The following is a 142,324-nucleotide window of genomic DNA, read 5'->3' as shown; positions in this document are numbered from 1 at the left end:
AGAGTTTCAGAAACAATATTTGAGGTCCCACTCCTTCAAAAAAGAAGTCTGGGCTTAAAAGTGACTCATGTAACCAGATGTGCCCCAGTGTGTTACACACACTGTGCTATTTTTAGTCCTCTCACTTTTCTTCAATGATTAAAGCTTTTATGATGTAACCCAGCACTTTGAAAGGGCTTCTCCACAGCTGAGTGCTCCATCCCACATTAATCTCTCCCTGATTGCAGGGAGATGCTGCCCCAAACGCCCTGGGCAGATGGTTTTGCTTTGAGCACAACCACCACGCCGCCTTCTATGGCATTTATTTCGAGAGGTGTCTCCTCTGGATAGGGATGAGCTTTCTGGAATGGCTTTCCAGGTCTTCTTGGGCCTGAAGGAAGCCAGTTCGGGTCAGGGGAACTACAGGGATGTTCACAGACTGCCCTTGCTTTGTGCCTGCTTGTCAGTTGTGCCCCCAACATCACTCACTGGCCAAACAGCTCTGCAGCTGCTGGGAAAGTGAAGCGCAGATCTTTCCCTTCCTCTTTTTCCTACATTTTTTCCTTCAGAATATATGCAAAGGATGACTGAAATTATACAGGGTTTAAAAAAAAAAAAAAGAATTAATTACCAGATAAGGGTATCAGAAAAATGTCTATTAAAAATTCCACAGTTTTGTGTGCGATTTTCAGAAAGACACGTTAAAAAAGAAACCAAATAGCTGTCAATATTTCAAACCTCAATGGTTGTGACCAAGAACATGGAGGAGAGCTGTGCCTGTGTGTGTTCCAGTGCATTCCCTGTGCCCACAAGCAGCATGCCTGAGGCTGGCTCCCGGATGCATCTGCACCTACCTGGTTTCTCCCAGCGCTCAGAGCTGCTGCCTCAGCACCCACAGCAGGAGGGGGTGCACTGGATCTAGATAACAAATATGCCTCGTTCAACAAACATTTGGCTAGAAATGCAGACAGCATAATCAAGATACTCATCTGCTTCAGAAAAGGCTTCTGAGGAGTTAAGTTACACCCTTGCTACGTCATATATCCAGTTATAATTCATCTACCTCCCCCTGGGAATTAGCATAGAAGCTAATCACTATGTAAACTGCAGAATGTGTGGGAAATTGTCTTTTATCAGGGCCAGTGTTACCCCTGGGAATGGGAGGGTTCAGGCACCAGTATGCAAGGTCCTCCCTGCAGCAATGCCTCCTGCATGCCGGGTGTGTGCGGCTTGGGGAAAGCAGCTCGACCCAGGGGTTTTCCTGCCCCAAGCCCATGGGGTGAGCACCACAGCCCCCTGACATGGCTGTGATCTAAGGCTGTGGGTGGGGAAAAAAGGTGGTAAGGCTGCTGGTGGTACCTGAGGGCCTTCTGGCCAGTGGCACAGGGATGTACAAGGGGACCAAACTGGGAGGAAGGCTCCAGCCCCCAGGGCTGACCCACTGCTGGTGCACTCTGGGACACACACACACACACACCCCTTCAATTCTCACACAGAAGGGCAGGTTAATTCACCCTGAGCATCACCAGAGCATCTGTAACCCCCACAGCAAGGGCTGGAGTAAGCTGTTGTTCTATAGATAAAGATGAGTCACTGCCCTCCAGATCAGCAGCTTTCAAGCTACCAGGAAGACAGGATGGGGTTTTTTTCAATAATGTTGAGCTTTTTTGCTTGATTTTAACATGTGCAATTGCAAGAACACAAAATGAATCTACACATATGTGAGCAGGTGGTGCAGCTTTGCTCTGAGTGAGCCCTGGGAAACCATTGTGTCTGTGCGTTGCCAGCAGGACCTTCTAGTTGAACTCTCTTAGAAGATAATGTGGTATCTACTAACTCAGTGTTTTCCACTGAAACATTTTGGTTGTGCTGAAATGCTTCTCTCCCACCGAAAATGAAATATATCGAGCCAGCTCCTTGAGGTCTGATGTCTGTCGCTCTGCAGTATCAAGTTGAAAACTTTTTCATCCTCCCTTCGATTAAGCCACCATCGTGTCAGGAGGAGGATGGTCCTGACCCCAGCCAGAGGCTATCTTCCACGAGGAGGATGCAGGCAGGAGGCCCTGAACTGCCTCTCCATGAGCAAGAGCAGGTATGTGACACACTAAGCAATCACCCAGCCAAATGTGTGGCACAAGGACATGCTTTTAGAGTGGCTAATGCCTGAGGAGGTGCCTGACATGCCAGGAGAGGCTGGAAGTTGATTTGAGATGCTTCCCTGGGCACCGTGGCAAGGCAGGCAGTCCCAGAGCAGTGCTGACATGTTTTGGCACTTCCCAGTTTACTCTTTCTTTCTCTTTAATTTTACATTTAACAAAGGCATGACATGTGCACAGTGACCTGCCCCAGGACACAGTAAGGTATCAAGCTGTTGGCCTCTCCCCAGGCCTCTCCCCATCCCTGCTGACCTTTGCTAAGCAAAGTGCTGCCCAAGTTTCATGTCTTGAGGCAGCTCTCAGCTCCCATGAGGCTGCTCAGGATGAAACTACAAAGTGGGGCTTGAGCTTTGCTGATGGACAATGTGCCCTAGAGTAGGTGGCAGCAGGGATGGATGGGTGTCAGCTCACCAGGATATTTGGAAGGACATTTGGCAGAGGGCATGGGTGCATTTGTACACTGATACGCTTTAGAAAGTCTGTGGGTCACGGTCCTTGATTTCTGAAGTCACTCTGCAGAGCTGCCTTTGTCTTTTCTACAGCCAGATATAATTTGTGGTTTCTTATTGCTAGGGTTGACCCACAGCAAACAAGCAGCAAAAGTCACATTAGCATTTTCCCACAATAGTCTCCTTTTGAGCCAGGACTGTGGTGTTATCTGCATTGGAGCAGCAGCCAGTCCCTGAGCCAGAGCCCTGATGTTCCCTTTGATAAGGGCCGTGGTGCTGTACCAGGAATGCCTGTGCCTGGCACGGCACATCACCACACTGCTGCGCTGGAGAGACCTGGGTTGGGCAGCCAGGCACAGTTCTATCCCAGGGCACTTCAGATTAGTGGGCTCAAAGCAAGTATTGCCATAGTTTCACATTCCTGACTGACCTTGTGTCAGTTTACATCAGCATAAAAAATTGGATGAGCCCTCAGGTTGAAACAAGATGGTTCTTCTTGAGATATAATGAACTACAATAGGCAGAAATACAGAAATCATTCCTGGCTGAGGAGTAAATCAAATGCAAGTGGCTGAAATAACACTGGAGCCTTGAATTTCAATATGCTGAGGGTCAGATGCATCCAACAAGAGCACCAACACTGTGTTTCCTGACAAGCTGCTCTTCCCAGCACCTGAGTTAAACTCTTTGAAACACTGATTGAGCTAAGCTTTCTTCTGCACCCTGACACCATGGCTCTGGGAACAGCCACACCCTGTGAAAGTCTCTGACTTGGCCATCATCTACACAGAGGTGAACAATCATTTCTGCCTGGAGTGTGTGCACAGGTCAGTGCACTGTGAAGGGGTTTTGGTTGGGCTTTAAGCCTCAATGAGCTGCCTTTATTCAGTCCTTGACTAATGGGAAGTAATTTGAGCATTGGTGTAACTCCCAGGTTCAGCAGAACTGCTGAACAGCAGACCTGCGGGCAGGTCTGGATCTGGCCTGACCCTCATTATCAGGAATAAGAACAGATTGTCACAGTTGCCATCAGAAGTCCCCACCTGGCCCTGCCACTGCACCCAAAGGTTTCCATCCTGTATAAATAATAAACACAAAAGCCAGACTTGAATTTTCCCCTCGGAGACTAGACGAAGCTGTGTTCAAATGAATTAAATCTGCTTGCTCTCTTTTGGTGATGAACTTGAGGCTGATGAAAGTGAACTATTTTTAGTGCTAGCTAGAGGCACAAGTGAATGGCTGGCAAAGCATGGAGCGCATTTCCCTGCCCTGCCAGTGCATCCAGCCAGGACCTGCACCACCCAGGCACAAAGGATGCCAAGAGCCTCAATGCCATGCTCTGCCTCGCCCCCTTTATTTAGAGTATGTTCTGCAATACCTGTTTCACACAGAGAGGCTCCTTTCAGCTCAGACCCCCCTTGGGTAGGTGAGTGCCTGTCTTGCTTTGCCTGTGCCAGGAGTTAACACTGCTGTGTTCAGCACCGAGGTGCTGGTGTGTGAGGCCCATGGTTTTGCCCCCCGGGGAACACAGCTTTTTTTCATTGGAACAGCTCAATGGAAAACACCCCTGGTGCACCTGGTCTGTGCTGGGAGGCAGCATGCTGACAGCATTGCCACAGACTGGAGAAGGGGAGGAATCACCTGCCTTTGGTTCAGGGTCATCCTCGGTAGCACGAGCACCTAAATTGGCTTCTGTTGTACATCCTGCACCTCGCATCATGGAGGGGGGAGATTTTGGTACTGGATCATCTTCTATTTCCTCCAGCTGCTCTGAGGGCTGCTGACAATTTCAGCTTTACTTATTGTAATGTGTCCTTTACTGTGCTCATTTGTCTTGTTATTTAAAGGCTACGGTCTGACATTTGGTCTTTGCTGGATCATACATTGCTTGTGAGCATAAAGGTCCTGTCTGCTTAAATACAGTTTTATCCCAGATGCTATTTACAAGTTTCTCTTCCCTCTTCACCAAAATGTCAATATTTGCTTATCCTCCAAGCTGGCAGGACACATCACACTCACTGCTGGATAGCACTGCAAACTGCATGAGCTCAATAACCAGTGTTTCTGAGCCCCCAGAAGAGTCTCCTGCCCTGGGGAGCTGCCCCCTGCACATCCAGCTGTGGGTCCCCAGGAAGGGTCTGGCTTCTTTATTTCAAAGTTCACACTAGTACTTACACGTTGCACTTTTTATACACAGATATTATCTCTTAAAGTGTTTTCTTCTGTTCCTTGACATATTTCTTTTTGCTGCATGCATGGAGCTTATGTCTGCATGGGACATAAAACAGAACGGGCAAGTCTTTCTTTATGGCCTTGGTAGAGGCAGCTGCTTATTTTGCTGTTGTAAAAACAGATGAAGGGTTAAAATCAGCAAGGCAGGAAGATCCTGTCTTGTGTTTGCAAGCACTGAATGAGCAGGACCCAGTTTCCACTGCACCAAACTGCACTTATTTCCCCACAGCAGTGAGTTTTTCCAAGTCATTACCACAGAAGCAATAGTGCTTTCCTGTTATCCTAGAATTCCCTTTTACTCCTGCCTAAGGGAGGGGGTAAGGAAATGTTGTTTGCTCTGCTTTAAGACACTGTGAGAGGAGATAAGCACCAAACAGCAACCTAAGCAACATAGCAAGCTCTTTCCAATACACTGGTCTGCACCAGACCTTTGCTTTGTGCAATGAAATCAGAGTCCTTCCCAGAGATCTTACAAAACAAGATTTTCTTAATTCCATGGTCTTCAGGATACAGAGCTAAACTTGCAGGACTTAATCTATTTAAATTGCCCTGTGATATATATTCAAGAAAACAGAGGTACACTCATAAGAGTTAATCCATTTTAAATTGATTTTGCTTCTCAGCCTTTGTGAAATATCTGTGCAGGAGAGCCTGTGGGCTTTCTGCATTTCTCAATCAGGAAAGAGACCAGCCAAGCCAAACCACACACAGGGCAGACCTCTGCTTCCTTTATAGCAGACATGCTGCATCCAGTATTTCAAGTGATACCCAAGAACCAAACTGTTGGAAAGGAGCTAGGAAAAGCCACTAGAGTCTTTTTTCTTGCAGAGGATGTCAAAGTAACCCCTGAGAACTGCTGCAAAGACAAGCAAGTGGAAAGGTCCCAAAGGAGCGAGCACACTTAAGCTCAGCTCTCATGTGGAGGCTGTGGCACCAGTGCAGCGCGCTGCTTAGCAGCAAAACCAAGGTCATTTCAGCCAGACAAAACACTTTTCCCATATTTTTTACATCTGTAGCCATGCCCCTCTGCTTTTCTCACCACAACCCACTCAATTTACTGGTTCAGCGAGCTGTCCTTGCTCTGGGGAGTCTCTCGCAGCCGCTGCGCATCAAGAGTTCCTGGCTCTGCAGACATCCTGGGCACCGTGCACCCAGCGGAGCCCTTCGCTGCCGGGTGACATCAGCCCGGGCAGTGCCAGGTGACACTGTCCCGCAGCCCTGTCTCTGCCGGGTGACACCGTCCCGCAGCCCTGTCTCTGCCGGCTGACATCAGCCCGGGCAGTGCCAGGTGACACCGTCCCGCAGCCCTGTCTCTGCCGGGTGACACCGTCCCGCAGCCCTGTCTCTGCCGGGTGACATCAGCCCGGGCAGTGCCGGGTGACACCGTCCCGCAGCCCTGTCTCTGCCGGGTGACATCAGCCCGGGCAGTGCCGGCTCGCACGGCGAGGCCCCAGCGCCACCCTCTGGGGACACGGCCGGAGCTGTGCGGCCCCGGCTGCCCTCCCGGCGTCTGCTTCCTCCCACCAGACCGGCTTTTGCTTCCCTGTCCAGCGCCCCTCAGCTCTGTTTTGGGGTTCAGCCCGTGCAGAGCATCAGGGGCTGTGGATGTGCCGGATGGGGCTCCGCTTTCCCGGCAGCGCTGGCTCCCAGTTCGCCACTTGCCCTGCGGGAAACGCCCAGGTTTTCCAGAGTATAGCCAAGCCGGGCTGCCCGTGTTCTGCCACCCTGCTGCTGCCAACACACACCAGGTGTGCCAGTGTAGCCCGTGAGCCCGGGCACTGCCCATCACTCTCAGTCGTTTCTACTTCTGGGCAGATCAACAGCCTGTCCTGACTCAGTCCAGCCCCAGCTAGAGCAACACTGTCAATCAGATATACAGCACTTAGTCTAGAGCAACTTTACTGACTGCTCTGCAGTCCTGTGTGATCAGCAAAACACTGTAAACAGGTTATATCCTTCTTTTTATGGAGCGAGACCGTGCCCGTGAACAAGTGCAGGGTTGGTTTCCTTTCTACTCCAGGAGCTGTGCCAGCAATACGGGACTTTGGTTTGCACCCTGATTTCCCAGTCTGGATAAGCAGGGCTGCGTGAGAGTGGGATGCAGACACTTTTCCAGAATATGGTGCTGAAAGCAGCTGGCATGAACTGCTTCAGTGTAACTCAGAGCACCCCTGCCACGTGCACCCAGGCCCTGCAGTGGGACTATTACACCCGGGCAGGGACTGTAAATTTGAGTGGACTCTCCCAGCTCATGTGCTGTGCTTCCACAAGCAGTTCCTGCTCCCCCCAGCTGTGGGATTAAGCCACTGCGCTTTTGTGCTCCCTTTTCAGCTGTGGAAAGAGGATATTTATTGGTCATTGCAGAGCCAGCCGTTAAAAAAAGGGTGTATTTAAAAGATTCTTAAGTATCTTGTTCTTCCAGGTGAAGAATCTCAACCTTTTTCAGGCTTTTTCTAAAAAACTCTGTAATTTTATTTGGCATGATCTCTTCACGTAAAATGGGTTAGTTGGTTTGTTTGTTTGTTTCCTGATCAGCTCCAGCTCAGGGGAATTACCTCCAGGAGGAAGAACACTGCTGTAGAGGAAAGCTTCAAGGAGAAGTGAGACATTCTGTAGCACAGGCCTATCCAAGTGCTGCTCATACCAACAGGTACTCTGAGAACAAATTACAGTATAACTTTAGTAACGTTGCGGATGTGAGCACTTTATATTTGCTTATAAAAGAGTCCTCTTGTTATTTATTGTCTCTCAGGATTAGCTGAGGAAGGAAAAGGGAAATTGTACTCACTGGCATGTCACGAAGCTGGCTGAGATGCTGAGGAGGAAATGAAGCAGAGGCCAGCTGAGAACAGCACCTTGCAGCCGAACCCTGCAGGGTGGTTTTGGCCCGTTGTGAGGAGTGAGGCAGCTTTGACTCAGCATCCCTCAGATGAAAGTTTAAAATCAAATCACAGCAGGGAGCATTTTTACTGCTTCCTCCCATAACCACCAACTCCTGCCCCGTCACAAGCGCAGACAGAGGATCCCACTGTGGAGCTGAAGATAGTGAAAAGCTCACAGTTGCCTCAGACCAATGGTGACTAATATGCCATGTTCTCCCCAAAAGGCAGCAATGATGTGTCCCTCCCCACTCTGGTGAAGGTCACTGCTGTTCTGCATGCTGGGACACACAGAAAGGAGGGTCAAGCATGCTGCCTTCCAGCTGAAGAGGGAATTTCCGTCCTGTACTAAATATGGGAGAAGATATAAGTAACCCTCTTGTTCTTGCCGGGGTCATCTGGGGCACAGAAAATTCTGGAGGAGGCTTTTTCTTAGCCTCTGCTCCTGATTGCTTCCCTCCCACTGCTGGCAGAGCCAAAGCCAGCGCAGTGGGAAGGGCTGGCCTTTAATACCCCACTGCTTCTTCCGAACGCTTACCTGAGTGGATGCCCTGACTCGGGGCTGGCTCTGTGCAGAGGACACGATGCACAGTCAAAACCAGAGATTTATGTGGGATTTCTTTCCCCATGGTTTGCCAGAACTCTGACCCTGCAGTGTAGTAGAATCATTGGCAGGGCAGTGATTGCTGAGGGTGTGAGCTCCTAAATCACTTACAGCAAGAAATAGAGAGGAGATTGCACAGCTTCAGCTGCCTTGCTGTGAGCCTTGGCCAGTCCCACCAAATCAAGCACCATGGGATGACTGGGATGAGCATATCACATCCATGCAGGGTCCAGGCACCCTCCCCCAGTTCCAGGCCACTAGGGCCTGGGGGCATAGCAGGAGCTGCTTCCTTCCAGGAGAACACTGGATCTAAAATAAGTTACATCTCCATTTTTTTCTTGGTTCCAGCCTCTAAAAGTTCAAACTGTTTCTGTTTTCCTGGTGTTAGTAATGCACACAGACTGGGAGCCTAACCTGTAATTCTGGCTTTGCTGCTGCTATAAAGCGTTCACGCTGGGTTCTTCTAAACCAGGAGCAGAAACCTTTAATTTAATTCTACTAGAGGAGTTTAATCTAGGACTATGACATTTCAATTACTTAGTAATACATATTTAACACCCCCAAAATTAAACCAGGAAAAGGAAAAATGTTGTATATAAGCAACTACAAGGATTTTATTTAAAGCCAGTTAAATCTGTAAATTTAGAACAAAGATCTAAACAAAGATCTTATAAGTAACCCCTTCTGGCTGTTAGGCCACATAATTTAGGGACCTCTGTTCAAAATGTGATGTCTGAGATTTCCATTTCTCCTTAATTTGAATTTTTGGCTGATAAGAGACAGAAAGTCTAAAATACTGAAAATTTCCCTGAGATGGGAAAACCGTTTCTGCAGGACGCTGGTCCTATTCTGGAGCACACAGATGTCCCTCATCCACGGGGGTTCAGTTCGGTGAGACAGGAAACCACTCAGATTGGTTCCCATCGCTGCCAAGGGCCAGGTGTGCTGGTTTTCAGCCTAGCCTTCCATAAAATAATGGGAGAAGCAACACTCTGGTAGTTTTGTTTATCAAGAAGGAACACAGGCTCTCTGCTCCCTGATTTGGCTTTGTCTTCCGGTATCTATAGGTCCTCTCTTAGTCTACAATGAGGCTGTGAGTTCCCTCGGGCAGGGTGTTTCTCATTGTCCCATACTGGTGCAGATGCTGGTCCAGCTTGTTTCAGAGCTTGGGAATTCTCTGCTGCAGCATGTGAAGCGCTCCATGACTTGGCTTTCTTGAATAACTCTGTCACTAAGAAATATATTCAATTTTCTATTCTTTAACATTGCTGCTTTCTGCATCCCCATAGATGGTTGTTTATTGCCCACAGCCAGAGAGAGTTTCGTTCCTCAGCACAATAAATCAGGCTCTTTTTAGCACAGCCTCAAGAATTCCCGGAGCAGTTTCAGCTCCTCCAGAGCCACAGCGTGACTCAACGCAGTGAACAGAAAACCAGACTTTCCCAGTAAATCCCTGTTTCTACACAGAAGTTATTGTTGGATATGGTTTGGTTTCACTTCCATGGTGGTCAGTCCTGAGGATCTTCAGCCTCTGGATTATCCACTCAGAGCAGGGCATTGCAGGGGGAGCAGAGAGACAGTCCTGGTTCTGGAGAGCCCACAGTGTGCCAGGTGGGCTGAGTGGTGAGTGAGCAGGGGAGAGATGATGAACAGCAAAGGAATAAAGGAATAAGTCCTACCAGGCTGCAGGAATTTGGAAGCAGACCTGTGGAGGCAGCTGTTCAGGGGAGTGAGGAGCTTCCTGGCTTGGGTTTACACACAGACACTGGCCCACCACAAGCAGGATGCAGCTGGGTTTCTGCACTTCCCAAATTTTTCTGGGATTATTATTATTATTACTTTTTAATCAATGCAGGAAATTATTGGAGGTGAGAATGAAAGTGTAGGTATCAGCAAAGGAGCTGCTTTGTTGTTTCTGACACAGGGCACAGCAGGGACCCAGAGCTGCTGGATAAGACACAACGATATCAGCATTAGAGTCTTGGAGCTGCTTTTAAAAATGACTACTGATGCCTCTATTAGCTTCCACAGCAGATATCAACACCTGGAGGAGGAAAGAGATTTATACCCACTAATAATGAATTCTCTGCTAGCAATGGACATTAAGTCAAATACTGTTAGCGTTGCCTAACAATAAAATATATAAGCCATATAGTGCCCTTTGAAAGCTCTGATGTTGTGCTAAACTCACTTCACTGCCACTGAGGCAGGCAGGCTGCTCTCCTGGCTGCCAGAGCATACAGCCATAGTAATGTGGTCCTCAGCAGTCTTTAGAGGAAAAGTAAATACTGAACCTCATTAAATATAATAACACATAATAACCTAATATTCATTTACTTAATGCTTATGCTATGAATAGCAGATATTGACCCAAATGTGGGAATAACCTTTTCCAATGTTCTGTCACCTAACATAAATCCTTATCAGCTTTGTGGTCATGCTCAGAGATCTCCCTTGGGTATGTTTCCCGGACACTATTAAACAAATAAATTGCTTCTGCTGCCTACAATTAAAGAAATATACTCAGCAGCAAAGGGCACAGATGGAAGTGAACATCAGGAAATTGCTGCACCCTGAGTTATCCTTCAGATAGAGGACAATGGCAGAATAAGACGCACTCCCTGCTGGCAAGGAAAAAGCAGAAAAGAGAATGAGATGAAACAATGATGAGCTGCAGTGCAGTCTCTGGGGTGACCTGGAGTTACCACATAAAATACTTCACTGATCTGGGAGGGCTCATTTGACCCCAGCACCTCTGCTTTCCACTGCCATTATTCCAGCTTTTACTGCCACCCTACGCAGACACCTCTCTGTTACCACTTGGTTTTCTGTGCCCGTCCCTGTCCTCTGTCAACACCACTTCTTGCACCAGAGAGTACAGCTCATCCCCAGGAACGGAGCAGGTGGTTCAATGAGTGGGGTTTTTTTGGTTTGGTTTTTTTTGGGGTAGATTCTTTCCACAAAAGCTCAGAAGGCCCATTTCAGGCTGTTCTCCCACATCTAGTCAGGCAGGTTCACAAATATTCACCATATGTTCTTCCTGGACACTAAAGAGAAGAGCAATGGATTATTTAATTTCCTCTGGGACCCAGAGTCCTTCAAGAGAAATGGCAGCAGAACAAGGCACTAGGAGTAAATAGTAATTATCATCAAAAGCACATATATATATATAAACTAGGGTTAAACTAATACTAAGGTTGAGGCAGAAAACCATGAAAGCAAGAGAATTCAAAGCTGGGGCTGCCATGGCAACCCTGACTCATGCTGAGGTTGTTGGGCATCGCAGCATCTCCCTGGGACCTCCCAGCAAGTGCTGATGTTTGCTCTGCATTTTATGGGCATTCTGTGGTAATGGAGCTTCTGGAGAAAGCATCTGGTGCATTTGTGGAAGAGGATGCAAGTTTTGAGGGAAGATCTGGAAACCCAATCCTAGAGGGTACAAATATAGGCACCAGTAAATCTGGGCTCACAAGTGAGGTCACAAATGAACTCCTGAGGCCACAGCCCGAGCAAGCCATGGGACCATGAGAAGCTAGTCAGGAAAGCAAAAGTTTCAGTAGGGAAACTTGGAATTCTGAAATACTATCTGCAAATCCCAAATCAGAGCCAGCTCCAGCATTGATCCTCTCTACGGGGCTACAATTTCCAGCTCCTGCTCTGCCCAGCAGGTATCTCTGTGCAACAAAACAGATTCACTTTTCTCCAGGTAAAATTTCTTACAGTCATATAAGTCCCTTCATGCAACTGAGTCCCATTTGCAATGGTTCTGCGGAGGAATTGAGTCAGAGACCAACAGTTGATAAAATCTCAGTTAAAAACAGTTTGACCTGCTGGTTGTAGCCCAAGAGAGTCTGGGATCTCCCTGTACTGTATCAGAGAAGCAGCACCCAGGCAAGCAGCTGTGGGTCACTGAACACAAGCGTGATGACCAGGAGCTGGAGAAGAAGTTTACTTAGCACTGACTGGCTTCATGTTAATGGTATATATAAAGTTACAACTTCCAGACACTACAGTACTTTGTGGTGTTATTATATCTTTAGAAATCTGACTGAGTTTGCAATAAGGAAAATGTATGCAATGTAATTCCTCTACTGCAATCTTATTAGCTTATCTTTTTCTCCTTCCCTTTCAATATAAGTGTTCTTTAGAATCATGTTAGCAAAAGCTACGTATTTGTTTCTCATTCAACACTTAGATTAGTTTTGGGGGTTTTTTTAATCTTCACAAGTGGCAAATTACCTTTTCAAATTTGACAAAATTCACTTCAAAGCAAGCTGCTCACAATTCTTCCTTACAAGAACAGCCAATGCACCCTCTTTCATTGTGCATGCCAGCATGCACTGCTTTGATCCTGACTTCTGGTGAGCTGCAATGAAGAACAAGGGAAGAGCTCCAGAGGAAAGCATAACTCCTGGCTGTGCTATCCGGGGATACACCAGCTCTGGTTCATAAACTAGCAGTATGCTTTTGGGTACAGAGACAGAGCACAGAGAAAACAAAAAGGTAACAACTGTATATGAACACATAAGCATCCACTGACCATCTTCAGACAAAAATAAAACATGGAAGTTTGGAGGACAGAGCATTTGCATTGGCAAAGCTGAGACGCAACTCATCTGCACATGCAGGAATTGTCAGCATGCCAAGAAGAGCGATTAAAGAGCATGTCTGTGTAGTTAAATTGGTTTGTTTGTGAGAGAAGATGATGTAGTGCAAGTCAGAGCAGCATGAAAATTCTTTGAATAGGAATCCATGCGCAGTCTGAGTTTCAGGAGGGCACCTCAAGAGACAGACAGGGCTTTCCTTACTTGGTCATTCCTTACTCCATTCAGTAGTCACATAGTCACAGAGTCTGCACCTCACCTTTGATTTAGTAGCTGCACTTCATCCTGCTTCATGCTTTGGGTAGCTGCCCATAAAAATAACAAGCTTTTTTCACTTCCGACAAAAAATTTTGATGCTCTGCTTCTGGAAGCAGAGAAAAAATCCAGGCATTGCCAGTTTTGCTCAGCCCATCCTGGCTCCTCCTTGCCAGGGACCAGTTGTCTCTGCTCAGTTCCAGGTACAATGTCCCTGCACCTGTGGGATGGAGGCAGGATCCAGTCTGGGCTTACCCTGTGCTGGGAGCAAAAGGGTACCAACATCCCAGTGGACATTAAACCCTCCCCTTTACAGGAAGGAACCTCACTGCTGGATTTTCCCAGGGTGAAACTGGCCTTTGCACAGAAAAAACAAATCAACAATTTCAGCTGCATAAAGCACATCCCACTGAGCACCTCCAGGGATGGGAAGCACAGCTCTGTAAGGAAGGAGGCTGCAGCCAGACTGACTGCTCCTCTCCTCGTGGCTGCAGGGCTGCACTGGGGCTGCTGAAGGGCCTGGAAAGTTGTATTATGGGAAAGTCTCACCACTCCTCTGGATTCATCTATGCCTCAGGTTATCTGCTTCTGGGACATGACTCCTCCAGCTTGTCATCTCAAGAATAATGGGAAATCTGCCTTTCCTGAACACCTGCTACTTCATCAGGGCTGCAAACTGAAGAAAAACAGCTGTAAAGAAGGATGCTGCAGCCTATCTTCCTCACACAGTTCAGTGAGAGCCTGAACCCTCCAAAATAACCAACTCCACAAAGTCTCTTGAAGTAATAGAATCACAGAATCATGGAATGGTTTGGGTGTGAATGGTCCATCTAGTTCCAACCCCTCTGCCATAGGCAGGGACATTTCCCACTAGATCAGGTTTCTCAGTGCCCCATTCAACCTGGCCTTGACACTGCCAGGGATGGGGCATCCACAACTTCCCTGGACAACCTGTTCCTGTGCCTCACCACTTCACAGTAAAGAATTTCTTCCATATATCTAACCTAAATTTCCTCTTTTTCAGTTCAAACCCATTACTCCTTGTCCTGTCACTACAGTTCCTGATGAAGAGAACCTTCAGAAAAAAAAAAATGTCAGAAGACCTTTTCCTCTTAATCACAACAGGAAAAGACTACTAAGTCCATTCAGGGAAAATATTTTCCACATCTATTTTTCACAGTTATGTGGGATACTTTTTTCCTATAGCATGCCTGATGGTGGACACTTCCCATGCTCCCAGAAAGGAAAGGCACATGTTATACCACCACATGCTCCCTGTCAGCCTCATAACCTGCATGAATACAAACCTGTTTCATAGCTACTGGTGTAAACAGCCCAGGCACAGGTCTTGAAATGTGACTTAGTTATCAGCAGCTGGCAAATGCCACTGTCTCTGCTTCCACACCTGCCACATACAGCCATAGCCAGCATTGCCACATCTCTCTCCTCTGCCACACCTTCTTGAGGAAACATTTTGCTTGATATATTTTTGTCAGTGTGTTTGCTGTGATCTGATTTGGTATTTATGGCATTTTTATCAGAGCCGTTAGTCAGGTATGGAGCATTTCCCAGCACAGGTTTTCCCCTCCCCTGTGCCTGGAGGTGGGCGTTGAACAACATTCCACCAGTTATCCCTGTGTTTGCATTTCTCAGTGTATTTCTTCACCCTCTTCCAGGACAATTTGAGCTCCCCCACAGCATAGGTTAGCTGGGATCCTCCCTTTCTCCCTCCTCAGTTTCCTCTGGTTCCTCTCATTGCTGATAACTCTCCCAAAGCTGCTCAGCCCTCCTCATCCTCCTGTGACCCTCCTGGAACTTCTGCACCGTTTTGGGTGGTAGCAATTTCTGGAGGCTCTGTAACAGCCTGCAGCAATGGGATGTATCAGTGCACTGGGTAATACCAGGGAGTAGCATATCTGCCGGGCCTCTGTCAAGGGGAGAAAGGAAGCAAAAGCAAAAAGAGGTACAAGTGGTGGAAATCATGACCAAAACACACAAGCACCACTAAGCAGGATCTCTGTCCAGCTGCTCAAGCAGCAGTTGGATGGTTGAAGCTGGGGCACAGCTCCTCATGTTCTGCTCAGCCTCTGCTGGACCCAGCATCCTGCTGCCCTCCTCCCTGGCACGTGTTCCTCTCATGTCAGCTATACCAGCTGTGTGTCTGCGTACCCACGTGTGTCTGTGCCTGCCCCTGTGCATGTGCACACACACAGGGACAGGCTGCTGTAAGCTCGGTGCACACTTCATCTTGTGTGACCACCCTTTGCACAAAGCTGCCTTTGCAAGATAGCTGCTACCACACCAAACCTCTCAGGAACCTCTCCCCGGGACAGCACAGGGGCTGAGGTGACACTGTGTGACAAATACAGTATCAGGTGCCAGGGGAAGCTGCCCGAGTGGCAGTGGTGAGTCAACAGTGGTTGGCAGCACTGGGAAGGAGCAGTTCTTACAAAGAGAATCAGAAATCATGATTTACATCAATGGCTTGTCAAACAAGTTGGCAAAGATAGGTGCTCCTACATGGTGCTCAAGGTATGCAGCCCTTCCTGTTTTCCTGCTGCTCTTAGACCAGCACAGGCTTGATGCTCAGGACTTTAAATCAAAGGGAATCACCCTCTTTTATCTGACCATTGATGTCATTCAGTGCTCCACTTAGTTGTCACTTCTGGTCATCTTGGTGTCTCCTACTCTCCAAACTGTGTATCCCAGGGGAGCAAGATCACACAGAGAAGCATCTCCAAGCCCTGAGATGCCATGCAAGAGACCTCAGTGTAATTCTTGGTTCAGCCACATGTTTGGGGTTTGACTTTGACTGTCCTCTCCCCACGGGAGACCTGGGACCAGCAGTTCTTCCAGCACTTCTCCCCCTTGCTTCTCCCTATGCCCAGAGGACATACAGGAGATCACCCACTGGCTGTGCTGCAGGAGGGAACCAGCTCCAAGTTCTCTCTAAAAATACTTTTTGCCCCTTGTTTTTTTAATGCAATTATAAAGGACAATTTTGCTTTAAAACCTCATGTCCCTAGGTGATCAGATTAATCAGGAGACTGGTGATATTTTGCAGAGGCTGCAAATCTACCCTGTATCTGTCTGTAGTGAGTATATTAAGATTTAGTGGGAACAAGACCTATCTGCCAACATCAGCAGTGCTAGCAAATGAGCTAGGAAACAACAGAGAGGGGCTCCTGTGCCTTCTGGGCCCACTCACTTAAGAAGACACAACCCTTTATGCTTCAAGTCAGCCTTGCAGTGGCAAAAGATCAGGAAACTTTCACATATCAGCGGTGATTTTGGTAGGATGGTCCTGCTGACACCACAGAGTGCTTGGGACAAGTTGACATGTGAGCTCTGATTCATGAGAGTCCTTGGGAGAAGTCCATGTCTAAGCCAGAGAAGATAAAATCTCTCATCACCTGGTCAGGAGCAGAGTGGTCACTGGGCTCAGCCACAGGGTACTGGGGAAGCACTGGGACCAGTCTGTGCTCACTGGGGTGTGAAATGCATAGACTAAGTGTTGGGCACTACGTAGAAGCCAAAAAGCAATTCAAGTAATTCAATTGTGTATGATTTTATGATAGAAAATTCTGGCAAATGTACTATCTGCTATGCCAAAGAGTCTGTCATTCACACATGTTTTTACCCATGATCTCTTTTTCTTCCTCACATAGGTTTGGCTTTGGGAAAACTGACCCAGAGATGATATTGAATGTAAGTCTGAGGATTCAAAAGCTCCTTACAGAGCTGGCCGTTGCAGTCCCTCCAAGCCAACGCATGCCACTTCCATGGCAAGGTGAGATGAGCCCTTACTGGTGCTCTCTGCCATCCTGGTGCTTATCCCTGCCTGCAGCCTGGGAAAGGGCTGTGCCAACCCTGGGGAGAAAACACCTGGGTCACTTGTAAACACTAATTATGTCCTTTATCTTCCATCTTGGGAAACTTTGTCCCTGTTACACCTCATTGTTGTCTTGCTGATGTCTACAAGCAGCAGAGATAACAGCAGTTAGCCTAGCAATGCTCTGCACAGTCCCAGCAACACCCTGCAGAGGCAAGAGCCAGCATAATCCTGCCAGCAACAACTCCTTGTTCAGGTTCTGTCTTGGCCAGTGGTTTCCCTGATGCCTGGATAACACCTTTGTAGCCACAGTTACGTTTGTCTCCATGGACAAATCAGGCTGGGCTGTGTCACAGTGGAGCTGTGTTTATAATCCCGACCTAGGGGCCCTGTCAGCCTCTGAGAAGCTGCTCTGATGCAAAAAGTGAGTGGGTTTGGAGTGGGAAGGTCAAGATCACTGCAGTTAAGCTGACTTTCAATCATCATGTAAAACCTGACTAAATGCAGAACTGGGCTTTTATTTGAATGTTCCTTAATTCTGCAACTATGTAATTTCCTCTTCCTAATAAAACATGAAGTCGTGCAGCTGCCATCAGTTAGTGACAAACTGATAAACAATTCAAAATGCTTTTCAACAGCATTTTTTCCCAGTTTCCAGAGCCATCTGCCTTCCTGGCTAAGGTTACATCATTGTTGACTTTAATAATTTAGAGACCATCCTACTTACTCTAATGCAATTGTCATGTTTGGCTGTCAGTTAGAGCAGGAAGGGTGAGCAATGAATAAGTCAGTAATCTTCTGTACTACTTATTTGCCCAAATTCTTCAATATTGAGAGCTTAAGGTGCATGCTGGGCTCATGCTTATTTATTTCTGAGGGGAATCAGAAGAATTGCTCATGCATTTCCAATTTGTCTCCTTCCTGTTGTCCCAGCAGTTCTGCTGATTCGGCCAAGAAGCACCATGATTTTTTAAGGGAACAGGAGGGCCTGGCCCCATCTCACCTGCATGTGCAAGGACAGGTGTGTGTGTGTGCATGCCTGCATGTGCACAATTACCTCTATGTTGACCATTTGACAACAGTAGCTGTCTCAGAAATATTAAGCTTGTACTCATTTTACACAAATAAGTGCATAGACAGAGAACTCCAGTTTGTGTTGCTGCTTTGGGTAGCTCTGTGCTTGTTAGAAGTCAGAAAAGACTCAGAAAAAACTCATAAAAAGAGCTGCAACCCAGCTAAGGGTGCCAAAGAGCCAGGGGGACAGGAGGTCAGTACACAGAATGTGGAGGGAAACCTAAACTTATGCTCAGCCTGCCAGCATCACACATATTGATGCAGGATTAAGTGCTTTGGCTCAGGAACAGGCAATTATTGCCGAGCAAATATTAAAAGCAATGCAGGTTTCAAGGGAAGCCTCTTTCCTCTGGGAGTTACTGTTGATCACTTGTAATTAGATAGGAGATGAAAATTGATGGGAAGATCAGATGAAAATTTATGGTGGGAAAATATAAGGAAAAACAAATAAGGAATTTGTTTCCTTAAACAAAACAAATAAGGAATTTATTTAATTCCTGCTGCTGGTTTCAAACATTCATTACAGAAGTTAATGAGAAAAAATAGTTTAAAAATTTCTTGCCAATTCATCTAATAGACTATCTTAATTCTCTATTACCTGATTTTATTACAGAATCCCAAAATCTTAGAAAAGAGTCTTGGAAAAGACCTCTGAGATCATTGAGTCCAACCTGTGACCCAGCACTACCATGACAACTAGACTATGGCACTGAGTGCCATGTCCAGTCTTTCCTTAAACACTTCCAGGGACAGTGACTCCACCACCTCTCTGGGCAGCCCATTCCAATGTCTAATCACCCTTTCTGTGAACGAACTTTTGTTCTCGATTCCCTCCGCAGCCAGGTAGGGACACACCAGCTCTCTCCTTTCCTTTTTCCCACTGTGTATCCGCTCCTCTCCATTCCCCCGGCATTCTGGTGGTGTTTGACAGAGGGGACAAACACTGGCACGTGGCTACCATGTTTGCAGAGCACCTGGGAGTCACAGCCAGTGTGGTTAGGCTGGGGAGTGAGCAACAAGAACCTGAGGGTTCTTGGGCTCCACCAGCAGGGCCAGGGAAGTGATTCTCCCCTTGTACTTGGCACTGGTGAGGCCACACCTCGAGTGCTGTGTCCAGTTCTGGGCCCTTCAGTTCAGGAAGGACATTGAGGTGCTGGAGCAGGTCCAGAGAAGGGTAACAGAGCTCAGAAAGGGGCTGGAGCACAAGTGTGATGAGGAGCAGCCAAGAGAGCTGGGGGTGTTCAGCCTGGAGGAGGCTCAAGGGGCACCTCATTGCTCCCTACAACTCCCTGACGGGAGGGTGTGGCCAGGTGGGGGTCGGGCTCTTCTCCCAGACAACCAGCGACAGGACAAGGGGGCATAGTGGCAAAAGGGAGGTTTAGGTTGCACATTAGGAGGCATTTCTTCTCAGAAAGGATGATTTGACATTGGGATGGGCTGCCCAAGGAAGTGGCAGAGTCACCGTCCCTGGCGGTGTTTAAGGCAAGACAGGACGTGGCACTCAGTGCCATGGTCTAGCTGACACGGTGGTGTTGGGTCAAAGGTTGGCCTCGATGATCTCAGAGGTCGTTTCCAGCCTCACCGAGTCTGTGCGTCAGTGAGTCTGTGATTTTTGTGAGGGGTCGAGCGGCGCCCGCTCCCCGTCCTGCACCCGCCCCCCGCCGCCGCCAGGGGGCGCCGCAGCGCGGGCGCCCCTCCCGCCCCGCCCCTCTCGCCGCTCCGCCCGGGCGGGGGCGGGGCCGGGCCGCTCTCGCGATACGCGCGCGGTGCGCGGAGGCGGCGGCCCGGCCCGGCCCGGCCATGGCGTCCGACAGCGACACCGAGGAGTTCTACGATGCCCCCGAGGACGTGCACCCCGCGGGCGGCTCCCCCGCGCCGTGAGTCCGCCCGCCTCTGCCCGCCCGCCCTCAGCGCGGCTCCGCGCTCCTCGGGGAGCCCCGGGGAGGGGGGGGAGCGGGGTCGGCGCCGCGGCCGCGGCCCCCCCTGACGGCGCGGGGTGCGGGGGGTGCGAGAACCCAGCGGGGCTCGGGGGGAGCCCCGGGATGGGGGGGACGGCGGTGACCGTGGGGTGATGAGGTCAGACCTGTGTGATCATACGTTCGTGTGTGCGGTGTTAGGGAGAGGCGTGCGGAGATGGAGTCGGGACCGGCAGAAGTAATCCCTGAAACGCTATAAAAGTAACAGATTTTCCGAGAAGGGAGAAGAGAGCGGGCTTTGTCAGCAACAGGCAGCTGTTGCTGCACGTAGAGCAACTTCTGGTGTGCTCTGTCGTCTGTTTTTAATGATACCTCTAATACTTTCGCTGATTCTCGTGGGGATTGGGCTAGATGATCTCCAGAGGTCCCTTCCAACCACTGGCAATTCTGCGATTCTCTGTCGTTTTGATGCTTCTTGCATTTAGCCAGCGTATGGTTCTGTGCAGTGCAGTTTTAACAGGTTTTTCTAATGTAGATCCCGGTGGTGCTGCCTCAGAACTAACCATGGCACTGTGTTGTTGGTGTCAGCCAAATGTGCTCCCTCTTTTTGTAAAAAGCTCTTTTTGGCTGCGTGCTGGAAAAGGTTATGACTTGTATCAGTTCTGGTTTTTGTGTAGCCTGGACCAAACCTCTGCATTCTTTCCTTTGGTGGGATGAGGTTTCACTTAACTTGTTCAAAGAGCAGTAAGATATGGATTGTGAGATCAATGCATTTGAAGCTTTAATAATTGACTAAGGAGTTTGTTTTAATCTGTGTGTCAGTGGTCACTGGATGCCTGGAACAAAGGAAAGGCTAGATCTTTTCTCCTCACTTGCACATCCTGTATCAAAGCTTTTCTGAATTTATCTTCTTCCATAGCCTGGTGAAAAGCATGTCTTGGTGTACAGTTCTGCAGATGTGATAAGCCAGATTAACACTGCTTTTGCTGAAATGAGGTTTTTCTCCAACTGCTTATCTTCCTCTGGGGCTAGTGATCATCAAACTCTTCTCTGAGTTGCTTTAACTCAAAGTAACTGAAAACAGATGAAAACTAGAAAAAGTAAAAACTATTCAATAAGTGAAAGCAGCTGGAACCTGTCAGGGTAGGGACAGGAGAGCGTGAAGGTGTGGGATTTGTATGGTTTGAGGCTGCAGGTGGAAAGGGGAAAACAGACATTTTGGTAGAACTGAGCCATTAAATCTGCCCAACTGCACATCAACCTTTAACTTGGTACAGATAATGCCACGTGTCCTGACTTTGCAGGTTTCCACCAGCTGTATCTAAGCAGACCTTGATACAGACAGAGTCACTCACTAGATATTAAAGTGAAGAATGCTTTTAATTTCTCCATTGCTCTTCCTTAAGTTTTAGCAATACATCATAGACTCGAGTTAATAGAATTCTGTGAGCCTGAGTCAAATAAGAAGGTGATCTCAGAGGTCTTAGTTTGCAATACAGACTGATCTGTAATTCAGTCTGCTACCGAATCTGTATTGGCAGTATGGATAGTATTTTCTCTAAGTAGGCTCTGAGATTTCTTAAGAGCTGATTTCACATTTACACTGGACACTTCTTGGCAGCAGGCTTGTAGATTGCATTTTTTTGCATGTGTAATGCGTTGACTTGTGACCACAAAAAAAAAAGTCAAAACCTTCTTGAGGCAGGAAGGGCAACTGAAAACAAGTGCATGTTGCCCTCTGCAGTTTGAGACATTTCCTTGTGCAGTCAGTGTTCTGATGGGAATCCTTTTTGGCAGCACATGCTATAGCCAGTTTTTAGCAAAACAGTGTAGATATATTTGCCCTCATTAAAAATGTGGGATTTGTATCTTCCTCCTCCCTGTCCTGAGTTCTGTGTGGGGAAGTTTAATAACTGCTGATAAAGAAACTCTGAAAGTGGTGCCAAGTGTTCATGTCGACTTGCAGACGTCTTTGCTATTTATTAATTGCCTGGTGTAAGAGTGGAATTTTCAAGTTGAACGTAAGCTCCCAGTTCCCACTGTAAGTCAAGAGATACTGATGCTTAAGTCCCTCTCTCAAGGAAAGCACCATATCTCAATCCTCAAGTACATAGAATTAATTAGCAAAAATTACAGAACTTGTTACAAAGTGTTTCTTTCAGATGATAGTGGTCCGAGGTGGCACTCCTGGGTTTATGACTCCTCTAAGGTGAAGTGTGTCAAACCAGATGTTTGGAGACTACTGAACTTCCCCGGGCCAGGCCTGAGTGCTTCACTTCTGCTCTAGATCTCACCTTCTACATGTAATTCTGCTTTTGACAGGAATTTGTGGAGAGTGTACTCTGGACTTAGTTATCAAACAGATGGAGGGGGGAGAGGTACTATGCCAGAAGATGCCCTTATTTCACCTCTGTCGCTCTGCTTTAGAAACATATAACCATCGAAGGTTTTAGAAAATGAGCTGAAATTTCGAGGCATGAGCAGTCCTGTGCAGGATCATGTCAGTTTTGAGAGAAAGAAAATATGAAGTAAGACACACCTGGTTGAATGCAGACATGTGACAGGCCCTCTATATTTTATTTATAAGAAAAGTGATATGTCTGCTCTGAAATCAGCTGCAAACCTAACAGATATCATTTGCCTAACAGTAGGGGCCAAGTTTGTTCCTGGTGTACTTGTATCCTAAAAATTGTTATGGGAAACCAAACAAAAGAGATGATGCAGATAATGATGCAGATAAAGGTCCTCTGGGACCTTAATTTAAGTTCTTGAATTATAACTTTAGTAGTCCTGTCTTTTTGAAGTTGCCTTAATCCGTTTCCTGAAGAATCTAGTTTTCCTCTGTGTAGGAAGCTAGGTAAGGTTAAGTTGTGCCCTGTTGACATGTGGGAGATATTTAGTACAACTTCTGTGTATGTGTGTGTATTTTAGCCAACAGGCAAAGCTGATCTTGGCAGCAAACAGATGGAGTGTAAAGTGTTCGTTGTTGCAGCGCTGCAGACGCGTTTTTGTGCTCTGAGTTTGCTGAAGCTCCCAAATGCTTTCCCAGGGCAGCCCAAACAGTGCATTGCAGCAGTGAATCTGTGGGTTTGGAGGTGTGGACTGCCAGGGAGAGCTGTAGCAAGAGTAATTACAGCTTCCAGGCCAGCCATGGGTTAGAGGGAGGAACAGCATGTGCAGGACAGCGGTAAATGCAGTTCCTGGGCTGGTTGTTGAACCTGTATGTTCTGTGCAGGGCACAGCTGCTACACATGCACTGTAAACCTCTTCCCTTCTGCCTGTTAGCACACCTGCTGTATAACAATGGACATCCTCCCAGGAAGGCAGGCACTGTCACTATGGGATTTGCCCAAGGCCAGTCATTCACATTGTTTTTTGTTTGAAGGGCTAAATGTTTTGTTTTCTGTCCCATAACTTAACCACAGTGTGTTGAAAACGTGAAGCTTAGTTCAAATAGGTGCTGAGCTGGAGCTGCCTCACAGTCAGAATGGGAGCTTCCTGTAGTCTGGTCACTATGAGGATGAATTGGACAGTAGAATAAATAAAAAAGCAGCTCTTCATGAGTTTATTTGACTTTGAGACTAATCAGACATCTGTTTGTGCGGGTGAAATGGGATTTTTCTTTGAATTTTGTTTAACCTTTGTAGATAAACCTTGAACTCCTCCTCTGTTAAACAGATGTAAAACTTAGAAGTAGACTGAAATACAGTCTAGAAGATCTGTTTCTATCAATTTTTAAATCCCACTATTTAGTGAACAATCATACTAGATTAAATTTTTGCCTTAGGCTTTCTGTGGCACATGTCAGTTTTCATGTTCTGCCTGATAACCCTGTAAAGTACAGACCTTTCAAAGCAAAATCAATATTTGATCGTTGGATTGACCTTCCTGTAAATCCTTTCAGACACTTTTGCCACTAGATATACTTCTTAAAAATGCAAGGATTTCAGATACTGCATCGGTATAACTAGCGGCCTTAAAGTAAAACTGGGGAGTGGAGAAGGCTGGTAAGTTCAGGTGGTTGGGAAGACAAGACCATTCCAGAGTCACGTTGAACTACAAAAAACTTCAGTTACCAAACTGGCCGTGTGACTGACTTTGTCCAAATGCAGTAGCACACGAGCAGCAACTCTTCTAAGGGAACGATGGTGCCTTCAGACACAGCTCAAGTCATCTCAAAGAAGCCACTGAACTTATCTGGCTATATTATAAACTGATCTGAAAGTTGTGTTTTTGCCAAACAGTTGTGTAAGCTTTGCAATGTTTTAAAACCATGTAATTTCCATCTTAACTTGTGTACGTGTGCTCTGTCAAGCTGTCAGCACGATGTAACATTCTACACCTGCTGGCTCTGTAACCCTTATCACTCAAGCAGCTTTTTCTCAAGGTTGTTGAGTAAAGGCTGAGAGTGGGAAATAACATCTGGTTTTGTTTGAGTGAAGATTTCCTGCAAAACTAATTAGCTGAAGAAGTCTAAAAGAGTAGCAGTGTCTTTTGAGCCTCCTATTATGCATAACCAGTGCAAGAATGAGTTGCCTGTACCAGAACTGACAGAATAATTGGTGTGAAGCATCACAGAAGAAAACTAAAGTATCTATTTGCAGTTGAGGGATTTGCATTTTATTTAGGTGGTAAAGTCTAAACAGTGTCTGTACAATAGGACCCTTGCTGTAGCCTAGGCATTTATATTGCAATTATAAATATATTTCATTGTTAGAGTCATCTTATGGATTTAATGAACTGTGAGACATTTCTGCCACTACTTCTAAGGAAATCCAGGAGTTGATAGTGGAACTGAAAAAGTTTCAGTAACCAGAAATTCCACAGGGGCAGCGGCCTTTCCCAGCAATGTATTTTGAGAGACAAAAAATATTCTTGTTTTTCATGTCAAAACATTGATTTTGCTCATTTTTGCTTGTTGGCATTAGTGCCTTCTAGGAGGATCATGCCTCAAAACTATGTTACAGATATTTTGCACCTTAAGTGTCAATATCTGGACAGAAGCATCTTGGTTTAAGGTGTTAAATTAGTTACAAGGATACAGTGTCTATGTACCACTGTACTTTCTTGTTTATTTAGCTCTGCTGTACAAAGATAATCTTTGCTTTTTGTGATTAAATGCTTTCAGATGGTAAAGAGAACTGAAACTCATAAAAATTAAATGGAAATAGTTTTATTTTTCAGAAAGTATTGTCCCTTCAAACCATAATTTTGGAGGCAGGAGGGGCAAATGAGTCTGAGATCTCTATATTTGTCTGTGTTGCTTGGTACAAGGTGATACTCAGAGTTGTCGAGTGTCACTGGCCTTGGTAGCCAGTTGGGATGCCTGTGAGATCCAAGGAGTTCATTGGGCAGTAGGCTTTTAGGGAATTTATCTTTGTCTCTGCTTGTGGCCGACAAACTAATAGAATCATAGAACAGCCCAGCGTGGAAGGAACCTGGAAAAATCATTGGGCTCAACCTTTGCTTTATGTATCAGCAAGATTCCAGTCAGAGTAAGCAGTGTGACTCAATATTTAAACATCTTCTAGAACTCTGAAAGCCTTGTGGAAGATGTAAGTTCAGGATGTAATAGGAGTTGACCATCCACTAATTGAATTGACTTGATGAGAAGTAATTATTTGATACCATTCCCCTAAGGTAGCTTGTTCTTCCATTAATTAGTGAAACGAGAGGTGGAGTGTGAGTGGCTGCTAATGCAAATTCACTGTTTCACAGTGCATATTTTGGAAAGTAGTGCAAAACTAGTTCCTTCCTGTTACAGTGTGTTTTATTTCTATTTATAGCAAATGTCCTGATTAGAAACAAGACTAGGTTTGCTGGAGTCTGAGGAGCAGAATGGCTGTGATAGTGCCGACTTTCTGAGAGTTTGGGTTTCTTTAATGTCCACCCGGTGCTTGGTGTACGTGCTAATTTTAAATTCTCTGTAATGCACAAGGTTTTTAAGTGTGTACTTGTAATAGCATCCATTTATTAGAGAAGGGTGATAGAAAAGTGATTTCTAGAAGATTCTGCAGACAAATTCTCGGGGTTTGTAGAAGCTGTGGATCTATACATTGTGTACAGTTGGCCACTTTAATTGTAAACTGTGGTATGAGAAACATTCCCTTTGTTGCTTGTCTAGAGCATCAAGTATAAATTCCCTGTAAAGGAAGCCTGTGTTGTCGACTGTTTAAATGAAGCTTAGTGTCTCTGAACTCTACCTAAGTCTGTCTTCTCTTTCTAACAGGTCACCAACAAAAGTTGGAACCAGTGTATTAAAGGTGAGTTTCTTCATAAAATCATTCAAGTGCACGTTGGTGAACACAGTGCTGAGTATTCCACCCAAAGCAGATGTGCTGCAGTAGTCCTGACATCTACATACAAAAGAAATTATAGGCTTTCTTCATTGCAGGTAGCAATTGTGCTTGTCTCTTGAAATTCCAGCTTTACTTTTATTTAGGGTATGTTACAGTGTCATGAACCTCATTTTATTCTGAAATGTGTATGTGCAATTTAACTAATCTGTACTTGATTACATAACTAACTACCCTCTTCCAACTGATTTGTGAGCATTAAGCAAGTCTTTGCAGCACTTGGGTTTTGGTCTCAATTTATATGAAATAGTTGATTTTGCTCTCTTCTGTCTCCAAAATAAGAAGAATCTTAATGTTTGTAGTTCAGAAGCCTCCCTCTAGGTTATGTGAAGATAAAACACTATATTTAGCTTAATGAGACAGCATTGCCACTTCCCACACAGGTAATTGTTATGCTGCATCTGTGCATAGTGACAGGGTGGCTGAATCCAGCACACACTGAATAGGTGAGGAGTTGGAACCTTGTGCAATTAACACTCATTTCCTGGTCTCAGAAGGGCCAAAGGTGATGCTGTACAATACTTTGACGTAAAGAAGGCTTGTCGTTTTGCCCAGAAAGTGTTGGGAAATCCATGGTGAAGCTGGTGTTCCTGATTTGTCAGCAGCACTTTGCTCTGAATCAATACTATTTTTACAGTGATACCATATCTTGCTATAGCTCTTGTGGCACAGAGCCTTACCCCCCATTTTGTGTTCTGTTTAATGTCCCTTTAATGGTTAAGTATTACATGTGTAAGCCTTTCAAGAAATGTTGTTTTATCATTCTCACTAAACTCAGTGCAATCAATGAACTTCAAAACTAACTTCAATGCCTTCATGAATTATTAGCTATGAAGTTCTCTGTGTTGCTTGTAGGTTTTTTATTTTTTTATGTATCTTCCTAAATCACTTGTTCAGAGCTAAGTTTCTAGAGGTGGAAAAAATAGTGACTTCTCTGCTTGGTGTTGTATCAGTTCAGTGAATGTGTGACTAATGGTATGGTTTGTCTTGGAATGGATAAGAAATATTTCCTAAGTCCAAAGTTTAACAGGTGTGTGAGTTTAATGTCAACAGAATTAGAAATTAATATAATGGGCTTCTGTAGGCACTGATTACACTTAAGTATTTAAGTCATCGTCTCTTTGAAGATGGATTTTAGTGATAAAGCAAAGTAGAGCTTGCATTTAGATTAGAAGAACTTTGTGGAAGGAGGAGGAGGGAGTGGAGAGGGAGAAAGAATTTTTCTATAATTGCAGCTGTCTCTGCACGATATGCCATTTCTTCAGGTCAGAACTCTCCAAGATGGATGTCTGCAGGAGTTATGTGGGGGGTTTTCAAACATAATATGTTAGGATGCTCTAAAGATTCTGTTTGACTATCTGAGAGTCTAGAAGAAGTCTGAAGAGAAATTTCTCAGGTATCTGTACTAGACAGTCACACTAAATCTTGTCAAGCTTCAAAAGTATATGGGCAAATGTTTGAAAATACCCTGCTGTAGTTGGCTCTGCTTTGAGGCCACAGGATTTTCCACAGGTCTCTTCCACTGTCAGGGATTTCATCAGGTTCCCCTTCAGATATTGCTGATATATATGCTTATGGGCAATGTGATGTTGTGGCCTTTCAATATTTCAAGGGGGTTTATAAGAAAGATGGGGACAAGCTTTTTAGCAGGGCCGGAAGGTGTACGATAAAGTTCTTACTACGCCATATCAGCTTAGGTTAAAGCAGTATCCTGTTGTATGAACTACTTGCATTTCTGAACCTAAGATTTTTCAGGAATTGATTAATATGTTCACTTACAAATGGAATATTTTCAGTTCAGTTTGTTTAGATTTTGGAAGGATCTGCATGAAGATGACTGATGGCTAAAATAGAGAGTGTGCACTAGGAATAATTGTAGGCTGTAAGATTCCATCTTAGAACCTCAAAAGCATATTCGAGACTACTTCATAGATCTGCCTGACTTAGCCTGGAAATTTCTAAATAGTTACTATTATATTTTGCTCTAATACAATTCTTACATCCTATTCCACAAGCCAATAAAGGAAAAAAATACTTTAATATGGAATCCTTGCTGTAGATTATTAAATGTGTATGTTTCTCTAAACTTCATGCTACCTTCAATTTGATTTTAGCTGAGGCCGAAACATCTTAAAAATAACTGCCTTTTTTGTTTCATAGTGTGCAGGCTTTCTGTGTTTGGTGGTGTGAAATACTTCTCATGTACTGTGCATTACTGTTAAAACATGTAACAGCAGTAATGTGTGAAAATGTAGCAGAATATTTGTCCTTTATGCTATTTAATTTGTAGTAGCTATATTTTTTGCTAGATCATCTTCCTGAAGAACTACACTAATATCATCTTATGACTTTTTTTCTGTAGGATATGGATAGCAAACTCATCAAATCTGGAAATGAAGTTTTTGTACAGGAAATGAAACAAGATGATTCAAAAGAGGTTAGTTAAATCTTGCTTTGAGCTTCCAGCATCAAACTAGAAATGTTAAATAATTGAATGATCAGTATTCATTCTGAAACTGTCATAGGTTAGAATTTGTTGTTAATATAAATAAGAATGTTCATCTAAAGGCATAAACCAAATTAAGTATTCTAAAAACATATTTAGGATGCACCAGTATTGAATTATTCGTGTGATTTACACAATCATATTTAGCAGTGCATGACAACTGAAGAGTGAACAGCTTTTGTTTCTGAGCTTTATCTTAAAGTAGATTAAAGAGGACTGGAAATTAGTGGCTGAGTTTTATCTTTTGCATATGCCCATTTCTGCACCAAGGTTCTAGTTTCCAGAATTCATAAACAAAATGTATTTTGAATACAAAGCAACTCTTCATTGGAAGATTTCTTGTGGGTGTTGTATGGGCTGACTGGTAAGTGTACCCAGGAAGTGCCTGCTGGTGACTGGTAGAACGGTTTTGTTTTGTTTCTTTAGATCATTGACAGTATTATAGAAGAAAGCCAGAAGGCACAACAACTAGAGGATGATTCTTTAGCTTCTAGAGGAAAAGAATTGACTGTTCCAACTTCAGATGCAAATGCTTGGATTTCTGGAGCAGGTATCATTAGTGATGTCCCAGAAGTATTAGCTGCTAAAATACCATTACCAGAAGACACTAGAGAACCAGAGTATCAGAGTACGTGTAAGGACACTGAACTGGAGTCTGGGAAGCTTTTGTTTACTTCTGAGCAACAGGAAACTCATAAACTAACAAAAATAACAAATGCAACTGACCACAAAATGATTGAATCTGAAGCACAAGGAGAAACATCCAAAAACGAGGACATAACAGACAAGAAAGAGGCAAATACTTTAGAAAAAGCGGCTTCGGACTTATCTACCAAAGACCTTTCTACAACAGAAGAAATGCCCCCAGCAAAGCCCCCCAGGCAGCTCACTGTAGAACCTGACATAGTTGCGAGCACAAAGAAGCCTGTCCCAGCTCGGCCCCCACCTCCAACAAACGTTCCTCCCCCGAGACCTCCACCCCCTGCTCGGCCGGCACCACCGCCACGGAAGAAGAAGAGTGAACTGGATTTTGACGTGCAGAAACCTGTCTTAGAAGGCAAGTATTCTACTTTAGATGGGTTTAGTTATCTACATGGTTACTGTTTTTGTTTTTAGTGAAGGATCATTCAGTCTTCTGATTTTGGTTTAGTTGATGTGTAAAAAATCCTTCAACAGTCTTAGCTTCTTACAATGAATTAATACCCTTTTGCATTAGAAGTGTTCCTAATGCATATACTTTCTTGTAAACTAACACTTCCTACTAAAATAGCTGCTACTGTAGCAAGGAGAAATTGACTCATCAATACATTAAAAAAGTTACTTCAAATAAAATGTGCATGGTCTGTATTTGCATGGAAATGCAAGTCAAGATGTGGACTGAGGTCTCATGAAAATGAGTAGTCCTGGGTTACTAGGGGTATGACTATTAAAAAAAAAGTTAATAAAACTTAAAGGCCAAGGTGTGGAATTGTACCTAAATATCCAACTGTATATGAAATACATAATTGAAACTTAGATTTGGTGGCAGTTATCTTTAAAAATATCAAACTTGTCGGAAATGTTGTTCAAAATGTAACTCTGATGTAAGGATTCAATGCTGGTCTGTGGCAAGTGTCATGCTCTTCTTTCTCATAAATCCCTTTTCAGTTTCTCGAGACACCTTCACAGCTGGTGGTCTTTTAACCTCAAGTACAGTGACAGAGGGTGTGCCCAAAGATTCTCAGCCTTCTTTGGATTTGGCCAGTGCAACTAGTGGAGATAAAATCGTCACTGCACAGGTATTGGGAAATGGTTATAACTGTAACATTATCTATTATTTCAGTGTTACAGTAGAGATAATGTATTGTGTGTCTGCAAAATTTCAGGAAAATGGGAAAGCAGCTGATGGCCAAACAACAAATGAAGTACTTGGACCACAAAGACCCAGGTCTAATTCTGGAAGAGAGCTCACAGATGAGGTATTAATGGATGTGGTCTGTGCATGGTGCATTGCTTTGCATAGTGACAAACACAAGCTCGTGGTGTTTCAGGTCTGTTACAGCTCATGCTTTGAAGGGCCAATGACTCAGGGACCACAAAGTGCTTTAGGTGGGCAAAGCCACTGTGGCAGCACTCCTAGCAATGTGGGTATGCAAACACTTCACAGGATTTCCATGTGAGGGAACACCAGCAAACCTGGCATTTTGTCATGTGTGTAGAAGTGGAAGGAGTTGGCAATAGAAGAATAATCTTCCTAGTGCTAAAACAGTTGTTTCAGTTAATACTTCCATTAGTGCTGATGATATCAGGCTTCTGTAAGTTTTTGTTTGTGTCCATCAGTGTATAGCTTTTTTAACCATAGCTGAAGCTATGCAAGTGTTCATGAGATGCTCCAAGTAAACCTTTTCCTTTGTAGTGCTAGTTAGGTCTAAATGCTTTTTCTCTGTATGTAAAGTTTGTCTGACTAAACCTAAATTATGGCAGTTAGAATATCTGAAAGGGGAAGACTGCGATGTCTTTTAATTATGTAATGTTTGTTGTTAGCATGAAAGGTGTCAGGCAGTGGCTGATGTCTCTACAGCTGCATTTTTGATTTCCGAAATTGAAGCTTGTGATGACATCTGATTGTTCATCTGTGTATAGTGGTTGATAGTGTTTGCACTAACGTGCCAATTTACAGTTTGCAAAATAAATATATAGTGAGCTACAGAATTTCCCGTGAAGATAAATAATCTCTGTGTTCAGATGATTTCTCTTTTGCTCTAGGTTTTGAAGTCTAATTGAGTTCTCTTCATTTCACATTTTTTTCCATAGGAAATTCTAGCAAGTGTAATGATAAAAAACCTTGATACAGGTGAAGAAATACCCCTGAGTCTGGCAGAAGAAAAGTTACCAACAGGCATTAATCCCCTAACTTTGCATATCATGAGGAGAACTAAAGAATACGTCAGGTATGAATCATGACGCTGTTGCTCTTGTAGTTTTTGCATAAGGCTGCTCTTATGCAAGTAAAGGGAGCCCCAGTCCATCAGTCTGACTAATCTGAGTGCTAATTCCCAGCCCTTGATGTGCTAGATGTTGTAATTTCTACACTGCATGAAACACAGTTTATGTTCAAGTACTGTATGTTGTTCATGCCACCACCTCCTGTAGCTTTTTCAGTGTTTCATTTAGTAGACTTTGGTCCTCTGAAGATCTGTTGTCATCAGCACAGCTGACTACCTTGAGGTTTACCTGTTCTTAATAGAGCTTTAGACCCTTCTGATGTATAAAACTGAGTCTGTTTGTAAATACTGATAGAAAAAGACAGTTTCTTAATGATCAGGAAATAGTGTCAGTCTAGATGTTTGTTTCAAAGGCCTGTATGAATTTGTATATTAGACAATGTTTAGGCTTTTTGCATTGCTGTATTACCATTGAAAAGCTTTTCTAGAACTGAACTCTTCTGTTTACAAACTTCTGTTACAGAACTGACCACTGTTAGTTTATTTGATCTGTGGAAAGTAAGATATGAGAACAAAGTGGCATGTTACCAGTTCCTAATAATATCATGTATTTTGTCTGCTCTTAGATTTCAAAGCATCACAATAAGCTTAAGTTAGAAATTTGTGAATGAGAGTAATATATCTCGGGCACCTAAAGAGTGTGTGCAGCTTTATTATCAAGATGCCTAAGAACTGAAAGATCTGTTTATTATGTGAATAACATAGTGTCCATGTTTTTCTAATGTGTTATATAGAGGAATAAAGATGCATCCTAAAATGGAGACCCTACTTTACTAATGTTTAATTCAATTTAGGTTAATTATGATTTCATATTAAACAATCACTTCTGTATTTCCTAGTAATGATGCAGCACAGTCTGATGATGAAGACAAAATGCAGACACAGCAAACTGATACTGATGGAGGGAGGTTAAAACAAAAGACGTAAGATACTGTTTCATGGTTTTTACTTTCCCTAGAAAGAAAATGCAGATTTTGTTTTTCTAAGCTGAAGCTTCCCATTTGACTACTGAACAAGTTACCCTTTAAGTAATCACTTTAAAAGTGATACCTGATTTTACATAATCCTGTAGCTCTGCAGTTGAACTGAACATTACATGACTGCTGTCAAATTAAATGCTTATTTTAAGAAGCAGTAATGAAAAGAGATAAGATTGCATTTCAAATCAAAACTATTGATTCATAATAGCAAAAAATGAGAATTTACCATGGTAATGTGTTGAAAAATTGCCCTTTCTTTTTAAGGACTCAGCTGAAAAAGTTCCTTGGCAAATCTGTGAAGAAAGCAAAGCACCTTGCTGAAGAATACGGTGAACGTGCTGTAAATAAGGTTAAGAGTGTTCGAGATGAAGGTAAGCAACATTTCTTTCTTTCTTTTCTTTTTAATAGGATAGTCTCTTTATCCTTGTGCTTTTAGGAATCAAAGCTGGTAGAGGAACGTATACTGCTGCATTCTACTACTGTTCTGCAATTGATGATATGACTTTTTAGAGTTAAAGCTTGCAGCTTAGTAGGCGTTTTGAGGTTACCAGGTTACAAGGATAAATTCTTGTAGTAGTTGAGAGACCTTATCAGCTAAACCAGTTGAATACTCTAATTTTTTGTTTTGCTGTTAGAAAGTTATACCACCAAAGGTAGAAGTGGGGGTTGTTTTCATTACTTTAGTAAATTAGATTGTTTTCTGGGCAACCAGTGCCACCATTAAAATTCTCATATAGCTTGAACTCCTGCTAGACTTCCCAACTACAACTGAATTCTCCCCTTCTTGTTTCATCAGTGTTTCTTTCAGACAGACATCTAGTACTGCAGCAAGCTGGTCTAACCACAGCCTGAGATAAGTGCCATGGAACTGCTGCACTTCAGCATCTTGTGTTGCCACTGGCTGTTGGCCACAGCTCTTTTGCAATTCTTATGCTTCATGGGCACGTCACCAGGCCATTGCAGTGTATTCAGTCAGAAGAAAGCCATAGAATAATTTTCATCACACATTAAACTGACAGAAATCACTTAGTGCAGGATCTGCTGAAAGCAAGAGCGATGCAAAGAAAGGAGCAGAACAAAAATTGGGAGCAATTCTCATTTTCAGTGTTTGGATTCACTGCAGCCTAAAACTAGTGTAGATGTATTTTTAGATCTTGATGCAACAGTACGCCTGTTTTGCTCTAAGATCTTAAAATTGCCTATAGAAATTTGCTAATTCAAGACTAATCTGCTACCAAAAAGTATTGGCAAATGCTTACTAACAGATTAAGTGGATGCTGCAATATGTGCTGCTGAACTTGTGTTCCTCTTAGTCTTCCATACAGATCAAGATGATCCCTCTTCCAGTGATGATGAAGGGATGCCATATACAAGACCAGTTAAGTTCAAAGCAGCTCATGGCTTCAAAGGACCCTATGATTTTGAACAAATTAAAGTTGTTCAGGATCTCAGTGGAGAGCATATGGTAGGTCTCAAATTCCATCTGTGGTTTTGCTGAATCTGTTCAGTGTGAGATTCAACTTTTAGTTTTCATCTACTTGGCAACTGCCAGAAATGACTGTCAGATTTATTCTTCCTGAAGAACAGCTTCATTCTGGGAAATAATAGTCTGGCAAGAAAATAAAAATTTTGGCTGGTTTGACCAGATCTTCAGGGGGAAAAAAGTGTGTAAATACTTGGACATGAGGAATTCTCCAGAGCTTTCCCGTGGAGAGTTATGGCTTTGAGTGGTACTTGGTTTCTTGTTTCCTGCAATTACAAATTTAGGCTGAAAGAGGCTATTTTCCACTACCTGAACTGAGCACGAAGCAGCAAGCTTGACCTACTCAGCAGCAAATAAATTAGTCTGTCTATTAGAGAGTCGAACACAAGTATTGAAAGAAATGCTTGATAGGTTCTGGAGGCAAAAGTAGGGAGAGGTTAATGGACTATGTGGATCAGAATGATAAGGAGGGGAGAGGCCAGGATATGATATTTGCAGAGATGCCTGTGGAGAATGAGGCAGAAAAGCTGCCTGTTCATCACTGTTGGAGGTGTGCATGCTTCCCTGTGGAATCTGGAATACCATGACTTCCCAAATGATTCTGCTGACAGCAACTGTCTGACAATTGAAGCAGTCCCACATCTTGAAGTGTTAGGCCAAGGGTAATGGCCTGCAGCAGTCATTGACTGGAGATTTCAAGCTTGTCATGCAAGCTTGAAGTTTTCAGTCCTACTGCTAATTTGTGTATGTTAGTTTCCATAATGCCAATATTTGACTTTTTAAACCAACCAAAATTGGTGGAGCTTGGTGGAGTCACTTGCCTAGTAGCTGTTTATTCAATAGCAGGATGCTAACTTCAAGTGCACCTACAAATACTTGTCAGTTCTACAAAATAAACAGGAGGTTCTAAGTCCCTCAGAACCATTGGCTGGCTGTTACCAACTGTGCTGGTTTTATATGGAGTAAAGTCCTCTCCTCTCCTACAGTCCTCTGCCCTGTGGGCGCTTTCTTTCAAGCTGTTTTTGCACATGTTGCACAGTCCACCAGACTCAACAATTACTTAGCAGTGTTTTGATCTACAGTTTATTTTATTGTGGTATCTTGTGTGTGTGCTAAGTCTTGTCAGTTGACATTATAGGAAAGGCTTTTTGGTAAGGAAAAAAAGCACTTTATATGACTTAAACAATCATCCCTTTTTATTGACAGGGTGCTGTGTGGACAATGAAATTTTCTCACTGCGGTCGATTACTGGCATCTGCAGGACAGGACAATGTAGTGAGAATATGGGTTTTGAAGAACGCTTTTGACTATTTCAATAACATGCGCATGAAGTACAACACAGAAGGTATCTCTCTATGCATCACTCTAAAACACTACAAATTTTAGTTATTTGGGAACTTAATGTTGACTGTGGTGTTTCTGTCTCTGTTCCAGGCCGTGTCTCTCCCTCCCCATCTCAAGAGAGTCTGAATTCTTCCAAGTCTGACACCGACGCAGGGGTAGGTACACGAGGTATTGGAAGGGAAGGAGCTGGGGGCGTCGCTTTGTTCTGTAGTGCCAGATCTTCATTGTTGCTTTATCCAAACACGCATTAAAGAGTTCTTGGGTGGTGTCCTTGATGAAGAAACTGTCATATCAGTAGACATCTTCAGTCAAATACTGTTAAATCCCATGTGTATGGGGTGCAAGAAGGAAAGTCTGTCACTGAACCCAGTGCATTTCAGAATCTGCACAGCTGTGCTGTGGCCTCCTGCCAGAGGTGATGGCTGAGTGAAAAGTTAGGGGGAGAAGACCTACACTGTTGAATTTCCTGTCTTAATGTTTTATGTCTGAGCATTACTTGTGGTTAAAATCTGACTCGATGATGTCTTTTCCAAGGAAGGCCAAACTGAACAATGGGATGCTCAAAAGCAGAATAAAACCTGACGCATTTAAATTTTTCACATAACTGTAGAATAAATGGAACATGATTAACGAAGAGTACTCAGATATTCTAACTTGTGTAGTTTTCAGATACTGTAGTAAACCTTACCATTAAAATTAATGTATTTAAGGTGATTTTTTTTCTATTTTTGGTTTCCAGTAGTGTAAGAAACAGATGACAAAATCAGGGTTTAAGCGAAGATCTTAGCAGTAGCATTATTTAGTGTGCATTGCTTTGGTGGAGGGGGGAAGCTGGGAAGCCAGCAATCCTTCTTTAACTCAGGTAAGTGAGTAGGCTTGCCTAGCCACACACATCAGAAATGCTGTTTTGAGTGCTGGTGGGGGTTTTTTGTGGTTTGTTTTTTTTTTGTTTCTGGAGAGGTTTTGTATAGGAACTTCTAGGGGATTTTTTTTTTTTTTTTTACTTTGCACTTTTATTTTGAAATGGTTTTTTACTAGGAAGTTATTATTCTTTATATGCACTATGAACATGGAAACTTGAACTCACAGTTTATATTCTGAAGTGGAATGCAGTTTTCAAGGTTGAAGTACCTTGTTCCAAAAGCTTATCTTTAGATGTTTGCTTCAATTGTTGTCAAGGTGATCCCATTGAATAAGAGCTATAAGAATGGAAAACTCAGAACTTCTTAATTTTGCAGTGTCAGGGTGATGTTTCACAACCCATTGTACTTGAAATTTACTTTGGTTGTTTATTTATGCAATATTGTTTATTTTAAAGTAGTAAGAGTTGTTATTTATTGTTCCTTTTTTCCAGCTAATATTTGGTAATGTTTCTATACATTTCTCTGATAGATTTGCAGTGGAGTTGATGAAGACCCAGATGATAAAAATGCCCCATTTCGTCAACGACCATTTTGCAAATACAAAGGCCATACAGCAGATCTTCTTGATCTTTCCTGGTCTAAAGTAAGGCACTTTAATACAGTCTACAGAGTTCTCCTGTGTTTTCCTTGTTTTCCCTTGTCAGTTGCCATTGGAACCATACATTTAAACAACATGAAACAGTCACTGAAGTTAAGAAAAAAGTTTTGTAAAGGCAACACATATTCCAGCTGAAATAGTTGGAATAAAATGAGCAACCTTCCTGGGCTTGTCTTATTAAAAGTTGTCTTAAAAAATATCAAGCTAGTAACAATTACAGTTGTGTATTCAGTAGTGAAGGTAAATTGTTTAGAGTGTGAGGACTTTCCATTGAGCTGTGTGGTTTCTGTTTTATGATGTTACTGCTTTTCTTGTCTTCAGTGTATTTCACTGGTTTTATGCAAAGTGTGCATGTTCTGAAGTTTCTGAATATATACATATATCTTAAAATGAGAGAATTACCTTGTGCTTAACTTTCAAAATGTTTCACATAAAACTTATTCACTTAATTTTCCACATGGCAATGCAGTTATAAGGACACAGACTGGAGAAAGGATCTTAGGCATCTCTGAAACCTGTCATGCTGTTTCTTCTCTGAATACTTTAACTACATTCCAAGTATCCATTTTTATTAAGATTCTTCCAGAAAATTTTCAGTGACTGAGGGTCAAGGTACTGGTCTTAAGGAAATCACCAATCAGTAATGATAATTTGGATTAACCTTTTAATCTAAAAGGATTAAATGTTGAGTTTCATGGCAACAGAGAAATTGGTAAGGCTTTACCAATCAGATTGCTTCTGTATTTTCAGTTACTTTTGTGTCTGTTAATAACCATGGAATTCTCTTCTTTCACAGAATTACTTCTTGCTTTCTTCTTCTATGGATAAAACTGTCCGATTATGGCACATATCAAGAAGAGAATGTCTTTGCTGTTTCCAGCATATAGACTTTGTCACTGCTATAGCTTTCCATCCAAGGGTAAGTGTAACTGCCCTCTTACTTCTACAGAGGCAGAATTTAAAATTATAACAGTCCTCTCCCTGTATTTCCAAATTTTAAAAAATATAATTGAATAATAGAGTTTGTGCATTTAAAAAAAATGGATACTGTTCCAGAACTATGTGTTCATCTTCACTGAGCTTCACCAAGAGTGTCCATGTGGTTTAACTGTTTGCGATGTGGAAAGTCAATTGTCTGTTGGCTGTGATATCACAGCTGTTGTAGTTTAGAGTAACTTTGTGAAAAATTAGAATTTCCAGTGAGGGATGTTGCAATGAAATATTAGTGGAATAATGAAATGGAACAGATTGTCCAGAGACCACAGAATTCCTGGGGTGTTTAAAACTTGACAGGATGTAATCCACTACAGCCTGACCAAACTTTTGAAGCTGTCCTTGCTATGAGCAGGAGAGGTGGATCAGAGACCTCCAGAGATCCCTTCCAACCTATCTTATTTTTATAAATTTTAAAAAGTATTGTAATAAAGCTTCCCAATATTAATAAAACTCAAGTGGAGGAAAAGCATTTGCCCATGTTCCCTGAGCTAGTAGATGTATTGGAAACTCTGAAAGGAGCTTCCAGCTCCTGACAAGGTTAGTGTTTTTCCAGCTTAATTTGAGAGGGTAGAAAGTACCTGTGCTGACAGTGAGCAGTTTTCTAACCTGAGGTATCATGTATTTGTGTAATCTTGTCAAAAATCTGTAAGAATTTGAGCTCCATTTGCCAGTAATTCCTTTAAACATTATAATCAGCTCATGGGAGAGTTCTTATTTGGGAGGTTCATGAGAGAAGCTGTTTGGAAATGGGGTGGGAAGGTTTTAAGGAAATCAGGGACATACTCATAGCACAAGCAGAAATTAAACATATGTGTCCTCTCAGGATGACAGGTACTTCTTAAGTGGTTCATTGGATGGAAAACTCCGACTCTGGAACATTCCTGACAAAAAAGTGGCATTATGGAATGAAGTAGATGGGCAGACAAAATTGATTACAGCTGCCAACTTCTGTCAGAATGGCAAATATGCAGTGATAGGCACCTATGATGGGAGATGCATCTTCTATGACACAGAGGTAAAAAGATTTTGAAAGTGTATTTTTTTTTTTATGTTAGATAACAAACAGATTTAGAAGTCATGGTTATTTAAATATCAAGAAGCATACCTATTAGAGGTTGAAGCAAACTTAAGCTTTTACACCATTATTTCAAATCAGGACATGCTTTAATGTCTTTTCAGCACTTGAAGTACCACACACAAATACACGTGCGTTCTACCAGAGGTCGAAACAGAGTTGGGAGAAAAATTACTGGCATTGAACCCTTGCCTGGAGAAAATAAGGTACTGTCTTTTGGTGCACCTTTGGCTCAGTATTGAAGTTTGATATTTAATGCTCAGTAAGTTTGTGCTAAGTCTTTTAACACTACTAAGATCAGCCCTACTCTTTGCTGATTTAGACCATAAATGGTAGTAGAATAGAATATATATATTTTAATTGACATTATGTTCTGATTAATGTACAGGTGAGGAAATGGTTACAGATGGCTTTCAATGAAAACCTCTTTGGCATAAATAACTCATTTGCTCATTTCAATTTAATACTCATTTCAAAATGTATTTCATACAGAAGCTGAAAAAATGCTGAAAGGTCAGAAGCTGTTATCCAAACAAGTGCACTTGATTCTCCAGAATCAGTCCTCTTGTTTCAGTCTAAACTGAAGTCTTATGTTGCAAAAGGATCAAATTCTCCCCAGGCAAAGAAGATGCTGTTGAGTATTAGTCACAATCTAAAGCTGAAGAGTGTCTCACTTGTATATGAAACTTCAGGGGTGATGTGGGGTCAACAACTGGCTCTATTAGAATAGCAGATCACCAGCTGTTGTCCCCTATATCACACAGTGACACAGAAATTACTTAATTCCAAAGACATGCAGAAGATTCAGGAATCAATAGTGCCTATTGGTTTCCATCAGATGCTTTGAGTTGTAGCTATGTAATAAATCAGAGCTTAGTGTGAACTCCTGAAAATAAATAGGAAGTTCTGTAATCTGATGGTGTTCCAAGAGTTGTCACAACTTTGTTGCATGAATGATTAGATAAGTAGGGGTCAGTATTTACCTGCTGCTCTTCTGCACCCTTTTCCTAGTGTCATCTTGAGACTAATGGCTAACCTGCAGTCTGCTTCTAAGGTTCCATAGAAGGGCTAATCAGCTGAGGGCCCTTACGCATTTTGAGAACCCTTTCTGTTCCTTATAAGTACTTCCAAGCTTCTGACTTGAAAAATGTGAAACAAAAGCAAACTCTCATCAACCAAGAAAAGCCCAGTTTGTTTATATAGCAGATAATGGCCTCTAATCTGTGCTTCATGATTGATCTGTTCTGCTGTATTATTGTGGAATGTGTTCCAAAATATCCATTCCAAATGGATGAGTGTTCTTTGGGCCCACGTTTTACTTCAGTAAAGAGCAGCTGTTCTGGTTCAGACCAGTCAGAGTGATCTTGACAGTGAAGTTGTTCTGTCCATTGACAGAAGGTGAGAGAGAAAAATGTCATTGTCCTGAATCTTATTCTACCTCTTTAGGCCTATTCTTTGTCTATGACACTTTTTTAAGCAAAAGAACTGCAATATTGACTGTTGGAATTAACTCTGCTGCTCCTTTTTGGGCATGCTAATTGTTTTCACTTCTAAATTTATTTATTTCTTTTCTAGATACTAGTGACATCAAATGATTCCAGAATCAGGTTGTATGACCTAAGAGATCTGTCTCTGTCTATGAAGTACAAAGGTTATGTCAACAGCAGCAGCCAAATCAAAGCCAGCTTTAGGTAAGACAGTATTTTAACAACGGGGTTGTTGGATTTGGGAAGTGCTGTGGCTGATGTACAGAGGCTTTTGTTTAAATAATCTACTTTGGTATGAAACTGAGCCTCTGAAATGTCACTTGGCTCAGAATACAAAAGTAACTAAAGGCTCTGGTCAAGAGTGATGAAGCTGCCTGTGAGCTGGGAGCTTCTGTGAATGAGTGAATCCTGTTGAACAGTATGATGTGTGTCCATTAATATTCCTGTAAGTGCAGGAACTGTGCTAGAACTGCTGGGGCTGGAACTCTGCATCTTTTCTCTCCTCCATGATAAATAGGTTTAATTTCCTTAATTTGTCAGGTATTGTTGTCAGGTATATGTTGGTCACCCAGCTGTAAAAAGTAAATACCTGAATTGGATTTGCAGGTGCTGTCTGTCAGTGTGCATTATACAGTCATCTGAGTACAATCTTGTTGAATGCTTTTCATCTTCCCTAGCCTGTGTTTGTATTGTAAACAATTCCTGTTACACAGGCTCAGGTGTTCACACAGGTTCTGGGCTCAGACAGATGAAAATTACACTTAAAGATGATGCCATTTTCTTGTTGCTTAGTACAGCTGTTAGACCCACACTCCTCTGTCAGAAGCTGCAGGAGAACTATCCATGAGAACCAATTCTCTTCCAGAAGGAGAGGATCAGGAAGCTTGCACACATAGTCATTTAAGGGCTGTGTATTTTTTTGAACTGTAGTGACTAAAGTAAAGGATCAGTTTGAATTGTGAACTCAACCTGAATGCACTTGTAAAGCTGCAAGTCATCTGCAGAGCTACTGTAATGGATGCTTGAACAGCTAAGAAAAGTAATGTTTTTCCTCCTCTGAATCTTTAGCCATGACTTTACCTACATTGTAAGTGGTTCAGAAGATAAATATGTCTATATTTGGAGTACGTACCACGACCTGAGCAAGTTTACATCTGTAAGAAGAGACCGAAATGACTTCTGGGAAGGCATTAAAGGTAAAAACCAGCTTTTGATCTTTGTTTTATTGAAGTTTATATGATTTGCAAATTGGAACATTGTTTTATTTGCTATGCATTTAGTGTGAACAAATTCTTAGCAAGAGGCATTGTAAATAATGGACTATCAGAAATCCCTGTTCACAGGAGTCTCTCTTCAGATGCATGATTGGATTGGCAAGAGACAGAGTAGTTTAGAGTTTGTCCAGCTTCAGTAAGAGTTTCTGAATGAATGTAATATTTTGCTGGCAGAACTTGACTGTAGAAGTGTAGACATCAAAATAATTATCAACCCTTAGATCCTTTATGAAAAAGTGACTTTGAAAATAAATGCCAGTTTTTTCTCTTTCATGGTGGGATTAAAAAAAAAAGGGGAGGAAAAAAAAAGCAGCTCTTTTATCTCCACCACACTCACCCAGTTTTTGGGAAATATGGGGCCATGTTTATATCAAATGTGTTTTGGACCTACTGCCAGTTAGTTTTGGGCACTTTCGACAACTTCTGAAATCTCCAAGCTTATAGAACAATGGCAGTTGCTCCTTGAATGCTGAGCTTACCAGATGCCAGTAGCACTGAGATTCTTGGATATTTGCTAGAACTTCTGCCTGCTATTCTTGTAAAATTAACAGTTCCTTGAAACAAGGTAATCAAAATTCAACTGTCTTTCTGAAGCGCACAATGCAGTCGTCACCTCTGCGATTTTTGCTCCAAATCCTGGTTTGATGGTGTCACTGGAAACTTCTGAAAAGCAAGAAGCTGAAAGTAAGGGAGAAGATTCTGAGACGTCAGACACTATACCCTCTGGTAGGTGTTTATGATGAGCTCTGCAGCTGTTGCATTCTTGAAACCTGAGAGAATGTGAGGTGAGGGGCAGAGCTGTTGTCCTGTGTACTTTAGGATTATTCATTTTACACTGGGGCTGTTAGGAGTTAGAGCTCTATCAAAAATCAATAAAAATGTTCCTTTTCCTAGAAATGCAGATGTTTCTTAAAGTACTGACTAGATAACAGGAATATGATAGAGGAAGAAGGATATCACAGTGATATATTTTAATAACAGCTTGATTTTTATCTATTTTTTCTAATGAACTAACAGTTTTTTCTCTTTCCTTTTCAGGAGCTCTGAAGACAGATCACACAGAAGTGCTTTTATCAGCTGACTTTACTGGAGCAATTAAAGTCTTCATTAACAAAAAGAAATATGTATCTTAGTTGTTTTGCAACTGACAGCATAAAGCTATGTGGTACTGTGGGATTAGAATTCCATAAATAATGCAGGCAAAAGCAAAGTATCTAATATAATAATGTTACAGGCTGATTTATTTTTAAATCTTTATTTTAAGGCTACTCAAATATTGGATCCTCAGAAAGCAGTGTGCCTGTTAACACCTGGGCTTGTAGGACAGAAAGGAATGTGTAAGAATAATCCTGCCAAACATTAGACTCTAAACTTTCTGCAAACAGTTGTTTTGCAACGTTATTGTGAAACTGCACAGGTTTCTGCACGAAAACGTACTCACACATGTGTGTGCCTTTTGGCTACATGCACAAATTGGAACATCCATCAAAAGGATTTTAGTGGTGCTTGTGGCCACTAGATGTCAGGAATGGGGATGGGAAGGGAAGGCTGGAAAAATGCTGAATAATCTAGTCAGGTCTTTGCACAAAATTCCATTTGGGAAAGATCTTGAATTTGTAGTAGCTATTGTTCAGAATTTTAAGTTATGCAAGTTTTTGGTGGGTCAGCAACCATGTGTAAATGTTTTTATAAATTTCTCGACTTCAGGACGTGAAAATTTTTTTGTTGTCTCTTAATTGTTGTGAACTTTAGATTCCTTTCTTATATATAATTTTTTGCACACTGGAGCACAATACTTGTGTAAAGAATTCTCTCATTCCTTGTTCATGGGCACCAGGATATATTCACCTTCCAGATGAAATTAAGCTGCATTAGAAAGTTCTTATATTTTACAACTATGTAAAATAAACTGTTTACATTTTTTAAGCATTGTAGCTTAAAGTTTTAAGTTCTTCTCGTTTGTTTAGTGCCACTGAATTTTGAAAGTCTTTGTAAATATTCATATAAAACACCTATGAAGTAACATTCTGGGCTTCATAACCCATGAAATGTTATTGATGGTCAAATGTTTCAGAGAACAGATGTATCATTAAACTTGGTCACACACTTGGAAATTGTTGCTTCTTTCCCATTTTGATTTATTAATTTGCATTTTGTTTAAGTAGTTTTGACCTGTTTTGAGATCATTGATCCTGCATGAACTTATTACCTTCCGAGGTCTACTTTTCCTGGTCTTGTTACAGCTTTTTTTCTGAAGTAATGGGGAATGGAGTACTGCAACTGGATATTAAGCAGAATTAAGAGTAGTTATATGGTAGTTTAGTATGAGGAGGAGACTTGAAAAGTGTGTACAGAATCCTCTCCTTCCCATTAGTGTGAGAATGGAGACAATGAAAGGCAGGAAATGAGTCTCACTCTTTTAATTCTTTCCTACTCAGGTAAATTTGACTATGACTTTGTGTAGAATTGTCTTAGACAAGAAAGACAGTTGCAAGGGGTTTATTATCAGACAAAATAAATACAAAAATGGAACACACTACGTAAAACTATCTTCAATTGACACACTCAGGTAAGTTTGACTCAGAGCTGAAAATACCTGCATGGATGAGACAAGCTAAACTCTCTAAAGGTCTTTTGTTGCTTTGAGCTCCACTGAATTGACAGAAGTGAGGAGGTGACACAAAAAGACATTTGTTTTGTGACTCCAAAAATGAGTTTCTGTAATAGGTGCAATATATGTGTAGAAGGTTGTAATTGACTGTTTTTCCTATGAGCTGATCCCAGACACTTCCAGAGTTTGCTTAGATGTTCTACTTATTTATTGACTGATACCAGTTAAGAAGCTGCTTTGTGCAGTACAAACACCATCACCTTGCTTACAGGTACCTTAATTCCAGTGTCTTGGCACATATGGCCTTCCTGTCTCTGGAACGAGAAATCCAGTCTGGAAGAAGAGGCTTATGGGCTTACCACTGGGGTTTTTTGCATATGCTTATTTAGGCATGCTGCTGTTCCATTCTGCTTTTCCCCATATTATAGTTAATATAGCAATTGCAAAAATTAGTAATGGGTAACAGGAGGAAGGAGCAGTTATTAGCTGGTAAGAAATGCACAGAAGAGGATGGGTGCAAGCCCAGCTTTCAGAGTGACTGAAGACCTGGCTCCTGCCAACCTGCAGTGTTTAGCATTTGGGATTAAGTGGGCTTCAGGAGGGATTCCTGCAACATTAATGGCCTGCATTTTGGCAGGTTGTTTTACATGTTCTGTGCAAACAGTCTCCTCTGTAACCTCTTAATGATCTGAATAGTCTGGGGTTTTTTTAAAGATGTAAACATGACTGCATTTGGAGACATAAGTTGAAATGTAGTTTTGCATTGTAGCTGCCAGAAGCTCCATTAAGTTGTGTTGGACCTGGCAAGTACTAAGGTGATCATAAAAAGAGGTTATTGTTTTCATGATCCAGGCAGTAAACAAAGGTGATCTTGAGGAAGATGTTTGATTTCCATTTATCTCAATATTTAGCTTTTTAGCACTCACAGTTCTGGTGCTCCTCTGCAGTGATCTGGTATTCTCAATGCTTCTTCCCCAGTGAACTGTGCTGCACATTTTTAATGGCTCAGAAACCAGTGCCTCTTTCCCTCTCCTTCCAAGAGCTGCGTCAGTTAAGTGCTATTCCAGTCTGAATGGTGCTGTGTCCACTCTAATCATGTCCTCCACTGGGTCTGAGGGCTGGTCTGGTACCTTACACAGCTGTGTTCTGCTTTTGTGTAGAGCCTCCAGCTTCTTGCAGGTAAATGTTAAGTTGCAGGTAAATGTCAGTTATTCTGCTGAGCCTGTTTGGTTCAGTCAAGTGCCTTCACTGTACCTCAGGTAGTGCCACTGCAGTGATGTTCTGGGAGCACAAGCAAAGCATGTTGAAATAGAACACTTTCCTTTGTGCTGAAGGCTTCCTCTCTGGACTGCTTTTTTTTTTTTAAGGACTTACTTAACAACTTCTGTTAAAGAACAAAAGGTCGACATCCATGTAATCAAAATCCTGCTTACAGAAAGTGATTGAGAATTCCCAGGGGGCAAAATGAGGAATTGCCATTGCAGAGGAACCTTGGTGCAGGAAATGTCTGAATTAACCCAGTCACTTCCCAAGAATCAATAAAATGAGCTGACTGGAGTGTCATAGATCTTCAGCACCTCATTTCTGCTGTGGCTGGCTCCTGGCAGCTGCTTCTGGCAGCAAGGAGCTGTGGGTGGAAACAAAGCTGTGTCTCTGCTACCTTTGTCTCTTCCAGTGCTGGGCACCAAGCCCAGTGCACGTGCAGGGGGACAAAAACAGCAGTTCAAGTAGATGAATAATGCTAAAATTTGATCTTTAAATACTGCTTTTTTTCTCAAGTTAAAAAGGGCAGGGAATCTTTGTTTCTTTTGGTTGGTGAGATTTTTTGTTTTGTTTTTTTTTTAACTGAAAGCAATGCTGAACTTGGCCACTGGCATGATGATAACACTTGAATATAAGAGCATTAGCTGTAGACATGGCAGAATCGATTTTATTGGTCACAAAAAGCCACTGTGTCCTTTTTTTCCCTGTCATTAGCAATTTGCTGAACACATGTTCAGGAAAATGTTGGAAAATGGTCGCTCTTCAAATAATTCAAAGTGAACCTGTGAGTGTGAGGAATGCTAAGCTGCGGTCTTCCGAGGCAAACTTGCCTGCTGCTTCTGGCTGGAATATCATCAATGCAAATTTATTTGTGTTTTGTCCATGTCTGTTTTCTATGTGCTTTCTCTACTTACATATAGTATAGATACTTTGTTTGAGAACTGCTTAGAAGCACATTGCTTCATTTTGTGAATGTGGGAACAAACTGGAAGGCTGTAGGGAACTGTTGACTAGTCATGAGGACATGGTACTGGAGTTGTGATCCTGGGTTCTTTATGCTAATGCCTATAGCTGCTACTTTTGTCTTCCTAGTATTTTGCTAATAGTGTTGGTCTCCTGCCAAGATGTAGCGGAGGCTTTTCAGTTCACGTGGTTAGAAACTGGTCGTTTTTTTCCTGTGTGTGCTTTAGTGACAGTGCTTCAGGCTTCTGTGTGGAATTCTGCTCAGACTGTAATGTTAAGCAAATGGAGCACGAAAAATGAGTGAAGCCAAGTGCTACATACAGAACAACACACACAAGGCCATTCAGAAAGAGACACGAGTACTCATTTAAGCCTGTGGGTGAATTTGTCTTTAACTGCAGTAAGTGATGAGCACATGCTTAGAGCTGTGCCAGTAAGTTTGTTCTTCCAGTAACTGTAACTCCTTTGATTTTTAGAGGGTTCATGAATAAATTTAAACCTGTCCTTTAGTACCCTCCTGAATGAAGGCTGATACTGTAGCATGGTGATTAAGAGAACAGCTTGTTAGAGAATCACACCTTACTCAAGGTCCTCTGGAGCTCTAGTCCCATCCCCACTGCTCACCCAGGTCAGAGCAAGTTGCACAGGGCTTTTAGTGTCTCCAGGGATGGAGACACAGTTTCCCTAGGTAACCTGTCCCATTTGACCAGCCTCACAGAGTGTTTCCTCATATCTTGCATTCTTTTTCCACTTACTTCTTCTGGTTGTATATCTAAATGTCTCAATGTCATTTTAGTCTTTTTTAGACCTACTGGGATTTGCTTAGGTCAGTTTGTGTCTGTGGTCTTCAACAGACTCTGCTTTTATGGAACTGACTGCTTTGTTTTGCTATCTGAAAACAGACATTCAAGAGCAGTAACACTGTTAGGAAATTTTGAAAAGGTGAGAGATTATTTTATTGGCCTGATTTTAGTGCAGTACTTGACTCTGTAGAGCGTATTGTGAAATAGATTTATTTGAGCGATGGTGATCCCCTCGTATTGTTTTCCAATTGGCCTCACAAGGAAACAAACATCAGGGAGGTTTTACCACTTTTTTTTTCCTGCCTTTTCACAGACTTGTCCTGCCTGAAAAATACTGGGCTGAGACCAGGCAGCAATGGCATTTTGACCTCAAGGGGGATGTCCAGCAGCGGTGTGTATCCTCCTCTTAATTCCTGCATTCTTTGTCCGAGCTAGGGAGATGCTCATGGGAGTTGTGTGAGATCTTAGTAATCCTCTCGTGTATGGCAGTTACTGTAAGTGATCTTTAAAGCCTTCAATCAGAGGAAGATAGATAGGGAGTGCTCAAAAGCTGGCTTTTGCTTCATTACAGTACAGCTCTACTGCTTAAACCAAACCCTGTGCTTTCCTACCATCACTGCCATCTGCTTTGGTGTGATCCAGGGTGCAGGAGAGAGGGGCAACAGCTCAGGGGTCTCATCAGTGTGCAGTGCTGGGCTCCCCACTACAGAGAGACAAAGATATACTGGAGAGAGTCCAGCAAAAGGCTGCTGGGGTGATGAAGAGCTTGGAGCATCTGACAAATGGGGAGAGCCTGAGAGAGCTGGGGCTGTTCAGCCTGGAGAAGAGATGGCTCAGGGGGATCTTACCCATGTGTATAAATTCCTGATGGGGTGAAGAAGACTGATAGAGACTTCTTGGTGGTATCCAGTGGAAGCACAGAGGCAGTGGGCACAAATGAAATTTAGGAAATTCATACGTTTAGATAAATATGAAAAAAATGTTGGGGTTTTTTTTTCTGTCAGAGTGGTCAAACACTAGGACAGACCCAAACATCTGTCCCTTAAAGTGTTCCCAATTTAACAAAATTGCTCTTGCACCAGGGAAAGTGTGTCTTTGCCATGCCGTGCTCCCTCGGATTAGGGATGGAGCCTGCACGGGCAGTGAGACAGTCAAGGCAGTGTTGTTGTTGCTCTGTGTGACCCCGTTGGTGACGTGCTGGTGCAGCAGCTTTGCAGCAGCTGTCGGCACTCCTTTTCTACAGCGAGTGCAGTGGGTTCCTGCAGCCCTCACCCGCGATCCAGGGTGAGTCAGCAGAGGGCAGCCCTTCAACGCCAGGACTTTGCAGCCCTGGACTAAGGACCAGTTTCTTGCTGCACAGCTGGAGCATCCTCCCTTCCCAGGCCTGAGAAGCCAACAAGTGGCTGCTGACTGACAGTCCCTTTGGCACCTCTAGGAATGGGTGACACTCAACACTCATCCGTGGACAGGTGGCACAGAGGGAAGAGCAGCTGTAGCTGTGGGGTCCAACCAGCTGCTCTTGCCATACCCAGCCTTGCACGGTGTTTATACCTGTCCTGGTGGCACACCTGGATGTCCCCTGAGCACACCAGGAGTGCTGGCTGGTGGCCTGTGCAGCTGAGGACATCATTTTCCCCTTGTTTTGGCAAGGAGGCACAAGCTGCACAAAAAGCATTGCTCAAGGAGTTCTTTACATGTGGACCTGGGGCAGTCTGCATCTTGGCTTTGCTGTCAAGAGAGGTAAATGTGCAGATGTAATCATAAGGCTACTTTTTGGTGTGTTTGGTTTTTTTTTTTTTTTTAAATTTTAAAGTATTTGAAATACATTAAAATATCTATATCTCAAAAAGAATTTTGAAGCTGGGAAATGGAAGACGGAGTGGCATTTATAATCCTCTCCCTGCACAGCAAAAAAGCACATCTGGATCTGGGTTACTGAGTCCTGCAGTTCCCTGCAGGAATGCAGGACCCTCTCCAATGCAGTAAAGCACTTGGTTAATCACCTGCTTAAGGCTGATCACATAGGTAAGTGTTTTTCTGGGACAGGCCATTTGCAGGTGATTAAAAGGCCCACAGATAACCAGTGAAGGCAGTGAAAAATGGGATTATTGGCTAATAATATTAAGTGTCTTTTATATTGGATGGCTTGTGAGAAATTAAGTCCTAAGCCTGCCACTAACCCTTTAGCACCTCTGGGAGGTTTGCAGAGTTGGTCCTGGAGTCCCTTATATGTGGTTCCAGGCCTCATATCTGTGTGAGCTGCACTGATAGATGTTAGTAAAAAAAAAAAAAAAAAAAAGATATTTTTCCTTGATGCATCCTCTGTGCTATAGCGCTTCTGGTAAGTGGGAAGGATTCTACTATCAGACTAATACACTGTCCTCTGCAAACCTTCTTTTCTTGTAGTCGGTGCTGTCCAGCAGATCTGGGGAGGAGGTGGCAAAAAGAGCTGTTTCAGCCAGGTTAGCTGTACCTTCCAGTGCATATCCTCAATGAGCACTACGAACTGGTGCTGCTGTTCCCCCTCTGATCAGTCAGGCAGGTGTGGGATCAAAGTGACATCGGGGACCTCAAGTCTGTAGCCTCAATGAAGAGGTGGAAATGTTAGCACGGTTGAGACTGTGAGTTCCCCGTGGTAGACTGTGTTCAAGAAAGTTTGGTCATCTGAGGCAGTGTAACTCCTCAGCACCTCCAGAATGCCCATGTGTGTTCTTGACTGCCTTTCTTCCCTGTAAAAAAGGAGATGAGAACTACAATCCTTGCAACTTCGGGCTTGTCCGTCACAGCAGTGCTGTGGCTGCTGCCGTCTTGCCTTAAACTCCTTGTGCTTGAGACTCTTATTCTGATGTTTCTGATGTTCCCAAGAGGGAGTCACAGCTTTCTGCGAGCTCTTTTCATGTGATGTGTCCTTCCCATTGCTTCTATTTTCCTTTTGTTTTCATGCTTTGCTTCAAAAAACAGCTCCACTGTTCACTGGTCTTCGCTGGCTGCGGAGCTCAGTTGAGTAGGATGCTGATGGGCAGCTGATCAGATGCAGCCCCTGGCTGGCACCAAACCAAGCTCGTAATCTTAGTAGGAACCCTTTGCTTCTGACTGGATAAAAAATGGGGTGGGTGCTTTAGGGAGGATTTTATTTCTTGTCAAGTGACTTGTCACAGCTCTCTTCTTCTCAGCCCCTGGACAAACACTCTGGTTCTTAGAGCTGTTCCTAAATGTCTGGAAATGGCTCTGCCACAAGTGTTGACTCCAGTCATTGGTGCTGTGCTGGCTTGTGCTCTCCTGCAGTGCCTAGCCTGCTCTGAGGAGCCACAGGGGCCAGGGGTTCTTCCCAGCAGCCAGGATAAACAGGGCTACAGGCTGGGCACAGAGTGGCTGAAGAGCAGCCAGGCAGAAAGGGACCTGGGGGTACTAATTGACAGGAAGCTCAACATGAGCCAACAGTGTGCCCAGGTGGCCAAGAAGGCCAATGGGATCTTGTCCTGTATCAAAAATAGTGTGGCCAGCAGGAGCAGGGAAGTGATCCTACCCCTGTACTCTGCGTTGGTGAGGCCACACCTTGAGTATTGTGTTCAGTTCTGGGCCCCTCAGTTCAGAAAGGATATTGAGGTGCTGGTAAAATCTCTCCAAGAAAGATCATGGGTGTGGGGATAAGGAAGTGAACCTCAGTGCACCGCTGCTGGAATTGTGCGTCACAAAGGCTTTCGCTTCTTAACTTAGGTTTTGAAAAGCTTTGTGAAAATGCAAATTCTCCAGCTCATCAACTCTTTTTTTTTTTCTGTCCCTCATTTCATAGATATTTGATAATTAACAATAAACTTTTGGATTTGTTTTGCCTCTGGTGTAAAAAAAAATCAGAGCAATGTTTCATACGAAATGGTGTCTGCTGCCCCTTCAGTGAACTGCTAAAAAGCAGAACAATAACTGGCTTGCATGCTTTAGAAGTCACAAATAACATTTTGAATGGCTTGGATCATAATAGCTGTATTCATTACCCCCTACAGATTGGCTTCCATAATCAAAACAATTTCTCTATATGTTGTGTGACTTACAGCGTGCTTATAATTCCAGTGAGATCCTTGTAGATAGTATTTAATCAGCCATATGGCACAATGTGTGTAAATTCCTCAAGCGTATGACTATATGGCAACTCTGTTCAATTCAGCGTCTTGCTGTGAAGATACAACACAATGAAATAAGTAAAAAAAAAACCATAAGGCTTTAATGTACAAAACAAAGGATCAGCAGCTCTCTGTTGTAATTTCAAAATCACCATCCTTAAAAGCAGTGTACAATGACAAAGTAACAAGGACTAGGAATTAAGTCCTAAGGAACCTTCCCTTAAATCCTTACTTCTTGCTTTTGCAGCTGGGCAGGCACAGGGGATTGTGGCCTCTCTCATCAAAGCACTTTCCTGTAGCAAACCCTCTAGGTTGGAGATTTTCTGGTTTAATCCCTGATGGCAACTCAGCCCCAGCTGTTCCATCCCTTCCCCCCAGGGGGATGGGGGTGGGAGAATTGGAAGGGTAAAAGTGATACAACTCATGGGTTGAAATAAAGACAGTTCAATAGGTAAAGCAAAGCCCCACACACAGGCAAAGCAAAACAAGGAATTAATTCACCACTTTCCATGGGCAGGCAAGTGTTCAGCCATCCCTAGGAAAGGAGGGCTCCAGCAGGCGTGACTTAGGAAGCCACTCTGAAAGTCCCCACTTCCTCCTTCTGCCCCAGCTTTATACCAGGAATATGATGGCATGTGGTCTGGGATATCCTTTGGGTCAGTTGGGGTCAGCTGTTCTGGCTGTGTCCTCTCCCAGCTCCTTGTTGTACTGGTGGGCTTGGGGTGAGGAGCAGAAAAGCACTTGACTCTCAGTAGTAACGAAAACATCCTAATTATCCACACTGTTTCCAGCACAAATCCAAACCACAGCCCCATACCAACTACCGTGGAGAAAATTAACTCTATCCCAGCCACAACCAGAACAGAGACGCTCAGTAAAAAGATCTTGCCCTGGATCCAGCTTAGCCTTGCAGGAACAGCCTGTAGAGCTGCGACGCACCTTGGGCAGAGCCACACGGAGACCACCAGCCCAAACGGACCGGTGTCCCATTCGGCACCGACCCTCCGCGGGGTATTGTTCTCAGTGTCCAGCCACTTCACCCGGAGGCTGCTGCCCTCGGGTGACCCCCGGCACCTGTGCCCTTGCCTGGGCAACCCGGGGCTGCGTCCGCGGAGCTCCACCGGGGAGCATCCCCTGCGGTGAGCGGGGGCACGGTCTGGCTGTGCCGGGCGGAGGCACCGCCCCAGCCCGGGGCTTTCCGCGTGTCCGTGGCCGGCCCGGGGGCACCTGCGGCGGGGACAAAGCGGGGCCGGGCGGGGCGGGGCGAGCAGGGACCCTCCCGTGCCCGCCCCGCGGCTCCGCCCGCCCCGGCCCGGCCGCGCCCGCGGCAGCGAGGGAGGGGAGCGGGGAGGCACCAGCCCGCGGATCGGCTCGGCTCGCCTGGGTTTGGCTCGGCTCGCCTGGGTTTGGCTCGGCTCGGACCATGTCGCCATGTCGGAAGTGAGGAAGTTCACGAAGCGGCTCAGCAAGCCGGGCACGGCGGCCGAGCTGCGGCAGAGCGTGTCCGAGGCGGTGCGCAGCTCCTTCGTGCTGGTGAGCGCGGGCACAGCCCGGGCGGGGCCGCGGATCCCGCTCGGCGCCCGGGAAGGGGCAGAGCTGGGCAGGGGATGCGCCGGGGGAAGGGGCAGAGCTGGGCAGGGGATGCGCCGATCGCGGGGAGAGGAAGAGGAAGGGGCTGGGTAGGGGCCGGAGAAGGGGCAGAGCTGGGTCGGCGCTGGGCAGAGCAGGGGATGCTCAGGGCGCGGCGGGGCAGGGTTTGGGAAGCGCTGTGCGAGAGATGGGCGGGCGCGGCTGGGCAAGGCAGGGGATGGGGAAGGGATCCCTCTTTGGGGTCCTCTCCGTGTGTTTGTGCCGTGCCATCCCACCTGCCGTCACCGCGCCCCTCAGCACCGCTCAAAGCTGAGAGGAGCGCAGGGAAGAGGCACTTTATCCACCTGGCGTGAGTTAGTGTCTGGGTGGTGCGAGCAAGAATTAACGGGAATCTGTCGGTGCAGGGCACTGAGCAAACAGGTAACAGAGCCCACCTTCCACAGGGTGCAGCCAGCGTGAAACTGGCACTTAGATAGGGCAGGACTGAAGGGCACGGCCTGGCAAGGTGAGAGAGAGGTACGGGCATTGGCGTAAGCCGGGAGCCCGCAATATCCCGGGAATCGCGCTCCAGTGTCTGGGGTGAACGTTACGTGCCTTATCAGATGGGTTTCATCCCCGCATGTGGGATGCTGCAGCAGGTTGTCTTTGTTGTGCTCACAGCTGTGCAAACGTTAGCGCTGTGCCCTGGGAGGATGCCGGGGTCAGCTCACAGCTTCCCAGGGCTTTGTTGGATGGATTGCACTGGTGCTCATTGAATTACTCCAGCATGTAATCAACTTTGACCTTGACACTGATGGAAGGAAGGTTAGTCAATGGGATAGGCAGAAAGTGCAGTACAAGTTCAGGGAATAATTCCTATTAGTTCTCTACTATTAGGTTAAATGGCTTGTGCTGTTAAACAAATTGAGGGGTTTGAACAAATCTTTTAAAAACACAGTTTTCTTGAAAATTTACTGATTTCTAAAGCTGTAAAAAAGCCATGGTGATAATCCAGTCTGACTTCCTAGTGCTAGTTTTGCTTCCAATGTGCGGTTATTCAGGGATCCTTATGGGCTTACATGTGATTTGCTTTCCCTCTTTCATCAACAATACACAGAGACAAATGTTTTGTACAAGCTGCTGGAACCTCTGATTAAAAATGAAATTGTGTGTATAGGACCAGAAGAGCTTTGTTATCCTACAGGCAAATGGTTACTTGGCACCTGTGCCAGGAAGCTCAGGGAGGGAAGGGGTGAGTGGGAGTGTCAGAAAGGGAAGGGATGGGTGGGACTCCAGATGAAGATAAATAAAACCCTGACAGGAACCCAAAGAAGCTGTCAGAGTCCAGCATCCATCAGCAGCCACTCTCTTTCTGATCCTTTCTAGTGTTTCATTGCCCACACTGCCCCTGCCAACTTCTCTGTCTTTCTGGCAGGCAAGTCCCCAGAGCTGCTGTGCTGCCTGGTGTGTTGGCAGCCAAGTGCCAAAGGAGGATGAGGGCAGGTGTCTCTGATCCCTAGGTCTTGGCAGACTTTCCTGCTTTTGGCAGTTCAATAGCAATGGATAAATCCCAGCACTTCTGCATCACTAGGAAGAGCCGTAAGAACACTGCAGTGATCAAGGAGTGGGAACGGAGCTGGCACAAGGTTATAGGACTGTCTCAGAGGGCGTTTTTGCCACCCTCAGTAATTAAGGTTAAGGTTCATGCTTTTCAGGTTATTCCAAGAAAAGGTGGTTCCTCTCCATTTGTTAGTGCATTGTCCTGTGAGGAAGGGATGTCTGTGCACTGGTGTGCTGGCTGTTGGGAGGGTGCAGAGGGGATTCTGGGAAATGATGGTGGAGAGAGGGGGAGACTGAAAGCTTGTAGTTTCTGATCCTGATCCCAAGGTGAGGCTCAGTCTTGGTGCTGATGGTGCACATCCCCTACCCATCTGCCTCTTCCTTGCCATGGGCAACGTGGGGGAGATCGAAGGGCCCAGCATCAGGAGTGTGCCAGCAGGCTGTGGTCCCAGCTGTGCCTCACCCTGAGGCAGTGCTGAGCTCACCAATGGCCCATGGATATGTGGGGAGCAGGGGCTGGTGCTTGGTGACTGGACAGAGCAGGCTGGCACCATGTGGTTCTGTGTGTCCCACGAGCTGGGACTTTCTGAAGCAGACTGGAGTTGCACTAGAGACTGCCTGGCAGGATCCCATCCCCTTCCTGCAGCCTGGACACAGCAGGTCAATAAAAAGTCAATAAAAGCGTGTGAGTAGTTTAATGCTCTTCAGACCCTGAGGGACACCCTGCCTGTCCCTCTGTGATCCTGTCAGGTGCCTTGTCTGTCTGCTTGCCTTGGGGCAATCTAGCTGAAAGCGTGGGGATCTGTGGTGGTGAGCATGGATGAGATGAAGGAATGGGGAGCAGAGCTAATGCTGCACGTTCCAGAGCACACACCTTCATCCACAGGAGGAGTGGGCACTATAGGGCTCTTTCAATGTGTTGAGCTCAACACTTTTGGCATTCAGGGCACTCCTTGAGACAAGGAACCGTCTGGAGTAAGAAGACATTTGTAGTCAGTGAATGAAATACTCATAAATGAAAACATCTCAGTGAAGAAAGCTTTTAACATCATGGAAGTGGTCAGCCTGTACAGAGCCACAATTTGTGCATTAAAGGAGACGCATCTCCAGCCAGGAGTGCCGTGCTCCTGCATGGCCAACCTGAGCCAGAGTGATGTCTGCAACACTGCGTTTCCAAAAGTGCTGCCCTGCAGGTGCGGTGAAGCCTGTGTCATCTTATTTCTGTGCCTGGTTTTCCATTTATGACTCTCTAGTGCAAGGAGAGTATTTATGCTTCTCTTTGATTTGCAGAGCTGGACTGAAGTTGGTAGGAGTTTGGTTGTTGACTTTGGCAGGGCTTTGCTCCTTTGTGCTTGTGAAGGGGAAGTGTTGGATGTGGTGGTGGCTGGACATCAGCAGCGAGGGGAGGTTGTCCCTTTCCAAGGAGTACCCGTGTTCACCCATTGCCCTTTGGACCAGCTGCTAGGATGCAGTTAGAGCTGTTCCTGCCGTGGTCTAAACGGAGCTGTAACCTGGAGCTGTAGTAGTGAAAGTAAGCACAGGCCGTGTTGGGGAGCTGGGAAGCACTTTGGGCCCTGTGGGAAGGATGGGGAAGGATGAAGTACAGTTCACTTTGGGCTCTGCTGCTGTTTCCAGTGTCCCAGCTGTCATTCTGGCCTTGCATCACGTTCACAGACGGGCTGTGTAGGGGAGGTCTGGGCTCGGAAGAAAGAGTTCAGTGGGAATCCCTTGAAAGCAGGCACAGCCCTGCAGAGCAGCATCAAGAGTGCCTGGGGTGCTGCAGGCAGCCGGGGTGTGTGGGAACCTGGGTTCTCTCTGTGCGCTTTTCTTCCCAAAGCTGCAGGGCAGATTGTATCAATTTCAGCTTTGAAAGCTCCCTGATGTGCGCTGCTGATTACAGCTGGGGATGGAGTTTTGGCAGACTAATTGACAAACAAGGTCACTGTTTAAACAAACAAATTTAGTGAAAGCATTAGTTGGCAGGTGGGATAAATGGCTTGCTAGAAGATAAAGGAAAATTTTAGGATTAGGTTAAAGAAAGGAGCAGTCAAAGCCCAAGTGTGATAACTTAAACCATTCTTAACCAAGAGATGATCTGCAATTTAAACTTTGGGGCACCAACAGTACAATACTGTGTTAGAAGTGCAACTTCAGAGCTGAAGTGCTGATGATACCTGGGAGAGGCACCTGAGCTAGAGCTCAGGAGAGCAGCCAGGGCCTTTGCCAGTGGAGGGACATGGGTGATTTTGGCTCAGACCTTCAATGCAATCTCCCTCCTCCCATGCTCTCCACACTGAGGATGTTGCTGAGTAATAATGGGAAAGTTGAGCAGCAGGGCAGGAGAACCCTGCTCCAAGTCACTGGCTGATGTGGGACCTGAGCAGTCACAGAGCTCAGACACTTGTCAGCAGGATGCACATGTGTGCTCAGGTGTGTGGTCCTCATTCTGTTGGAGGTGCCTGTGCACTTCTCCTTCACTCCATGAAGTGCAGTGGGGCATCGTAGAGTTGAGCCATTTAAGTGCACGTGTGTGTGAGTGAGATCTCAAGTGTTGTGGCACTGACAGGACAATAGCAAAGGCTCTTCTTTCTGCCTCAGGATCAGATCAGCTGCACGTGGTCACTTGCTTCTGTGTGGTTGTAAGGCCAAAACTGAGACAGAGTCTCCCTGTGCCTCCCCTCTCTCTTTGGAAGTGATGTTCAGCAGTGGCTCAGCTCCCGCAAGGAGAGAGCTGTGTCTCAAGCCAGTTGCAAGTTTTCCAGAGGTGTCATCTTCTGTGTCGTGACAGAGAAATAAAATGTGTGGGAGACACGAGATCAGAGCAGCAAGCACTTGACAAAACTCAGATGATGCATTTTCCCACAGTGCTGCCAAACCTACTCATCTGGTGGCAATTTTAAGTCTCGCACAATTACTCTGATTTTCTTTAGATCAGTTCTATGCAGATTAACTAAAGATGCATTTACTGCTTTGCCATAGAGATTTACAAAGGGTGCAGAGCCAGAGCATCTTATCTGAGAAGGAGCAGCTGCAAAGGATTTGCCCACACTGAGTGTCAGCCAGCCCAGTGGAGCATCTCCAGGCACCCCAGGGCACAGATTGGTGGCACCCAGGCACACTCAGCTCTTGGCCACACCTCTGCCAGCACAGAAACTCCCAGCAAGTGTGGGAGAACCTCTGCTTGCAAACAAGTGCATTGATCCTTGCCATCCAGAGGTATCCAAGGCGAGTGTCTGCTCTCTGTGTTATGTGGTGGTGTGGGATGTGCTCCCTGAAACCTCGCCGTGAGACGGTGGGCAGCGTGCCAGGAGGAGATGGGTTTTGTTTGATCCTGGCTGGGCTGGGTTCATATGGGTGGCTCAGTTTCAGTCAGTTACAAAAAGGAGATAAAAAGTGCCTTAATAGTGATACTTAAGAAGGTTTTGACTGGAGGCAAAAAGGCATTTTGTTCTTTCTGTGTTTTGTTTTTTTTTTTTTCAGCTTAAACTATATTATTAGTGCCTCAATTTATGCTCATGCAGAGGAAATCAGCTTTCTGCATACAGTCCTCTTTTAATAAGCTAAATTCACTTTGATCAATGTGAAGCCTGTTTATATGCAGCATTTGTAGTGATCTTGGCACTCAAGAGAGACACAGAATATATGCATGTTCCCCCTGGGGGTTGTCAACATGCTGTGTTTGCACAATTTACATAGAGAAAGAGACATGTATGAGGCATGGGAGGAAACTCTACCCCTGTGTAAGTGGGTGGGAGCTTTGCAGTTCGTTCAGCCAGGGCAGGATTTGCCTACTGTAGCTCGGTGCCTCCAGAGCTGGCCACCACAGCTGGCTGGAGTGGCTTCTGTGGAAGTGTTTGCGGAGAGAACTGTTTTTCACAGGGGCTTATTCAAGAAAATGCTTAAACGCATTCTTGGAATTAATCACATGCTTTCCTGACTTGGGGCTCGTGTGCTGTAAGGGGCTGGATTTAGCCCAGTGCTGGCTGAGTGCCATGGCATGGCCCTGGGCAACGTGTGCCAGGGAAGTGGCTGGGTTTGCTCCTGCCTGAGATCACACCACTTGTGGAGTGGATGAGGGGCACGGGTTGATGGAGAAGAGCAAGGCTCCAAGTGACCTCTGCAGCTATTTGTGGCCAAATCTCTGGCATATCTCCTACTGATACCCAGTCCCGAAGAGATGGGGCAATTCTTGCTCCCTATGAATGCCTGTGTGCTGAGGAGTGGCTGCAGGAGGAGCTCCAGTCAGTGTATCCATTTCTCAAGGCTTTTGGAGTCAATGACAAGCTTTTGATGGGCACTAAATCTTATCCTTCCTAAGTCATCATTTAAATGTGTGTGTCCTCCCACCCATTATAGGAAAAGCACTAGGAGAAGAACAAAGCATCCAGGCCTTATGTGTGTGTACCTCTTATCACATTTTGTTAGCTGGGGTTTTAGCACTTGCTGGGCTAGGCAGAGAGTGGTTTGTTGTGTGCCAAGGACAGTATCATAAAAATGCAGGTGTCCCTGCATTGACAGCATCTGCCCCGACCCACCACTGTCAATGCAGTGAAACGCCTGGAACAGATGGTTGGTGGTGGTGCCTGCAGCTAATGCCAGCAATGCAGTGGGGATTTGGTGCACTCAGAATCCAGTGAGGCTGGATGGCTCCTGGGCTTTGTTTCAGCCTCTTCTGTATATGGAGATATTTGCAGATATCTCCCCCAAGGACCACGAGCATTTGAACCAGGACTACCTGCTGTAGTGTATAGTGTAGTGTCCTTTTCTGTATGCAGCTGGATGGCTCTTTCATCATTTCACTTAGCCCTTTGCACGCTGATTTATTATATCTAATGATGCGAAAATGCACAAAGCTTTTGACATTTCTGTGGCCTGAGAATGCAAGTCACGGTCACACACAGAGCTGAACAGCAGCCAGGCATGGGGCACACGTGTGCTTCAGCATCCCCGGTTAATTGGCCTCCTCACTCCTGCTTTGTCCAAGGAAGAAAAGAGTAGTTTCATATACCTTTGTGACCATTGCTGTTATCTTAAAAATGGTGGAATATGTTTCCCTGCCACCAACTCTTTCCATCTCTTTCATTCCCTTAAAAAGTACAAATCAAAGCTCTCCCTTTGCTGGCTCCTCTTTCCTTCAACACAGCCCTCACTTATCTTTACAGTTTTTCCCTGCCTCCCGCTGCTTCTCTAATGGGGTCAGGGCTGCTTCTTCCTGACCCCTTTCTCACCCCTCTCTCCTTTCTTGCTGAAATGCAGTTTCTTCTCTCCCTATTAATATCCCCTGTCACAGGGCTGTTCCTGGGGAGTGGTTGCATCTGGAAGGAGACCCTGTGTGTTTTGGTCCACAGTGCTCTCTCATCCTGCTCTTGGCTCCATGCTGGGTGACATCCCCTCTCCAGCCTCGTCCTTCTGTCCCCAGAGTGAGGACACTGCATGGGTGGGGCCAGAAAAATCTCCCCTGTGCAGTATTAGGACCTGGTGATGGCAGAGTGCTGTACATTGCTCCGTAGCAGCCATACATGTCCCTGTTTTGGCAGGAGTCAGGACCCTGGGATGTGGGCTGGATGGCAGTGTCTGTGTGAGGAGCGAGGCCCATCTCCCAGAGGTCTGGAGGAAGCCACAGCTCAGAATGGCAGCTGACTCCATGTCTGCCAGGGCTCTGTCAGCCTGCCAAGCCCATGGCTCTGTGGCTCAGTCCTTGGGGACATGGGGGTTAGCTGGAGCAGGGACTCGAGGGAAGTGTTGTGCCAGCCAGAAAGGGATGGAGGGGCACAGGAACATGAGAGGCTTGGCAGGAGCTGGGTTTGTGATAGGGGCAGGTAGAAGAGATATGGTTGGGAGAGGGAAAGGAAGTCTCCATCTCTTGGAGGGAGGTGATAGCACTGGCTGGGGTGGGCTGAATGCCTGCAGACCTGGTGTTCAGGGATGCAAACCCAGCTGCTGACAGACAACCACTTTCCATGGCAGTTTGGGGCTCCAGGAAAGTTGTGCTGGACTCAGACAGATTTTCCTCACAATTCTGCCTCTCCCTCTGTGCCTGGGGAGCCCTGAGCACTCCCTTGTCCTGTTGCATGATGCTGGAGCTTGTATGGATGTCTGTACCTGGGGAAACATTGAGGTGTTTCTGTTGACGGCAGCATTTTGTCTATGGGTGGGTTGAAGCCTCACAGAGCCCATCCACAGCCCCTCCTGCATTTGCTGGGGAGAACAGAGTTTAACTCTGCAGCTGCTGCAGCTGTTTGCACCTGTATCCAATGCCTGCAGCCAGAAAATGGAGCATAGATGAGGCTGAGACAAACAACTTCCTGAGCTGCTTAAACCACCGCTGACATCTTTGGGTTTGACTGCACTGCTGGGGTGTTTGCTGTGTTGCTGAGGCAACTCAAACCTATCTTGTAACTTCCTGCTCCATTTTTCCCCAGTGTTGCTCTGTGGGCTTGAACAAGTCTCTTCATCCTGTCCCAGCTCGATGAGGAGTGTTCTGCCTCCTCGCCTTTGGGCAGCAGCTGCGCAGTTGGCTTGGCCCCATGTGCAAGTGGTTTCTTAGTGAAAAACAAGAGTTTAAGACAGACAGGAAAGGGAGGGGTTCTGCTTATGTGCCATTAATTGCTTTAAGATGTTCTGAAGCTGGCTATTATGGAACTGGATGCTAAATATAAAACTGATACTACATAAATAAATGATGAAATACAAGTGACATCTGAAAAGCACTTCGGGATGTTCCAGTTAAGAATTTAAATAAATAACATGTATTATTGTCATTGTAATTACTATTTTCCTTTTTTAGCATGCCTGTGCTTACAGAATGTTTTGAGGAGTCCTATCTGGCAGAACTTCAGCTGTCCCACAGAAACCAGTACCCTTTTGCCAGATTCTATCAACGCTATTATTTTTGGAGGAGAAAATCAAAGCTATGACGTTTTCACATCTCATGCTCTGCGGCAGATGCTCAGCTGGATGCAGGTGCAGTTTGGCTGACGTAGAGCTGCTCTGATCCCTCCCTCTGCTCCTCGAGGAGAAGGGCTGGATGTGTGCCAGGATGTACCTGTGCAGGCAGGGACTCAGGGCTTCAGGTGCTGTGCCTGGGAAGTGGAGACACTGTAGGAGTTTGTACTGAGCTGACACTGGTGTCTGTCACACAGAAGCACTCAGAGGTCCCTAGGAAGGTCAAGCACAGGGGTATAGGATACTGAAAGCTATCTCAAATACTTGTCCTAAACCACTGCCTGTGCAAGAACAGTGCTGGATCTCCTCAAATGTGTGCTCATGCCAGAGATGGGCCTTTCCCCCAGCTACCAGCAGTGCTTTTCTGCTGACTCTGCACTTGTTCAAGGCATCATTTTTCAGAGGTGATGTGTGAAGATGAAGTGCAGGTGGGCTGGAGTGGCAGCACTGCCTTCTAGGCTGAACCACTCACAATTGGGCTGTGAACTCTCACTGCTTCTTTGCAATGCAGCTGCTTTCTGTTTCCTTTGCTTAAGTGATTATGCAAGAATCTCAAGCTTTCAGGAAAAAAACAGTGTTATTGGCCCTTGTGGCTGCAGAACTCAGCTTCAAAATGGGATCTGCTGAAGGCTGTGAAGTGTGGTGTCCACTTCTGAGTAAGTGGAAGGGAAATGAAAAGTCATATGTTGATTATCCTGACTTCCTGTAATTTCTAAGCCAATCTGAAGGCGCTTCAAGGGCTGAATTTGTTTTATTTGCTAGACCTAATAATGACAGGTAAATATTTGCCTGTCTACACTGACATCAACCTTTTGACTGTTCATTCAAGCCTTCTCTAAGCTGATGTCTCACACTGATGCTGCACTGTCTCGGAGACAGTGCTGATAACTGCAGGCACTTTGTCACTAGAGAACTGGGCATTACTCTGTAAAAGGAGACATCCAGGTTGCCAGAACCCAGTCTGCCATTTGCAGTGCTAAAATGAGGTTCTGCAGCCACCCAGGACCATCGGTGCAGGAGGGGAAAGGTGTGGGTTGGTTTGCACAGAACTTGAGTGGGGTGGAGGGAAGCATAGGAGAGGGGGCTGGCTTTTGCTCCGTGCTTTCAGATGGAAAGAGTGAGTCATTTCCACTGCAAGTGTTTTCTTGCAGGGTGCCAGGACTGTGCCCCCATCCTCCCCTTCCCTGCCACATGGCTTCTTATTTCTCTGAGAGCTCCCGTCAGACACAGCCTATCCCATGTAATACAGAGCAGGGAAAGAGTGGGGTACAGCAGCTTTGTGCTGCTGGCACTGCATTTAGAGCTGGAGAGTGGCACAGACTGGCACATAACTCCTATATGGAGATGGGAGCATGGGGACTCACCCAAACTCCTGTCTCATGAGATCCTTGGAAATGAGGCACTTGCAGCCGTGTCTCCTGCTGTCCAGCTGCTGGGGTTCCTCTGCCACGTGTACCCTTTTCTGGGTGACAGAGAGACAAAGTGAGCCCTGAAGTTTGCTCTGGGGGTGCTGAGGACCAGGCAAAGGAGAGTCTGCTTTCCTGGGCCACAGCTGGTGAAGCATTTGTTTCCAGGGTAGGATGAGTACTGCAAGGAAAGAAGGAGGTGCTGAGGTACCCTGCTGAAGCATCACCTAACAACTGGTGGGGAGCCCACACTGCCTGAGGGAGGATCTGTTTGCTGCAGGGTGGGGAGAGCCTTTGGAGGCCTGGCATGCCACTGATCTGCTCCTGTCTGTTGGTCTAACCTGTGCAAGTCTGTGCTCTGCTTTCCTCTTGGTGCTCAGGGCCAGAAAACATCCATGTGCTGTGAGCATCCTTACAAGTTATTTCTGCCAGCTTCGCTCTGGGATGCAGGACCTGGGTGAGCAGGGAGTGGGGTGCAGCAGAGGCTGCCCTGCAGCAGGCAGTGCCTGTGGGGCAGCTGGGGCCCTGGCAGTGGCACATCAGAGCTGTCAGGAGCTGTTTCAGGGGCTGCTCGCCTGCTGTCCATGGAGGGCTGTGCAGAGCATTGCTCTGAGCTATGTTGGCACCTGATCACTCCCTGTCAGGTTCCTTCTCCTCACCTCTTCCCTTCCTGATTGCCCATGGGGCTCCCTTCCTGTCTGAAGCACACACCTTCTCCACTATCCCCTCTTGGTCTCCCTGACTCCACAGCCCCAGCCTTCACACAAGTCTTGCTTCCCATGACGTGGCCCCTGCACAGCTTCATCCCCAGGTGAGCAAAACCCACATTCCCCATCCCACCCACCCCTGTACCAGCTTGGACCAGCTCCTGACATCCTTCTTTCTTCCTGCTTCCCCTGCTCCTCCTCCTTCTGGTGAGATTTCCTTCCCTTTCCATTTCACAAGATGCTTCATGTGTTTGCATGCCCGCCTTACAGCCCGTCCCTCTTCCCTGTCCCAGGTGCAGATGTTTCTCCTGTGGTCTCTCAGTGTTTTGGTGTCTTCAGCACAGCCAGGATTCCTGTCGGGACATTCCTCTTGTCTATTTAACCTTCCTTCTCTCCGGCCAGTGTAAAAATAGTTTTGGCCTGCTCATACCCAGCTTTATCAACTATTTTTCATCCTTGTGGTTTTACTGTATCCCATCTCTGCGCATCTGCTACATCCAGCCGCCTGCTGGGTTTGCAGCAGGCTCATGGACACAAGCTCCCCATCACCTGCTGAGAGCTGCCTCATTGCCTCCCTGCTGATTTCTTCCCAAAATGTGGCTTTACTGAGGAGCCCACAAACCTCTTGGCAGCAGCAGGGCTGTGTCGTGTTGAGACTGCTGCCATATGTGCTGACTCACACTGTCTCCCTGCTTGCCCTTCCTCCCCTGATGCCTGTTTCCATCTCTTCCCTTTCTCCTGTGCTTTTGAATGCAAAGTTTTTTAGGCACAGACTTTATTCTGGCTTTGCAAAGGGTTATGGTGGTTCCAGGTGCTGGATGGCCAAACCTGGGTTTTGCCACTTTTTGTTGTTCTTTCTTATGCCCAGGATCCTGGAATGATGAATTATCCATGAGTCTCAGATTTTGTAGATGAAGCTCCATAGCCTTCCTGCAAGCTTGAGTGAGAATGTGTAAATGGGATCAGATGGCAGTGTAGGAATTGGAGGTGGAAAAAGTGAACAGTCACAAATTTGAAATAAAAAAAAAAAAGAAAGAAAGCTCTGAAAGACCACACAATTTGAGTTTGCCCTGACCTGATCTCTAAATCCCTGGCTGTGGAAGGGCTTTTCTATGGATAGAAATTGCTCAATTCCACATGCCCATACAGTTTGCCAAGTGAATTTGCTCAGTTCCCAGGCATCACTTTAATTCTCCCACGTACTGTAAGGTTTCATGAGCAAAATAAGAAAATAGGGAGTTCTCTCTCCTGTTTTTGAGGTATCCTCACATGTCCAGATTGCATATTGCAGTGGGAAGTGGTCCCTCTGCCAAGGGCTGTTTCCTGTCTCAGAAGTGATGTGACTGTTATAAGTGTATCCAAAGGGTAGTTGTATGTTTCCATTTCCCCGCCCTCTTTAGCTTTTAATTCCCCATATTGACTTTTCCTCTTGTTTCCTGTTGTATTTCACCTAATTGGCCCTTTAGGATTTGTTTTAAAATTTGGGCTTTGCCTGTCTTTCCATGTAAATGCACTAAAGGTTTGCAACAGGTGAGGCAGCAAATAGGCTGTAGAATGGTTGCTAAAATTCGGGGAACAGTTGTGCGCTCTGAGATATATATATGTATTTATGTGTACATTTAGATGCACATGTGGCCTGTGCTATTTCCTCTTCTCTCTTCAGCTACTCTAAAGAACCAGCACTGTTAATATTCATCTCAGTTGTCTCTCTTGCTGCTTTGGAGTGGATGCACACACTGGGTAGGTCTTCATTTCTGAGGTTGTGAGAAAACACCACGTGTCGGGTGCTGCTGAACCCGCAAGGTTTTCAGTGGGAGGCAGGAGGAAGCGTTGCAGGGCTGTGTGAGTGTTTGTGCTGGCTGTTAGTGCCATGAGAAGTGAAAGTCGAGCCTGGTTCAGCTCTTGGGCTGGGCTTCCTCTGTGCAACAGATAATGTGTGCTGGCAGCCACCGCAGGGCTTGTGTCATTGCAAAGTGACCATCAAACCGGTTACAGTGGAGCCAAACCAGCTGGCTTTGCCATTTTCCTCTCTGGATATTGCTTTAAATGAGAGACAGACTGAAAGGACTGAAAATACAAAAGCTTTCTCATAGTTTTCCTTTGGCTGCTGTTTTAAAAAAACATCTTTCTTTCGCTCTCTGAACGTTCACATCACCAGCATTATACCTGTTGTAATTCTGGGAGAAAAGGACCTCAGAAAAACATTAATCATATAACAAAGTGGCATGTTTGTATGGTATTCAAATGCAGAACACTAGAAGACAGGTGGCTACTGTTTTTCAGGCACTAAAAGTTTAAAATAGAAATGTTATTTCCTATACTTCCCCACATGAACATCCCCAGCTGTCATCATGAGCCTTTGTTTATAAAGCAGATATGAGGAATTTTATAGGCTTTGCGAATGGATACAGAAAGGTGACAATTCAATCTGACTTCTGAAGTTTCCCCCTCTTTGTTAATGGGTAATTCCCTTTGCTAAACTTTTCCTTTACTCTCTCTCTGGTCGTTTCTGTCCGGAGGGTTTTGGGATCGGGCTGTCAGAGGGCAGCGGGACAAGCAGGACACTGAGGACAAGGACCTCACTGGGGGTTTCCCTTGTGGCAGGCTCTGTGCTCGTGCTTGGCCAAAGGCAGAGCCTTGCGTTGGTGTTTGTGGGCATGTTTCTGTTGAAGTAATTTCATTGAATTTCCTGTTAAAATGCCAGCCAAGTTGCTTGTGGTGCGGAGTCAATACTCCAATAGACAGGCTGTTGTTCTGCCTGTGCAGTTGTCCAAGTGTAGCCTTGTGACCCAGCATGGATGGGGTCTCCAGCACAGCAGATGATCCTCTTCCTTGTGCTCCACATGGCCCCATGTTGGTGTGTTGGGCTCAAACCAGTGTTTTTTTAAAGAGAGGCTTATGTGGGAAGGTGCACTGCTCTCCTGTTATCCTTATTTAAAATCATGTTTATGTTTTACGTGAGGTATTTCCCATGGGTCTGCTTTTTATCCCAGCACAGTGGGCTGTGATGCTTTGGGCTGGAGCTGCTGCTGAGTGTGCTCAGGTGCTGCATCCACAGGAACCACAGGAGAGAGCAGCTCACCCCAACCTGCCAGTGCTGCTGTTCCACAGGAGGTCAGAGGAGCCTGAGGAGCATCACAGTGCCTGCCCTGGGTGAATATCTGCTCTGTGTGTGCCAGAGAGCACAGCATGCCTTTGACAGTGCTGCACAGTTTCTCCTGCAGAAATGGATTGATTTTGTTGCTGGACTGGCAGCATTTCTTTGTACTTCGGTATTGGCTTCCCCTGTGGAGGATTTTGTGGTTTCTAAGACTCTAATTACTTTAGTGTAATAGTTTTTCCTGTGCTTTCATAATGACTTTGGTGGGTGCCATCTGCTGTTGTGACAGCACTGGGCAGCTCAGTCTGAGCCCAGGATGTTAGGAGGTGTGTGCTTCAACCAAGCTCTTCAGAAAACTACTTTGAAATCTGATTTTCAGCATTTAATGCTTTAACTCCAGCCCTGCTGGACCAAAAGGCAAAAAATATTTGGGATGGCTCCCTCCTTACTCCACAGGTCTGTTTGCAGGGACAGGAGCATGCCTGGCCCTGCTGGGCAAGCCTGCCCAGTTCAGGATGGATGGAGGAGTTTGTTTCCTTGACAGCAGGCAGGACACAGACCATGTCCTTCTGTGAGCAGCTTCTTTGCTAACAAACAGCTTGACCTGCATCTTTTGGCTTCTCTTTAGAGACATTGCTGTGGTTCCTGTTGTGGCCTGTGACAGACTGGGTGGTGTGCTGGGTGTGTGACACTGAGCTGCAGGTGATGAAGGGCTGCTGTGTGCTGAGACAGGGAATCAGCACACCTTGGGTAAGAAGAGCTCTAGAGGCCGTGTTTCTAACAACTCCAGAGAAGAAATGCCTGCCTGTGGATGCTGCAGAACCCATCTGGGTGACAGTGCACAACTTTCCTGGAGCTCCCTGGGTTATGAGCTGTGTGTCACAGGGCCCAGCACTGGTTTGTGGGATACAGATCACAGCACCAGCCTGCACGACACATTTTTTTCCGATATTATTAAATTCACAAGACTGGAAGGGCTGTAGTGAGTTCTAAGGATTTTTTTTGAATCTGTGGTGGGCAGTGCTGCATGGGTTTTGGAACCTCTCATATGAGGATCTGGGATCCTTTTCAGTCCTTATCCTTTAGTTGTCATTGAGTCCCATGAGGATGACAGCCAGGACTTTGTCTTGCTGGTGTCAAAGCTAGAAAAAAAATGTTATTCAAAGCCCCAGCTTTTAAAAAGGACATCTTTAGAAACACAGTCCTAGTTCCAGGACCATGTTGCAAAATAAAAAAGGACTAAAATACCGTGTGATCAGAAGGCCTGAGTTCATTGTTCCCAAAGCCACAGCACTGTGGAAGGTTCTTAGAGGGAATCTTATTTCCTGTTACAGGTGCTGCGGGGAGTGAGTTGAGAGGGAAGTTGATGTGAGTGCTCATAGCACTGCTTTAACCCTCTGATGCTGCTGAGTTTTGCCAGGATTGCTGCAGGAGAGGTAAATTTGAGAGATCAGCAGAGCCATACACCCAGTGGGTATATGGACTCCATGGGGTCCTGCCTGGTCTTGTGGGGAAGACAAGCCTTGGGGACACCTGGCCCCAGACTTTCAAATAGATATCCTGTTATTTCACATCAATTTGCAAAGCTTGGCAAACTTTCAGAAGTGCATTGTGCTGTCCTGCATTAAGACCAGTGTTTCAGATGATTAACCAAATTCAATTAAGCATTTAATGAGCATGGGACTAACTGAGAGTAAATGAGTTCCTTTTCTCTGTCTACCTGTTGGGTTTTTCAGAGTCCTGTTTTTCAGATGGGCTTTTTATTTTCCTATTAAATTCCCATGCAGCTCAGGTCTTGGATGCAGGAGGAAGAAGCGCTCTGTGTGTAGTGTGGCTGTCAGCATTTGCCACTCTGTTCCCAAATCCCCCATGGCTGAGGGAGCAGGCAGCAGTCCCTGGATGCTCTGGCACTGAGCATGGGCTCTCTGCCGACGGACCTTTGTCTTTGTCACTGGTAATCTGAGGCGTGTGAGGTTCTTTTCAGGACTGTGCAAGCAGTGAAGCAAAATTTTCAGAGAGCAACTAAAGGGAACTTTGTTTCAGGTGTCTAAGCTAATCCATACTGGATTTCTGTAGCATGGAAAAAAGATATTTTGGATGCAAAACTGTCTGAGGCAGGAGTTTCCCCAGCCGAGAGTAGAAGCTTCTTTGCGGAAGGTGAGGGTTGGTCTCTTCTCCCAGGTAACAGACAATAGGACAAGAGGAAACAGACTGAAGGTGTGCCAGGGGATGTTTAGATCTGATATTAGGAAAAATTTCTACATTGAAAGGGCGGTCAAGCACTGGAACGGGCTTCCCAGGGAAGTGGTGGAACCACCATATCTGGAACTGTTAAAAACATGTGTAGATGTGGCGCTTGGGGACGTGATTTAGTGGTGGACCTGGCGGGGCTGGGTTAATGGTTGGACTTGGTGACCTTAGAGGTCTTTCCCAACCTTAATGATTCTGTGACAGCCAGCAGCAGGACAGAGCAGGTGCTCAGTGGATGGCTGTGCAGAAATTGCTCTACCTGGAGGCTCACACAGGACCCAGGCATCCTTTACATTAGTAAAACTGGCCTTAATTGTACATAGGCTCTGTGCTGTCCCCCGTCAGAGAGATGCTTGGATGTCACTCTGCTGCTGGGATGCAGTGCTGGGAAACACAGCTTAAAAGGTACCTGCCTTGCATTTCTGAAGTGCTGTGGGGAAAAGCTTTCATTTTGGTTTTGCTTTTTGCAATTATTAAAAGCACCAGTCATGCACCTGGGATAGAGGAATAGCCTCTGCTCAGTGGGGCTGGTCCTTTGGGTAAGGGAAGCTACAGGCAGCCTTTGCTGCTCCAGCCTAAAGGACTGTTCAAGTTTGCTGCAGACCCTGGATTTTTATTCTCTTTTTAGCAGTTACCAGATATGGCAAAAATGGAAAGAATTTTTTTTCTACAATTCTTTGTTTAGTTTTTTTTGTTTGTTTGGGTTTTTGTTGTTGTTGTTGTTTAAAGGTGCTGGTATATGAGAAGATATTATCATAGAAAGATTTTCTGCAACATTTCAGAAAAAGATTAAAACAAGCTTAAAATATAACTATCTCCAAATAGCTCTTGCCTGGGGCCATTACCCTCTAATGTGACAACTGCCTCTCCAAAGTCCCAGCACCAGCTTTGCTTCAACACAGGAGATGCTCAGTTGTCACTAAAGCAAAACCCTGGATCACATTTGCTGCAAAGGCCTTGAAGACATTCATTACTGCATCCCAGACCCTGAGGAGCCAAAGGCACAGGGCAGAAACCTCTGGCTAGAAATGGTTTTGGAAGAGCAACCTTGATTTCTTGGCTTATCTCATGTCACAGAAAATATTGAGTTGTTTGTACTCTTGGTGGTGTGGCTGTTTACTCAGTGGTGTTAGACGATGCTGAGCCTTTTGTCCTCATTTTGGGCTCATTTTCTTAGGCTGCAGGTTGTGCTGAATCAGCAAGAGACCTTGTACTGGCCTTGTCTTTAGCTCTGGTCTATGTGAACAGTTCATCCCAGCAAAGCCATTCTACTGGCAGGTAAAGTTTGCTGCCCAGAGGGAAGCATCCAGTGTTCCTCCCACGAGGGTTGAGAGTCCAAACATGCCATTGTGCAAGGATGTCATCTCCAGAGGCACGTGGCGTCACGCGCTGCTGGGAGGGGTTCATAAACACTGTCTGTGGCAGGGTCAGGCATCAGGATTTTGGTCAAGATTCAAAACAAGGCAAAGCTGATGTGTCAGAATTTGCTTCCTGTTTTCTTGTGACCATTCCTATACAGAGTCATGGTTTGGCTTTTGGTGTGATGTTTGATTTTTCACAGTGCAATGCTGAGGGCCTGACTCTTGCTCATGAAATCTGAAGTCAGTCAGGGCAGCTGAGATGGCACTTGCCTACTTCAGAAGTTGTGTTTTTCTTATTTTTTTAAGTTTCATTTTTTGGACTTGTAACACATACGAAATGAGTGTAATAATGAATGTAATGGAGCTCTCCTAGTAGATTTACTTTTGACTCCTGAGACTTTGGAGAGGTTCCTTTTGCTTCCCAGAAATGTGAGTGAGAACAAAACTAGGCTCCAGATTTTTCCAGCCTTTGGCTGTGTCTGAAGTGCGATTTATGGAGAGGGCTTTCCTGTCTTTCCAGAGGGATGCTGTTCTTCCTTCTATGGGGTGAGATTCCTGCTCTGGCAGTCGTAGCAGCAGGCCTGCTCTCATCCCGCCTGCGGCACATTTCCAGAGAGAGCACAACTCTCATCTCCTCAAGCACAACCAGCTCTGAGCTGAGCAGAGCCAGCATAGGAGCCCATATTTCTTCTGAGCTGCACAGATGAGCTGCTCAAACATAAAGATGCTGGATCGTGCAGCTATTAAAGCTGTGGACTGTCCAGGAGGATTTCTTGCTCCATTAAGAAATTAGAGACTGTGCTGAGAGGAGAGCAGCACAGTGCTTTGTTTCTTCCCGTAGCTTATTACCAGACACAAATAACTTAACCCATCATTTCCCTCCTGCAAACCACGCTCGCAGGTGGTTACCTGCAGCACAGGAGTGTCAGAGTGCTGAGGTAACAGCCAGTCCAGCGGTCACACAATTTGAAATCATCAGGCTAATTAAGCACAAGATGTTTGTTACTGGTTATTTTAGATATTATATATACGTAATTTTTTTTCATCTTCTATTTTTCCTGCAGGAAAAAACCAAAGTGGTGGAACCCTTGGACTATGAGAACGTGATCCTTCAACGCAGAGTTCAGATCTACAGTGATCCCCTCCGGGACCTGCTGATATTTCCGATCGAAGATGTATCTGTGAGTTTGCACTGGCTGTTTCCCATGTTTGAGGTTCACTCGTCTCCAGTCCTGTGTACCTTGGAAAACTTCCACTATTAACCACATGTTAATTTTGGCTGCAGTAGTGACACATAAAACCAAAATGACCCACTGGTGATTTAGGCCCACCACATTCATTTAAAGCAAGTGTCAAGCCCTGAAGATGCAGTTTGCACTGACAACATCTTCCCCTTTTTTGTGCAGATCTCAGTCATCGGCCGACAGAGAAGGACTGTCCAGTCGACAGTGCCAGAAGATGCTCTAAAGAAAGCTCAGAGTCTCTTTGTCAAAGAGGTAGGGGCAAAGTCCACGTGACACCTGCCTTCAGCACTTTGTCTCTTGGGCAGGATGCTCAGCTGTAGCTCCTGATCTGCAGGGTTGCAGATCACTTGGTTTTTCCTTTGTGGGAAGCACTGATTGCTGGCAGGGTGGCTGCATGGGAGGGTTCTCATGTGCATCTCTTGTGCAGTGCGTCTTTCCAGTGGGTTTTGTTCACAGACAAGGTGCGTGGCTTTGCACCACCTGCCTGAGCTGCAAGGTGCAAGATTGCAGCACGGCAAGGGGGGATACACAACCTCCCTGGAGCATCCAGAGTGCTGCAGGTTTGTTCTGTGAAGTGCTGCTCTCTAGGACTGCTCCCTCCAAGTGCAGTGGAACTAAATGCGAAGTGATGCCTACATTTCCGAGGGCAGAAAATTGGTGCTTTCTGGAAAAAAGTCTCTTCCCAAATCACTACTCCTTTTTTAGAGCCTTGGAGCAACATAAATACAAAATCTGTAGCTGTGTGGCAGGCCAGATGCTGTGTGATTTTTGTCTTTGTACTGTAAAGGTTCCTTATGAAATTCTGTATTGCAACATAAAACAAGTGAAGCAGTCTTGTTCAGACCCTTTCCACTTGTGCTTCCCTCACCCAGTGTGTAGCCCTTCTGACTTGTGCCTGGTTTTGTTTTGCCTGGTGTAGCTTTCAAAGAGCTGTATTGTTTTCCTTTCAGTGCATTAAAACCTACAGCTCTGACTGGCACGTGGTAAACTACAAGTATGAGGAATACTCAGGAGACTTTCGGATGTTGCCATGGTAAGTGTCGTGCTCCCTTGGAATACTAATGCGTGGTCACAGGGCTGGGGTTTGATAGGGTTTAGCAGAAGCAGTCTGCCCTTTTCCTGATGCCTGTCCCACAAGCAGCCTCTGCTCCAGAGGTATGTCACTTGAAGGTTAGGGAGCCAGAGGTGGTTTGTGTTATCGTGCCATTGTCACTCAGCTCTGTCAGGGAGATGCCCACAGTATTGTCAGTGTGGGTCATTGCTTCACATCCCATCCACCAGTGTATAAACACCCCCTCCACTTGGGATGAGGGTGGACTGCAGTCCAGACTCATGGCAGGGTAAATAGTGCTGGCAGTGTCTACTCAGACTGAATGAGGAACCTCATTGTCCCGCTGGGCTAATGTTCCCTGTGAGCTACACACGGTGTTCCCATGCTGAGCAGATTTTCCTTGTACTCTCAGTACAGAGAAGTTGCTGGACAACTTCAGTCCAGTGATGTGGTATTGCTGCTAATGCTGGCAGTGCTGGGAAGCTGCATGCCTGGAAGTGCTGGGCTGTGCCAGTGATTCCAGCTCCAAAGCTAATTGGGTTTCTCAGACAGGCACATACATCTTCGATTTCTGCTGGATTCTTATTTTCTCCGTGGTGGCGCCTGCCCTGCTCTCACTGCCCACACTTAGGGCATGTCTGGACCCCTGTCCAGGCTGCTCCAATGCTGGCAGCTTGTTAAATGCTTTTTCTTCCTAATTGGCTGAAGTGGGTCTGTTCTGGTGGTCTCACGGGGATGTGAAGCAGCAATGGGGGTAACACAGTCGATCAAATCGTGTTAAGATTTGTGAATAATCTGCAGTCTGATCTTGCTTCTTTTTTAGCAAGATGGAAGATAAACTTGGCCTGCTGTATCTCTTTGTTGCATAAATGCAGGTCAGCAAAATGTTTGCAGAATCAGATAACTAACAAGAGAAAGCTAATTACAGACTGCTTGTGCTTAATTTCCATGAAATGCACTCAGAAGTTAGCTTTCCCCAGCTGTAAGGGGCTGTAGGTCTCTTGAAATCTATCTTCTGTGCTCTATAGTCTGCAGTTTGGCTATTGCTTCTGGATCCAGCATCAGCTGCTGGCTCAGAGGACCCTTGTGTTCCAGTCATTAAATATGAAAATGTGTTGTGATTTCAGCAAATCCTTCAGGCCAGACAAGATTCCAAGCCACGTGTTTGAAATTGATGAAGACTTTGAAAAGGATGAGGTAAGAAGTTTGGGGGTTTTTTTACATATACCACCCTAAGATCTGTTAAAAAGAAGATTTCACAAGGCAAAGGCAGAATTCAGTTCCTAGGAGTGGTTTTCTGTTGAGATGCTTAGTGCTGTGAAGATGGGATCAAAAGTGAGACAATAGTTTATTTCAAAGTATGACAAGATAACTTCTTGGAGCCAAGGGTCTCCTGAATTATCTGGAGGATTAGCCATATTTCTCATGGCTTTTTCACTTGAAACAGAGCATCAGTAGAAGAGAAAAAAAAGGAAGCCAAGCACTTACTGAGGAACACTCCTCATGTCCAGAACTAAAAGTAGGCAATCTCTTTTTCAACGACACTGCATACCGGGATCCTCTTCTGAAAGGTTTTGTGCTTTTCCACATGACATTGCCATTCTTAATCAGTCACTTTTCCCCAACATATTCACATGTGTCAGTCCTCTGTACAGGCATTTGCTTCCTCTAGAAGTTGACGTGTTTGTGCTCAGCTGGTTGCAGGGAGGATTTGCAGCCCTGGAGCTCCTCCATGGGAATGATCTGAGGGCTCTGACAATTGGGACATCTCAGACCTGATGGTTATTTTGGATGGTGCAGTGTCATGTTTGCTACAGAAATGAGGGACATAGACAGACATTTTTCTGTCTCATGTACCATGGGGAGCTTAATCCATAATTGTGACATTAAGAAGTTTTTGTTTACAGAGGGAAGGGTTTAGCCCAGATGTTTAAAGTTGGCATGAAGATGCTGCTGCTGAGATTCTTACAGGGGAAAAAGGACATTTCTTTGTTGGAGAGCTGAAGATTTGGAGGAGCTGTTTCATGCACATTTCTCACAATCACTGTGTATGTCCTGGCACACTTCGGGTCTGGACTAGGATGGCTTCTTTATAAATGGAAATGTTTTGTCAAGTTTGGCCTTAATCTTTTTTTGGCTGTGTTGTTGGTTTGCTTTACATCATTAACTTGAGGTGTTCCCTCTTTAATAATATCTAATCTGGGCTGGAGACATTGCTGTGCACTATGTTATCAGCATGCTTCTGAGAAAGCAAAAGGACAAGAATATGCTATCAAAATTTGGAGACCTTTTTTCTTCTGGCCAGTGTCCCAAATACTCAAACAAGAGAAGTTACTGAGGTTTGTTGTAGAAGAGTATTCCAAGTGCTTTGGCAGATGTTTGGATGTTTATATCTTTTGGCATGGTCATATCTAAAGGATTCTGTTACAGTTTCCTAACAGAGCATTTGCATTAGAATTGTGTAATGGAAATCCAAATAAAAGAAATCTCTTGGTGAAAAAAGGTGAAGCATTATAAAAGAGAAAGCATGGGTTGTTTTACCCAGGGAAATAAAGTATCAGAGAATTTACTTTGGAAGTTTGATGTGAAAAGAGTGAAAACCTGCCCCTTGGGATGCAGCAGGCGATATAAACCAGTCCCTTCATGGCTCATCATCAGACAGGCCAGGGCTGCCTCTGCTGCTGATTCAGTGGAAATCCCAGGGCAAGTTTTTTTCATCACTCTGTGCTCTTATTTCCCTCCCCAGTGGAGGTCATGGTTAGGTATGGATGGAGAGCCATTCTCCCTTTCTCGGACCACGGGACAGGAGCAGATGGAAACCCCATCTGGGTGTGCCACGAGCAGCCTGGTTGGGTCACTTGAAACTTTTTGTTTTGATAAATGTGAAACCAGCCGGTTCATTTCAGTTATTGGGGTTTGATGATCTTTGCCTAAATTTAAAATGGAGGAATGACAAAAGAAAATGACAAAATAAGTCCTGAGTTCTGCATTTTGCAACTTCCTAAACAAGCCTTTCTGAAAATTTCCTTCTTCCCCAGGTTTTTGAAATACTGCATAAGAACCAACGTGCATTTCCTCATTGCAAAATTGCTGTGCCTATCGGCATAGATGTAATCTTTCTTTCTTAAAGGTGACCCAAACTAGCCTGTTTTGCCTCTTTATTGGAAAGAGATATCCCTGAAATTTTTTGTGATAACACTGTCTATGTAGCTGTACCTGTTACACATACATTCTTCATTTCACTGTATTGCTGTAGTTAAAATGGTATTGCTTTCCAGGGTGGACAAATGCCCGTGCCCAGGGGGAATTTTCTGTGAGACAGAGTTCACCTGACCTCCTCTTTTTCTAATATTTTCCTGTCTTTCAGGATTCCTCATCCCTGTGCTCCCAGAAGGGCGGTGTGATAAAGCAGGGCTGGCTGCACAAAGCAAATGTAAATAGCACCATCACTGTTACCATGAAGGTGAGTTTGATCCAGCTACTTGTGAACAAGGCATGAGGTGAAGTTCAGACGACGTCTCTGAAGCTCACAGGAGCTCAGTGAGTGGGTTTGGTTTTGGATGGGCATCCGACCCTCTTGTAGAGTATCCCATGGTGGACTGGAAAACCCAGTCTGGCAACAGTCTTTGACTCTTCCCTGTCCAGAATGTAAGACTGATGCACTTCAGATCATGATGGGCAAGCTGAGCAAAAAGGTGAAGCGTGTTCTGGTAAAGCAGGATTGTTTTCTGAGTGAGCAGCTGAGGCCCAGGAGAGGAAGGCAGCCTGAATAACTGAAACAGCTGCCCTGAAAAGACAACTTTCTGAATTGATGGTTTCCTTGCTGGTAGGAAATATGCATGGAGGCCAGCTTTAAACTGAAATGACAGATCTTTGCTTTAAAAGCAGGGGTGATATCACTGCAGAGACAGAGCATTGCTGACCTAAAAGCAACAGCTGCCTTGTCTCCTGTTCTCTGCTCTGCGTAATCTGGCATGACACTGCTTAGATTGTGCAGAGATTTTTAATAGTTACACCATAGGTTTTTGCTGTGGCAGTGAGCCCATGTGCTGTCCCACCACGCAGCTGCCTTGTTACAGCATAGAGTGTTAGGGAGTTATGCTCAATGGTGCAGCTGAAGGATGGCTGCAGTGAGGCTGCTTTGCAAGGGTATATTAAAAAAATCTCAAATAGCCTGGCTGTTCCAAGTCTCAATTCAATGAGTTATGCTTTCAGGAGAAGCAGAACAGGACTGTTCATAGGGCTAATTTTAATTTGAGTTTTGAAATGGGCTTTAAGGCGATAGACAAAATAGGATTTTCTGATCCTCTGCTTTTCCAAGCAAGGTTGAAGCAATTTTTTTTGCCTGGAACTTCTGGAGGAGGTATGACTGCTCAAAGCAGTCAGTTGGGTCTGTTCTGGTCTGAGCCTCTTGTGGTAATTGGTCTCAGCACCCAGCACCTCAGACCCACCTTTCTGAGAAGTCATTTGAACTACACTGGCTTCAGTTCCATTAATATGATCCAGAGCCTCCAGTGAAACTCTGATATCACAGCACTGAAAATCAGTACTCATTCTCTGAGCTGGTCCTGGTCACTTCTGTGTCTTACTAAATGCACACCTCCCAAGGCACATATATGAAAGCTGAGGACTTTGAACACCTTTGGCCTTATCACCACTTGGAGAGGCTGCTGTGCTGTGTTCAATTGTGAGTGCTGGTTCTTTCATTGCTGTGCTGTGCTGAGCTGCTGGTACCTCACACTGTTGCTAAGCATGAGCAGAGTGTTTTGTGGAGAGCCAGCCCATGAGCAAACTGTCATTAGGCTACAGCTGCCAACCTTTATTTCAGAGCAACCTTTCCTTTACAGAGAAATGCCCTGGTTTGGCCCAGCTATCCCTGTCTGGTTTGCAGCGTGTGTTGTGCTGCACTACAACCACAGTGTCCAGATTGTCCTTCTGTCCTTCTCTGCCCAAATGGACTTGCCCAGTTCTTGACATCCCTCTGCACTCACAGTGCTCAACAGCAGCACCTGTAGCCTGATCAGAGGGGATGTTCTCTCTGCTCCTAGGTTTATAGTATTAATTTCAAATAATCATTGTCTTCTGACAGCAGTGCTTACAAGGGGGGAAGATCATAGGAATAGTGTTTGCTGTTTGATTCTGCATTTACTTTTGAACAGAATTCATCAGATGCAAATGGTTTAGCATGAAATCCCATGCCCACGAGGGATATCAACCCTGTAATATCTAGAGAGAGATCTGTCATGGGTTTCTGTAGCATCCACTGCCAAAATTCCTGAGACTGATTCAGTGAAGTGCTAAATCAGTGTTTAAGCTGGCTTAACGCTTTGCATCCTTAGCTTTCCATGTATTTTTATGCTCTGTTGAACTGAAGGTTTAGTTAGATCTTATAAAACTTAAAGCTCAACAACCTCGGAGCATCTCTACAGCTAATTAGTCATCCAAAGGATGCCAGAGGTTACTTTTCAGAAGGGTTAGGTTATGGTTCAGAGCACGATGCTTCCTCCCAGTTCTGTGCACTTGAGTGGGTTTATTGAACATGTGCTAGTGTCTGTAATGATGGGAGCAGGAAATTACTTGTAATCTCCCATGTGGGATGAAAAATGCTGTGTTTATTTGTAGATCTTCCAGATACACAGAACAGTAGAAATACTTGCAGTGCTGCTTGCCCCAGCTTCCTTTGTGATTCTCCTAACACAGATACCCAGCAACTGTGAAATGCACCCTGATCCTTACAGACTTGGCAGCATATGGTGCTACCCCAGTTGCTGCCAAAATGTGCTCTTGAGTTATAGTCCAGTGTCTTTTGGCTGACAAGCATGAAGGAAGATGTTCTGAGATACTGGAGAGCTTCTTTTTCTTCGTAAAAATCAGGAGTTCAAACAAAGGAACACTTCTCCCAAAGTTATTGCTTTCTGGTGTGGGAATTGAACACTAAGCCAAAAACAGTTCTTGAAAATAGATTTGTATAAGAAAAATAAACCCAAAGTCACAAAAAACCAAGCAGTTGATTGGATTGCAGCATCCCTTCGCTTGCATTCGAGTGCTAGGAATTTCCACATGTCTGTTCCAAAGTCTTACAGACAATTCCTTTGTAATTCTAGCTGAGGCCTATATCAAATGGCTTTGGAAATACCTGCTCTGAGGTGGAATGAATCTACAAGCCATGTGCTGATCTGAATTTACTGTGTAGCATTCCTTTGTAAAGATAAATGAGACTGGAGCCAGCTGAGAGACGAGCTGGAAACCCTGGGGCTTTGCTTTAGTTGGGCAAACTTGTAATAACAACAAGGACATTAAAATTAAAGAAGATGATGGAAATCCCTCTTTATAAAAGCAAATCATAGTGAAATAGGTGAATCTGCAACACTGTAGAGTCAGCAGTGTTTCTTGTTACAGTATTTTCTCAGTAGCAGGGAGGACGGACACGGAAACCAGGGCCATGGTTTGTGATCTACAACAGAGTGAATACTTGCCTCAGCAAGACTTTGTACTTTTGCAGGTATTCAAGAGGAGGTATTTCTACTTGTCACAACTCACAGATGGCTCCTATATTCTGAATTCCTATAAAGATGAGAAAATTTCAAAAGAATCCAAAGGCTGCATTTTCTTGGACGCTTGCAATGACGTTGTTCAGGTAGGTGTGCTTTCTGTGTGGCTGCACATGGACTTTTGCGTTGCTGGCTCTGAGATACATGTGCTCTCTCGAGGTCTGAAGGCATGGATTTGCAAACTAATCCAGAGCTGGTCAGCTAAACTGATCAACAGGCAGACAAGGCATTTCACAAAGGTGCCATACTTTTGGCTAGGAAGAGCTGCTGAAGAGTAAAATGCAAGCATTTCATCATTACCTCATCTGTTGCCTCCCTGCTCTGTCCATCTCTTTTACCTGTTATTGTAGGTCAGGTGCCTTTCAAGACCTTGAAGGTTGAACCAGTTAGTAATTGGTGTGACTTTATCTTGGGCACCTTCCTCTATTTGCTGCTTGCACCAGCTTCTTGTTTCTTAAGTCACATCCTGATAAGTCCATGCAAACATGCAGTTCTTTGGGACTTAGAACCTGCTCAAGGCTTGTAAGGTTTTAGGAGCAGGGATTTGTACAGATCTAAAACCTGGGTTTGCTTAGTTGTGTGAGGGTGAGAGGCAGCAGTGGGTTCCTGCTGTGCCTTCTGCCCTTGCTGTCTCTGCAGAAGTGTCAAGCACTGAGCGTGGTGGAGCTGGTGCAGGGCAGCTTAAATTACCCCAGTGGTTTGCTTTAGCATGGATGAGTCAGAGCTGTGAGTTCCCATTTATCTTCCTGAACACAGTAAAAGCAGTAATGCACACGCCTCAGTGATGTACGGGATGTAATTCCCAAGTTGCATCAGATTTGCTTTGGCTTCTGGTTGGAAAATGCTGTTTAAAGACCAGCACAGCTCCGAAATGTTGCGTTGAACTGCTTGCTTTTAAGATAGATGCCTCTAAGTGTCCTGGAGCACAGCATTACTTATTGTGTCAGACAAATGCAGTTACTGGCTTCTCTGGGTAAATGCTAAAGGACTGAGGACATCAGAAGGAGCTTGCTCCTGCTCCTAGTGCAGTGTCTGTGGTTCATTCTGGCTTTCTTTCACTCTCAGAGTAGCTGGCAGCCATGGACCTGTGCACTGCTTGGTCACAGCTGGGAAGCCCTTTGTGATTGCTGCAGGATTGCTGTGTCAAGGAGGGTGCTGCATTGTATTTTGTGGTATTTCAGCTCAGGATGCTTTCCCAAAGAGGAACTGTGGGGCAGGTACCGTGCTGAGTTGTTGAGGAAAATGTAATACAAGTCTCTCTGTTTGTTCAGTGTCCCAAGATGCGCCGTTATGCATTTGAACTGAAGACAATAGACAAGTACAGCCACTACCTTGCAGCTGAAACTGAGCAGGAGATGGAAGAATGGCTGGTGACCCTGAGAAAGATCATTCAGAGCAATACTGAGAGTTTGGTGCAAGAGAAGAAAGATACTGTGGAATCTGTGCAAGGTCAGTTTGTAAATAAACACCTACCTTCTCCCTTCTCCAGCAGGATGCAAGCAGTGTGCCTGGAGAAGTGTGTGCTGTATAAATAGCAAGAATTGTGGCTGACACATAATATCATGCAGAGGGGCTTATTACAACAGAGACTATAGTCTGAGGAATAAAAGTGGAGGGAAATGTGACCCTTCTTCTGGAAGGGAAATCCATGGCAAAGTTTCAAGGCTCCTGGAAAATTGGCTCTGTGCAGAAGTTTTGCTTTGGAAAGACCTAGCAGACTGTAATAGTACACTTTGATACTAGTAATGTATGGAAAAATCTTACTCCCAAGGAATGGAAAAATCTCCGTAAACTGTTTTTGTGCTATTGTTAGCAAATACTGCAGGATGCTTTCTGGCAGAGTGGTGGTGCTGCAGTTGTTTTGAACATCTGTTTCTCGTGTCCTTGCAGATGATGAATCAAGCACGCAGGGTAAATCAGAGAACATCCTGGAGAGCCTGGAGAGAAGCATGCATCCAGAGCTGATGAAGGTACCGTGTTTGCAGAGATCACTCTCCCCACCCATAACTAATTCTGTCCACCTTGTCTTTGAAAGGGGTTTTCTACTTTCTGTATCTTCAGATCTGGGGGATCTGGGCAGGCACCAAGTGCTGGTGGGGTCTGTTATCTCACCTGCCTGTCTCATGGATGAAGCTTCATGGTTTGAGGCCACATGTTCTTCACCTCCAAGTGTGGTGGGTTGTGGTTCTTCCCTTGAGGAATAACCAGATTTAGGGCAAATGAAGGACTGTTGTGATCAGCACTGCTCATTTGGGCTCATCAGGTGTGACCACCCTGGTTGTGGGAGCAAGAGGGGGAGTTAGGCAGCAGCTACCTCCTATTTATGATCCAGAGTGTGGTTTGGTTGCCTGCTCCTGCCTGCCTTCTCATTTGGCACAGCCACATCACTGTACTGTCATTGCACCGTGTTGGTGGCTGCAGCCAAGATGCTTTACATATCTCACATATCACAAAGGGAACCTGAAAAATAATTATTTTGTTTTGATTCCTTTCTTTCCCATTAATGAGTGTTTGCCTCTGTGTGGCCAGGCACTAATGTCAATGCCTTCCTTTGTCCTAGTATGGAAGAGAAACAGATCAGCTGAACAAACTCAGCAGAAATGATGGAAGACAAAACATCTTTTCTTTTGACCCAGAAGTCCAGGTAAACATCCCCACATTTGCCAGTGTGAGGTTTTGTTCTCTGTGTCGTGCCTCCCTTGTTCCCTTGCATGGCCACCGTATTTGCCTGCGGGGGCAGGATGTTTCTCTGGACTGGAGAACAGAAGTGCAGCCCATACCCTGCCAGTGAGAGCAGAATGAGATGTCAGTGCTCAGGTGACAGCTCAAATACAGGGAGGACTCGCAGCAGCCCCACACAGGGCCTCCCTCCAGCTTTGCTGGCTTTTGTGTGATGGATCTTCATGTTGCTGGATTTCAAACCCATCATCTGTGCCTCTGGGAGGTTCTCATGGTTGCAGAAGAAGCAGTAGAAGTGTTACTGCAAGGATGCCTGCAGTGCTGCATGGGACTCAGCACATCTGGAGTAGGGAGCGGTGGTGGTAAAGGCCATGATAGGGGTTTACAGGGAGAGCCTCAGTCTCCAGGCAGTTTTCAAATGTAGGAACATACAAACAGAAAAAACACCCTGTGCTGGTCTGATTCACTGGAGGAGAGGGTCACTGTCTATTGGCCTGTTTTATTCTTGGCTTTGAACTTTGCTGAGTTCTCTGCCAAGGTCCAGGTGTGGGATTTCAGTGAAATGAGCTGCAATTGTTAACACAGTTTTAGAGAATTGTTCCAGGTTATTTCACAGTTTCTGGTTCCCCTTCTGGCATGCTTTGGCTTGTTCACACCTGTGAAATGGAACATTCTGGTTTAACAAGGAAATGTAATTAGTCTTTAAAAGGTTTAGTTGTGCAAAATGAGTTTTTCTCTTGGCACTTCTTTAAGGTCTTTAACAGAAACAAGATGAGCATCCAGGAGGCTTTTTGCTTTTTTTTTTAAGAGAAGCTTTGAGAAGTTTCTCATGTTTTAGTCAGATAATAAAAATGGAAATATTATTTAGTGCAGAGCATCTAAGATAACTTTTTTTACCTGAGGCTGAATTCACTGCCCTCTTTTTATATAAAGAGCTCTTTATTCTGATGTGGGTCAGTCAGATCTGCTATCACACCAGGCATTCAAAATCATTGCCCTAGTCAATGCTGGTGTGTACGTGCACACTTGTATGCCTGGTGCTGAGGAAACTGGGAGCAGGAACTTACACCTGCAACGTACCTTCCTCGTGGAATGGAAATAAGGTAAACAATGGAAAGAGTTCCTCAAAACTGGATTAACAATTGCAGCCTGTTTTTCTGAAATCAGTTGATTGAATTGAGATATCAGCACCTTGTGTTTGGCATGCAGGTTTCTGCAGGGTTTGAGGGAGAAAAGCGAACAGGACTCTGCCAGACTGTCACTGAGAGACCTGCTGGTATTTGGGGGTGTTTGGGGTCTCTGTGTCCCCAGTGCCAGCATGGTGGGTATGGCAAAGGTTTGTTTCAGGCACAGGGACCATCTCCTAAACTAGCCATATCTTCATGGTGGAAGACACTTTTTTTATTGCCTTATGTTCCGCTTTCTTCCCTGAGCTCTAAATGGTGCTTGGGAAGATCCCCAGAGTTACAGCAAAGCAGGAAGGAACTGAAATCATATTGAGGTTTAGTTTGCTGTGCTCTACAAAACAAGTTGCTAAAAATTGATACATCCCCATGAATTCATGTCTTGTATTTGTGTAACATCACCAAATTGCACTCATTTGTGAATGTGTCCTGTACCTTTTGTACCACTTTGAGATAGTATTGGCCGTAATGTTATCCCTTAACGTTATTCAGGGGTTTATTTTCTTTTTTAATGAGACCAGATTTGTTTGTTTGCTGTCTAGAGACTAGACTTCTCGGGGATTGAGCCAGACGTGAAGCCATTTGAGGAAAAGTGCAGCAGGCGCTTTGTGGTGTGCTGCCAGGACTTCTCCCTCAACCTCCTCGCTCAGCTCAGTGACAGGGCAGAAGGAGGACCCACCAACGTAAGGGGAACTCCAGCATGTCCTGCTTTGTCTTCTTTCTCCTCACCAGCAAGAAAAACCCTTGGCAAATTAATCTGGATGGATACATTCCATTTTGCCATGAGCTCTGATGGGACCTGGCAGGCGGTGACTGCTGGCCCAGGGTCATTGCAGGATTTCTCTGCCTTGGTATTTTGGTGTTCCACAAATGTGTTTGGGGACAGGGTCTGTCCTGACATGCCTCAGCTTGCAGTAACTGGGACTGCTGGGAAACCAGTTCAGAGGCAGAAGGAGTGGGGAGCCTATGTCTGCCAAATTCTGGGTCCCTATGAAAGTCCTGTTGGTAAATGATTAAGCTCCATCTCCAAACCACTCATGGCTGGTTTTTATTTCATTTCCCCTAATGGCAAGGGATTTCCCTGTTCTGGAACCTTCTTCTGACTCCCAGCCTAACTGTATTCACAGCCATTTTATTATATGCATTTGTTATCGTGCCAAAGTTGTGCCTTAGCCTAAAAATCTCTTTATTTTATTTTCTGAGCCTCTGATGTCTGTAGACAGCTATTACATCTCACCTCAGCCTTTTGCTGCTGGGCTGAGCAGACCAGTCTTCTCCAGTCTTTCCTCCCAAAATAATCCCCGTTTTCCTGTCCTGCACTTGCTCTGATCACCCCTTTCTGTGGGTGCCAGAGCAGCAGGTAGCATCACAGGGGAGGCAGCAGCCCTGGCACTGCCCCATCTCTACTGATGCTGCCCTGCCTGATGCCTGTTAGAACCACAAAGGCTTTTCTGTGATGGTTTCATCTTGGCAGCTCCCAGCTCCAATACAGGACAGCAGGCTCCATACACGACACCAGGCTCGTTCTCCTCAGTAACTCCCAGGGGACGGACACATCGCTAATAGCAAAGATTCTTATTATTCATCCTTAATCAGGTCCAGAGTGAGACCTAATCAGCACATTTGCAGCATTGATGTAATGCCTTGAGTCATGCTGGAATGTCTCAGGCACTCTACAGTCTTATCTTCAGGCCTTAGTTTTTGTCTTTACATGGATGCACGCCTACTGCAATCTTTGAATTAAAAATACATGAATTATTGCCACTTACCTTGTGTTGTCAAGGTCAGTAGCTACAAAAGAGGTTGGCAGAATTTTGCACATGCAGTTCCTCAGCAGTGTTAGCCTTGTATTTGAGCTGTCCTGGCTGGGAGAACTAACTTTCCTCCTGGGAGAGCATCTGAGGAACGTTTTGACTGTCGCAGTTGGGCCATCCAGAGCTGATGGACTTTGGAAAATCAGTAGTGGTCTTTAGCATGTGATCATAAACACTCTTAAGCTGATCTATTTCTCATTGCAAAGGATAAACAGCTCTGATGAACTGAGTTCATCTTTTCTTTCTGACTTTGTAGTTTGCCACTTATGTAAAAAACATATGGATTTCATTCTTTTTATTTCATTGATGGCTTTAAAGTAGCTTTTTTCTAATTGACTAGATCAAAATGCAAGAAGGTGCAGGGAAAAAAATGGATTTTTATATTTATAAAGCAAAAACCATGGATTATCTGTAAGAATTCTGTAGAATGCTGGCGTACAAAGCTAAAGGTGCAAACACATGCAGAAAGTTCCCAGTTTCCTTAGCAGGGAAGGCAATGCTGATACCCTCGAGCCTGTGCCGTGCATTTTTTTTTTGACATGTACATTCAATCAAATTTCCAGGTTGAGCCCTTTTTCCTAAGCTTGGCGTTATTCGACCTGAAAAATAATTGCAAGATTTCAGCTGACTTCCACGTGGACCTGAACCCCCCATCTGTCCGTGAGATGCTGCTGGATAGCTCCGTGTCCGGAGCGGAGGGAGCCAAGGGACGCTCGCCGGGCGAGAGCCTCGTGCACGGGGTCCCCGAGTCCTGCCTGCGCTACATAAAACGGGTGAATATCTGACCTTCTCCTCGTTCTGTGCCTCTGTTGAGGCTGTGGCTGTTCAGCAGCCTGGCAGTGTGGTGTTACCCACTGCGTGGGGAACCACAAGTCACCTTTTCTCTTGAGCTCTATGGGGTTTTGGTCAGTGTTGAATTTGCCGCTTTGGGCTCGCTGGCAGTGACAGGCAGAGCACCAGGTAGAGTTTTTCAACACTTGACCATGCTCAAGCCTCGTGAGCCCCTTTGGCCTACCCACAGGAGCAACCAGGGCAGGGTGAGTGTGGGTTGTGGGAAGGGACAGTTTGATGACTGGGGGCAAACCCTGCGGTGCATGTCAGGTGTCCTGCTGTCTGACAGCTGCTGTCTGACAGCTGCTGCCTGTCTGTTGCAGGGGGTCTTCTCCGTGACTGACCCACATGCAGAGATCTTCCTGGTGGCCCGTGTGGAGAAGGTGCTGCAGGGCAGTATTGCACACTGTGTAGAGCCCTACATGAAGAATTCGGACCCTGGAAAGGTATTGGGTGGGGCCATGAGAGTATCTCCTTAGTGATGCTCTCTTCTTCTGCAGGGAGTAGGGTGGTCTGAAATACGGGTTGTTCCTGCTTCTATTTAGTTTTTTTCTGGCAAATACAGCCTTTGTCTGTTCTATTTGCACTGTTCCCAGGCTGGCTTCATCTGGGCTGTCCTGAAAGATTTGATTCCTTCCCTTGGAAAGGGGCAGAGGATTTTTAAAAAGAGCCAAGCACTTGGAGCATGGGGACCTTTCCCCATTGCACTTCCGACAAGGCAAAGCCTGGGCTGGCAGCAAAAAGTGGCGCACTTCATCCCCAGAAGTGTGGGATGAAGTGTTGGAAGAGATCATTGAGTCCAACCATTAAACCAGCGCTGCCAAGCCCAACACTAAACCATGTCCCTAAACACCGCTTCGACATGTCTTTTAAATACCTCCAGGGATGGTGACTCCACCACTTCTCTGGGCAGCCTGTTATAGTGCTTGATAATGCTTTCAGTGAAGAAATTTTTCCTAATATGCAAGAGAGAGACCCTGCTGCAGCCAGTATCAGTTTCTGCATGCCAAGCAGAGCTCATGCTGCCTTGTTGCAGCCACTCAAAATTAGTTCCTGAAAAGTCAATTATAGAACACCCAGTGATGATGGCATTCCCTTGGCACACTTTCTAAATCTGTATGGGATGAGCCTCTTGCAGTTAATTTTGAAAAATAAACTAATATAATAGGTTTAATATGACTGTGCCCTCAATGTTTGCTATTGCTTTTCAAAGTAATAACTGTAGATGGTATAAAGTGGCAAACAGGGGTGTCTGTCAGCTGCTGCAGCAACTGCTGTGCTGTGTGCCTGGGGAGCTGTGCCTCATGGAGAGATGCTTCTTCCTGGAGAGTGCAGCACTCTTCTCTCCTTTCCCAGGGCAGCAGGGAAGTCCTGGCACACACTAACCCACCTCCCTCGTGTTTTGCAGACTGCCCAGAAAGTCCATAAGGTGGCCAAGCAGGTGTGCAGCCGTCTGGGGCAGTACCGGATGCCCTTTGGTTGGGCTGCCAGGTGAGTCTCCTCAGACTGGGCTTTGCCCATGGCAGGAGCTGCTGCTGCTGTGAGTTATCCAAGGCACGAGTTGGCCGAGTGGGCAAAGGGCCAAGTGACTGAAGTCAGTGAAGCTGCAGCCGGGGGCAGACTTTGGCTCTGACTCCCAAACCAGAATTGGGATTGGCCTGAAATGCTCTATCTAGAATTGGAAACAAAATATTAAAAAGTAAACAGTGCTGGGAAGGCAGTAACCTTCCTAATGACCTGTAGCTACTGCTGTCAGGGAAGAACATTCCTGGGAACAAATTACACTGTACCACACTACCACGGGAATCAGTGCAGAAACTCCCTCCTGCCACCATCCATTGCCAGGGACAAGATGAGAGTAGAGGATCTCCCAGCCTGGAGGTGGCAATCAGCTGGGGCTTGTTTTCCATCTTAAACTCTGCTTTAATTAATGTTCTTGAGAATGGCTGGAGGTAGTAATCCCATTCCCTTGCTGTTCTTTACTGGCACTGATAAAGGATGTCACTGCTAACTCTCAAATCTCAATGAGAGGAAGGCCTGAAGGCAAGATCATCCACTGCCTCCTAGTGCTAAATTGCATTTTGATGCTGATAAAAGGGATGGTAATGACATGGGAACACAGAAAACTGTCACAGTGGGATGGAATTTGATGCTATATTGCTTGCAGTGTGTACTCTTGAGCTGGATTTTCCTGTGACACTGGCTGCTCACCTTTGAGATTGTATTTCTGGGATGCATCTGAATCCTGGGAGCCAGCACTCAGCCCTCTTTTAAGTGGTACCTCAGCTTAATAGTGGGCTCTGTATGGGCATTGACTTTGGCTTCAGATTTATTCCTGCTGGGTAAAGAGCTGCCTTTGGACAGCAAGGAGCTGAGTGGCCTGGTGCAGGGAACTGTGTTGTTCTGCATCTCTGGAATGCATCCCCTGGGAGGAGATGGAAGGGTGTTCATGATTGTGGACCAGGCTTGGAAATGGGCTGGATGTGTCCTCCTGATGTGGCTGGTGAGAAGGGAAATGGGTGATGTCCCATGTGATTCAGTGTGACACGCTGCATTGAAGGCTGTGTGGGGTCTAAGCACCATGTGAGGATGGGAGAGCAGTCAGGTCTGGTGGTGTGCAGAGCAGTTGCAGGGCAGTGAACCTCTCACCCTATAAACTGCCTTTCAGACATGTCAAAGACCTCAGTGTCTGTGTATTTATCAACATTTAGGAAACTTACCTCCTTTTTTTTTTTTTTTTCTGCAGACCAGTTTTCAAAGACTCCCAGGGCACTCTTGATGCTGAAGGAAAATTCTCACCCCTCTACAAGCAAGACAGCAGCAAACTCTCAAATGAAGATATGCTGAAGCTTTTAGCAGAGTATAAGAAGTAAGTGTGAGAGACTGGTGTAGGGGCTGGGCAGGCATTTTAACGTACATTTTGAAACAGTTAAGTGTAAGCATGAGATGACAATTTCTAAGACACTCAGAGGGTAGCAAGAAGTGCTGCTGATGTGTTCAGCACCTGAGCTTTCAAGATTCACACTCTTGTTCCTTTCTCTTTAATGCAGACCAGAGAAGACAAAACTACAAGTCATTCCAGCCCAGTTAAATATCATTATCAAAGACGTCCCGCTAGACTTCACAAGTAAGGATCTTGGATCTTAAAATAAATGCTGGTGGCTTGAGCCTCAGGAGTTGATGCTTCTGTGGGGAATTTTGCCGTTTCATTAACAAGAGTATCTTGGGGGTGCAATGAGAAAAGAGTAATTCAGCACAGCCACTGCCTTTGTAAGTCTTTCTGATGGATTCTCTGGAGGGATGTGAGCCAAGTGCAGAGGTTTACCTGAGGGGTTCATCTGCTTTGCAGTTTGGCCATTGCATCCTAAATCTAAAGGAAGCCACCTGCCTGCTTTTGCTGGTGTTATTACATCAATCTTATATGACGTTTTTGATCCATAACACTGGAGGGCTTCACAAACGTGGTCAGGGTGATTCTTTACTTTGCATTTAAAGGAACTGAGGCAAAGAAGGGACTTGTGATGTGTTCAGTGTCACTCCATGGACTTTTGGCAGCTCTTGTAGGCTAATCTCCTGTCCAAAAGGCTCTTCTAGTGGACTTAATTTTTTATGTTCTTATTTTCTTCCAGATTGTGTCACAGCTTCTTACATTCCTATAAAACCTTTTGAGAAGAGCTGTGAGGACATTGCAGTGGAAGTGGAGGAGCTTGTCCCAGAAGTTGCAAAATACTGTTACCCCTTCACTGTCTACAAAAATCACCTCTATGTCTACCCCTTGCATTTGAAGTATGAGAACCAGAAGGTGTTTGCAAAGGTGAGTGACCTGGAGCGAGGGCTGGGGTGATGCTGCTGGCCTGTAGCAATGGCTCATCCTCCTGTTCTCTCCCATTTCAGGCAAGGAATATTGCTGTCTGTGTTGAGTTCAGGGATTCAGATGAAGCTGATGCCAGGCCGCTAAAGGTGGGTACCTGTTAATGGGGCTGCCATTTGCTCACTGCTGTGCCAGCCAGTCTGAGCAGGCAATAGGAAAACACCGAGTTTCCATCGCTGTTTTAATTTGACTGGCTAATTTAGGATGGTAGCAACCCTGAATTTAGCTCTTCATTTGTGTTTCCAGTGTATATATGGCAAACCTGGAGGCCCTCTCCTGACCACAAACGCATATGCTGCTGTGCTGCATCACAACCAGAGTCCAGAGTTCTATGATGAGGTAAAAACAAAATGTGGGAAAGAGCAGATTTTCCTGGATGCTACAATGCCAAGGGGCTTTTCAGGGATACCTCCCTTTGCAGGGCTGGGTGAAATATGGGTAAAGATAATCACCAGCCCTTTGCCTCAGCAGAAGGGCTCAGCAAAGCCAGAGCCTTTGTCAATTTTTAATGTCGGTTTGTTTTCTGCTGTCTTTACTGTCACGCTTTGTGCCTCCAATCACACACCCCCATTAATAAGTAATGTTGCAAATATGATGAAAATATTAGCCAGGAGTTACTTAAAATGGGTAAGAATGTGTCTTGTGTAACTGCATACAACATAGCATTTGTGAAATAAAATAGAACTAAAATATTACTCCACAAAAATACAGTCTGATCTATCATGATATCATTTTAGATTAAAATTGAGCTTCCAATTCACCTCCATCAAAAGCATCATTTGCTTTTCACCTTCTATCATGTCAGCTGTGAAATTAATACAAAGGCAACATCGAAAAAACAGGACACCGTTGAAACTCAAGGTATGTTCAATGCTTAAATTATTTTTGTTGGAGTGGAAAAGGCCAAGATAAAATGAATGTAGGGTCATGAAAAAAATATTTGATTAAAATACTAGCCTATCTGAATTTTCTTTTCTAAAAACAACCTAATGCAAAATTGTAGGTCTAAACTGGAATAAACTCAATGTTTTTGGTGTATACTAAAGCTCAGATTTTTGCTGCAATCTGACAGCTCTTTCTGCATGTTCCTGACTTGCACAAATGGGCTGTTCTCAGGCAAGACACCAACAAAAACCTGACACTCGGTCAGGGCCTCAGGGGCTGATCCTGCCCACACTAGACGTGTGCACACCCAAGTCCCACTGGTCAGGATGCCTCTCCATTCATCCAGTCCTCAAAGGACCCTCATCGTGGTGCACAGCCATGGCTCACGCACTGTTTCTGCCCCTCAAACCCACTCCTGGTCTTGGTTGTGCTGTGTCTGAATTTCATTCACCAAGTCACCGGGTAAAAGGTGCTTTAACAACACTGACGTGGTTGATCCCAGCCTCGCTGAAGCCACTTGCACAACTGCAAGTTCAGACTTCCCAGGGTGAGAGACAGCTCTGTTTGAGCTGAACATGTATCACTGTGGGTCTGCTAACTCTGCCCCACTGGTTGCCTCCACAGTGGGATACTCCTGGGTCCCGTTGCTGAAGGATGGGCGGATCGTCACCCTGGAGCGGCAGTTGCCGGTTTCATCCAACCTTCCACCTGGCTACCTGGGTCTTGGAGACACAGAGTCACGAAAGGTAGGAAAGCCATTTAAAATGGGCCTAAATGTAAAAGGAAGAGGAAAGTTGATCTTTTGTTGCCACTGTAATTTCTGGGCTCCTGTTGGTGCTCTGCTCAGCTGGAAAGGTCTGTACTGCAGGGCAACCCCAAAGCTTAAAGTTCTTAGGGATGGGAAACAGGACACCTTTAATTCCACTTTCCCTGGTTATACAGGTTGTAGAGAATATTTCAGTGGCAGGCTGGACTAGGCTGTTGCAGATGGCAAGTGCAGGAGAGTGAGCACCTGGGCTCTGTGTGTCTGCACAGAGCCACCTTCTCACCAGTCTGAAACCAAGCACTTGAATGTTGTTCGTTCACAGCAGCCCAGTGTGGATGCAAAGTGGGTGGATGGAGCAAAGCCACTGTTTAAAATCAGAATCCATTTGGACTCAACAATTTACACCCAGGTAAGTCAAGCACCTCACTCTTGAAGGCTTGCAACGCAAATGCAGAGGAAGCAATTGCTGTGTCTCTACTGCTGCTAAACCGTAGCTGGTGTGGGAAAGAGATACCTGGTTTGCAGAGCAGCACTGAGATACTTCTGTAGCAGCAGAGCTGAGATTACTTGCAGGGATCTGCTCCTTGTCTGGATGTGATAAAACGATTGTGTGAGTGAATGAGCCCAGGGGAGAAGCTGACGTTTTCTTGGTCCATTGCACTGGAACTGGCAGGACAAAGGAAACACCTGAGCAAATGAACTGCTTCAATGACACAAAAGAGAGAAGAACTGGTGGATATGAGAGGTTTCCACAAATCATAGAATCATTAAGGTTGGAAAAGACCTCTAAGACCAATGAGTACCACAGTTAATATTAGACTATTTATTAAGTTTTTTAAAAAGAAGTTATCTGACAACAACAGGCACAAGAAAACAAGAGTCTTGATTTTCCTTTGAAACTAGTTCAGGCTGTTTTATCAAGTGCTTGTGCATTCTGCCACCTTATGGTAGTGGTGGACATCCTCAAGCTTCACATGATGTGCAGCAAAGATCCCCAGCACATGCTCTGGGGCACCTCCTGTCAGCACTGCTCATGGAAAAATGCTCTTGGCAGGACTTGTCCTGTGCTAAATGTCATCAGCTACCTGTACATTCACAGAAATTCGCTTTCAGCATCTGAATCTGGTTTAGTGCCTTACTGATTCCGTACAACACTGAAAGCAGCACAGTAGTTCCACTTCCCACCACATTACATTCCCAGATGCTTTTCAGGGTTAAATAACCCAGTAATTAAATTTATCCTTGGAGGAGGAGGGAGAGTAATGGGAAGGAGAGCCTGCCTCGGATGGACGGTAGGATGTCAGTGATGCAGAAGGTCAGGCAGTCTCTAAGAGTCGCAGTTGTGAGGGGAAGGCTTCTGTTTTTCCAGGCCAGTGTTGGATGGGGATTGGGACTCAGGGTAGTGCAGCACAGGAGAATTTTAACACTGCTGGAAATTTTGTGCTTAATCTTGAGTATGGTCGGGAACCAGGGGATGGGCAGTGGATGGGTGTGTTGGAAAAGACAAGGAGCAGTACTGCAGTCCTAGGAGATGGCAGCTGGGGATCAAGAGAGCCACTGATGGGGACATGGCCCACTGCTGTAGGTAAAACAGCAGATTTTTGAATGTAAGCTGCAGAGTAGTAGTTGACAAATGTTGAGGCTGCTGAATTGAACTCGTTTGTCTCTTCCAGGACATACATTTGCACAAATTCTTCCAGTACTGCCAGCTGGTTCAGGCGGGAGCTAAGGAGGTCCCAGGAGAACTCGTTAAATGCCTAAAGGTGAACAGTACCTGTTGGTGGGCTTTGTTTGTGTTTTTACAGACCATCAGCAAATACCCAGACCCCTGCCCTGTAGGAACAGGCCCTCACTGCAGCACTGGGGCCCTGTGCATTGTGCAGTATCTTTACCCTCACTCACTGACACAATTGTCTGTGTGCTGCTCCCCTCCCTTCCACAGGAGATAAAACAAGCATGACTCTGCCATGCTCATGGCAAAACCCTCCTCCTGGTGGCCTCACATTCCTCCCCTGCTGCCCTAGGACCAATTCCAACCTTTAAACTGTAGCACAATTCCTTGTTTTCTGGAAGCCCATTCAAAACAGGATTTTTTTTAAGACTGAAAAAGATATGTGGGATTACCAGCCAGTTAAATTTGACCAGAGGCGACCTGTGACCTAGACCCAGCTTTTTGGCAATTTCTGCAGCATGAGTAAGGACCTTGGAGCAGGTCCACCAAAGGCTTCTGCCAGGAATATTATATATTGGCTATTTACTATCCTTATTTCCTTCCATCACTGCCTGGTTTTGAGAGTGCTGCTGTAGCAACAGCTCCACTTTCAGTGGTGGGGATGTATCACCACAAAGTTACTGAATGTGTGTCAGATAATGTACAAATATTTTAAGAAATAGAAATAGTGGCAGGTTTTGAAGCCAAGCACTAAAATCACACTAAATTTGTTGTGAGCATTTCGTCAGGTCCCAGCCCTGCCAAGCCCCAGCGCCCTCGCTGCAGCCTAGAGCCAGGGAGACGTGTGTGCTAACTACAAGTGAGGGATTCTTAATCACCAACACCTCAATAATTTCAGTTATTTCAATAACTAGATGGAGATTTAAAAACACTTCATTAGATTTGCACGTTTGAAAACTGAAAATTAAATGCACTGTCTTTCCTAGGTTCGTATCATGAGGTTCAGATACAATAGTTTTATGAGACGGGTAGAGAGCATATGCACCAGGTTATTTTGACCTTCACCAAGTCCCTTAAATCCCATTTCTGGTAGCAAGACTTTTTGGTGAAAAGTCTTAGTGCAATTCATTGGGCAGCAGGTTTTCATGCTCCAAAGGCACTTGTGAAAATGGCATTTCAAAAAACTGACGCAGAGTAATGACAAGACTTGGGAGCTAAACTTCAGCCTTAAATTTTGGGGGTTTTCAGTCAAATCATAGCATGTGACCTCTAATTAAGTCATAGCTATCAGGGCACATCGGAGACAAGGATTAATCCTACCATGAGTGATTCATGCTGCTCCTCAAAGGCGTGCAGCTGGAATCTGTCAGCTGGAAGGAGGCAGCGAGTGCTGCTATGGGTCCAAGTTCCCCCATCCTCCAGTGGGCTGAAGCCCAGACCCTGAAGCATTTGCTAATGCCTGTCCTATTGCCACAGAATGTCTGTGGACTGTAAATGTTTAACATCTGCAAAATGTTGAACTAAAAGTGTCTGTGTTTTGAACATTTGTTTTAGTGTTTGCACGCCATGGAGATCCAAGTAATGATTCAGTTTCTACCTGTAATTCTTATGCAACTATTTAGAGTCCTCACAAACGTGACCCAGGAGGATGAAGTAGCTGTCAACTGCACCATGTGAGTGTTGGGCAAACCATCTAGTCTTTGGTTACAAATGCAAAGCCACAAACGACAGTGCAAAGCAGGGTCTGGTTTCTCAGTACAGGGTGTTAAGTGACAGCACTGGCTGTCCCCTGCTGCTCTCTTCCCCTGGCACATCTGGGTGTTGTAGGGCTTCGTGGGGCCCTGGTCCTGGGAGATGCATGGGGAAAAATGTGGTACTTTAAAGATACTCCTGGTTTGTTTTTCAAAAGGGTTTGCTGGCAAAGATGGCTCTGGAAGCTGAGTTATTGGGGTGTCTATAGGCACTGAAGTATCCAGGCACATCCCAGCTGCAGGCAGCAGATGTGGGGAGCAATGCCTGGGTCTCATCCCAGCACACCAGCCCCTCTGTCAGGATTGCTACAAGTTGCCCAGAGCCGGGTGTGTTGTGCTGCAGCAGCAGGAGCAGCTGCTCCAGCTGTGCCTGCTCAGATCCCCCAGCGCTGTTCTGGCGGCACCGGCCCGGGCCCATGGAGGCCCCAGCTGCAGGCAGGCAAGGGACCAAAGGGAGCTCAAGGGGCAAAAGCACCTTCCCTGCTTAGCACTGGCCACTACTCTCTGAAACTGAGGGATGCACTGAAACATCCATCTTCCTCCTGAGGTTATTCCTCAGTGAAGTGCTGCCAGGGCAAAAGGGGATGCTGGATGCCACTCCATGGAGATCCTCCTCTGGTTCTAGTACATACCATGCATCCTTGTACCAGAAGCATCCTGCTAGCATGAAATGGGAGGTTGGAGGCTGAGCCCTGCTCCCCCAGGGATGTGGGACTTGAGCCCTGCTCCCCCACGGATGCAGTGCAGGGATTGCAGTCACAGCCCTGTGCCATATGTTTCGGGTTGTGAGGACTTCTCCTGTGTGGAATACTGTAATTCCACTCTGTTTAAATCACCAGGGGGCAAGGACAGGGGATCAGGTGACCAACTCCCACCTTAATTTCCCGAGATTTCTTCAAAGCTTGGCCTGATGCTCTCCAGTTTGTCAGTAGCTTTCTGTTTAATGGCAACTGTTTTTTCATCAGACTTTCATAGTGGAATTTAAAACCCAATTTATCTGATAAATGGCTTGTAAACTGCTCCTTGTGGTTTGGCCTGTGGGGTTTGTGAAAACATGCAATAGTTTGTTGTTCCCTCTGACTGGAACTGAAACGTAAATCCTCAGTGCTGGCTGGGGAAACTGGGCTCTTGCTGCCTTCACTCCTGGGAGTGCTTCTAGAGGGCTTGCATATTCTCCAGGGTCTGCTTGACCCTCCTGAACTACAAGGTGACAACCCAAAATAGTCCAGTGCATGTAACAAGAAGCATATGATGCAAGTTCAACAAAAAAGGAGGCTCCCAGAATTAATAAATTCAGGGGATGCAGGAAGGTATCAGATTATAAAAACAACGAGACTGTTTTATCTCATCTCATCGTGCAAGGAGTCTTGAGTGTTGAAGTCAGCTGGTCTGGGTGATACCTGGTCCAGCACAAAAGTGAAGAAGAGCCTTTGGCTACCTCGTGTCTGAGTGCTTTGTGCAAGGATGGTGCAGCCACAGGAGCTGTGAGGGGTGCTGGCCTGCAGGTGCTGGCTCTCTGCAAATCAGGCTGTGCCAGCAGGTTTTGAGGTTGAGCAGGATAGGACACACATGGTTTCTACTTCTGTGAGCTGAAGGAACTTGCTCTCGTGTTGCGTGCTGAACACAAACCACGTTTCTCCTCAGGGTTCTTCTGCACATCGTGTCCAAGTGCCATGAAGAAGGTCTAGACCACTACTTGCGCTCCTTCATAAAGGTCAGTCACGACACACTGCTTCTCCAGACTCCCTGCTGGGAGCAGGCACACCACTGATACTGTTGTTCTTGCCTCAGTATGTCTTTAGAGCTGAGAAGCCAAGTGTCAAACAGGCGAAGATGACCCATGAAATCCTGGTCCTTTCCATGGCCACGATCTTGAAGCAATCAGCAGATTTTCTAGCCATCAATAAGCTACTCAAGGTGAAGTATTGGCTGTACTTGGCTGTCAAGGATGGAGGGAGGAAAAGGGTGTATAGTATATAGTATATACTATACAGTATATACTATACAGTATTGTATACTGTATATACTATACAGTATTATATAGTATAAAGCCCAACACTTACATTCATCTAAACCCACTGCCGGGACAAAGCTACCGGGACAGCTCCTCACATCCACATCCTTGAGGTTCTCCCCTTACAACAGAGATGAATTCTTGCAGAGAAACTGGCTGTGTTTAGGCTCATGGCAGGACACAGCAAAGGGCTGTTCATCTTGTCAGTTTTACCTGTTTACCACACATGAGTGGTGACTCACAGGAGGCAGACTGAGTTTCTGCCTCTGGGCCTTTGCAGGGCTTACACCCCGAGCTCTGCTGGCTCTTGGCAGGATGCACTGGGATGCAGAGGGGATGAATCTATTCCCACCCTAAGACTGGCAGGACATCTCTGGGTAGCAAAGGCACCCACGCCAAGCACAACTGTGCTAAAAAAATGCCATTTGGGAGTGTGAGCTCTCCCTCACAAATAGGTGCTTCTCCACACAGTCAGGGAATGTCAATCCTGCTGAGAAAAGTAATAGTATTCTTTGTTTGTTCTAGTACTCGTGGTTTTTCTTTGAAGCACTGGCGAAGTCCATGGCAATGTACTTACTGGAAGAGAACAAAATGAAGGTAAAAATAAATTTGGTCAGTGCTCCATTACAGAACTGTCACAAGCTAACTAACTCTCCTCCAAAAGTTTTTCTGAAAAGCTTTGTAACTCTTTATTTAAAAAAAACCCCAACCATGCCAAGCTGAACATCCAACCTTTTTCCTTTTGCTTTACTTTTCCCTTTTCCCCCTTTTCACTCTCAATTGTAATTTAAAAATTCCAGACCTCCTTACGGCTTGTGCACCCTCCTTTCTGTTACTACCTACTGCAGTTGCAGCCAGTGCTGTCTTTGGCCAGTGTTTTATTAGCAAACAACTAAAACAAATGCTAAAGAACTTATGTCTGGACTCGGGCTGGCTTGCAGCACTGAGTTTGGGTGTGCTTTTGGTTTCAGCTGCCCAGAGGCCAGCGGTTCCCCGAGTCCTACCAGCACGCCCTGCATTCGCTGCTGCTTGCCATCATTCCTCACGTGACCATTCGCTATAACGAGATCCCCGAGGAGTCCAGGAACGTCAACTTTAGCTTGGCTAACTTCCTGAAGGTCAGCAGCTTCTTACCTTCTCCCAGGGTTTTTATCAGAAAAACAAAAAGACAGATAAAGAGAAATAAGGAGCAAGCAAACAAATATGGTTTTGCTTTATCTTGTCTTTGGGGTTTTTTTCAGTTGTCAAAACTCTGGAGGAGACAAGCTTTCCTAGGAAAGTAACTTTCTCTTTCTGAGGAGCACTAACTCTACATGTTACCTCGGGTTTTCAGTCATGCCTAGCAGCTGTTTGGAACCTGAAATATGTATAATCTCATTTTAAATACTTCTGTTGTCCACGGGAGATTTATGTGAGATCATCCAAACAGTTTCAGAGAAACAGGATCAAGTATGTTTTGGAAAGTCTGCAGCAGCTGGAGGATCAGATCGAGCTGCTGGCAGACAGTAGTATGGAGAAGATTTAGCATAATTGCTTTAATTTTTAATCATTGCTCACATCTTGCTATTTTTTCTCCAGCGTTGTCTGACCTTTATGGACAGAGGATTTGTTTTTAACTTGATAAATGATTACGTTTCTGGATTCAGCCCAAAAGACCCTAAGGTAAGCAGTAGGTTTCTTGAAAGGTTGTTTGACTACATTAGTCAAAGCTCTTTAGTAATTATTTTATACAACTCTTGGAGGCCTTTTAGACTCTGTTCCTGCAGAATCTTTTGGAGGCAGAGACCTCTTTGTCTGGGCCAAGAGCCTTTATCCAGTTAAGTTTCCAAGTAATGTAAAGAGTCAGAAGTAAAGGAGAGATTGGTTAATAGTTTGGATGAAAAAGGAAAAGAAGTCCCAAGTGACAGCTGCATGTGCTGACACTTGGTGGGAACAACACAGAAATTTGCCATTTATTAGTGAGTTTTACCACATGCTCTTTAGATTCCCCAATTCTTGTGCAACAAGCACATTGAACTGGAAGCACATGGGTCAAACTGAAAACATAGTTTGTGTTTGTCTTTTTTTTTATCCCAGCTGCTGGTTGAATACAAGTTTGAATTTCTTCAAACCATTTGCAATCACGAGCACTACATTCCTCTGAACTTGCCAATGACCTTTTCCAAACCCAAGCTGCAAAGAGTTCAAGGTATGTCCTTTCTCAATAGGCTGGCTAAAGAGCTATAATTTATTAGTCTTGATGGCTTCTGACTACATGGACTTTGGTTTGGTGTCAAGGAAATGTATGTCCTCATTAGCCTGATTTACATTAACCTCAGGACAAGATGCTTTTCTTTCAGGTTTACATAATTTTGCTCCACAATGGTATGCAGTCATTCTTTTCAGTCTTTCCTATATTTAAGTTTGCATGGGACTAACAATATCCGAAAGAAACTGCCCGTGTTTCAGTAAATACAGAAGTTGTGCAAGTGTAATCCTTTGTTCTCATGAGTGTCAGCATCCCCTGAGAAGTGGGTGTCTCATCAATGGGTGCTGTAGGGAATGGAAATATAGGAGAACAGATTGAACTCACTGCTGCAATGCCAGCTCCCCTTGTGACCACCAGAAGGTGACCTAGGTTACCTTCTCCTTTCATTTTGAACAAGAGCACAGCAGGGCACAGCGTGTTTGAGCTTGTACTCAAACCTGGGCTGAAGGCAGCCAGTGAGAGCTTGAGCCCATGCCAGTCCTTCGTGCATTCCAAGGGCATAAGTGCTGTGCACCACCACATATCCACACTGCTTTTGCTGTCACACCGTGTCCCCTTTGGTCCTGAAGCTGCTCAGCAGCTCAGATGGGGTTTACAAGGGGCTGAGCTGAGGCACTGAGCAAGAGTGGGTGGCTGGAGCTGTGCCACCGATGGCAGTGTGGACATCAGTGGCCTCCCAAGAGTGCTATGGAGATACCCTCATTCTCCCTGGGTCCCACTTTCTCATCTGTGCTAGATAAATACAGTAAACATTGCCAGGTTTGGATGCTAATAGCTTGGCCAATATAAGTACGGGAGAGGAGAGTGAGGTTCGGGATTCCCCCATGTGACAGCCCAGTGGTTTTATGATTGTATGATTTATTCTGATGAAGGAAAGGGGATGTTTGGTTGTGCCTCAGGGTGTAGTTGTACAAGTCCTAAAGTGGTTCCACACACATGCAGATGGCAGAAGCAACAGTAACTGTGAAGTATCCCTTATTTTGATTTATATATATATATATGTGTGTGTGTGCGTGTGCGTGTTTGTGTGTGTGACCTCTCAGAGCTTTCTGGACCAGCTGCTAATGTCTTACACCAATTTGACTACTTGCCTGGCATCATTTAACAAAAAGTTTTGCTGGAAATGGCTGAGAAAAACACATCCATAGTGCCTCCCTGATGCTTTTTAGTGGCATGATAACATAGGGATGCTCTTTCTTTGTTAACATTCACCTTTGCATTTGAGATGGTTAAACTGAGAAGTTGTAAGGGCAGCCCATCTTTCCTCCTGTGTTTTCTTGTGACTGAGATCTACCAGCTGAGATTTACACACAGCTCTTGACAGTACAGCAGCCCCCCCACAGGTAGCTGAAGTGCCTTTGCAGTGGTGCCTGAGCTCTGCCTGCCATGGTAGAAGGATATAGTGATGCATCTCCATTGCAGGCTTGTCTGGTTTTATGGACAGACCTGTGGTTACAGGGGACTGCAGGCTCAGAGATGGAGAGGTACAAAGTGCACATCACCAAGGAGATACCCTGCTGGCATGCCTCACCTCTTTATCAGCCTGTTTGGATGAAGAGAGGCGTCATGCCCAAACCCTTACTGCTTTGTTTCTGGGAAAAGAAGGAATAGCCCTCAGGGAGGTGGATAAAGAGGGTTTCTGCAGCTTCAGTCACTGTAGACAGGCATGATGACAGAGCACATTTCAGCAACCACATCCCACTGAGTTGGAGAGTTGCATGTTGGAGCAGTTTCTCTGAAACATCTTAGCTAATTCTGCGTTGGGTGGTGTGTGTCCCTTCTGCTGTACGTGGGGGCATCAGCCAAAGCAAGCCCCAAGCTTGGCCTCACAGCCAGCAGCTTGCAGTTGGTTTTGCAATCCTGCGATAGGAAAAAACCCAAGGGATTGACAGAAGCTGGGAGTTAAGGAATAGCCTTACAAATAATATTTAAACATGACATACAGTCCCGTTTCTCCAAGATTTAGAGCATTACTTGTTCCTGTTTATTTTTGCCGTCTTTTTATTTGTCCCTTTTCTTTTTACACATGAATTAGATTTTTTTTCATTTGCTGTGGAACGGTTCACTTCAGTAGGTAGGTCCAACTGGAATGACCAAATCCTCTAATGTCAAATTAAATATACACCTTCAAATCAATTAGCTTGCATTCAACTAATGAAATAACCATATTGTGTGACAATTAGGCATTTGCTAACATGACTAACAATGAAAGCTAGATAATGTTCCAGATTGCTTTCTCTTTCCTCTGAATCACAGTTTCACAATTCAGTAAATGCTACTTATGAATCAATGAACCCAAAAATATTTTTTGCAGCCACGGAGCTGTTGTAACCCTTTGGCTGGAATTTTCAAAGCTATGTGTATGCACCCTGCCTTACCACAGAAAAACTTTCACACGTTTTCAAAAAAAAGGTCTGAGCTGAGCACAGCTCTAATTCGGTGTATGGGTTGTCTGACAGAGATAATGGTGTCAGGATAAGGTCATTCATAGCAGCCCAAGTGCACACACACCCTGCACTGAAATCTCTGACTGTTGGTTCTCTGCTGCACTATCCAGGCACATCCATGGAAGTGATGCCTTATCCTTGTAGTACCCACTCCTTTGATTACAGAATATAGCCTGACTCTGTGTGAGATGCAGGGTAGAAGTTAAGTTAACCAAGGTAATCAGATATTGACCTGCCTTTCTCCTGGGAGTCAGCACATCTTCTAAGGAGCTGTTTTCAATATTTGCTGGTGGGAAGCTGAGGGAATCTCACAGTTTCTGACAAGCAGCTGCCTGGAGCTCTACCCCAGCTCCCCAGCCCATGCAGCTGCCCAGCTGTGCAGACTGATGGAGGATGCAGTACTGAGCACTTGGCACCTGCTCCTCATTTGCATCCCCATCCCAGCAGGAGTATTTGCCTTTGCTCTGCTCTCTAACATGCAGAGAAGAAATGCAGATTTCATGGTGGATGTGGAATGAGCTACAGAGCAGCACTCCAGGGCTGGGTGTCCTAAACCCACCATCTCCACTGCCCATTCCCACGCTCACAGATGCTTGGTGGAGGTTGAAACTCCTGCAACGTGGGTAGTTTGAGGATTTATAGGATAACCGCCAGTCGGGAACAAAGCAGCCCCAAGGAACTAAGTTGTCCTGTCTTTCCCCATTTCATCCATCTGCCTTTACAAATTACTCACTGGAGAGGTAAGCTTTGCAAAGCATCACACTGCAGAAATCCTTCCTTCAGGTGCTGCTGAAACAGAGAGGGCTGCAATTAATAAACATCCTGGACTGGAAGATGCCAAATTATTTAATATGACTTAGCTCAGTGGTGGAGAAAACTGTATATTCATTTCAAGCGTTATTGAAAGATCAGTGCACTGTAGGAGAGAGTGATGAACCCTTCTGGAGGACTATAGTAGTTTAAGTGACCTTTTTCTCAAAACATTTCCCTTAACCGTTGCCTTGCTGTTTCTTTCAGATGTAAATCTCGAGTACAGTTTAACTGATGAGTATTGCAGGCACCATTTCCTGGTGGGGATGCTGCTCAGAGAAGCCTCTGTTGCCTTGCAGGACAACTATGATATCAGATATACAGCCATCTCAGTCTTAAAAAATCTCTTGATCAAGCATGCCTTTGACAACAGATACCAGCATAAGGTCAGGCCTGTTTTGTTGTCTTTTTAACATAATGTTGTTGAACTTTATGAAAAAAAATGCACACATCAGACTTTTAGATATTGCATGGTGCACCAAGGGTAGACTCATTACTTTTTAGGAAATTGTTGTAAATAACTGATAGTTATGGTAGAACAGTAATAGCTCTGAGAAACCATCTAGGAACAAAAATAATGCAGTCAGATAAACTACAGCCCCCTTATTCATCCTGAGTATTTAGGTAATAAAGCCCTAAGCCATTAAGGAACTTGAAAGTGTCATTAGCAAAGAGGTTGTTCAACAAAATTAGGCAACATCAATGATGTTCTGGTCTTGGGCTTAAATTCATATCCTGCATTAATATGCTATAATCAGGAAACAGAACTGATCTCTGTTACTAGTCAGCTGCATGTTTTCCTAATTAGTGACTCAGAGGAGAGGATCTCAGTTCTCATGAGACACTGGATTTCCGCTGGGTAGCTGTCAGTGTTCTTCAGGCAGAGGCTCAGAGTGTGGTAATGCTCAAAGAGCCTGGAGATGGGCTTGTTTTATCTTGGTGCTGCTCCCAGCTGACACAAAGGCCCTCAAAAGTGCCCATCTACCTGCGCAGATGCTACCTGTCCTTGCTCTAGCCTGATAACATGCCCCTGTTTAGTGTTTAGGTCCTCAAATTGCTCCTAGGGTGCTGCATTGCTGAGTTTTATTGGATGGTGGGCTTGCTTTTCTCCGCAGTGAGGATCCGTGGTGATTACACAGCCTGGAAACGAAACTGCAGCCCATGGCGGCTGGCAAGACTTGATATTTCAGGAGAGATTGCCACCTCCCTGCCAAGGCTGGGTCAGAGGCAGACTGTTCCTGCACTTCTGGGTGCCTGGAACCCCTCACACTAACTCAGGAGGTGTTTGCCCTCTCAGTGTACAACACTCTCCCTGACTTCCCAGAAACTCCACCTGTCTCACAGTTGTCCCATGGGGTATTTGTACATGTATTGTGCTCCAGGCTATGTGACCAGGAAACTGTCTGGAGCCAGGGCAGGATGCTCAGCTGGTGTCCAGAGACACCAAAGCAAAAAGTTACATCACAGGCAGGACAGGCTGAGTGTGGCAGGGTCTATTGGCACAGTCTTGCTCAAGCCAAGGAGACTCCATCTCTATAAAAGGCCAAGAGGTTTTCTCATCCCATGAGTGTTTTCAAGATTCCTTTTATCTTTTGTTATACTGAATCACGAGAAAAAAATGGATTCTTTTATCATTCAAAATGTTCCATTTAATTTGCAAGCCTTAAATTTCTTTCCTTTTTTTTTGTAACTTTTCTGTCAAATCCAGAATAATAAATGTTTAACAAAAAGTAATTGGATGTAAAAGAGGCCTCCATTTAGAAAATGTCAACCAGACCATTTTTTATATGTATCACTTAATCCAAATTAATCTGTTCCTACAAACTGTTGTCACTAGAAGCATTTGCTGTGGAGAATTCCCTACTGGAAGCAATAGGCAGCACCAGGCATGGAGCAAATGTTTCTGTTCCATTACTCCTAGGTGTTGTACTTAAAAATCAAGCCATGTAAGTCAAGTAGCAGTTAAAGAGTTAGGAAATCCGGGATTTAGTTTGTCACACATCCTGTATGACTGGAAATGTTATTTAACCTCCAAAATCCCCGAGTGCCCCAAGCTTGTTGCTAGAAGGATAAAACCTCCCTGGCAGCTCTAGAACTGGAGATGAGAAGCCAAACCAACACATGTCCTCAAGACACCATATACAGTGTGTAAATAGACATACATATATATGTACATGTGCTTTGGCTCAAGAGTTTCCCTTTCTGAGTCCATTGGAAACCTGGGCTTTTACCTGTGTTTTTCTCCCTGTTTTCAGAACCAGCAGGCAAAAATCGCCCAGCTGTACCTGCCACTCTTTGGGGTGCTCCTGGAGAACCTCCAGCGCGTGGCCAGTCGTGAGGCACTTTATTCCTGTGCATCCGCCTCCAGTCCCGTGAGTAAAGCCCAGTGATGCCTCTTTGCCCTCCCTGTCTGTCCTGCTCTCCCCACACGCCCCCTGTGCAACTTCCACTGCCTACAGCCAGGCTCAGCTTTAGAAAGAAGTGTGTTTTTCCACTCCCCGCAGGCCTGTAAGGTGCTTGTTTCTTTTAATTTGGCTTTTCTGTGACTTAGTTCTGTCTGCAGAACTGGGTACAAGGACTCTCCCTTTTTTGACATGTTTAACATGTTTCTGTACAGTATGTGTAGTGCCCTGAGATGTGGTAAGTCCCTCCAAGTGCAACAAGTTGACACAGGACTCAGCCTTGGACTTCAGCAACTCTTATGGGGAGTTGCCTCAGAGTTGTGTGTGGTTCCCAGGTGCCTTAGCCTTGCAGACTAGACTTACCTCCTTGTTTGGGCCAAAAGAAAAATAAGACATTTGAGAAAAACAATTCAGAATTTCAACTCAAAAAATGAAAAACAAAGGGGAAAACACTGCTGTGACTTTAATATCTTCTGCTATTCTTTCTACTCCTGAAGTTTTTGTTTCTTTGTTATGGAAGTAAGGATATCGATTTTTGTTTTCTACTGTGTTGTTTTTAAAAAGTACTCTAATTTGCCTTTTTGTATTGCATAATTCTCTTCTATAAGAGAATAGGTGTAACCTTCTGTTGGTCACAAAAACCATATATTGCTTTACAGGCATCCAGGGATGAATTCATATGCAGTTTTCCATCCCCCTCAAATAGATCCAGCCTGATTGCAGACAAAGATCCAGGTAAATTTAATTTTTCTAAATTTTAGCACTCCCATTTATTTTTAACACAACTGTTATCAGCCTGAAAAACCCAAACCCCGTTACCCCAAAACCCGAAACAGTCATCTCCTGAAAGACTCGCAGAGTCTGCCTGTTTTTCCATGGATGTGGTGTCACCCCAACTGTCCTTTACAGATTTGTCCTTTTTAAGCTTTTGACCTGGGGCTTTGCCAAGCCCCATCAGTGCTGTCTGAATTGTGTCCTCCACTCTCTGTCTGTGCTGCACTGATGAGTGCTGGTGCAAAGGGCTTAATCGTGGGGTCTGGGGTTTTCTTTCAGCCTGTGGAGCAGCCCTTCCAAATGGCCATGCAATAAAGCGAGAGGACTCAAAAGGATCCCTGAACTCGGAGGGGGCAACCAGTTCCCCGGATCAGAGTGAAACAGTAATGTATCAGGAGCTGGAAATAACAGCGCTCACTGCAGCAGTCTGCGGGATGTGTTAAATAAGGGGGAGGGAAAAGGAGTTCCCCGTGTTAATGGTCTCCAAAGCCAGCTTATAGATCTCTCTGTTTGGAAACAAACAGATTGATGTTTACCAGAGGAGGTCAGAGTCACTGGTCTGGTATGCTTTCCCTCTTCAAACATCCCTGAGCCAAAAATAGAACTGTTGACAAATTACTTGTTAAAGATGAAAGGCAAAATCTGTGTGGAAAATCTCTGCTCCCATGGTGCATTTATCCATACTCAGACATTCTCCCTGTGTGTGGATGGGTCTGAGCCTGGCCAGAGTCCAGCATCTGATGCTGGGAACTGGTTTCCATGCATGTCTGGGAAACAAAGCACTGTGATGTGAGATTGCCAGTGACCACTGACTTAAGATGAGCTGTTAGATGAAAAACCAGCACAGGCCAATAATAACCACAGGCCCAAACTTGCAGAAGGTGACTGCAGTCACTCCACAAAGAGCTCTGACCCCACTATTTGGACAGGGTGTACTTTCTTCTTGGCAGATTGCACACATGGAAATCAGGCATTTGTGCAATCCAGCCCCTGGTTTTCCTCAAGGCGCTTTCCAAATGCCTGGGTTGGCGTGAATCATTGATCCATCTTCAAAAAGTTTGGCCCTTGCAAGGCAAAGATTATCTGGGCTCCTGGTTGTGTCCTGACATGCTTAGCAGAGGTGGGGCCTTGCAAGCTCTCGTTCATAAATCACAGAGCTACAAGACCAAGTATAGCCAAACACTTGACTATCAAACTGTTCAGCAAAGCCCTGAGCATGTGCTTCACTGTTGCTGGTGGTATTGAGGTGTTGCAGAAAGCAATATCACTTGCAGCTCAACTCTTCCCCCACAGCCAGATATCCTCCTCTGTGCCCTTGAAGGTACACTTTTCAGAGTTGTTGAAAAAGGCTTTTCTGTTAGGGAATATAATATCCACAAAACCACATAAAAGCAATGCCACGTGGAGGGGCACAGCTTCAGTGCTGCTCTGCAGAGGCAGACAGGTTGCTCTGTGCCTGTTGCCCTGGAGTGAATTGCGTGCTGACTTGATAGTTTGGCACGGTCAATAGCAAAGCTCTGGCTATAGCACACATCTCCAACTCTAAAATGATTGTTTATTTCTGCTTTGTTATGACTCACATCCACAGCTTTTCCCAGAATAAACAGCAAATGAGATCTGTGGATCACTCTCCAAACATGTGACGCAGAGTTTTAGGATAAGTGTCCTGCTTACGGCTTAGTTGTATCCATTTGTTGGAGGATGCAGCTAGGGCAAGCACAGAGAATGCAAAATAAAATTGGTATAACCTTAAAAGTGATGTTTCCCACCACACAGTGCCCAAGACTTTCCCACATAAATTGACCCACCAACAGGATTTCATTTATTTTTCCTAAATAGGAGTAGTATTTTGCCTAAGTAGGAGAAAATCAGAATACTTCCAAAAATCATGGGAGAGAAAAAAAAGTCTTAAGCTGAAATTTCCTCCTTTTTTAATAACTGACTTTTGTTTTGAAGTGTATGCCTTTAACAGAAAGTTAGATTCTTGCTTTAAACTGTGATAGCCAAAGAACTCTTTTGTTACAAGAACTGTCTTTAAAAACATCTGGGAGTTTAGATGTTGCAGAGAGCAGGGGAAGTGAAATCAGACTGTTGTGTGTTTTGCCAGATAAGACCTCATTCCCTGCCCAGACATTTGTTTTTCTGGGCAGAGAAGCATTCAGTCGTGTGTCCGGGATTTCCAGGCGGGATGGGCAGCAACCCCAAAGGATGAGCTGTCTCTAAAACACGGTGCTGTGGGGTGCTCAAGTTGGGGGGTAGGAGGGAATGGCAGCACATCTGATGTGTGCCAGGTTCGCTGTGCCCATGCTGCCCAGCATCTGGCCCCGCACTCTGCTTGGGCACAGCCCAGGGACCCAGGGCCGTGGTCCTCCATGTCACATCTGTGTCCCAACAGGCCCGCAGAAGTTCCATGAGGAGCAGTGTGTCACACTGCAGCCGGCTGGACCAGTTTGAGATCCAGACGCTTCTGATGTGCTACCTTTACATTGTGAAGATGATCTCTGAAGGTTGGTGACTCCTGCTCACTGGGGGCAGCCAGAAGCACAAGGGACCATCACTGGCAGTTTTGGTCTGTAAGGTCCCTCTCTGAGATTTTAAATCTCAGTGCACTGCTTTTCTTTTTCTTTCAGATACTCTTTTAGCATATTGGAACAAATTCTCCCCCCAGGAGCTGATCAATGTCCTTGTGCTTCTGGAGTGAGTATCATGAGGTGGCTATTTAAACACTGCACCTTCATGTGGCTGATACTGGCTAAAGAGGAGACCACAGTGCACTCACTGCCCTGTGCAACACTAGGGGTGTCTTTTCGGTTGTAATGAAATGCTCTTCCTCCCTCTGAGGAGAAACAATTGTATATCGAGGGAGCACAGTGAAGTGGCAGTGCCCTGTGCTCAACCTGGGCTATGTCCCACAATGTGTGAACGAGCAGGGCTCACAGCACAGCCTCCACATTGCAGTGGGTTTGGTGGAACAGATGGATGAGAAGACAGGGCTGTGCCACAGGGTTTGGAAGCCATGGGTGTGAGGTCAAGTGACTTGTAAATACAGACCCAAACCCTCATGCACAGAGGAGTGTGTCTGCAGGCCAGAACAATGTTCTGGATCATTCCTGATCTGCAGGATCTCTAACAGATACGTATTTCGCTTTCTTCCTAGGGTGTGTTTATTTCACTTCAGATACGTGGGCAAGAGGAATATTGCCAGGTACTGCCTTCCTCCATCAGGTGCCAGAGTGTGGGTGCTGTCCCGGTGCTCCCTGCCACAGCTGAGGCAGGAAGGGCGCGTGCACGCCCACGCTGGGCAAACCCCAGCTGGCAGGAAGCCCGTGGGGCCGGGGCTCTGCTCAGCACTGTGCTGTGAGCAGGGGCCCTGCATCTCAGCACCCTGCCCCTTCCCTCCCCTCCAGCTCCTGCATGCGATCCCCAGGCCCAGGCGAGCGCAGGTTGGCAGTGTCCCCCCCAGCTGGCTGCAGGTGAGACACGAGTCACAGCTCCCTCCCTGCTTCCTGAGCAGCAGCACTGCTCTTGCAGTAGCTCTAGGGCCGTCTGGAGCAGGCGAGATCATCCTAGCCTGGTCAGTGCCACTGTGATTGTCCAGGATAAACCAGATCAGTGTGCTGGAGGGAGGAGGTCTCCATCCTGGTGCCTCATGTAATCCTATAGTGGTGTGGCCACTGCTGCTGGTCCAAACCCGCAGTGTTTGCTTCCCCTTGCAGGGTGCATGATGCCTGGTTATCCAAGCACACGGCAGCAGATAGGAAATCCCAGACGATGCCAGCTCTCCGCAGCAGAGCCGGGGTGCGGCTCCAGCATCTGGGCAGCTTGGAGACTTCCTTCACACTCAACCACAGTACGTACAGCAGGGTGGGATGGGTCTGTGGAGTGTTAGCCTGATGAAAACTCCATGCAGCCGTTTTCCACTTGCTGCTTGTTGCTTCAGGATACTCAAACTCTATGGAGTTACAGTGGTCACCATTCCTCCCTGCAACATTCCTAATTGGGTGGGGGTGATGTTTAAGCCAATCCCCTAAAAATCACTGCTGGGACTTAGGACCTGTGTGACTTTTTCCTCTTGCCTATCTTGGCTCAGCTTCTTGGCTGAGTGTGTGTGCAGGCAACACCTTGGTTTGGGTAGTGAGCAGGGCAGGCAGGAGAGCTGCCCTGCACAGACCTGTGCTGGAATCTGCTCTCAGCTGTTCCATGTGGGTGAATTTTGTCCCATTGAAGCACTTTGCCATTTCCCCTTCGTGGAGACAACTTGGACAGCTCATTGTCTGTCTGGCTTTAAAGACAGTGATATTAAGGGGTAATACTGATACTGGTTTTCTCTCTTGGCATCAGGCTGAGGCAGCTTCTCTGAATGGAGCTGGCAAATTCTGCATCTTGCTATTCTTGCTTTATCTCCCAAACCCAGTGAAGTGCAAGGGGAGAACCTTGTCTATATCCGCATTTAGATCTTGTGGGAGTTGGAGTGTTGAACACTGTTTCCTCCTGATTTTCTCTTTGCCCACAGATGCAGGCACCTCAGAAGCAGATATTGTGCACCAGGCATTACTGGAGGGCAATATTGCCACCGAAGTGTGCCTGACTGTCCTGGACACCATCTCTTTTTTCACTCAGAGTTTCAAGGTCAGCACTGAAATCAAAAATGTTGTAGAAAAGTGTGCTGTATTTCTGATTTTGTGTGGATTTTGGTGATCCCTTCTCCTAGAGTGGAAGAATATGGAAGGCTTTACAAAAGCAAATCATTTGCATCTTGTTTATTTTTCAAAACTGAGTGTTTCACAGGGTCTTAGAGTAATTATGCCCTTATGCAATCTTGCTGTTTCTTCAAAACTGCAAGATGTTATACCATGACTGTAAACATTACAAAAATAGAATAAGAGGAAATGTACATCATGTAGAAAGGAGGACTAGATGAAAGGGAAATGAAGGTTCAGCATTTTTAAAATGCTCTTTTCTGCCATGAATTCCTAGAAGCAAGTCCCAAATTTCTTTGAATCCCTGCACATTAATGTCTCTGGGGCTGAGGCATTCCTGCTGTGGCTACCAGTGCATACAGGACCAGTACCACCATATGAATCATCCTTCATATGATGATTCCTGCTCCTGGCAGTCATTGCCATCTACAAAAACCAAAGCCTCTGTGGTGAAGAGAACCCCAGATTGGCAGCAAAATACTGTTCCAGAAGTGCTCTTCCCGAAATGTAGTCAGAGGAATCCTGTATGTAGCAATGTGTCTGCATAATGTCACAAGAGCAACTCTGGATTTCAGAGCAAGCACGATAAAGATTTCCTTTTTAGATGAACTGAACAATATGGAGAGTAAGTGCTTCATAGCCTTTGCTTGTGTTGCAGAGCCAAAAAGCCATCCTGGTGTATACATTAAATTACTCCTTAGAAGTTTAGTAGCAGCAAAAGGATTTCAATGATGCAAGGGTTAAAACTTGCTTGACTTTCTCAGTTGCCTCTTTTTGAATATGGCTGAACTGCAAAACAATGTGATTTTCAAACCACAGGACAGACTGGATTCCCTTCCTCTTTAATGGGCTTCTGCTTCACTTTTATGGTCACAGGGTGTTCCCACACAGAAGTGGGCTCTCTGCTGCAGCAACAGGGCTGGTGCTGCTCTTGCTGCCGAGCAAATGAGCTCAGTTTAAAAGTCTGAATCCTAAACTTACCCTGTGACAAAGGTGCGTACAAAGTGTCAAAAGACAAGTAGCTCCATTTTACCGTACCTCCAGATGATGCAAACTGGCAAAATTTGCAGGGAACAAGGGAAGTTTGCTGGTTTCCTACAGCTATGAATCTACCCAGTGAAAAGATGTGATAGTCTTTTTTTTTTCTCTCTCTCTTTTGGGCTGCAAATGAAACAATTTTCAAGGCAAATAAAAAGAAATGGAAAAAAACAATGTGATAGTTATGTTGTTAACAGCATGTTTTATTTAAAATAACTAGGCAATCAGTGAAAGTTGTACAGTTTATTGACTTAGCTTTTGGAATTAGTGATGCAGAAGTGATAAAATATTTTTGTTTTATTCTCTGCTGTAAAAATAGCCTCTGACTAACTACTGTAGGTTTGTAGTGATTGTCATATTTTATTGATTGTACTTTTACTGAAGGCCCTGTTCCTTATCTGGCTTAAGAATTTATGTGATTAATTATGCAAAATTATCTCTGTTATTTCCAGCTTCAGGCACAACATTTCTATGAAGTAACTTCTCTCATTGCTTTACAGACCCAGCTTTTAAGCAACGATGGCCACAATCCACTTATGAAGAAGGTTTTTGATATTCATCTGGCTTTTCTCAAAAACGGGCAGTCAGAAGCAGCTCTTAAGCATGTGTTTGCCTCTCTGAGAGCTTTCATTAGCAAGGTATGTAATACATGACAATAAGGGTGTAGGAGAACTTACAGGTACGGCAGAAAAGGCCGGTATGCTTAAACTCCTAATATTTTGGAGAAGTGTTTTAGAAAACCAGTTAATCTGGGCTGTTTTTTAAGTCAGTGAAGTCCTCCAGTTATTTATTATTTGGTGGATATCAGGAAGCAAAAGGACAAATCATGAGGAGTTCCCTCACTTGCCTTGGTCACAAAGATTAGCCTCTGTTCAACCAAAAGCTGGTGCTTGAGTCTTTGCCCCAAACTAACTATGCTGACAGTGCTATTGCTTGAATAATACTTGCTCTGACAGGCAGCTCCTCACCCACTGGATTCGAAAGAAGTTAGTACTTGCTGAACCTCTTTCTGTGCTTTTCTGAGCCCTGGTAGGCAGTGAAGCTGTTTAATCCCCCACGCTCAAGCAGTGACAAAGCCACAGCAAACTACGAAAGAGCAGTGACTGATGCTATGAAAAAAGCAGTGAGTGATGACATTTCCTTTTGTGCTTGTCAAAACCTGCCACCTCTCATAAGTATGTCTTCAAGACCCAGTGTACCTGTGAACGCCATTCCTTCCAAGCTGCACAGTTATCATGAATGCAAAGTTAATTAAAACCTTTCAAATCCCGTGGACACAACACTTCATTAATGAGGAAAATCCATTGCAGCCAGGCAGAGCACAGTATGTGAGTGATAAGCAGCAAATGGTAACTTCCAAAGGAGCTCTTGCACTAGGTGCTGAGCAAAGTCTGATTAAATAAAGAGGCTGCTAAACTGTTTTTCAGAGGTGGAAAAAGTCTGTGCTATGTATGTTTTACTATAACCCCACAGCAAAGCTGAGAGCTAGTATGAGTCTAGGGCTGAATACTGGCTTGTGCTAAGCAAACGTGTGAGAAGTAGAAATGCAGAAGTCTTGCTGGCTCCCTGTCTGGCTCCAGACATTGTGGTCTTCTGCAAGGTGTCTTTCCGTGGGGTTTCTTAAAGCCTGCTAGTTGGCAACTGGCAGTGGCAGGAATCGCTCAGTTTTTCTGCAGGGTCCAGTGCACGTTTACTGCTCTACCTTTCTGTTCAGTTTTCTGTGTGCCTGTGATCTGTGTAGCCTCGAGGTCCATCCTGATGCAGATCTGCACACACCTCACCTTTCCTCTTAATAGTCAAAAGTTTGTTTAGCCAGAAATATTTGTTCTGTGCCTATAGCAAATAAGAGACATTCCTTGCCTTCCCGGCGCATTTTCTGGGAGTTTTTTTTAAATGTGAAGCCAAACCTGCACACCTGTTCAATTTGATCTCACTGTCATCCTTCAAAGCCTGGAGGCCCTCAGGGGTTCCACACTTGCTTTCCAAAATGCCAATGACAGCAAGGCAGGCTGCATGCTTGGCTACTGCAAGGATGGGCAGTGGGATTGTTTTCTTGGATTTATGCCAGCCTGAATCCATGCTCAATTTGGCATCATGGGTCTTTTAAAGATACGAAAGATTGATTTCAGCTAATTTCTCACATTTCCCCTATAACAGGACACGGGTTGCTTCTGTAAGAGCAAGATATGAGCCCAGCAGATAGTATCTATAAGGAAGTGTTTTCTTTGCCAACTCCATAACCACACAAGTCCCAAACTTCCTTCTAAGTCCTCTCAAGGGTTCTTTTAAGGGCTAAAGTGGTGTGGGGGGGAGTGTGGGTTATCACTGCACTTCGTGACAAGTGCAACGATAGAATGTGTTCCTGCAAGTTTGTTTCGAAGTACGAATGCTGCTTTGTAACTCCAAGAAAAGCAAGAGTGAGTTGTGCCTTTGACAGGGTTAGAAAGGACAATTTGTCATTTTTATGGCCTTCTATGGTAGCTATAATTACAATGAAGAAAATCCCCCTCTTATCTGGGGTCACAGCAAATGGTTATTGGAGGGAAAAAACCTTCTGACATCCCAAAATCTGTCTTAAAAATAGCTTTCTTTCTGCATTACATCTGGTTACTGGATAGGGAAAAGACCTTAAAAAAATAATAAGAGATGTTGCAAGAAAGCAAAGAACAAAGACATTCTATAATTGTTTGCATCTTTAGTTTTGGTTTTAAAATGAATCTCGCTTGCATGCATGTGTGCTGGGAATGCAGGAAGAAAGCTGACTGTTTTACCAGCTGGGAAGAACCAACAAAACTAGACCATTCTGGTTTCATACTCTAGGTTTTCTTAACAACTGATTCCTTCTGTTCAGAGCATCACTTACAGATAAATATATACACACATGCTTGGGAATGGTTTTAAATTAAAGGTTATAAAGGAAAACATGCACAGAGGAGGGATCTGCCTTAAAGAGCAGCTCAGACACATGGATGTGAATCATGGAAACCCCATGTCTTGCCTGCCACTGTGGCTGTCCTGCCCTCACATCCCTTTTGTGCTGAGACCTCTCTGGGAGCTGGTTGCTGTGTTGACTCCTGCTCTGGTCCATCGTATTAGGGCTGGATCAGAAATGGGCTCCTCCAGTGTTCACAGTCATCACACATGGGCCATTTCATGCTCTTTCCAGTGTGTTCTCTGGCCAGGAGAGCCACAGGCAACACCTGGCCAAATCTCCAGCAGGGATACACCCATGGGTCTGCTGCCCTGAACCTGGCACCAGGAGCCACTGCTGTGGCCAGCTGTGGGCTAAACCCAGTGCTGAGCATGACCCCATCTCGCTGTGGGGGAAGGACTGCATTACAATGAGCAGCAGTTCCTTAGGAGCTCCTTTCCTGAATGCACACAAGATCCTCGTGGCCCTGCCTTACTATGATATTTATTTGCCTCTTTTCTTTCTCCTATTTTTCTTCTGAATATGTTTTTGGCTAGAGGCAGTGAACATCCAAGTATTTCATGTCTTCATTCTGGTTTTTAACCTCTGTGTGTGTGTATGTGTGATCCCAACAGTAGTCTTGCCAGCCACAGCTCCTAGATTCCCGTTTTGAGACCCTGTCACCAGTATGCCATGATGGTGGCCATGGCAGTACCCTACAAGCTTTCCTGGAACATATATACCTAATGCAAGGAGTAGAGGGCCACAGTAACAGCTCCAGGCTCTAACTGGAGGGTGTGAGTGAATACTGTGACAGCATTTACTGTCATCTCCCATGGGCAGAAGGTAGTGGGGCAGATAGAAGTGCCCCATGAGCACCACTGGCTCTTGAGCAAACTGAACACATCACTCCTCTGAACAGGGAAAACCACAGTTGCCTCTTTGTGCCAGGAAATTCCTTGGGGCTCATTGCCAGCTGCAGCAGGAAGGAGCAGAGTGCAGAAGGAGCAGAGTGTTGCTGTGCAGTGCCCAAACAGCCTCCACTGCCTTGAGGAAGTGCTGGCGTCACCCCTCTCCAGCAGGTCCCTGCAGAGGCGGCTGCGTGCCAGCACAAAGCCCTTCCTTGTTCTGCTTCCCTGCGCCCAGACCACTGTGGCTGGGGTGGAAGGAAGCTGAGTGTGGTGCTCCCTCCCCTCCAGCCACCACTCATGACCGCAGCCAGTGGGACACGCACTGGCATCCCCAGCTCCAGGAGCCCTGGAGGCTGCTGCCCACTGACCCACTGCATCCATCTGCTTTCCAGACATGGCTGAGCTTGCCCCCACAGCTGTGCTCAGCAGCAGGAGTTTGGTGGGGGCACAGATGTGCCACCAGGGTCTTCCCCATCTGCTTCCCTTCCCCCTGCTGCAGGTCTCTTTACCCTGCTGCTGACTGCGGGAGCTCACACTGTGGTTTGGCTTGGTCCTGCTGCTTCCTGGGGCAGGCTCCATCTGGGGGGACAGGGCAGGTCACTGTATTTTAGGCTCTCAGGGACAAACCAGTCTCTTGTTTGCATTCCCAAGGGTGCACAGGCATGATTTTAGACTTTTCTGAGGGGTGGAAGTAGCTGTGCAAGCATCGCACATCATGTTTCCCGGAGAGGTCAGACTCCTGAGTGGGTTCTGATGGATTTTCTGATGTTCCATACAGCAGCCTTTGGTGGGAATGTCCATGGGACCTCTCCTCTCTGCCCTGCTACTGGTGTTTATGGATTTTGTAAGAACATTTCTATCCAATTTGGTGAGCATTTTCCAAAAACCCAAATATTATCAGCAGGTGGGTTAGATGGACGTACGCAAGCACATCCCCAAAAAGTCTGACAGGAAAGTTCACATTGCTCTAGGAAACGTAGTTAAAAACAGGCCTCAAATTCATTCCCACAAATACTTGCAGGCTCAGAATACTGGCAGAAGTTCTACTGAGGCTGACCAGGCTCAGCGTGTTGCCCTGTGTTCCTGCCCATCTGAGCCCTGTGGGTGCCATTTAGTGGTGTATTTTCTAATATTTTCATGTTTCTTGTGAAGTTTCCCTCAGCATTTTTCAAGGGAAGGGTGAACATGTGTGCTGCCCTCTGCTATGAGATCCTGAAGTGTTGCACTTCCAAGGTGTCCTCCACAAGGAACGAAGCCTCCGCTCTTCTGTATCTCCTGATGAGAAATAATTTTGAGTTCACCAAAAGGAGAACATTCCTGAGAACACATCTTCAGGTCAGTGACTTGAGAAAAGCTAGAGAGCAGCATGCCTCAGATTTAATGAATAGATATAGCAATTGTCACCTCATGTCTGCAGAGGATCTTGCTGTTGCCATATGGACAAAAATCCCCTTTCCAGTGACTGGCCCAGACAGCTTTGGGTAAAATATACTGCAATGAAGTACTCCAAGCTGTTGAATTTTTAGAGTCTCAGACAGAAGACACATCTCTGCCCCAGAGGCTGACTGGGATGGGGTGGAAAGGACAGCTGCCTTTGAAGCAGGAAAAGGGATTTCCCTGGAGCTGCTTTTTTGACATTGGTGCTTTTTGAAGCAAATTTAGATAACCTAGTGGGACAGATGAACACCCTCCAGGTTGTAATGAATCACAGAAGAAGAAGGTAGCTAACATACAAACAGGAGTTCGTATTACAATTGTTGGATAGTTCTGTTCAGCAAAGCAGTTTGGACCTCTGGGGAGTATTTGTCCTTGGGAGACCTGCCAGCAAAGGCACACCATCTGCTTACCAAGGCTTACATTGTGGGAAGGATGTGATCTTTTCCTATGAGCATTTTATTAACTGTGACAATAAAACTCGTTAGGGCTCATTTAAATAAAGCCCCTACTCTGTCCCAACAGATCATAATTGCAGTGAGCCAGTTGATAGCAGATGTGGCACTTAGCGGTGGGACAAGATTTCAGGACTCTTTGCTCATCATTAACAACTTTGCAAACAGCGACAGGCCTATGAAGGTGAGTTGAAGGTGTTACATCCCATCATGTGCTAGCAGCAAGGCTGGGGACAGACTCCAGGAAGCCATGATTAAGGATAGGGCTAATGGTTGGAACTGTAATTTAGAGGCTCATAACGGGCTGCATTTGCTCAGGGAACTGAAGTGTTACGCCAACAGCAGCAGGGCCAGCTGCTCAGGCAGGTCATGCTCGGTCCGTGAGGCCTCACGCCAAGGGGAGGGAGCTCAGGTTATACTTTGCAGTGTGCTGCTTGCAAGGGTGTCCAAAGAGCTTTCCAGGAACTTCCAGCTTTGAGAAAAATGACAAGGGAGGGTCTTATACTTCTGTTGCCTGAAGGTCATAATTAGCAGGAATTAATTTTAATTAACTGAGTGTCAGTAATGTTAAGAAAGCACTCTTATGGAGATTGCTGGTTGTATTTCTTTAGAAAATTATTGTCTGTCCTTGCACTAAGATTAGTAGTTTGTACCCAACCCACTGAGCAATTGCAGCTTCCTTCATTGCACACAGAGTAGCTGCCCAGGTAGGATAGGGGAAAATGGGAAGAGTCTTTACAGTTCCATGACTATCCTATGACCTAAAAGTGGGATGGTGTTTGACTGTGATATAAAAAATTTATAGTTAGGATATTCCTGGTAAAAATCTCAGTTCTTTTCTGTGCACAGATGTTGATAAGGGTTTCACTGAGCCATACTTTGCTGCTCATAATTTACATTGCGAGATGATCATTATACCCAGTTTATGTTTAAGTGCAAGGGTCATTTCAACACACTGGAGAGGGTGCTATGCACAGCCACAGCAACAGCTAGGGAGCAGGAGCCTAAGGAAAGGGAATGTAATCCAGCCTCATTACAGAGGAGGGAAAGCTGAGGGGGGACCTAACTGCTGCTTTCCACAGCAGGCAGGTTATAGAGACAAGGTCAAGCTCTTCTCAGAGGTGTGGAGTGCAGGACAAGAAAAAATGTGCATGTTGCTGCAAGGACAATTCCAGCTTTACTTAAAGTTATTTCCTAAGCACAGCCCTGGAGCAGGGCTCAGAAAGAAAGTGGGATTTCTGTAGTAGGAGATTATAAAACTCGGCTGGGCAAGCCTTGCTTTTACTCAGTGGTGGCCCTGCTCTGAGCACGGAACCAGATCCAAGCCTGTGTTTCTTTCTCTATTGCATTCCTGTGGTGGGGAGCTCTACAGATGCTGTCAGTGCTTTAGGAATTGAAGAGTGACCACATCAGAGCCTAACAAGCCAGATGTTGAATAACATGCAAAATACTGGAGGCATGGCTTGTGGTCCCATCCAGGGACATTTGCATGCATGGAGCATTTCTGTATTGCTCCCAGACCAGTTCCTCAGGATGCCAAAGTACCAGACTCACTGTATTATGGGAACAGCCAACTTGGCATCCTGCACATGACCTGGAGAGACTGGCCACAACTGAAATGCCTCTAATTGTGTATGAAACACTGTACACTGTACGCAGCGTGAGCTCAAAAAGGAACAGTTAATTAGTCTTATCTCACATGTTCTCAGCGGTTTCAGATTGGCAGTACATGGAGTGTTGGCTAAAAGATTAGTGATAGCCTTTCCTTGGCAAAGCCTGTATTTTCAGTATTATCTTTTAATTAGATTTGTTTTGTGTCAGGCAACTGCTTTTCCTTCTGAAGTCAAAGATTTGACAAAGAGAATCCGCACGGTGCTTATGGCTACTGCTCAAATGAAAGAACACGAGAAGGATCCAGAAATGCTGATAGATCTGCAGTACAGCTTAGCCAAGTCTTACGCGAGTACCCCAGAACTCCGGAAAACGTGGCTGGACAGCATGGCAAAGATACACGTGAAAAATGGAGACTTTTCAGAGGTAATTCACGTAATTAAAAACACGGTGCGCAACAAAGGCAGATTTTCAGATGACATTTTAATAATGTCCCTTTGTACTTTGCAGGCAGCCATGTGTTATGTGCACGTAGCAGCCCTCGTTGCAGAGTTTCTGCACAGGAAAAGTAAGTGTCTGCTCTTTGGGAGGCACAAGGAGGAGGAGGATGCAGTGAAGGGGTTTGAGGGGATTGGAATATTTTTAAAGATAATTTTCTCTCGATTTGGTAAATAATTATTTTAGAGACAAGCTAGAAAAGAAAATAAATAATGTAATGGATAAAACTAGAAGATTACAAGTATTTTTTAAGAAAGGAATTCAATTGCTCATATTCAGGCATTTTCTAGGCTGGCCAGGTCTACTTAGGCAGCCACATTGGCATGGTGCTGAGTGATATAAGAACTGACACATCGTGCCTTTGTTTAAAAGTTCACTTGTATCTTACAGTGGGAAATGGGCTCACAGGGGAAGCCCATGTTGAAAACTGATTGCCAATATGTTCATCAGAAGTACTACTATAGGCAGTACAGAAAACTATAGAATAAAGCAGTCAAAATTCAGTCAAGAAATGAGACTGTAGCCAAACTATGCACATATATAAAGAACAATGAGAAAAAAAGGAGAGTGTTGTGGTTTAACACAAAACAGGAAGGAAGGACAGACTCGTGTGTTCTCAAGTTACACCACATTGCAGATTTTCTTCTAAATATCTGTTCCACAGTTGATATATTGACTCCATTTCATATTTTCATGTAAGGGATTAATTGTTGAAGAGGACCCTTAACTTTTCAAAAAGTTAAGGCTGCATAGAACCTAGTTAAATGCACTGCCTTGGCTGGGAAAGTCTTCAGTACCCTGCTTAGGAGACTTGGAGTCCCTCCAAAGTCTCTACTTAGTGTTGGCTATTTGGTTTTGTCTGCTGCAGAACTCTTCCCCAGTGGATGCACTGCCTTCAGGAAAATCACTCCCAACATTGATGAAGAAGGTGCAATGAAAGAAGATGGTGGGATGATGGATGTACATTACAGTGAGGTGAGGTCCTGTACTATAGACTACAGGATATTTGATGGCTGGTTAGGATTTAGTTTTAGACACTGTTCATGTGAGCTCTAACATAAATTATAGCATGCACTGGCATCTGTAAAGAAGACTGTTGCACTGCAATTTCCCAAGAGAAATCTGCACTGACGGATTTTCTGTGTATGATTCAGAAAGGCAAAACTGGTGTAAGTTCTTGATTCCTATGAAAGGCTTTTCGAGCATCGAGACTGAAAAAGCTGCACCACAACCTTTGCCTCCTCTGTTATGCAAATCCTGATTCTGCCAGCACAGGGCAGTGCAGCTGGGTGTGGTATTTCCAAGGAGGGATAGAATGCAAGTCAACTTAGGTTGCCCTTGAGTTAGGGCTGTGCTGCAGGACAGCATGTTAGCAGAACAATCCAGAAACCATAGCAGGGCACTGGGGAAGTGGGTAGATCCACCCATGAGTCATAAAGTCTCACAGTTACTTCTGCACCGTAGCTGTACAACTACATTGGGTGGGCCACACGTGGCTGAGCGAGGTGGCCCTGCAGCCCAGCTGCCCACTCCTCAAGACTAAGCTTGAGGGTCCTCAGCATCACATCCCACTGCTGTTGCACACACGTTGTTTGGACATGTTTCTTAGACATACACCTCTCACTTTCCAGTGCTGTCATCTCTGTATTTTCCCAGAGTTTTGGCATTCTCCTGAGGAGGCAGCTAAATAACCAGGACATACTTGCTGGCTATTGTGCTAACGATTGTTAAGAATTAATGAACTTTTTAAAAATAACTCATATTTTTCCTTCCCCCCCCGCCCCCTAAAATTTAGAATGCTTTTGGAAAGACTGGGAACACCCAGGATTTAAACTTAATTTCTTCTTAACTTAAACTGTGGCTACTTATCCTGGGATCCAATAAAGTAACTGAAGTTAAAGTGGCTTTCTTTTCTAACTTTGACTGTTATTAACATCACCCATTTGGTTGCTGTTGTAGGAGGTCCTGGTGGAGCTGCTGGAGCAGTGTGTAGATGGCCTGTGGAAAGCAGAGCGTTATGAAACAATTTCTGAAGTTTCCAAACTGATCATTCCTATTTATGAAAAGCGGCGGGAATTTGAGGTGGGTATTTTGAATAGTCTGCATATAGCAGGTAATTTTCTAGATTGCTTCATTGCTGGTCGTTAAAGAAATTAGTGAAAGTAATGGTCTGAGAGGTAATTATCAAAGCTAAAGTTATGGGAGACTCATGTTTAGTGAATAATTCCCACCTTCCTTCCCCTAAAATAAAACTTATCATCCCATATACTCCTCAAAGCTGGATTCTTTTTGAGACTTGAGGTTCTTAAAGGTTAAAAACAGAGTGAGAACTCTTCAAAGGACTAGATCTGTAGGTAATTCGGTGGCAAGTGGAGAGGAAGGAAGGAAGTTGTTACCAGCCCTCTGCCTTGCTCCTTCCCAGCACCTGCTGTGACCTGTGCTTTGGTGAGGCTGGGCCTCGGCTGCTGAGTAGTGTTACCCTTTCCCACCCTCTGCCATGACCCCTTCCACATCAGGACAGCATCCAAATATAACTGAAGCTAGGGAAAGTCTTGCCTTGATTTTTTTTTTTTTTTTTAATATTAAGCTGTTTTTAATCAAAAAAATACTTCCTGCATAAAATATTGCAAGCTTCTCTACTCATAAAAGCCAAGTCAGGGCACATGCTGGGACAGTGCACTCAGCCTTCTCTCCAAGGGTAGTGGCTTTACTGCAGTCTGTGGTACCTTCCAGACCTGACACTAAGCATGTACTTAAGGCAGGTTTTTCAAGCAAAACTGCATGAATTCAACCTCTTTGGAAATTCAAGTTTCAATTCTCCAAAGGATTGTGTTCAGATATCTCAGTAGCTTCCGGTGTTAACTAGAATGTCCTACCTGCAAAATCCTGTTTTAACAATGTCAAAATCTGATTTCCAGAAGCTTACTCAGCTGTACAGAACGCTCCATGGAGCATATGCTAAGATACTGGAAGTAATGCACTCAAGGAAGAGGCTCCTTGGAACCTTTTTCAGAGTGGCCTTTTATGGACAAGTAAGTATATACACTGGCTTGTCAGCTACCCCTCACCAGGCATCCTGGCCCCAAAAGCTGCTGCTCTGTCAGACCTGGAGCTGAAAAGTTCCTCTGGGGCAGCCACCAGCATGTCTACCTGAGCATTTTGGTATCGTGCACCTGTGGTGAGGGTTTGTGTCTGTTCCAGGAGCACTTGATTTATTATCAAGTTTATGATTCTGCTGGTAGGCTTTTCATAAAACAACTCAGCAGTTAGGAAATGGCTTATTGGGTTCAGAAAACACTGGGGTATTTTTGTAACTATAGTTATTATAAGTTACACAATTTAGTGTGTATAGTATATAACCACTAACAGTATATATACCCATAGTATATAAAAAGTAGTAGTAACAGACATTTTTTTTCTGCAGACAATTGCTGCTCCCTTCTACATATTAGTAGAGTAAGTGGTTATGGGAGAAGATGGAGACAAAACATGTATCAGTGTTGGTTACTCATGTGTAGAGATAGAGAGTATTTCTGTTAGCTGAGGTAGCTGGAAAACTGAACAAGATCTGGGGCTTAGAGTCCCAGGAAGGAGCATGATCTTATCATATCTGATGAAGTCTTCTGAGCTTGAAAGCAGTTGTGGTTTTGGGGTTTTTTTTATTCTACCTGTAGAAGTTAATCTAAAGTATGATACCCTCATGTCCTTTTTGTCTCTGAACAACCTACTTCTGCTTGTGGACCCATAACCATGGGGGACATACAGGACTCCTCTTTAGAAAACCCTATGGAAATTAAATTAGCCTTGCTTTTTCCTCATTCCTTCTTTTAGAGAAGATGATGAATACCCCTGAAACCATAATGGAGCATTGCAATGCCGCATTTGCTGCAGTAGACATACATTTTATATTTGTCCTCATCTTATCCACAACTTTGGATATGTAAAAAGTAAATAAGGTTAGCAAAAGATAAAAGAAAACAACTGCAAGGTTAGTTTTCCAGAAGCTGTGGAAATAACTGGACTAGCCCCTAAAATTAAGCTGTGTAACATGTCATCCTGACAATCAATACTTGATCCAGTTTTGTACTTTAAAGCTTTGCCGGCTTTTTATTCCAGCTACCCACAAATAGTTTTAACACTGTGTCACAACTTCTGACTGGAATATCTTGCCAAAGTGTGAAGTTTTCATGCTGTTTCCATTATTGGGAGGACTGGTGATGCAAGCACCACCTTTGATGCAATTTTGTCTTTACTTACAGTAAATACACCAAGTTCCACTTCCTTGAATGCAAGAGGAATTAAAGCAGAGAAAATCAATTTTTTTTTTATTGCTTAAAATCTCTCACACTCTACACAAATTCCTTAATTTCAGACTTTTCTTATGGCTCTGCTGTCCTCAAGTTAATTATCTTTCAAGTCCTTCTCTGTGCCTTGTTTTTATGGTTTTTTTCCCATTTGTCTCTTCCCAACCTTCCAAAAGGTCATGTGCTGGCCAAACCATCTTCCATATTGTTTAGATTTCTCACCGATTGTACTCAAGCAATGATGTGCTATGTTTGGGTTGGTTGAGGAATTTTATGGGGTTTTTTAGACAATTTTTGAAGGAACCTATTAAACAGGCTGAGTTCAGAGAGTCTTTATGGGAGCCATAGCCTTACAAACCTTCTTGGCTTTCTGAAATGTTAATAGAAACTTACTTTCCAAGTAGCAAATCTAAGATAAAGTTCTTCAAATGAAGGAACACAGCTATTCCTCACTACTTCACTAATTTATTTTTTTTGTGTTTAATGCAAGACGTTCTTTGAAGAAGAAGATGGGAAGGAATACGTCTATAAGGAGCCTAAACTGACAGGCCTCTCAGAGATCTCCTTCAGACTTCTTAAGCTTTATGGAGAAAAATTTGGGTCAGAGACTGTAAAGATTATCCAGGATTCTAATAAGGTAGAGTTAAAGTGCATGAACGAGCTAATGAAATGCTGTTAGGGTGAACTTTGCTGTGTGGAGCTGAAGAAGGAATTTAAGAGCATCCCTCCCTTCTGCCAGTAGGAAGGGAGGAGCAAGCCCTCTCCTCCACCCTCTTGCAAGCACCTTGCTTCCAATGGCCCCTCGCATCCTCCTGCTCCAGTGTGGACATGCTGGCACAGCTTGACAAGTTTTGGTGCTGCTCCGGCTCCTGGGTGGATGGAAACAAATCAGTTGGGAATTATGAATGGGAAATTGCAATCCCCATCCCACTGAGCCAAGTTGTTGGCAGGTGTCAGAAGCCAGCACAGAGCAGCAGATGACTGGAAGTAGTTACTTCTTGTTGCTTTGACACTCCCAAGTCTAAAAAAAAATCTTTTTGGGCCTTGCAGCCATAGCTCCTTCTCTTTCACATGGAATACTTATTTATGCTCCCTGCAAGGGCTGTTCACACCCTTAGGCTGCAACCGCAGATTTATCTGGGTTAGCAAAGACACCTCTGGTGATCCCAAACCTGGCTTAGTGCAAGCCTGCAGATTTGCCTGTCCCAGCACAGCACTGTATGAGCATTGGCTTGTGCTCCAAAACTTTATGGTCATATTAGAAGGACTAAGTAGCTCAGGCATGTGCTGCATTGATGGATAAGGTGATACGACTGCCTGCTCAGGAGCAGCTTGTTTGGCACCATATGACATGTTTCTTGTGCCACACCTCCTTGTCTTGGGTATCTTCTAGTGGTCTAGACATCCCAGCTGAGGTCAAAAGGAGCATTTGATGTGTCACTAATCTGCACGCAGTAAGGCTAGGTCAGCAGGGAATTAGTTTAAATCAGATCCCAGTATATAAATTAGCCAACTGTAAGTTATTAACTTTGCTCTCTTTGTGAGTAACCCACAGGTCAACATTAAAGACCTTGATCCTAAGTATGCCCATATTCAAGTGACTTACGTGAAGCCCTATTTTGAAGACAAAGAAATCTCTGAAAGAAAGACTGAATTTGAAAGAAATCATAACATCAATAGATTTGTATTTGAAACTCCTTACACTTTATCTGGAAAAAAGCATGGCAGTGTGGAAGAACAGTGTAAAAAAAGGACCATTCTAACTAGTAAGTACAAACATCTGATCATGAGACAGTATCAGCAACTATTTTGAAACTATTTATTTTAGCTCATGAAAATATCCCTCAGCTTCTCTCATGAAATTCTCTCAGTTTAATCAGAATTGTGAGATGATATCCTGGTTGGGAGGGATAATTTACCTTGTGTTTTTGTGCTCACATTTTTCCAAATTAATAAACTGTGCTGGTAAATTATAGCCTTGTTTGAGATTTCACACACACCAAATAAATCCCTGAGAGCAAGAATCCGCTGGTATATATTCTGTGAAGAGTACTCCTATGTGCTGCATGACTTTTCAATCTATAAATTTCTTTTGCTGTTTCTGCTAGCTTCCAACTCCTTTCCATACGTAAAGAAGAGAATTCCAGTCAATTATGAACATCAGGTTAATTTAAAACCAATCGATGTTGCTACTGATGAAATAAAAGACAAGACAGCAGAGCTGCAGAAACTCTGCTCTGCTGGTGACGTTGACATGATCCAACTGCAGCTCAAATTGCAAGGCTGTGTTTCTGTGCAGGTGAGTCTGTCTGATGTCTGTTCAAAATTGGGTTTATATACACAACTCAGGGTGAGCCATCTAGTCATGACACAACACACTGACTTTCCAGAAATCATTAACTACCCGGCTTGCAGGGCTGAGCCATCAGCCTGCCAGCTCAGCTTCCCTGCAGCTTCGCTGCTGCATTAGCAGGAGGCTCCTGGCAATAAGCACTTTCTCCAGTGGTGTTTACAGTGTCGAGTCCAAGTAATTGCCCATTAGTTGGCAGTGGGTGACTGCTGAAATATACTTAACTCTTGAACATTGCACTGCAAGTATCAGGCACAAATAGCCTTTTTGCAAGCCTGACTTCTCAAGCTGGTTAAATGACCTTAGGACTCCAATCATACTGCTTTTCCAAACGGAAATAAGAGGAAAGTACGAAGAAACAAATTTAATCTCTCTTTTTATCTCCATTTATCTTTTGATCTTAGAAAATGTAGATGGAAAAATACTCAACCTTTGAAACTTTCAGTGTCTCTGGTGACATTAGTAATGCAGAGTTGATGGCATTCAAATAGCTAATGTTGGGTGGGTTTTTTAAAAAAAAAATTGTTATTCTTTTCACAAATGCCTTTAGCAACTCAGCAGAAGTTCTAGCATAAATGATTTCTGTGATTCACCACCTCAGATTTCTTCTTTGGTTCTAGGTTAATGCTGGTCCCTTGGCCTATGCCAGAGCTTTCCTAAGTGACAGCCAGTCCAGCAAATATCCTGCTAAGAAGGTGAATGAGTTGAAAGAAATGTTCAGGTAGGATTTCTAATGTAATAAAAACTAGCTAGCTGTCTGGAACATGGTACCTGCTTTGATTATATTTTTGTCTGTCTCCAAAATCAGCAGATGCTGTGTGTTTGATATGTCTTATAAAGATCCAAGTCTCATAGGATTATGGATGCTCAGACATATGAGAAAAGCCAATGTAATTATATCTGTCAAGAGTTCCCAAGCTCAGGGCTGTGCTCTTCATGGGGAGATTTACTTGAACACCTGCTTCAGCAGTTGGTATGGATATTTGAGATTATCACATGAAGGAAGTATGTTTGAAAACCAGAGATCTGACAGGCCTGTCTTCAGGCATCTTTCATATTGTGCATTGTTTCCCAGTTTTTCCAAAGGGATTTTTTGCTAGATAATGATGAACTTGGAATACTTTAAAGCAAATCCTTTTCCCGTTTATGGAAGACCGTTGTTCTCATTTCTGCTGCTAATTTTTGAAACTATGTGACTTGCACAGGTGTTTTTCTAATTTCTGTCCCTTAGGGTAAGTTTTACCTCTCACTTGGAAGTGTCCTCCAAGATATAATTAGGCAACTGCTGCTTCACCTCAGGATGATGAGTCTTTGCCACCCTATTTTCTGAACCTCTCGAGTGCAACCAGTTGTCTGCCACCCCCTGCGTTTGTTACTCTGTGCTGGTGACTCCCATTTCACTCCTTAGTAATTACATGGAGAAAGCAGCTTTTGGGCCAATCCAATTCTCCTTCTGGGTATTGAGCAACCTGACAATAAGGGAGCAATCCATGCAAACCTGCCATGCATAGATGCAGACTAGAGGGAAGGCAGTTTTACTTTCCAACCTTGCAGTGCAGCCAGCAGGACAAACACAAACTCTATTTCAAATGAGGTTTATAAGAAAGGAAAATATGTGTGTGAAATGAAGCAAAGAATGAACAATGGTAAGCAAGAAACAGTATTGCACCTCCCCATGATCCAAACTTCCTTCTGGAGGGTGTCTCTGCTGATAGCAACCTGCCCTCTCCAGCACACTGCTGTGTCACACACCCAGCTCTGACAAGCCCTGGTTTCCCCTCTGTGCCTGGCCATGGCCTCCCTCTGTTCTGTGACCCCACGTGCAGCTGGTTGGGCTTATCTGGTACCTGTGAGTTGTGTGTGGTCCTGCAGGTCGGAGTGTGTCCCATCTGCTGAGGATCTAGGCTTGAAGGAGCTCCAGCAGAAAGCCCCATCCCTGTGTTGCAGTCCCTCCCCATTCCCTGATCCACCGGGCCAGGGATGCTCCCAGAACGCAACTTGTCCCAAACACTGGAGAAAAAAGGGTGGTGGGAAAAAATGAGATTTGCCTGTCTCTTTGGTTGCTTGCTTAGTAGAAGACTAAGCTATTGCAATGCCCCAAGTTCATTCCTTTCCTCCCCAGGAAGTTTATCCAAGCCTGTGGAATTGCTCTGGAGCTCAACGAGCGTCTCATTAAGGAGGACCAAGTGGAGTACCACGAGGGACTGAAATCAAACTTTCGGGATATGGTGAAAGAGCTTTCTGACATCATCCACGAACAGGCACGTACTGCATGTCAGGAGCCCACAGAGGTGGCTCTCTGTGCTTGAAAATTAGCTAAGCTGAAAACTGAGATCTGATTGAAAACTTGATCATCCTTCATGTTATGTAGCTAAATATAAAAAGGCGAGTAAGTGAACATGAAAATTAAGCAATAGACTTGGTGCATTCCTAAAACTGCTTTCTGTTCACTGAAAGTCTCAGTCTGGTGTTGGTATTCAGTGTGCTTCAGGGTCGAGTCTTTGCTGACACATGCTGTAGTTTCCTGGCTGTTGTGGTCAGAAATCCTGTGCCCTGTGTTTCATCATGTTTTATAAATTACAAGAGGTCACAGATCAAAATTCTCTGGCAAAAAATTTCCATTCCCTCAGTTATATCCAGATTCAGTTACTTTTTTTTTTTTAATATGTTATTTTTGCTTAAAAGATGTTTTCTTTTAATTTTTGCCTGATGACAACATGTCATTTATATGCACAGTTAAAATATTTCTTCTAATTTATCTGATTCGTGCTTTGATCTTTCTAGGAAAATACATTTGAGTAGTAGCATCAGAGAGGTCAGAGATTCAAAGAGCAGTTGCACTTCTACCTAGCATCATGCTATGAAATTAGATGAAAACTGGGTTTCTGAAGTAATCTCCATACCTCTGCTCTTTAATTTTGCCTTCATTATGACAAAAGAAAGCTTGTAGATTTATGGTATCAAGGATATAAAATTAATGGTACAGACTGCATTGTGATTCATATAACTTGAAATTTAGATAAATCCTTTCAGAGACTCCCAGTTAGTTGATATATAGTCCATGTGTGACTATGACTTAAAAATGCAACATTTTAAGTCACTGAAAGCAGCTAGGCAAATTCCACAGTAAGTTGAGCAGTTGTTCACAGTAATGCAAAAATGTGCAAATACAAAAAATAATACAACTGCACCAGGCTGGTATTTGTAAATTAGGTTTATTTACAATGAAATAATGTTTATGGGAATCAGAATCTTGTTATGGAAGAGTACAATATCATTTCAGGGAAGCAGTCTCACGATGGGGCTGAATTTTGTTGTAGGAGCATAAGGGTGGATCTGTTTGAGAGTGACTGCTGCACCCCTCTTGCTTTTGTTAATTTTTTCTTCTATTCTGCTCATCACCACCATTTTTTTTAGGATGCAAACTACTCACTTTGCACATGTTCCACACTAATTTTTTTCATTTGCATTACCTGCCCTGCATACTCCACTGCTGAACTTTGATCAGAGAAGCTCGTTCATAGGAGTTGCCACCTGCTTACTCTAAGCTGTTTGCAGTAAACCTTTCCAAGACATTTAATTTGCATGCAGCTGCTGGAACTTTTGTGGCTTCTGAATTCTGCAATAGTCAAATCAAAACCAAATCACTCAGTCCTGCACTGTCACAGTATAATGGTTAAAGTTACCTTAGAATACTAAGAAGCATTGTTAAAGCACACTCCCTACTGTCTCAATAGATTTACAAATCCACTGTTGTGTTGTCGTTGGTTCATGGGCAAAATATGACTGAAATGTCCAAGTGAAGGGCTCCCTGGGAAGGATATACTTTTCACTTTCTTCTTGTATTATCTCAAAAGGCAGTTTAAAAGACCATGTTTAAAAACACTGTTCTTTATAGTTATACGACATTATGTACAACTGCTGACTTAAACTTTGCATTGCCGTCAAATGGCCCAGGTATCTAACAAATTAAACTTAATGGAACGTGTTTTCCTCTTCTGCAACATTACTCAGGTAAACATAAAAGTATATTGCATTAATTTGGGGTTCCCATTGCAAATAACATATCCTTTTCTAATACTGCCAGTGTCCCAAAGCAGTACAGCCAGTGCCCTTTGTTTGAGGTGGAAGGGCAGGTGGACAACTCACTGGGTCAGCCCATGACCTATCAACATACCTTTTAAGTTAGGGAAATGTAAACACAAAAAATGGATAAACTGCAGCCAAACAGATCCTGGAAGCTTCAGAGACTGGCAGAAAGCTGGATGTCCAGAAGCTGTTTATGATGGCCAGTGATATCAGTTCCAGTAATGCAACTTCAGGCTAACTGGTGAACCACATGGTGAAAAACAAATACACAGTCAGCTCTAGCACAGCTCTGCCAGTCCAACTAGATCCTGTGCTGTCAGATCTTGCCAAATGGCACAGAGGTAAAGAGTGTCTGCTGGGTTTAGCTGCATGTACTCCTTGTGTTTACCAAAAAAACTATTAAAATTCTGTTACTGCTAAGACAGAATAAAAAAATTGCTGTAGAGTACCGTTTTTTCCCTATGGTGCATAGTTGTAACTAAAAATGACCCAGCAATATGCAGAATAGTGTATATATTAATGCTACAGAAAGTGCTAAATTACTCTTCTTTCTCATTTCTTTGTTACGCTGCCTTTGCGAAACAGCTTTGAAGACAAGGTTGGATATCTCTTTTTTGCATACCTTTTTAAACAGCGTGATTATAATAATGAGCTGAGACCTTTACTGAATTAGTGATTATTGTGTTTTGTCTAGATCTACCATGAAGATACAATGCACTCGCCGTGGATGCACGACTCCCTCCATGTCTTCTGTGCCATCAGCGGAACCTCTGGTGATGGAAGTTACTGTTCACTCAGACCCACTGCTGAAATATAAACATATCAGTCATATTTTACAGAGCTTTCTCAGGAATTCTTGGAACTGTACAAAGGATGCTTAAAACCATCCATGATGAGCAAAGATTCAGTTGTGGATTTTTTGTTTGTTTGTTTGTTTCCCAAAAGGAGTTGCCATGCTTTCAAACAGGGTGCTTGCTTATTTTGCTGAGCAACATTGAAAGTGCCTGGACATTGCACCACTGTGCTTGTTTTCTACTATTTTTTTTAAGCTAAATGTATAACAGGACATGGAAAGGCAGTTATCTAAATATGTATTGAATTGCCGAATTATGAATTGAAGTGATGACGTACTATGTAAAGTTGTACAATGGAATATAATAAAATGTAAAACTACTTTGTAAATAGAAGGAGTATAGAGTATATAGAAATTAGCATTGTATCATATTTGCTGCTAAAAGCTTTGTTGGCCAAGGAACATGAAGGAGAAATTGTGGTCACTAGTAAGAGACCTTCCTCTTCTAAAAAGTGACTTGGGGTCTAGACACCCCTTTTGCACTCAATGAGAGTAAGCTTGCCCTAGTGTGGAATAAATAAAAACCTAAGTCAGAAATTTTAATTTTCATACATCCTCAGAACAGATATTTTTAAAGTAATCTCCATGAAAGCTGAGCTTATTGTAACTGATTTAAATTTTGGGTAACCTTTCGCAGCTGCAGGAGAGGATGGATCGTACTCACTAAGGACAACCTGAGAAATTTGTCATTTAAGATGAGTTTTCCTGTTTACCACTCATGGTCTCACACAAATATAAACTCTGACGACACGTTAAATTGAGTTGGAAATTATAGAGTGCTTTAAAAGTGTTCAGAAAAATTCTAATAATCTGAGAGATGTAGTTTGAAAAAAAAAAAAAGCAGCACATTGAAATAACTCATACAAAATTGAGGGGATTTCTTTTAGCACCGTAAAACATGCATTTTCCCTCCTATTAAACAGATCTGTTTTCTGAAAGCTTGGGGTTTTTCTCTGACATGTGGTTAGAGAAAATGTATTTTCCATAATTCTTTTATTCCTCCTTCCCCATCTCAAAGCTTGAATACATTGTCTCTTTTTAATAAGACGCTTCAGATGCAGGAAGAACAACACAGAGCAGTAATCCTTTTATCTGGCAACATTTTTAACATCCATGTTTTTTCAAAATCCCATCAATTGTAAATATGGTTCCAGTAGTTCATATGGGAAGAGTGGGGGTTTTTAAGGACATGTAACAAAATGCCATAATAAAAGGACTCCAGCTGGGTATTTAGCTTGGCTGTAGTGTCTATAAAATGTTAAGCTTCTAATCTTTGTAACAAAAATTATCTTCAAATAGTAGCTGGACCACATTTCAAAATGTTTGTTATGCATGATTCTAAATACCTAGAATTAATTGTCTTCTGAGAAAATAATGTTGTGATCCATAAATTTGCCCATTAGCTGTTACAAGCAAAATACAGATGTGCCTGTATAACAAACTGGCCACATTTCTGCTTGTATGTGCTTTTCTGCCAAGTAGGCTCCAAATTTAGCATAACAGAAAGAGGAAGAGGGACTAATGTGTTTAAATATGGTTAGCACCTTACGGATTGTCATCTTTCAACAAATAATATTTAAAGGCAGATAGTGAGAGTTTTCCAAATTTCTTTACTAAAAGGTGTTGAAGCTCGATCCAGTACAAGATTTTTTTGGAGCTACTTAACCTCTAAACATCATTACTAAGGGCATATCTTGACTGCAGTCAGCAATGATGAGATATGGACATCCAAAAGCTCTTGCACTGTAGCTCTTTTAAATACTGTAGGTAACCCAATAGTTTTCCTGGATTTGCAGTAAGATTCATATGCATGTTTTTTGATGTCTTTAATGTTCTGGGGTAACACTGTTGGCTGAATTTTCAATTTCTATTCCTTATCTTTACTGGAATTCCAGTGAATTTCTTACTCATATCTTCAAATGTCTTCGGTGTTCCAAGATCCATTTTTGTCTGAACTTCTCAAGTTGTTGTTGGTATTGGAGTTGTCCTGACATTTCACTGTCACATACTGGAAAGCTGTCTTGGTAATTTGGCCAAACAAAAAGTGTGTTTAATACCAGTGTGGTTAGAATATATACAGTCACTACATTTCAGAATACACACTTATATGCAGTTTTAAGGAATTACAAAAATGATCATGCCCTAAGGATTTGCCTTCTGTCCTGCAGCTAAATAATTTGTCTGGGTTTTTTTTTACAGAATAATCTCCTTTTTAGATGGGTTATAAAAAGATTGGTAACAAACCAACTTTTTTTTTTTCTTTTATGTATTCATGAATCTCTAGGGAGTGGCCTTTAGATATTTTACAGCTGTATCTGGACAATAGTGCCAAGAAGATGATCACATTTTCTCTACCTAGACTTTTCCCATATAATTGTCGCAGTTAAAAGAAATCCTCCAGATTTTTTCTTATTTCAGGCTGAAATAGCTTAATTCACAGATATAGCTGGAGAGTGTGCTGTATCTATGCCACTTTTATGTAGCTGGTACTCACATTGGGTACTTCCTATTTGCTACCTTTCTGGGAACAACAGAAATGTCTATTGTTCATTATAATTTTTTTATTTTCTTATACTGCCTGAGGAATGGTGGAAGGTTTTTGGTCTGGAAAAATTAGTAGAACATATCTCAAATTACATCCTGGTATGCACTCTTTCTGTATCTCAGTGTGGCTACATCTACATATTTTATATATGTGCCTCTAATAACTTTTGCTGCAAAACTGCTGTGCAACACATCAAGCCTTTGGGATGGATGCATTGGTAGTTTTGCTTAAAAGGCAAAGAAACAGGGTAAAGTATCTCTCCATGAGGTTTAAGAGCACTTGGCTACTCTCAGTATCAGGATTGGTTTGGATAATGGTATGTGCTAGAACCAGATGGTTTGCAAATAGGACATATAAAGGAACAAAGGGGCTGCCAGCATTTTATGTACAAGAACTTGCTTTTAGAGTTTTATAGAGTAAGCTAAGTATAAACATTTTCTTCTTCGACCTACTGGTTTTCTCTCTGCAGAGAGGTTAGAAAGTAGTATTTTAAGAAATATAACTTCAGAGTTATGTTTCTTTCTCCCAAAAAAAATCTGGAATGAAGAACTTACTGCAGCGAAGGATGTATTTCTACATACTACTTGGTGTTCTAAATTTCTTCTGATAACAGGAATTTCCATGAGACAGGCTAACAAATGAAAGTCATCATGTTACACACCTGCAGTAAACCACATGTTTATTTTGTTCCAGAAGACTTTTGACATATGCAACCTGATATTTAGATATAGAATAAGACTTTACATAAACATGACACCTTTTGTCTCACAGTAGGTAAAATATGCTTGTTTTCCCTTTCTCTAGAGACAGGCCCCATGTACTTCACAGCAGTCTGCAGAATAACCCTATGATTTGAGTAACTTGACCCAAAAGAATTGGAAAAAACCAGAAGTGGAAGTCATGGGCTCAAAAATCTCATACAAATTAAACCACATCTTACTCAATTTACCTGCTTGAGGAGAGTAGCATGTGTTGATTTGATGTTCACTGAGCTGAGTTCTTTAATAAAACAAGGGTTTCTTACTGGATTGAAGAACGCTGTGTACAGCTAATTATTATGCAACCACAGACTGTGTAGTACTTAACCTTTAAATAATATGCTTGTGTCAAGCAATGGTGAACCAGTTGTGATAAATACATAATCTTTCGGCTATTATGGATGTAATTAACTCCCTTCTCATGTAAATTTAACACCTGCTGCTACATATTCATAACAGAAGTGCTTTTACCGTGCGTGTTGTACAAAACATGTGTTGTATGAGCCCTGTGGAACCTCCTGTGTGTGCCGAGGAACGGCCCATCTCCCTTGCCTCGGTTGTCCACTCGTGCACCTGGGACACTGAGTGATGCACAGCACTGCTCCAGGGCTTTCTGAGACCAGTGATCCTATATTGCCCTTTTTACTTTCTTCTTCTTGAATGATGAAAAACTTTGACAAGAAGCCAAGGCAAAAATCACATTCAGACGAGTTCAGAGAGTTTATTCCAGGTCAAAATAAAAGACTATGAAAAACAGGAAAAATAAGTGTTGCAATAAACATGTTTGGCTTAGGGTTTGGGGCTTGTTTCTTTTTCATTTCGCAGAATAGGATGAGTGATCAGAAGCTAATACCAGTGTAAGATTCATGGGGCTAAATCCTAGTCCACTGAGCTATCACATACGCTGCCTCTAAAGATTACTGTAATAAACCTTCTGGTACATAAATACACCAAATGAAATTGTGAACACTAAATTATTCAGCAACAAATAGAAGATATTGATTCAGAAATACCATAAATCCAGCTCGGAGGGATCCCAAAAACGTGATTCATCCAGAAACCTGAGACAGACAATACACAAGCATACAAATTTACCAACAGAACAAGGAATGAATGACTAGTAAGGAAACATCCCAGCAGATCACCTTACTTTGCTAAAGAATGTCCAGTAAGTGTGTGATCTGGTTTTAGCTCTGGTTTGTAGTTGCAATTTTCAAACCCAGACTTTTGCTCTTGGGGTGCGTATTTATTGTTGCTCTTCTCCAATTAACTCAACTTACATGGAAGATACACTGGTGTACATGCTCAGGCCAGGCAGTTTTACCAGCTCTTATATGATGTAATGAAAGTCAGGCATAATTATTATTTACCTCATCAGAACATAAAGGACAAACTTCTTTTTCTACTGCTGTCTTCTACCCCTGAGGCTTCTCTATGGGACTCTTGGAAGACTTGGCCAAACAGCTGTAGAACCAGTTTCATGCCCTGCCTCCCTTGATAGGTAAAGGAATTACTCCCTTGCCAAATAAATAGATTAATTAAATAGATCATGTTACTTAGGGAACTGTGAGCAGAAAAGTTGATGCATGGACTTGCAATAGCAAGTTAGAGAGGGATACAACATTTGCACAAGCACACCTGGTTCCACATCTACCCAAAAGTGCTCTGCAAAGGAGGTGGGTTTTGTTCCTCATGATTTCTGATTTCCCATGGGGTTTGGGCAGCAGTGCATAGGGATTTTGCAGAGTTCATGGCCATTGTGGACACTCATATCACAAAATTCTAGATGTCTCCAAAAACCACTGAGGTCGAAAAGGGAGAGGCCCTGTGAGTCAGATGGGGGTTTTTTTCAGCTCATAGTTTTGGATTTTTGTGCCTCAGATCCATCTGTATTCTATTTGAGCCCTTTTTTGAACCGACTCCAGCCATCTTCTGAAGAGTCTGTCATTATGTCAGTTAAGACCCAAAGTACTGATGGAAGCTGCTGCAAAATCCAAAATCAAAAAAGATGAATCTCACCCTTGGTGTGGGGTGACTGCAGACTCTTCTGCTCCCAAAGGGACAATTTCCTACAGCCCTATGCTGATAATTACTGCTGCTGCTTGTCAGACCTAGTAATCATGAAGCCACTCCATTCATCAGCACCATTTGTTAATCTGTGCTAGGGAACACATACAGGAAAAAATGGTTAGTTGTTTGGTTTTTGTTTTTCCTTTGGTTTTGGTTTTTTTTTTTTTTTTTTAATGCATCAGCAAACTTACTGCACAGTCCCACGACCACTGGCTTTGGTTGCATGGGTGAAAATGGCAGGAACACACAGCCAAGGGCAGATCAGCAACATATTCATAAATCAGTTTACACCAAGCATGAAGCCATTTTCCAAGTACTCATTCGACAGATCATTTTAAATGTACCTCAGGTGCGTCTATACAAGTCCCAGTCACTGCAGCGCAGGTGTATCGGCTCACAGGGACATGAACGAGCATGAAATTTGCAACAGAAAGATGCAGGATGGGATTCAACACAATTGAGAAATGGGAAGTTTTGGGTAGGTGGCAGAGATGAGAGACTCTGGCAGCCATTCTGATTGCCGTGAATCAGTATGGGAATGTGGTAACAAGGCGGGGACTCGGGGAGCCAGGAGAGAGACAGGGAAAAACGTTTCAGCTGCCGACAAGAACGATGAGGGGCAGGCAACCAAAAGCGTGTGAACCATTGGATGTGTGCTTGGCACTGACTCTCCTGGGAGAAAGAGTGGACAAAACAGAAAGAAGGAAGGAAAGAAAACATCAGCAGGGAAACCGAAAGCAAGAGGGAGAAGTTGCTTGGGTCAGCTTTACTCTACAAATGTCCTCACCAGCAGGCATAGTCCATGCTGGCTATAGGTAGTTGCACAATCCCATCTCAGTCACACAGCTTAAATGTTCCACAGCCTGGAACTTTTAAGCTACATTTTTTATTTGATTATAACTGCAGGTCCTTGGGCACTTTCTAACAGCAACTAGGAAATTTGCTAAATCCTCTTCTTTTCACAGGAGTATGAAAACAAACAGGCAGAAAAGCAAAAAAGCCCAACATTAACACAGGATATTCCCCACCCTATCATAAAACGATACACTTCCCTTTTTCTAAAATGAGTGTCTAAAAAGCAGATGAACTCTTGCAAAACTCCTTGAAGAGCTGAGTAATTACAGAAACATTCTGTTGGCTTAGGAATAAATAAGTTTCACTAATGAATTTTGTTTTGCACTGAAACTTAAGACAAAATTTCCTCTCTTGTGGATCTGTACTCTTTTTATAATACCTGTATTTCATGGCAACTAGGAGCAAGCTTGTCAGCTACCACAAAAATCTAGTTCTGAGAAAAAGCCTTATCCCAAATGTTTTCTTAACCTGAAATGTACCAACTATCACTTATGTCATATTCCCACTTCCGTGAAAATTTTGGGAAACAACTTGCTGCATCACACCCACAAAAGTGAGAGCAAAATTGCAAGTGACCACATCGTGCTTTGAAGGGGCTGAAGCAGATGGCATTTGGGGAAGTTTGTAAAAAGAAGACTGTGTAGTAGCACATGGGGGAAAAAATCAAACCAAACCAACAACAAAAAAAAGGAAAAAAAAAAAGCACAGACGACAACTGAATTTGCAGGAGGGATTCTGAAAAGAGTTCTGCTAGGGGGTGAATAATTAGCTCTAAGATCAAAAGAACTGCTAACGTAGCTGTTTCCCTTTCGAGAGGATATGAAATAGCAATAGTAGTTGAGTGTGAATCCGATTGTAAAAGGAAAATGACTTTGAGTCAAAAGACGAGATCTTTGGGAGTTTTTGGCCGCGCTGCGGTGCGGTGCGGTGCGAGGGGGCACGGAGGGTGCGGGAGGGGATGCGGGGGGCACCGGGCTGGTGGCGGGGCAGCAGCGGGGTGCGGGCTGCGGTCCCTGCAGAGGATGTGCGGGCACTGCCAGGGTCCCTCAGCATCGCTGAAGTTCACGGTTCGCGGCAGGGCCACGTCGGGGCTTGGGGAGGCACAGACGGCTCCGGGAGAAGGGAACGCGATGGTCTCAGGAGTCTTTTCCAACCTAATTGCATTGATTCGGTGAAGTGTGGTGAGCGTGCGGGAGGAAGCGAAGGGCAGGCAGGGGCGGCGCACGGGGTGAGAAAGGGCTGACAACAGAGGGAGGGCAGCCCGAGCCCGGACCCGTAGCACCGTGCTGCGGCAGCTCAGCTGCCCAGGTGGGGGGGCCGGGCCTCGTCCGCCGCTCCCCGCCCGGCTCGGGTTACCTGGGCGGGCCGTCCCGCGGCTCCGCTCTTCCCGTCTGGCCCGGCCCCTCGACGGGAAGTGGGAGTTGGGAGTCGCGCCGGGCGGCCGGAGCTATGGCTTTCCAGGGAGCCCCTGTGCGGTGCCCGCTCCTCCTCGCCCTGTGCTGGGTGGTGGCCGCGGGCACGGCAGCAGGTAGGAGCGGGAAGGGGGGAAGGGGAAGGCAGGGGAGGGGAGCGGGACCGGCTGCGCTCCGTGTCCGGCGGGGCCGGGGCTGGAGCAGCCGCTGCCGGGCTCTGCCGTGCGCAAGCCGGGCGGCTCGGTGCGCACATGGACACCTGTTTAAGTGAAATGCTTTCGTTTTGTAGTAGAAATCGCCCGAAGCGGGTCGGCCGTGTGCGAGGCAGCGCCGGCGCTGCGCCCTGCCCTGCTCTGCCGCTTACCGGGCGGGGGGACGGGGATGATTTAAACCCGCGCTCCTCTCGCAGTAAGGCAGCGTTCGACAGGGTCGGCAGAAATCTTTTAAGCTCTGCGTTCGGTTCCCGGGACTGTTTCTGCCTTAAAACCCGAAGCAGAAGCCCGCCGCCCTCCTCCCGCTGCGGGAGCGGGTCCGCCGGGTGCGGGAGCCCGGGGCACCCAGAGCCCCCCCGCCCTGGTCCTCGGCCGCTGCCTTCGCCCTCGCCCTCAGTATCCCCGCTTCTGGAAGCGCGAGCGTTCAGCTGAAGGAAAGTTGCGTGCGTGCCTGTGAGGGTTTCAAAAGGACCCGTGCTCGAAGCTTTATTAGTTCTTTCTCTGCTCGTGTTATCCAAAAACGCAGTTGCAAACTCTAGAGAACTGTTATTTTTCAACTGGCTACAATTCATATACAATGAAATCAACCTTCAGAAAATGCAGGAGGACAGAATACAAATGTGATGTCTTTTTTATTACTTTAGGACACTTGGACGGTACTCGAGGCAGGGGATTTGTTAATGTTTCCACATTAGGGCTTTTGGAAATAGTATGTTTTCTATGCTGGACTGCCTCAGCTAATCTCTGCTGATTACTGCCGTGCTTTGTTTTCTTAGAAGCACCACCGTGGTTTTGCTTTTTAAGAGTGAAATAACGGCTTGCCTGCATTTTGTAGGTGGTCACTGAGTTGTTCTGCTAAAATTGCAGTAGAAATTATAATAACAAAAGTATTACACTCTATATTTTACACAAAAAAAAAGGTATGAGACTTGCCAGCCTATGAATAAAAGCTGAATGTAACATTAAAGCATGAGCTTCAGAATTGTATAGATTAATCAAAAATCTACTAGACTTAAACTTCTTATGCTAATGCAATTCACTGATTTATTTATAAGCTTTGAATATTCCCACTTTGTGTCGTCAGAAATCTGCAGACTTAAGCACAATGACTTCAATCAAACCTATTAGAAGAAAATGTTCAGAACTTCAGAATAGCAACCAGGGATGACACTGTAATATTTTTAATGGTTCATGGCTTTTGTAGGTAATTAAGAGTTTGATCACGAAACCATCAGATGCTTGGAGATGTGTAGTCTTGCTGAAAAAATACATACTTATTTTTTAATATGATCAAAAGGGCTTAATATTTGCAAATGTAATGTTCTGATGCTGTTCCTAAAACCCGACCTAAGTTTTTTTAGTGGAACAGGTAATAGGTAAAGATGGTCTGACTACGTTCAGTTTTCTGAACCTAGAAGTGGAGACTTCTCTGCTCCTGGCATTATCTATAAAACAGAACAAACAAACAAACAAAAATTCTGAAAGTTTTAAGTATTTAAAAAAATTAAGCATATTTGGACTAAATCAGTAAATCTTTGTAATTTTTCTCATTTTTTGTGTGAGCATCCATTATCTGTGCATACACATGGACACACAGATGGCGATAATGTCTGACCTCTACCATTGCCTATCCTTTAACTATGCAAAGTTTGAGAAAGCTGCAGGACTTTTATCAGTTTCCGTCAAGCTTTGGCTGCTCTGACTCTCAGGAAATGTAAAATAATGGTGTCATGGACACTTTGACTGGAATTCTTGCTCAAGGAAGCTCTCTTGCTTTTTCGTCTTCCCTTTTCCTTGTGCCAACAAAAGGAAATGAGTCTACAGTGTGATCTGGATGGGAAAACTGATCTTGACAGAATTATTCTGCCCTCTTCCTATGTGTTGCTTTAAATGTTGGGATGGGTTGAGCTTGGTTTCCTGGAATGAGCAAGACCAGCAGCACCAGTTGATATCTGTTTGAAGTGTTTGTGAAACTACTGAGTAACAAGGGTACTCTCTGTCCACAGACAAACAGGTGGTGGTGCCTCAGCAATGGTATCTGTAGGTACCCTGAGAAGGAGTCTCATTGGGCTTCTTGTTTAATACCTTCTCATAGTACATATTAGAGTAGCCCTTTAAAAAAAAAAATCCACCCTCATTTTCCTGGGGAATTCCCAATTTGTAATTCTTTCTAAAATTAATGTCTGATACAGCTTTACTTTTTCCTGGCAGTTTTCTATTTTCTGCTGTATTTCCCTTCTTTGTTTTCTAATATGACCTTCAAGCTGTATGACGGGGTCTTGAGTAGGTGTTGGCTTGGTGCAAGAGAGTAAGGAAGGGTCAAAGCACAAACAGATTTATCCCAGCAACTCTCTCTGAGTCATGGCTCTGCTTCTGTCTGGCTTTGGGGGAGGTGAAAAAATGTATCTCTGTAGTGTGCCAGCAATAAATTACTACTTGTCCCACGCTGTTTTTGCTCACTGTGCCAGAACATAGCATTAAAAGTTTAATAGGTGAGTAATTGAAAAAGTAATGTGGTTTCCAAGTTGTTCTGTAATGTTCTTGCCTTTGCAGTCTTTGCTTAGATTGGACTAAATTGTGGTTCTAACGTACAACTGTTGCTTGTAAAATTTAATTGCTTGTCTTTTTAGAGATTTCTCTTTAAAACCTCATTGATGGACAACTTTTGGGGAGAACAAAATATTAATTGCTTAGCAAAATCTATATAGTGTTTTTACTAAAGTTTTGGCATGTGTGATGCAAACTGACAGCAGAAAAAGCCTGAAAACTCAGACTTATCTTCCCTCCACAAGCATGAGCTCAAGTACCACAGCCACTATGTTGTTGCATGCTGCAGTTTCTTAAAAAATTACTTTCCAGTTATTTTGTGCATATTTAAAGTATTGATGGATTGAGGTAACAGGAATACTAAAAACAATCTAATGGGCAGTAGCTTATCTGATATCAAATACAAGCTGACGAAGTCGAGAAGTTATGTGTGTTCTTTTTTTCGTTGGAAAGTTAAAAGTCAATATTACTAATGGTAAAATGTGGACCAATGGGGTTGTTACACTGGTAACTCCTTTCTTCTAGGAGCAAAAGTTCTTCCACCTCCATCCAACCTGGACTATTCATTTATCCAAATCTGCACTCTGAACTGGACATGGAACCCCCCCCAGAATGTCAGCAGTAGCTGCAACCTGGAGTATTCCAGTGACATCGTCATTAACGAGGTTCCTCAGGACAAAACAGTAAGTACATCACCTCTTTAAATCCTGCTGTGCCCTGGTAAGTGTCTTATTGGGATAAAACTATGTGTGTGCAAGCATATATATATATATAAAAATATATATAAGCATATATATATATAAATATATATATGTACAGTTTTAATATAGCCTTTAATTCTTGTCATGGGATCAAAACATCAAAAATGAGTCATGCCAGTATATGGGATCTTCAGATCAGAAAAATCTGTCTGTGGCTCCCTGATAATGGAGCTGCTAATGGTAACACAGAAGTACCGTAATAATAATGTGAAAAGTCTTGTTTCAATCTTTGCTTATGCAGCTTTCTAGAAAAAATAAAATATATACAGGGCAGTCTACATCCTTAAGACTTAAATGGGAATTTAGGTGGGAGTGGCTGGTGCCCTTTACTTTGAACTCAGTTTCAGAAGGAGACGTGCACATTTAGCTGTGAT

At 44.6% G+C, this 142,324-nt stretch overlaps 3 protein-coding genes across 8 annotated transcripts in view; all 3 read left to right on the top strand.

The window, feature by feature from the left end:
* The first annotated feature begins 19,755 nt into the window (after window positions 1–19,755).
* Window positions 19,756–44,100, top strand: WDR44 (WD repeat domain 44). The gene is made up of 20 exons (XM_064669961.1): window positions 19,756–19,941; window positions 26,210–26,243; window positions 28,699–28,773; window positions 29,269–29,899; window positions 30,490–30,620; window positions 30,708–30,800; window positions 31,636–31,772; window positions 32,666–32,749; window positions 33,071–33,177; window positions 34,120–34,271; window positions 35,496–35,634; window positions 35,724–35,788; window positions 37,026–37,139; window positions 37,951–38,073; window positions 38,974–39,165; window positions 39,330–39,431; window positions 40,801–40,916; window positions 41,781–41,908; window positions 42,581–42,712; window positions 43,025–44,100. Exons 1-20 carry the CDS (start codon window positions 19,865–19,867, stop codon window positions 43,117–43,119), a joined length of 2,727 nt encoding a protein of 908 aa, XP_064526031.1. The 5' UTR covers window positions 19,756–19,864; the 3' UTR covers window positions 43,120–44,100.
* Window positions 44,101–53,070: 8,970 nt separating this feature from the next.
* DOCK11 (dedicator of cytokinesis 11) lies at window positions 53,071–131,124 on the top strand. Of its 6 annotated transcripts, XM_064669958.1 has the most exons (55): window positions 53,115–53,277; window positions 71,707–71,823; window positions 72,049–72,138; window positions 72,837–72,919; window positions 74,065–74,134; window positions 76,305–76,400; window positions 79,440–79,574; window positions 80,760–80,937; window positions 81,379–81,458; window positions 82,049–82,132; window positions 83,894–84,034; window positions 85,729–85,938; window positions 86,320–86,442; window positions 87,405–87,487; window positions 88,743–88,865; window positions 89,047–89,123; window positions 89,626–89,810; window positions 89,891–89,956; window positions 90,114–90,206; window positions 90,605–90,728; window positions 91,377–91,498; window positions 91,841–91,927; window positions 93,192–93,281; window positions 94,745–94,863; window positions 96,586–96,655; window positions 96,733–96,858; window positions 97,481–97,552; window positions 97,927–98,073; window positions 98,534–98,617; window positions 99,032–99,143; window positions 102,668–102,846; window positions 104,716–104,832; window positions 105,522–105,597; window positions 105,916–106,019; window positions 108,032–108,143; window positions 108,267–108,333; window positions 108,794–108,841; window positions 109,044–109,109; window positions 109,353–109,486; window positions 110,150–110,265; window positions 111,875–112,012; window positions 116,349–116,531; window positions 117,156–117,269; window positions 118,907–119,122; window positions 119,207–119,264; window positions 120,063–120,169; window positions 121,154–121,276; window positions 122,113–122,226; window positions 123,989–124,135; window positions 125,054–125,264; window positions 125,607–125,797; window positions 126,469–126,569; window positions 127,971–128,109; window positions 130,523–130,535; window positions 130,632–131,124. In XM_064669958.1, the coding sequence occupies exons 1-54, from the start codon at window positions 53,176–53,178 to the stop codon at window positions 130,526–130,528; spliced, it is 6,156 nt and encodes a 2,051-aa protein (XP_064526028.1). In that variant the 5' UTR covers window positions 53,115–53,175; the 3' UTR covers window positions 130,529–130,535; window positions 130,632–131,124. The 6 variants fall into 6 exon arrangements, with proteins under 6 accessions (XP_064526025.1, XP_064526029.1, XP_064526028.1 ...); XM_064669959.1 differs by lacking the exon at window positions 130,523–130,535 and having other exon boundaries at window positions 53,113–53,277; window positions 130,632–130,771; XM_064669954.1 differs by lacking the exon at window positions 130,523–130,535 and having other exon boundaries at window positions 91,844–91,927; window positions 130,632–130,771.
* A 7,228-nt stretch (window positions 131,125–138,352) lies between these two features.
* The window catches only part of IL13RA1 (interleukin 13 receptor subunit alpha 1), a 17,046-nt gene continuing 13,074 nt past the window's right edge, over window positions 138,353–142,324 (top strand). The window contains exons 1-2 of the mRNA XM_064669953.1: window positions 138,353–138,546; window positions 141,715–141,872. Coding sequence (XP_064526023.1) covers window positions 138,468–138,546; window positions 141,715–141,872 — 237 coding nt within the window. The 5' untranslated portion in view covers window positions 138,353–138,467. The remainder of the gene's footprint in view (window positions 138,547–141,714; window positions 141,873–142,324) is intronic.

This window comes from Pseudopipra pipra, chromosome 13 (assembly GCF_036250125.1).
Source record: "Pseudopipra pipra isolate bDixPip1 chromosome 13, bDixPip1.hap1, whole genome shotgun sequence".
Classification (NCBI taxonomy): Eukaryota; Metazoa; Chordata; class Aves; order Passeriformes; family Pipridae; genus Pseudopipra; species Pseudopipra pipra.
The sequence above is the reverse complement of the archived record's forward strand: the minus strand, read 5'-3'. Positions and strand labels throughout refer to the sequence as shown.

Bases quoted from the DNA above. Each gene is read 5' to 3' on its own strand.
- WDR44 (XM_064669961.1), top strand. From the start codon at position 19,865: ATGGCGTCCGACAGCGACACCGAGGAGTTCTACGATGCCCCCGAGGAC. The intron at 26,244-28,698 runs GTGAGTTTCTTC...TTTTTTCTGTAG, and splicing joins TTGGAACCAGTGTATTAAAG to GATATGGATAGCAAACTCAT. The intron at 39,166-39,329 runs GTAAAAAGATTT...ATGTCTTTTCAG, and splicing joins GCATCTTCTATGACACAGAG to CACTTGAAGTACCACACACA.
- DOCK11 (XM_064669959.1), top strand. From the start codon at position 53,176: ATGTCGGAAGTGAGGAAGTTCACGAAGCGGCTCAGCAAGCCGGGCACG. The intron at 76,401-79,439 runs GTGAGTTTGATC...GTACTTTTGCAG, and splicing joins CCATCACTGTTACCATGAAG to GTATTCAAGAGGAGGTATTT. The intron at 106,020-108,031 runs GTAATGTATCAG...GTGTCCCAACAG, and splicing joins CCCCGGATCAGAGTGAAACA to GCCCGCAGAAGTTCCATGAG.